This window comes from Oncorhynchus keta, chromosome 19, assembly GCF_023373465.1.
Source record: "Oncorhynchus keta strain PuntledgeMale-10-30-2019 chromosome 19, Oket_V2, whole genome shotgun sequence".
Classification (NCBI taxonomy): Eukaryota; Metazoa; Chordata; class Actinopteri; order Salmoniformes; family Salmonidae; genus Oncorhynchus; species Oncorhynchus keta.
In genome coordinates, this window is record NC_068439.1 from 57,700,074 (window position 1) to 57,821,969 (window position 121,896).

The 121,896-nt window shown below is 42.6% G+C and overlaps 1 protein-coding gene and 1 pseudogene across 4 annotated transcripts; one reads left to right on the top strand and one right to left on the bottom strand.

The window, feature by feature from the left end:
• Window positions 1-223: 223 nt before the first annotated feature.
• LOC118397861 (protein BTG3-like) lies at window positions 224-2,213 on the top strand (annotated as a pseudogene).
• Window positions 2,214-16,092: 13,879 nt separating this feature from the next.
• jag2b (jagged canonical Notch ligand 2b) lies at window positions 16,093-120,774 on the bottom strand. Of its 4 annotated transcripts, none has more exons than XM_035794003.2 (26): window positions 120,435-120,774; window positions 119,358-119,678; window positions 85,005-85,059; window positions 70,706-70,963; window positions 67,302-67,362; window positions 62,665-62,795; window positions 57,624-57,743; window positions 57,191-57,304; window positions 53,264-53,377; window positions 45,522-45,635; window positions 43,272-43,318; window positions 41,375-41,548; window positions 38,821-38,983; window positions 38,494-38,664; window positions 32,219-32,332; window positions 31,873-31,986; window positions 31,171-31,284; window positions 30,895-31,011; window positions 30,500-30,527; window positions 29,849-29,934; window positions 23,083-23,196; window positions 22,767-22,882; window positions 22,314-22,589; window positions 22,047-22,178; window positions 17,461-17,611; window positions 16,093-16,698 (listed from the first exon to the last, which is right to left on the bottom strand). In XM_035794003.2, exons 1-26 carry the CDS (start codon window positions 120,501-120,503, stop codon window positions 16,193-16,195), a joined length of 3,780 nt encoding a protein of 1,259 aa, XP_035649896.1. In that variant the 5' UTR covers window positions 120,504-120,774; the 3' UTR covers window positions 16,093-16,192. The 4 variants fall into 4 exon arrangements, with proteins under 4 accessions (XP_035649896.1, XP_035649895.2, XP_035649898.1 ...); XM_035794002.2 differs by lacking the exon at window positions 120,435-120,774 and adding an exon at window positions 120,019-120,174; XM_035794005.2 differs by lacking the exon at window positions 45,522-45,635 and having other exon boundaries at window positions 120,435-120,773.
• Window positions 120,775-121,896: the final 1,122 nt, after the last annotated feature.

Consider the following 121,896-nt stretch of genomic DNA (forward strand, 5'->3'; position numbering starts at 1 on the left):
GAGATTGAGCTGAGCTGAGCTGCGCTCCAGAACAAACAAATGATGGGGTTTTTAAACCATGGGGAAGGAACTGTGATAGGTCAGGAAATAGGAGGAGGTGTGTCTTCTGATTGATGATTGATTGGGGAGTGATGATTTTCACCTGTGAGGGGAGAAGGAGAGAAAAGAAACACACACACAGGATACACACAGACACAGGATAACTGTATCCGTAACAGCCCCATCAAGATTTTCATGCTAAAATCGGCAATGTCCATACTGTGAAATATTTTAAATAGGCTACCTACCGGTCTATTTACCTTCGATTATGCTTGGCTATTGAATGAGCGATGTTAGGCTAATATTTTTTGTGTAGCGGGAATGAACCAGTCATGTCAGAAAAGGAGAGACATATGATTACGTAGTAATTACGATTTCAACCTATATAATTAAAGTAAACTAAAATCTATTAGACTACATGTGACTATGAGATCTCCTTACCAACGTCAAATGCATCAGTTTTTTCATTAGGCCTACATTTTATTATTTTTATTAGCCCACCATTATTAGAATTCCTGTGCATCAAACACTTCCATCCCCCAAAATAACAATATTTGCTTGCAATAGAATTGATCAACCACTAGAAGTTGTGCCGTACGCATGGTCTGAGTTGTACGCCTAGATACGCACACTTTCCGTCAAGTTCAGAATTATAAATATCAATCATTGAGGAAGAACTGGAGCATGCAAGATTTAGAGCCTTTTTTGTGGGCACGCACGTTTCATATATGAGGCCCCTACATTTTGACGATTCCACGCCAGGACAGCCCAAAAATATTTAGGTTATCTCAGATTGTTCTGCCAATTCTCACATAGGAACTTAATTGGAAATAAGGATGTTTGACATGCTTTCTACATTTGTATCACTTTTTTATATTATCATGATGAAAGTTGCCATTTTAGGTCCTTTTTAGACCTATACATGCTTCCTGTAAAACACTATAATCCATGAACTGTACATGATACTCCTTGTGTAATCCAGTGTGTTCTGAAATATGGAGTATGATTGCAGCAGTGGTGTTTTTCCTGAAGAGACTGATAAAAAAGGTGAAAAAGTTGGAGACCCAGAAAGTAAACATGTTGGCCTCCCGGGTGGCACAGTGGTCTAAGGCATTGCATCACAGTGCTAGCTGTTCCACCAGAGACTCTGGGTTGGAGCCCAGGCTCTGTCGCAGCCGGCCGCGACCGGGAGGTCCATGGGGCGACGCACAATTGGCCTAGCGTCGTCCGGGTTAGGAAGGGTTTGGCCAGTAGGGATATCCTTGTGTCATCACGCACTAGCCACTCATTGGTGCGGCTGGCTTCCGGGTTGGATGCGCACTGTGTTAAGAAGCAGTGCGGCTTGGTTGGGTTGTGTTTCGGATGACGCATGGCTCTCGACCTTCGTCTCTCCCGAGCCCCTGTACGGGAGTTGTAGCAATGAGACAAGACAGTAACTACTAATAACTGGATACCACGAAATTGGGGAGAAAAAGGGGGTAAAATAAATAATAAAACAAAGAAAGTGGACATGTTTGTGGAGTGGTTGACTGTTGTGGAGAAGTTCAGGGGGCCTTGGTACCCTGACAACCCCAGCAAAGGACAGGAGGATCCAGAGCTGCTGCAGGCCTGTCAGGAGAGTGGGTTTCAGTACAAGGACCATGGCCTGCCCAGAAAACTCACTCTGTGGTTGGACCCAGGGGAGGTGTGCTGCCGGTATGGAGAGAAGAACCATGCTTTCACGGTAGCCAGTTTCTTTGGTGATGAGGATGTGACAAAGAAGGTGAACAGCGCAGTGGAGGGTGACTTCTCACTACCACTCTGGTTCAGGGAAACCTGTCCTCCCCGTACCTTCCCCCAAAATTACCACGCATACCAGGTGATCTACCCAGCTGCTCCTTTGTGGCGTCCTCCAGTGCCCAAGCGGCCCTCCACATCCTCCTCACTATGTCTTCAGACAACAAGGCAGACCCACCCAGCCCTTCAGACACAACGGCTGGGCTCTGCCTGGCCAGATAGGGGGCACAGATACGAGTGTGTTACTCCAGGCCTCCAGACCACTGTAGCAAGTGTTGACTTTATTAGAATTAGCATGTTCAAGGTGCCCAGGTTCCCTGAGCTGTTGAGGGTAGCCACTAGAGCAAAAAATAGTTCATGGGCGGCATGTAGCCTAGCGGTTAAGAGTGACATACTCCATATGTTAGAGCACAATATAAGGAGTAAAAAGCATGCCCCCCCCCCCCCAATTAAGTTTCTATGTGAGAATTGCCAGAACAATCTGAGGTACCAAAAATATTTTCAGGCTGTCATGGCATGGAATCGCCTATTTGTTGGTTGCTCTCAATAAAGTTTTTTTCTGATAACCATTCAAAAGAGCCTATTGGCATGGAGTTGGCGTCTTATTATAGATTTGGAGACAAGTTATCCATCCGTTGGATTTTTTCTTTGCTTCCCGAACCATCTTCCTCATTGTGCTTGGGAACAAGATACACTTGTGTCCAATACCAGAAAAGTTTACCACTGTTAAAATGCTTAATTGTTTCCCTAATGTCGAGGTTCCATCTACGATTTACCCCAATATTTTACCCAGAAGGCTCAGAATTTTCTGTTTCCATCTACACGAGCCAGCACCATGTCTCACTGGGACATGGTTCCGGCAGACATGCTCTGACTTGGGGCCAATTCCAGGCCACTGGTACTTTTCAGCTGGCATTTACATGACAAGGGCTAACTGTGAACTTTAATACCTCACAAAGCAACTGTTTTGATGATGCAGAGATTGTCAATTCTGATCCCCCAAATGGGGGGGGGGAATGTCTACAAAAAGTGCTGTAATTTCTAAACGGTTCAATGAAAATTATGAAAATACCCTCAAATTAAAGCTGACAGTCTGCACTTTAACCTCATAGGCATTGTATAATTTCAAATCCAAAGTGCTGGAGTAGAGAGGCAAAACCACTGTCCCAATAGTTTTGGAGCTCACTGTAGCTATCACACACAGAATTACCCACCCACGCAGACACACACTACCAAAAATGGGCAAAGAGGAACTTGCAGCAGAAAAACAACTGTGCAACACCTGGCCTGACATGTCCTCACAATCAAAGTGCCAGGAGTGGAGAACCTGCATGCCCAAACACACCCACACAGATTAATACTTTTGAATGCTTTGAATTTGTTTTTATCCAGAGTGAAGCATTACTATATGATTAGAAAGGAGCCAAAAATATTTCTGACGTCATGAAGATGCCTTGACTCGTGTGTCAAATAATTAGGCTATGGGGTGAAGTTTCCCCTATGCACAGACCTGGGCACACATCAAGTAAGTGCAGTCCAGTGGCAATAAGATGGAAAAATGTGCATTCTAGATCTGAAAAGTGATCATTCTCAAATCATTCAGGTGTGTCAACATGTCAACCTTGAAAGACTTACGGTCTCATGACTGGTGGAATTCAATCGAAGTACATCGCCAGTTAAAGCCTACTGCATTCTCATTGGCACATGTCCACACATTTACTTAATTTCATACCCAGGCATGACACAGCCACTGTCAGAATATTGCACAGAATTCCTTATGATAATGGATCGTTTGTGCCATAGCGTTCAACTGTGGTAAAAACAACAACAACATGGATTTAGAAGTGGAAATGTACTGAGACGTTTTGGCTTTGGATTCTGCCAGGAATGTGGGTATGTATGGTATGTAAGTTGATTTGACCTATGCTGCAGGTCCAAACTTCACCATAACCCAAGGTGGTGGTGGTGCTACTTGTTGCGGCATGTGCTCAACCCTCTTCGATTGTTCCACTCTTTTTGTTTTAAATCAAGCCTCAAGAGCTACAAATGAAACATAACGATGACTCATGTCCATCAATTTGAAAATAAATATTAACAGTGAGTTATTTTGGGTTATACCCTGCAGACAATTTGCAGTTGCTGGTAGACAACGGAGAGTAGTCTGTCTGTTTGATCAATTTTGAAACGTTTCAGTAATATTACAGCAACATATTCAGAACTTCAGCGGGACACTCTTTGAACAGATTATTAATATGATATTACAATGTCTTGATTAACATGATTTGATTGGTTGAGAGCATGTGAAATTCAGGCTTGTGTTGAGTTAGAGGGGGAGGATTTGTTCACTCTTGAGTTGATTCAAAATGTAACAAGATAGCAGGGCTCAATGAAATTGCACTCTTACAGATAAGAGAAAAGTTTGTAGATACACATGGTCTGGAGCTTGCTTATAGTGGTACGCATGTTTTCGAATTTCCAAGTTCCAGGTTGATGAATCACAAAGGTGGCCTGGAATCTTGATTGGATCATCATCTGGTCATCTGGAGTCAGCGGGATGAAAAGGGAATCCTCCAGAGATGCCTGTCCTCCATTGAGATTTTTTAATTTTTTAATTTGACCTTTATTTAACCAGGCAAGTCAGTTAAGAACAAATTCTTATTTTCAATGACGGCCTAGGAACAGTGGGTTAACTGCCTGTTCAGGGGCAGAACGACAGATTTGTACCTTGTCAGCTCGGGGGTTTTAACTCGCAAGCTTCAGGTTACTAGTCACACGCTCTAACCACTAGGCTACCCCACAGTGCTGCGAACCGGCCCTGCCAATAAGCAACATAATTGTCACTTAGGGCCCTGCGACCGCTAGGGGACCACTGACCAAGAGGGCCCCTGAAAGGTTAGGGCCGGCCCTGAAGACACTCCTCCTCCTCCAGTCCTGTGTCCCTCCTGAGCTGATCCACATATGTGATCTCTGGCCTGCCCCTTCTAGTGGTCACTAACAGGGGTGTACTTTTGCCAATACAAAATGGCTGACAAACTGCAGTTATAACTTTACATGCTGAAATTATGTTGGATACAGTATGTAAAGTTATTGGTGTTGACATGGTCATTGTACCTACAGTCGTGGCCAAAAGTTTTGAGAATGACACAAATATTAATTTCCACAAAGTTTGCTGCTTCAGTGTCTTTAGATATTTTTGTCAGATGTTACTATGGAGTATGTTACTATTAAGATGCTTGTAATTATACTACTAAGTATAATTACAAGCATTTCACGAGTGTCAAAGGCTTTTATTGACAATTACATGAAGTTGATGCAAAGAGTCAATATTTGCAGTGTTGACCCATCTTTTTCAACACCTTTGCAATCTGCCCTGGCATGCTGTCAATTAACTTCTGGGCCAAATCCTGACTGATGGCAGCCCCTTCTTGCATAATAAATGCTTGGACTTTGTCAGGATTTGTGGGTTATTGTTTGTCTACCCACCTCTTGAGGATGGACCACAAGTTCTCAATGGGATTAAGGTCTGGGGAGTTTCCTGACCATGGACCCAAAATATCAATGTTTTGTTCCCTGAGCCACTTAGTTATCATTGTTAGGCATTGTTCGTCACCAAACTGTTCCTGGATGGTTGCAAGAAGTTGCTCTCGGAGGATGTGTTGGTACCATTCTATATTCATGGCTGTGTTCTTAGGCAAAATTGTGAGTGAGCCCACTCCCTTGGCTGAGAAGCAACCCCATACATGAATGGTCTCAGGATGCTTTTCTGTTGGCATGACACAGGACTGATGGTAGCGCTCACCCTGTCTTCTCCGGACAAGCTTTTTTCCAGGTGCCCCAAACAATCGGAAAGGGGATTGATCAGAGAAAATGACTTTACCCCAGTCCTCAGCAGTCCAATCCCAGTACCTTTTGCAGAATATCAGTCTGTCCCTGATGTTTTTCCTCAAGAGAAGTGGCTTCTTTGCTGCCCTTCTTGACACTAGGCCATCCTCCAAAAGTCTTTGCCTCACTGTGCGTGCAGATGCACTCACACCTGCTTGCTGCCATTCCTGATCAAGCTCTGTAGTGTTGGTGCCCCGATCCCGCAGCTGAATCAACTTTAGAAGACGGTCCTGGAGCTTGCTGGACTTTCTTGGGTGCCCTGAAGTCTTCTTCACAACAGTTGAACCGCTTTCCTTGAATTTCTTGATAATCCGATGGTTGATTTAGGTGCAATCTGACTGGCAGCAATATCCTTGCCTGTGAAGCCCTTTTTGTGCAAAGCAATGATGACGGCACGTGTTTCCTTGCAGGTAACCATGGTTGACAGAGGAAGAACAATGATTCCAAGCACCACCCTCCTTTTGAAGATTCCAGTCTGTTATTCAAACTCCAGTACCTGAAATAAAAGATCCCAGACATTTTTCAAAAGCACAAAAAGTGTATTTCTCTAAAAGAAATTGCACACATTTGTTTACATCCCTGTTAGTGAGCATTTCTCCTTTGTCAAGACAATCCATCTACCTGACAGTTGTGGCACATGATCATTACACAGGTGCAGCTTGTGCTGGGGACAATAAAGGGCCACTAAAATGTGCAGTTTTGTAACACAACACAACTTCACAGATGTCTCATGTTTTGAGGGAGCGTGCAATGCTTATGCTGCCTGCACGGATGTCCACCAGAGTTGTTGCTAGAGAATTGAATGTTAATTTCTCTACCATAAGCTACCTCCAACATTGTTTTAGAGAATTTGGCAGTACGTCCAAACAGCCTCACAACCGCAGACCATGTGTAACCACACTAGGCCAGGCCCACCCATAGCTGCACCACTGCCCTAATGAATTTGTTTCAATTGACTGATTTCCTTATATGAACTGTAAAGCAGTTAAATCGTTGAAATTGTTGAATATTGCGTTTATATTTTTGTTCAGTATAATATTTTATATTATAAAAAAATCACAGATTTGTTTTCCCACCACACAAGCATGCATGCATGCACACCTGCACACACATAACCTTAAAATAATCAGTTTCCCCAAAAAATCAAACTGTTTCCATCTTTTTGTTGCGCCAGTGTTTACACTCCGTGCCATGTCGGTGCCTACCTCAGGCAGCAGAGTGTGGGGGACAGGCTATTCCGCAGTGCCTAGGGGAAGCTCCTGTACCGGCCAAGCCCCTCATCCAATTTAGCCAGCCAGCGCACGATGGCTGGGTGCCCTGCTTTGCTCCAGCCCGTGGTGCCAGCTGCAGCCTGCATGCCCAAGCGTGCCAGCTTATAGCCCAGTAAAGAGAGTTTATGTGTGTGGGTATGTGTTATGTTTGTATGTGTGTGTATGGAGAGGGGGAGGAAGGGGCAAGGGCTTAGCCCCACATCCTGCAACCCAGCTGCCACCACAGTCGGCTTGTCGAAAAGACAGACACACACAATCAGGGTATACATGTGTATAAAACAACAATCTATTCTAGGAGATTTTGTACCTTTCTATTTTGCATGAATTTCTTTCACAAGGTTAGGTATATGTATGACCTTGAAGTATAAACCACTCGTGTAGTGTGTCAAGCAACAGACATGCCCCGCCCACCTGAGGATCTGTCTTTTTCAGCCATTTATTTCCTGTGTTTGAGGGGTGCAAAATTACTCATGTGACTCTTTCATACTCTTGAATGTGCCTGTCGTTTTTTCCCATTAATGTTACAACTGCAGAAATGTTTGTAATGACCTGTCAAACACAAACCAGAAATGGGCTCAATGGAATACATTGTCTTTCATCTATAAGAACGCTAAAGCTTAGTCTGAGATTTATTGCATCATCTCGGCGGTTACGTCACAAAAAAGAGAGGAAATAAAACTTTATTTTGATGGGTGTTCATTTTTTGTGGACTTGAAAATAGTTATTAATTAATACAGTTGAAATGTTTACAAATGAGATCAACTTCCGATAATGAACACAAAGTGGAGTCGCAATTCAACGGCTACGTATGTGGCAGGGTCTAGAGACAGTCACTGACTACAAAAAATAAAAACTGCCACATCGCGGACACCAATGTCTTTCTGCCGGACAAGCTAAACACCTTCTTCACCCGCTTTGAGGATGACACAGTGCCAACGACGCAGCCCGCTACCCTCCTCCTCTGACGTGAGTAGAACATTTAAACGTGTTAACCCTCGCAAGGTTGCTGGCCCAGACGGCATCCCGAGCCGCGTCCTCAGAGCATGCGCAGACCAGCTTGCTGGAGTGTTTACGGACATATTCAATCTCTCCCTATGTCAGTCTGCTGTCCCCACATGCTTCAAGATGGCCACCATTGTTCCTGTACCCAAGAAAGCAAAGGTAACTGAACTAAACGACTATCGCCCCATAGCACTCACTTCTGTTATCATGAAGATCTTTGAGAGACTAGTCAAGGATCATATCACCTCCACCTTACTTGTCAACAAAAACCCACTTCAATTTGCAATAGCCATTGTACTGCACACTGCCCTGTCCCATCTGGACAAGAGGAATACCTATGTAAGAATGCTGTTCAGCATTCAACACCATAGTATAGCTCCATAGCTCAGCATTCAACACCATAGTACCCTCCAAGCTCATCATTAAGCTCTGGGTCTGAACCCCACACTGTGCAACTGGGTCAAGGACTTCCTGACAGGCCGCCCCAGGTGGTGAAGGTAGGAAACAACACCTCCCCTTCACTGATCCTCAACACTGGGGCCCCACAAGGGTGCGTGCTCAGCCCCCTCCTGTACTCCCTGTTCACCCATGCCTGTGTGGCCACGTGCGCCTTGAACTCAATCATGAAGTTTGCAGGCGACACAACAGTAGTAGGCTTGATTACCAACAATGACGAGACAGCTTACAAGGAGTGTCAACAAAACAAAGGAGCTGTTCGTGGACTTCCCAAAACAGCAGAGGGAGCACCCCCCACCCATCCACATTGACAGGACCACAGTGGAGAAGGTGGAAAGCTTCAAGTTCCTCGGCCAACACATCAATGAAAAACTGAAATGGTCCAACTACACAGACAGTGTGGTGAAGAAGGCGCAACAGTGCCTCTTCAACTTCAGCAGGCTGAATAAATTTGGCTTAGCACCTAAAACCCTCAAACTTTTAAAGAAGCACAATTGAGAGCATGCTGTCGGGCTGCATTACAGCCTGGTACGGCAACTGCAGCACCAGCAACCGCAAGGCTTTCCAGAGGGTGGTGCGGTTTGCCCGATGCATCACAGGGGGCAAACTACCTGCCCTCCAGGACATTTACAGCACCTGATGTCACAGGAAGACCAAAAAGATTATAAAGGACAACAACCACCCAGCCACTTCCGGTGTATGCCGCTATCACCCAGAAGGCGAGGTCAGTACAGGTGCATCAAAGCGGAGACCTAGAGACTGAAAATCAGCTTCTATCTCCATCAGACTGTTAAATAGCCATCACCAGCACAGAGGCTGCTGCCTACAGTATGTACCTAGACTTGAAATCACTGGCAACTTTAATAATGGAACACTAGTCACTTAAAATGTTTACATATTTTGCATATACACTGTATTCTATTCTACTGTGTTAATCTATGCCGCTCTGACATTGCTCATCCATATATTCTTGATTCCATTCCTTTACCTAGATTTGTGTGTATTGTTGTGAAATTGTTAGATTTTATTGTACTTTTGGAGCTAGCAACACAAGCATTTCACTACACTCGCAATAACATCTGCTAAACACGTGTATGTGACCAATAACATTTGATTTGATCAGTCATTGTAAGTGTTTGCACCAAGCACTGATCTGAGGACAGTGAAGAGAAGAAAGGAGTGGCTAGAGGGCCTAGGGTCTGAAACCATTGTCAGATCAGTTTGACTCATGTTAAATAATAGTTTGGGGTAGGCACCGATGATTTCAGATCTGTGGTTTGGGGAAACATTGTACCTGGTGTCTATGTCTGACTAAAGTGTGTGTGCCTGACGTTTTCAGTGTGGGACGGACCACTGTGTGTTCATAAACGCATGCTGCTCAGACACTCTTGACTGCAGGGAGCCACTCCTGGAAGGAATCCGGTGTCCGCTTTCAACTGCAGTCTGGGATATGGAGACAAGGAGCGCCAACGCATCACACATCTCATCCTGCATGTGGGTCAGGGATGTTCTAAGATTCCAATATTCTAAGATAGGGAATTCATTTACGACTAAGATGTTGCTTATAGCCGCAATCAGCATTAGGAATGTATAGCCACAATCAGCATTAGAAACAAAGGGTGCTTACTGTTTTGGTGAAAAGCTGAGGGATGGGGCTGGATACATTTTTAAAAGGAGTGCTCCTAATCTCAATTTGTTACCTGTATAAAAGACACCTTTCCACAGAAGCAATCAATCAGATTCCAAACTCTCCACCATGGCCAAGACCAAAGAGCTCTCCAAGGATGTCAGGGACAAGATTGTAGTCCCACACAAGGCTGGACTGGGCTACAAGACCATCGCCAAGCAGCTTGGTGAGAAGGTGACAACAGTTGGTGCGATTATTCACAAATGGAAGAAACACAAAAGAACTGTCAATCTCCCTCGGCCTGGGGCTCCATGCAAGATCTCACCTAGTGGAGTTGCAATGATCATGAGAACGGTGAGGAATCATCCCAGAACTACACGGGATGATCTTGTCAATGATCTCAAGGCAGCTGGGACCATAGTCACCAAGAAAACAATTGGTAACACACTACGTCATGAAGGACTGAAACCCTGCAGCGCCCGCGAGGTCCCCCTGCTCAAGAAAGCACATATACATGCCCGTCTGAAGTTTGCCAATGAACATCTGAATGATTCAGAGGACAACTGGGTGAAAGTATTGTGGTCAGATGAGACCAAAATGGAGCTCTTTGGCATCAACTCAACTCGCAGTGTTTGGAGGAGGAGGAATGCTGCCTATGACCCCAAGAACACCATCCCCACCGTCAAATATGGAGGTGGAAACATTATGCTTTGGGGGTGTTTTTCTGCTAAGGGGACAGGACAACTTCACAGCATCAAAGGGACGCTGGACGGGGCCATGTACCGTCAAATCTTGGGTGAGAACCTCCTTCCCTCAGCCAGGGCATTACATGGGTCGTGAATGGGTATTCCAGCATGACAATGACCCAAAACACACGACCAAGGCAACAAAGGAGTGGCTCAAGAAGAAACACATTAAGGTCCTGGAGTGGCCTAGCCAGTCTCCAGAACTTAATCCCATAGAAAATCTGTGGAGGGAGCTGAAGGATAGAGTTGCCAAACGTCAGCCTCGAAACCTCCGATACAATTATACGATACAAGGTGTTAAAATTGACCATCATTCATATACTGCTATTTTCACATACTGTACACAAGGAAATTGATTCATTTATTTGCAAAGAGGAGTGGGACAAAATCCCTCCTGAGATGTGTGCAAACCTGGTGGCCAACTACAAGAAACATCTGATCTCTGTGATTGCCAACAAGGGTTTTGCCACCAAGTACTAAGTCATGTTTTGCAGAGGGGTCAAATACTTATTTCCCTCATTAAAATGCAAATCAATTTATAACATTTTTGACATGCGCTTTTCTGGATTTTTTTGTTATTCTGTCTCTCATTGTTCAAATAAACCTACCATTAAAATGATAGACTGGTCATTTCTTTGTCAGTGGGCAAACGTACAAAATCAGCAGGGGATCAAATACTTTTTTCCCCTCACTGTATGGATGTAAGAACTTACCCTCCATGACATCAGCATAGTTTAAAACATGTTTTGGGGCTACAGTATAAGTGTGTTTACATTTACTTTGTTCACAAACATTGAAGTAAAACAATATTATATTTTGGATTCTGATGGGATACGACTGTTGAACTAACATGCTGACCAAACCGGCTCCACACATGCGTCTGCATGGTGATTTTGTCTATCCCCACCAGACATGTTCACAACACACAGTGGTCTAAGGCACTGCATCTCAGTGCTTGAGGTGTCACTACAGACACCCTGGTTCGAATCCAGGCTGTATTACAACTGGCAGTGACTGAGAGTCCCATAGGGCGGCGCACAATTGGCCCAGTGTCGTCCGGCTTTGGCCGGTCATTGTAAATAATAATTTGTTCTTAACTGACTTGCCTAGTTAAACAAAAAGTTAAATACAAAATAAATAATAATAATACCAAAACCAACTGTGAACCAATTATATTAATTTGGAGACAGGTTGAAACACACATGAAACATTCATTGACATTTAGCTAGCTTGCTGTTGCTAGATCATTTGTCCTGGGAGATAAACATTGCTAAATTATTTCAGGTAAAATAACAACCCAGACAGTTTTATGCAAAGTGGCTTAGAGATGGATATTGGTTAACACATATATTCAGTATTCTGTAATGTTACTATAGATGACTATCCAAATAAACACTATCAACTAACTACCAACTGCAACTATTTTAATATGCAACCGTTTGCTAGGGGTTAGGTTTAGAGTAAGGGTTAAGTTTAGTAGATGGATGGATAGCTGAAATGTAGACAGGCAGGTGAACATCACTGAACCATCACTGTGGAACCAGCCAAATAAAGTGAGAGGGAGTTTGCAACACTACACCCTCTCAAATAAGACAAGTGATGTGCATGACCGGGAAATTGGTTTCAAAGCACATTTGACTGGAAATCATAATGACCAAACTGACTGGAGATCAGATGTAACCGAGCATTACTCAACATAGTAAGTTAACCCATGTAAAGATCTACAAAATCGTCATATTGACAGATACACAGCATTAACATTGATTGAAACTTGAGATGTTTTAAAAGGTAGACTCAGCGATGCACAAAGTAAACCGCAATATCGGGCCGACTTCCGCAACAACTAAGAGCTTGATTCAATCTCTAGCGCTGAAGATCAATTGGAAATTACCTTCACATTTTGATTGCGCATTAACACTGAACTTTGGCAATACGAATTTAATCCAGCCCTAAGAGCGCTGAAGCGAGGCTAAACTTCTCTGCCGTTTTGGTCCCGTAGTTACTGACAGTTGTAGGAGCATGAAGCGCACCGGTGCACATGCACTTAGAACATGCATTGGCACTCATCTCTATGGCCATGTTCGAGAACATGAAAACATGACGTAACATGGGCAAATTGTGACTGATTAATCTACAAATAACATTGAATAGTTATTTATAATACAAGGTGTCTAGTATGTTGAACGTGCCATCGCCAAAAGGCTGAGTTTACCTTTAATGGCAATATGGCCCTTACACCTGTGTAACAATTCTATTGCTCATCATCACTTACGATCATAACTGTCATCCTTCATTTTACTATTGTTTATCCTTACCACCCCTTTCTTCATCAATCCCATTATCACCATCGTTAGAACCCAAAATCATTTTACCAGTCATCATACTCATCTATGGTTCAAGAACCCTATCATCAACATCACTCAATTATATTTTAACTACCGTCATCATCATCACCATTACCAGGAATACTCATTCATCTTTTATTTTTTTTTACAACATTCATTGTCTTTAGCAACATCAACGTTGGCCCTTCTCCATCGTTCATCTGTTGCTGGCCGGAAAAGCCTCCTGCGGTTGGGGCTCGGGCACTTCCTTCCTGGGGTGTAAGCCGATCCAGACTTCCCTCCACAAGAGCGAGGGATGGTCCCATTAACCTCGGGCAGACAGGGCACCCATGGGAGATGGGAATAGCACTGCCCCCCACTCACAGCCCATGAACGATGGGATGGAAACGCCAGCCTCCCATTGGTGGAGCCTCGATCGGCTGAGAACTGGAGACCACGCGCCATTGGAGTGTAGGAGGCAGGGTGGCGTGATCGAGTGGGGCAGTATTGTATCGATCTAGAGTCATCCTCAGCCCTTGGCTGAAGCAAGGGCAAACATTACTCCATTTCTTACCTTTGTCATTGATATATTTGCCCAGTTAGGCCCTCAAATGAGACGGTTTGACTTATGTAGGTATTGGAATGGTATAGAGCTAGTGAATTCCAGTTGTCCAATTATGGAGCTAATGGGGAACTGAAATCACTTAATGTTGATCCTCATATTTATTAACAAAAGACAGAATTTGATTAACATTCAGCTGTGGAAGACATACTTCGGTGAATGCCATGTCAGCGCTGGTCAGAAAAACTGATTCATTGTCCCCTCTTGCATACCAGTAGTGTATAAAATGCTTTAAACCAATGAGTACCACCACAATGCTGGCACAATTTTGCCTTTTTAAAAAATTGTGTTTGTACTACAGACTTCTGGGTAAAACCTCTTTCTGAGGCTAAATATAAGGGCTGGACATGCAGAAAAATGAAAGTCAGATAAATGAAAAGACGATTTTTGCTGGGGTCTCGGGACTGAGAAAAGAAATCCAAATGATTTATTAACCAATAATTTAACAAATGACAAAATTATCCAAATTACTTTTCCAAGAGCAACCCTTTTTTTCTTTTGTACAAAAAAAAAAAGAAGTCAAACCTGCCCTCCCCCCTTCCATTTGCCACAATCCTCGTCATTATTAAGCATACCCAACATTCACTTTACCAGGTAGGAGTTTTAAATTCTTTATTTTGCTGTGTGCCATGAGGAAACATGGCTGTTTGAGACGTTAACATGAATTTGAAGGGCAAAAGAGAACAGAAAAACAAAAGAAAATATCTGTAATTTGCCAACTTCTGAGGTAAATCCTTTTGGATTGAGTTGGTACCTCAAAACACAACTGCATTATAAAAGCAAAATGTGTTCCCTTCATTGAAGCCTTGAACCAGAGCAGGCTAAAAGCAGGTGCGAACAATACAGTATTTTTCACATGGTTTGACAAACTAGTCTTGCCACAGGTTAGGAACGTCCATCACTATTTTCCCAGAAAACTCCTTTGACAGCAAAGTGAAACAGGGAAGAGAGAGCTTTACTGAGGCGAACAAAACACGCCACGATACACCACACAATTTTTAAGAGATACTTTCCTTAATAAACAAACCAACAAAAAGATGACCCTTGATTAGATAAATATAACTTTACATTAAGGAACCCTCTATAAAGGCTTTACAACTTGGGGAGTTTTTACACTAGTATACAAACGGGCAGTATTGAATACCAAAATATCGTTCATAAATCATTGTGGTAGTGCTCGCCAAATAGAAGGCTGTTATCAATCCTTCACACAGACCCTGGTTCACATCAGATATTATCTAGAACCCTGGTCATCAGTTACATTTCCCCGGATGATTTGGTGGCACCCGTAATAATCAGGAGCAGATCTGGGTATATTATGATTTCACCCATTTGCTCACTATCCGGCAAGAACTAAAACAACAGTCACCATTCAATACATTACAACCACTACCCTGTAAATGTGGATTGAGGATGTATAACATATGTTTGAAAGGAAATAACAAGAGTTAATTAACTACTTGAAACCCGCCATAAGTCCTTTATAAGGGGCACCTTAATGCAAATGCTCTTGACTGTGGGACGCTGTATATTCTCCTTTGAACTGGCATAAATAAAAGGAATGGCATTGTAAAAAAAATAAAAAATAAAATAAAAAAAAGTGAATAGTCTTTAAGTTACTAAATTCAAATATACACAGCGACTCCTTTATTATATACACCTATGTACAGATTTCTAGTTTTTTTAATCGAATACCTTTGAAATGGTGTTGCTATGAGGGCGCACTCTCTGGATACACACCTATCCCTTTGAGTGGTAATCATTGGGGTCAAACTGGGCAGCGAGACTCGGGAACCTCGGCTGTAGTATGGAGTATTACAGAGCTCATAGAAAGGCACTTGCTACCAACTCAAATACTGCAATGCTTTAAACAGAGCTTTCAGCCTAGAAAACCAAGAGATGTGAAAACCGAAAAAATGTGAAGGCCACATAGTAGGCACAGGGGTTTCTTTCCCCCGAGGCTGTGCTCTTGGTAAGGCTGGCGCGGGACGGCTGCAGACGGGCACGCCGGGCAAAGAAAGAGATGGGTGGGTTGCCGCAGTAACCTCTGTTGCAGTGGTCAACCGAGTCCCCCGAAAATCCCCCCCAGTCTCTGTCACAACCAAAAGGGCCCACTCACAATTAAACAAAATCACAATCAACAAACAAAAAAGGTCTTTATACAGGTTATTCCCCCCCTCCATTTTGGACTTTATCTTCGCTCATTTTAACAGTACAATTCAAACAAAGGCGAGGCCTCACTTTTCCTCGTTCAAAAGTAATACAATTATGCTTCATCTGTACATAAAAAGAAATGCCCCCTCGCGTTATCACCCCCCAAAACAAATCATTACAGACGACAGCAAAATAACTGAAAAGCCGCTCTTTTAATAGTACAATATATAGGATCCTCCCCATCTTTCCTCGGTCGGGGCTGTGGAGTGAGTCCGTTTCAGAGTCCTGTTTGTTCATACAAAATGGTCTTTGACGTCTTGGCCAGCCAGGGAGGCGTTGACATTTTTCCAGAGGTTGTCTTTGGTGGTGGTCCGGATGGGTGTTTTTAAGGGCAAACTCCGCAAAGTGCAGATCACATCCCCTTTGGACTGCACTCCGGTTTTAGAGTACTTACAGACGGGCCCCTTGCCTGCTTCCGCTTCTACGTCCTCCTCCTCGAACTCCATCTCTCCCTCTGTCTCCTCCTCCTCCTCTTCCTCCCCTCCATCACGCATCCTGGAGGGGGAGCCCATGAGCTTTTTGCGCTCCTGTTGGGCCTCATTGTTGTCTTTGAGCTGCGGTTGTTGACGTCCTCCAACGGGCCGCAGGGGCTCCCACTGGTTGTTGACGCTCTCGTCGATGGGGCCGCGCACCCTCCTCTCGCGCTCTTTTCTCCGCTTGCGTGTCCACCACACGCACACAATGATGCAGAAGAGCCAGAGTACACAGAAGACCACACACAGAATGGGCACAAGGTAGTCTACGCCACCAAGAGAAAGAGGGAAATACAGAAAGAGAGAAAAGAAACTGGGTTCAAATGGATTGCTCAACATAAAACACAGCAAAATTATAAAGCTGCAATATGTAACGTTTTGGGCAACTCGACCAAATTCATATAGAAATGTTAGTTATAGATCTGTCATTCTCATTAAAGGAAGTCTATGAATTGGTAGACCTGATCTATTTATATGCTTCCCGTGCTCAAGTTTTGTTTTTGCGTCTTTCACTTTCAGTTCGAACAGCTGCAAATACAATATTTTTGCAGTGGTTTAGATGGTACAATGATGTTTAACCAATACTTGCTTGTTTTGTTACGTCAACTGAAATTAAGCAAATTATTCAAATTTTAGCAAACAGAAAATAGCAGAGCGATTTCTGAATACATCTTTAAGTAGAGCTGAGGCAGCCAAGTTAGAATGCAAGGATGAAATACCATTCTCCCTACGTGCAGTTGGTCATCTTAAGGACTCATGACATTTAATAGTGTACATGGATGCACTACATGTTGAAGTGTGCAGACTGAGGTTGTTAGTGAGTCACCCCATTAAGGTAACATGCAGGGGTTTTTAAGCCCTGTTTTTGAGACGTGGAGTGACGGCCACTGACACGGTTTATGACCGCGGCTATAAAATCAATTGGCTTCAGCAGGTAAACTTAGTGCCTTTAGGAAGACAGCGCCTCAAATGAGGAATTGAAGGACTATAACACAGCCCTGGGGGTCAACCTCAGGCATTTTACTTACCCACTGTGGGGGGCATGACCTGCGTTTCCACTTTGACCTCAATGACAGCCAGCATGACTGTGCTGTTGTGACGCTTAGACAGTGTGCCCACAATGGTGCTGGCCGCCTCTTGGATCAGACTGTGGTCAGGCTGCTCATCCGGCTGGAACGACTGGAAAACAGTAAAGAAAGGGGGAAGGGGTGAGAAAAGGAAAGAGGGAGTGTTGTGTGGCATTTTATTTACAGGATTAAACTCCTTGAGTGGCATCATCCTGTATCTGTGCGTGTGTCATTAAGTCTACGAAGCTGTGTGTGTGCACATGTGTAATGGGGAGTGAAACTAATCATTTAATGCAAGGCACATTAAAATCACCCCAAAACAGTAACGTGGTTAATGATCATAAGAACCTCTTACACAAACCACCAAAACACATGCCCCCAATTTCATTAATAATAAACCCCTCACCTTAACAGTAACCCCACCAACACACATTTCCATGCATACAGCTCCAGGCAGCACAGTTGTTACCAGACAATGCCCACTCTTTATCCCAATACAATCAGAGAATTGTTCCATGGCCTTTAAGCTCAAATTAAATACAATAGACAACCATCAGAATCAGTTACAACAACCCCAGACCCAAGTCATTGGAATACCCCCAACCCAACTAGCAATTCAGACCAGTTCGAATGGTGGCGCCAACGATGCGGGAAAAAGGGGGCCGGGGGGTGACAGGACTCTTAATATTAGGATGGTATTTTTGAATGGGCGCATCTCTCTGCCTGTCCTGTGCGTTCAGAGCAACAATGTATTGATTGATTCATCACCAGCCACTGAACACACCATCACACTGGGCCGATGTGGGTGGGCATCTATTTTAATAAATCCTCTGACTATACACCAAAGAAAAGCCTTTTTTACTTCATTTTAGGCAGGTTCTAAGAAACATTTTAAAGAATAGAATATTGAGTTCAGTTATGTTACTGGTCTATGCCTATAGGCTACATGGCTGCGCAATGCAAATGAAATCAGAAGTTTAAGTGATATTTTTAAAACAGAGCCCATGCAACAAAAAAGTGATTCTCAAACAGAGCCCAAGCCCTTTCCTTTTTGAGAGCTTTTTGAGCCTTCCCCACAAAAAGGGGATCTATTTGCATATATTATGGTGTTGTGATGCCTGGCTGAATTCTGGCAAAGACTATGTTCTTTTATCTCAGCATGTCTACAGATTGTCCCGGTTTTTGTATGCTTGGAAATGTTGATACTGGAGACTTATCAGAAGAAACTAACCTAGCATTCATAGCGGCTAAGAAATGCTTTGCCATTAAGTGTAAGGTTGGTTATCCTCCCACAATGTATAGCAGAAATGTCAAGTTATTTATCACTAGATTTGATTGATTACAAGATTAAGTGTATACTGTGCAACTTTCATAAGGTCTGATGCTTTATATGCAATACTGTACAACAAAAGGAGTCTGTATTGAAAACATGCCAATGTCAGGGAAGGCAGCTATTTAGTCAATCCCTAGCTTCTGTGCTGCTCAGTCCTGGCTCTGGGGATCTGCTGTACTGATGGTAGTCACTCTGGCCTTGGCCTAACACAGCTGAAACCAATAATTCATGTTTCCCTAATACCCTAGAGCGAAATGGGGTTGGGATGCTGCAGGGCCGTGGACCCCTAGGGGCAGGACGGGGTGACCCAGCTATAGTGTGTGCAATTAAAAAGAGCTTTACAGTATTATTAAGGTCTATGATATGAATTATATGGAGGATATACTGTTTGTGTTAATGTGTGTTTTTATTAAACTTATGATTTCCAAACCCTTCCCTTGATACAGCCCCAAAAAAGACTAAGGAAGTTGTTGGGGAGAAAGTCGAGTTATTGACTAGACTGGTGAGGATCGGTGTGCACGCGGCTCGGGTTGGCTGAAATTTGATAGAGGATGTCATAAAGACAAACAAAAGTTAGGTCTTCATACTTTATTTGTAAGAACTGTTCACTTGTGATGCAATTGGTTAAAGGAGCAACACAAAACTGATTGTTGAATTATCATTGATCTAGTTCAGTTTAATTACTTAAAATATATTTTTTTATGTTTTTAGTTCATCTTTAACCAGGTAAGCTAGCAAGTTCTCATTTACAACTGCATCTGTGGCCAAGATAAAGCAAAGCAGTGTGACAGAAACAATAGAGTTACAAATGGAATAAACAAGCTTACAGTCAATAACACAATAGATAAAAAGAGTCTGTATACAGTATGTGCAAACGGCATGAGGTGTTACGGCAATAAATAGGCCATCGTAGCGAAGGAATTACAATTTAGCAGATTAACACTGGAGTGATAGATGAGCAGATGGTGTGTAAGTAGTGATACTGGTGTGCAAAAGAGCAGCAAAGTAAATAAAAACAATATGGGGGATGAGGTAGGTAGATTGGGTGGGCTATTTACAGATGGACTACGTACAGCGATCGGTTAGCTGATGTTTAAAGTTAGTGAGGGAAAGTCTCCAGCTTCAGAGATTCTTGCAATTCGTTCCAGTCACTGGCAGCAGAGAACTGGAAGGTGGCCAAAGTAGGTGTTGGCTTTAGGGATGACCAGTGAGAAAAACCTGCTGGAGCGCGTGCTACAGGTGGGTGTTGTTACCGTGATCAGTGAGCTGAGAAGGCAGAGCTTTACCTAGCATAGACTTATAGATGACCTGGAGCCAGTGGGTCTGGCGACGAATATGTAGCGAGGGCCAACCGACTAGAGCATACAGGTGGGTAGTATAAGGAGCTTTGGTACAGATGGCATTGTGATAGACCACATCCAATTTGATTTTACTAGCGTTTAAGAGCAGTTGGAGGCCACGGAAGGAGTGTTGTATGGTATTGAAGCTCGTTTGGGAGGTTAGTTAAGTGTCCAAAGGGCCAGACGAAAACAGAATGGTGTCGTCTGCACGGAGGTGGATCAGGGAATCCACCGCAGCAAGAGTGACATTGTTGATATACACAGAGAAAAGAGTCGGCCTAAGAATTTAACCCTGTGGTATCCCCATAGTGACTGCCAGAGGTCCGGACAACAGGCCCTCCGATTTGACACACTGAACTCTATCAGAGAAGTAGTTGGTAAACCAGGCGAGGCAGTCATTTGAGAAACCAAGGCTATTGAGTCTGCCGATAAGAATACGGTGATTGACAGAGTCGAAAGCCTTGGCCAGGTCGATGAAGACGGCTGAACAGACTGGTAAATAGGGGTTGCAACAATAGCGGCGGATCATTTTAAAAAGAGAGGGTCCAGATTGTCTAGCCCAGCTGATTTGTACGGGTCCAGGTTTCGCAGCTCTTTCAGAACATCTATCTGAATTTTGAGTGACGGAGAAGCTGGGGAAGTAGCTGCTGGGGATGCGGAGCTGTTGGCCGGGGTTGGGGTAGCAAGGAGGAAAGCATGGCCAGCCGTAGAGGAATGCTTATTGAAATTTTCGATCAACATGGATTTATCAGTGGTAACTGTGTTACCTAGCCTCAGTGCAGTGGGCAGCTGGGGGGAGGTGCTCGTGATCTCTATGGACTTTACGGTGTCCAAAAACATTTTGGAGTTAGAGCTACAGGAAGCAAATTTCTGTTTGGAAAAGCTAGCCTTGGATTTCCTGACTGACTGTGTGTATTCCTGACTTCCCTGAACAGTTGCATATCGGGGGGACTATTCGATGTTATTGGGGTCCGCCACAGGATGTTTTAAATAACTTTTAAAAAGCGACCAGGCATCCTCAACTGACGGGATGAGGTCAATTAGAAAGGCCTGCTCGCAGAAGTGTTTTAGGGAGCATTTGACAGTGATGAGGGGTGGTCATTTGACCGCAGACTCATAGTGGATGCAGGCAATGAGGCAGTGATCACTGAGATCCTGATTGAAAACAGCAGAGATATATTTGGAGGGCAAGTTGGTCAGGATAATATCTATGAGAGTGCCCATGTTTACAGATTTAGGGTTGTACCTGGTAGGTTCCTTCATAATTGATTTGAGATTGAGGGCATCTTGCTTGGGGTGTTAAGCATATCCCTGTTTAGGTCACCTAACAGAACAAACTCTGAAGATAAATGAGGGCAATCAATTCACATATGGTGTCCAGGGCACAGTTGGGAGCTGAGGGGGGTCTATAACAGGCAGCAACAGTGAGACATTTCTGGAGAGATTCATTGTTAAAATTAGAAGCTCGAACCGTTTGGACAGACATGGAAAGTATAACAGCACTTTGGAAGCGCTCTCTGCTCTCTCTCATATTTAATAATAGTCTCTCATCAAGCTTAATGACTGTGGCATTTCTGCATTTTTGTTCTAAATAGAGATGGCTAGAAGGGCCATGCATCATAATAGATCGCATAGAAATTCAGGAAATGAGCAGTAGATGCCCCAAAAACTGGGAGGACCATCAGACCAAGCCAAGTTGTCCCCCTCACTTCAAAAACCAAAGTTGAGCGCCCGGCATGAATCTTCTATTGACATTAATGCATGATTTACCAGAATGTCGGAAAAGAACAACAACCTGCAGTCAGTTGTCCCTAATGGCGGAAGTCCGAGATGAGGAATTGATTTCGATTGGCTAGCCAGAGGAGCGGACTTACTATGGCAACTTCTACAGCATCCTGATTGGTGTAGGAGAGGTCACAGAGCACAAGGAGGGCGTGGTCTTTGGCCAGGGATCGGGTGGCAGGCAGGTATCTCAGCTCTGAACAGATGTTCTCCACCGTCGTGCCCTGGAGATTACACATAGATACAGTTTGTGAATGTAGGAGGAAAGCAACTTGCACCACAGTGCTTCCTGTAAAGCTGGTACTTCCATTCTATGTGATAACATCAACCATCGGTGTGTACAAAGATAAGACACTCACCACTGGCACTTTGGCCCGGTTGAAGATGAGCGTGATGCGGGCACAGCTGTTGTCCAGGTGCCCACTGTTGGGCTGGCACTTGGTGTGGTCGTGGGGTGCGGGCTCACCACTGCCGGAGGAGGATGAGCACACCCCCCAACGATGGCAGGGGGGCGAGAAGCAGGCGAGGTAGCTGTGCTCCTGGCACTCACGCCCAACTGGGCCCGCCTGGGCACATTCCTCACCCGTTGACTTTGATGACCCTGGGAGAAGGCACAGCCGCTGTCCGCAGATGACCTGTGGGGGTAAAAGGTCAGAGGGGTCAACCACAAGCCTCTGGACCAATAAGAGGCCCCGTTTCAGTGTTGTACGCTCCAGGTATTGAAGTCCCAATTAGTTTAATTTATTAGTGAGTGTGTGGTGTGTGCACGAGCGATGTGCATGTGTGAATTCGGTGCGAGAGTGTACACTCACCTTGGTACACTCCACTTTGCCATCGACACAGTGGCAGTTGTTGCACTCCTCTTCCCATCGACTGCCATGAAGGAATTGCAGGCCGGCATAGTGGCAGCTCTTCCCGATACCGATAACTACAAACGCGCACAGACACACACACAGTAACATACTGCTGTCAATCAACTGAAACCTCAGAGGCTAAGGTCAATTGTGTCTAGGCAGACAGTAAGAGCATGTTGCCATAACAAGACATGAAGGTCTTGATTCTCCAATGAAGTGACACTCATCCTCGTGCGTGCATGTGTGTGCATCACGAGGGGGGAGTGAGACTCACACTCTTGGCACTGTGGGCCCGTTCGCCCCAGTGGGCAGACGCAGCGGAAGCCGTTGATCTCATCCACGCAGGTGGCACCGTACGCGCAGGGAGACGACTGGCACTCATCTATATCTGAACGAGAAGAGAGAAGATGAGAGGAAGGGAGATTATAATAATAATAATAATAATAATAATAGAAGTAATTATTTGGGGGATTTTCCCCCCCTTTTTGTTGATATGCAATTGTGATCCAATTATGATCTTGCGTATCTCTGCTGCAACTCCCCAACGGGCTCGGGAGAGGCGAAGCGCGAGTCATTTGTCCTCCAAAACATGACCAGCGAAACGGGGCTTTTTAACACTCGCCCACTAAACCCGGAAGCCAGCTGCACCAATGTGTCGGAGGAAACAACGTTCTACTGCTGACCGAAATCAGCCTGCAGGCGCCCGGACTGCCACAAGGAGTCACTAGAGCACGATGAGCCAAGTAAAGCCTCCCCAGCCAAACCCTCCACTAACCCGGACGAAGCTTTGCCAATTGTGCGCAACCCTATGTGTCCAGGTTACGGCCGGGTGTGACACAGCCTGGGATCGAACCCGGGTCTATAGTGACACCTCAAGCACTGCCTCAGACCACTGTGCCACTAGGGAGGCTTTACATAAGTGTTTTTATGCTTACTTAGACAGGCATGAAACAGATGGGATGAGGAAGGATGGAGAACGATTGAACCATGGTATCCGGTAGGGAGGCATGTACAGTGGGGCAAAAAAGTATTTAGTCAGCCACCAATTGTGAAAGTTCTCCCACTTAAAAAGATGAGGCCTGTAATTTTCATAGGTACACTTCAACTATGACGGACAAAATGAGGGGAGAAAAAAAAACCCAGAAAATCATATTGTAGGATTTATGAATTTATTTGCAAATCATGGTGGAAAATAAGTATTGCTCCTAGCTAGCAGAACACATTCTTATTTTCAATGACTGCCTAGGAACGGTGGGTTTAACTGCCTTGTTCAGGGGCAGAATGACAGAATTACCTTTTACCTTGTCAGCTCAGGGATTCAGTCTTTCAACCTTGTGGTTAACAAGTCCAACGCTCTAACCACCTGCCTCACGAGGAGCATGCTTGTTACGGTAAGAATTCAAGTTGCTAGCTAGCATTAAACATATCTTATAAAAACAATCAACCATAATCACTAGTTAACTACACATGGTTGATGATATTACTAGTTTATCTAGCGTGTCCTGCGTTGCATATAATCGGTGCGCATTCGCGAAAAAGGACTGTCGTTGCTCCAACGTGTATCTAACCATAGACATCAATGCCTTTCTTAGAAGTATATATTTTTAAACCTGCATATTTAGCTAAAAGAAATTAGCAGGCAATATTAACTGTTTATGACTTCAAGCCTATCAACTCCCGAGATAACGCTGGTGTTAGAGTGTGCGCTCATGTTCTGAGCAAGGAACTTAAACGTTAGCTTTCTTACATGGCACATATTGTATTTTTACTTTCTACTCCAACACTTTGTTTTTCCATTATTTAAACCAAATTGAACGAGTTTCATTATTTGAGGCTAAATTGATTTTATTGATGTACAAGTGAGGGGAAAAAGTATCTGATCCCCTGCTGATTTTGTACATTTGCCCACTGACAAAGAAATGATCCGTCTATAATTTTAATGGTAGGTTTATTTGAACAGTGAGACACAGAATAACACAAAAATCCAGAAAAATGCATGTCAAAAATGTTAAATGAATTTGCATTTCAATGAGGGAAATAAGTATTTGACTCCCTCTCAAATCAGAAAGATTTCTGGCTCCCAGGTGTTACCTGTATAAAAGACACCTTTCCACAGAAGCAATCAGATTCCAAACTCTCCACCATGGCCAAGACCAAAGAGCTCTCCAAGGATATCAGGGACAAGATTGTAGACCTACACAAGGCTTGAATGGGCTACAAGACCATCGCCAAGCAGCTTGGTGAGAAGGTGACAGTTGGTGCGATTATTCGCAAATGGAATAAATACAAAATAACTTTCAATCTACCTTGGCCTGGGGCTCCATGCAAGATTTCACCTAATGGAGTTGCAATGATCATGAGAACGGTGAGGAATCAGCCCAGAACTACACGGGATGATCTTGTCAATGATCAAGGCGGCTGGGACCATAGTCACCAAGAAAACAATTGGTAAGACACTATGCCGCGAAGGACTGAAATCCTGCAGCGCACGCGAGGTCCCCCTGCTCAAGAAAGCACATATACAGGCCCGTCTGAAGTTTGCCAATGAACATCTGAATGATTCAGAGGACAACTGGGTGAAAGTATTGTGGTCAGATGAGACCAAAATGGAGCTCTTTGGCATCAACTCAACACAGTGTTTGGAGGAGAAATGCTGCCTATGACCCAAGAACACCATCCCCACATAGAATGTATGCACACATGACTGAAGTCGCTTTGGTCAAACATGGAGGTGGAAACATTATGCATATATTATTATATATTATAAACATGGAGGGGGTGTTTTTCTGCTAAGGGGACAGGACAACTTCACAGCATCAAAGGGACGCTGGACGGGGCCATGTACCGTCAAATCTTGGGTGAGAACCTCCTTCCCTCAGCCAGGGCATTACATGGGTCGTGAATGGGTATTCCAGCATGACAATGACCCAAAACACACGACCAAGGCAACAAAGGAGTGGCTCAAGAAGAAACACATTAAGGTCCTGGAGTGGCCTAGCCAGTCTCCAGACCTTAATCCCATAGAAAATCTGTGGAGGGAGCTGAAGGATTGAGTTGCCAAACGTCAGCCTCGAAACCTTAATGACTTGGAGAAGATCTGCAAAGAGGAGTGGGGCAAAATCCCCCCTGAGATGTGTGCAAACCTGGTGGCCAACTACAAGAAACATCTGACCTCTGATTGCCAACAAGGGTTTTGCCACCAAGTACTAAGTCATGTTTTGCAGAGGGGTCAAATACTTATTTCCCCCATTAAAATGCAAATCAACTTAACATTTTTGACATGCGTTTTTCTGGATTTTTTTGTTGTTATTCTGTCTTTCACTATTCAAATAAGCCTACCATTAAAATTATAGACTGATAATTTCTTTGTCAGTGGGCAAACATACAAAATCAGCAGGGATTCAAATACTTTCCCCCCTCACTATTATAGTAAGTTAAAATAAGTTAATTCAGTATTGTTGTAATTGTCATTATAACAAAAAAAAGGACACTGGCCGATTAATCGGTATTGGCTTTTTGGGTCCTCTAATAATCGGTATTGGTATCGGCGTTAAAATCATAAATCGGTCGACCTCTAGTATCTGGGGTGGCCACCAGCTGCATTAAGTACTGCAGTGCAGCTCCTCCTCATGGACTGCATCAGATATGACAGTTCTTGCGGTGAGATGTTACCCTTCTCTACCACCAAGGCACCTGCAAGTTCCTGGACATTTCTGGGGGGGAATGGCCCTAGCCCTCAATCTCCGATCCAACAGGTCCCAGACGTGATCAATGGGATTGAGATCAAGGCACATCGCTGGCCATGGAAGAACACTGACATTCCTGTCTTGCATGAAATCACGCACAGAACGAGCAGTATGGCTGGTGGCATTGTCATGCTGGAGGGTCATGTCAGGATGAGCCTGCAGGAAGGGTACCACATGAGGGAGGAGGATGTCTTGCCTGTAACGCACAGCATTGCGATTGCCTGCAATGACAACAAGCTCAGTCCGATGATGCTGTGACACCGCCCCAGACCATGACGGACCCTCCACCTCCAAAATCGATCCCACTGCAGAGTACAGGACTCTGTGTAATGCTCATTCCTTCAATGATAAACGTGAATCCGACCCTCACCCCTGGTGAGACAAAACTGCGACTCGTCAGTGAAGGGCACTTTTTGCCAGTCCTGTCTGGTCCAGTGACAGTGGGTTTGTGCCCATAGGCGACGTTGTTGCCGCAGATGTCTGGTGAGGCCTTACAACAGGCCTACTAGCCAATGAAGATATGAAGTTATGGATTTTTATGATTTACCTTGAAAGACTGTCAAGCTTCTCTCAATTGCCTCTAAGCCCATTACGGACAGTTTGAGAACTGATGGAGGGAAAACTCATTTTTCAACATAGGTCTCTCCACAAATTTCTTGTTAACAACCTATAGAAATAAATCAAATAATTTTTTTGGCAAGTTGGTCCGAGTCATTAAACTCATTTTTCAATACTTGTTTTGGGCATGACAAGTAATTTTTCCAACAAACTGTATCACAATTCCAGTGGGTCAGAAGTTTACATACACTAAATTGACTGCCTTTAAACAGCTTGGAAAATCCCAGAAAATTATGTCATGGCTTTAGAAGCTTCTGATAGGCTAATTGACATAATTTGAGTCAATTGGAGGTGTACCTGTGGATGTATTTCAAGGCCTACCTTTCAAACTCAGTGCCTCTGTTTGACATCATGGGAAAATCAAAAGAAATCAGCCAAGACCTCCAAAATTGTAGACCTCCACAAGTCTGGTTCATCCTTGGGAGCAATTTTCAAACACCTGAAGGTACCACATTCATCTGTACAACCAATAGTATGCAAGTATAAACATCATGGGACCACGTAGCCATACTGAAAAGGAAGGAGACACGTTGTCTCCTAGAGATGAACGTACTTGTGTGAAAAGTGCAAATCAATCCCAGAACAGCAGCAAAGGACCTTGTGAAAATGCTGGAGGAAACAGGTACAAAAGTATCTATATCCACAGTAAAACAAGTTCAATATCGACATAATCTGAAAGACCGCTCAGCAAGGAAGAAGCCACTGCTTCAAAACCGGCATAAAAAATCCAGACTACAGTTTGCAACTGCACATGGGGACAAAGATCGTACTTTTTGGAGAAATGTTCTCTGGTCTGATTAAACAAAAATAGAACTGTTTGGCCATCACGACCATCGTTATGTTTGGAGGAAAAAGGGGGAGGCTTGCAAGCCGAAGAGAACCATCCCAACCAGGAAGCACGGGGGTGGCAGCATCATGTTGTGGGGTGCTTTGCTACAGGAGGGACTGGTGCTCTTCACAAAATAGATGGCATCATGGGAGGTAAATTATGTGGATATATTGAAGCAAAATCTCAAGACATCAGACAGGAAGTTAAAGCTTGGTTGCAAATGGGTCTTCCAAATGGACAAATACCCCTAGCATACTTCAAAAGTTGTGGCAAAATGGCTTAAGGGCAACAAAGTCAAGGTATTGGGAGTGGCCATCACAAAGCCCTGACCTCAATCCTATAGAAAATGTGTGTGCAGAACTGAAAAAGCATGTGCTTTTAAAACAGGGAATTTTAACTTGGATTAAATGTCAGGAATTGGGAAAAACTGAGTTTAAATGTAAACTTCCAACTGTACATGTGTTTAGCAGATGTTATTGCGAGTGTAGCGAAATGCTTGTCTTTCTAGCTCCAACAGTGCAGTAATACCTAACAATTTCACAACAATACACACATCTAAAGTAAAGGAATTAAGAATATATAAATATTTGGGCGGGCAATGAGTCATTTTTCTGGCTTGGTCATTAAGAAATTCAAAGGCCATGACTGAAGCCAAGTTGTGTTGGGGGGATTTTAACGTGGGGATCTCTTGTGTGTTTGTTCGGATGTGGCATGCGTTTGTACATTCCCTCTGCAAAAACAGTACCCAGTCATTCACCATTCTAGATAACTTGACAGTTTAACCAAGTCTTGAGGCTTAAAGTCGCATTGGCTAGCTAGTGCTAGCCAACTTCTTTTGCCAATTATCTTCAGCTGGTTGCAGTTCAACCATGGCAAAATTGGTTTGATATTGGAAAGCCCATCTGAGGCTAGTTAGGGAGAGTCAATAAATTACACAATGTAAACTAAACAATATTAACATGTTGGCCATATTTAAGTTGTCTCATTAAATGCTTAGGTCATTGAAATTTGGAGCTATTGACTTTAAAATATTGTCGCATGTACGTGGGGTAATTGACTGATTGACATTCGATATCCCTATGGGGCTGGTTGGGGACAAACAAAATTAACCATGGGCATTACTATTAGATTGAATTGATGATCATTGGGGACCTATCATCTGTGGGCAGGATTAAAATAAACCCAACCAAAGGAAAAATGTTAGTGCCCTCCCTTCATTCCATGATATACAATGTTTTCCTATCATCTCATAAATCTGACTTTATGACCAAAATGCTCCTATTTACACTTTGTAGTCCATTTTGACACAATAATAAATGTTTGACTCATTTATGCCACGCTCTTTAACGCTGACTAAATTCTAACAGTTTCTTGGTTATTTGGATGTCTAATATGCCACAATGTTAGAAGAGCATCTGATCTTTCGCCTAGCCTAGCCAGTGTGAGAAAAACTGTGTAAAAGTCTGAATGAAAGACAACCACTAGTCATCTGACAAAGGCGAGAGAGGAGATAGAAATTTCAGGGTCATTGAATAATTCATCTACTCAGTTTATGTGCGTGCGTGTGCCTGAAAGACAGAAAGATAATTTGCGTGTGTGAGAGTATGTACGTGTGCGCTGAGGGAGGAAAAGAGGAAGGATGACCTCTACTCCCCAATAGGTCAAAGGGACGTGTCGCCCCCCTGTTCTTTCTGTCATTGTCATGGTTACGTTTGTGGTGTCCGACAGCTCGGGTAGTTGATGCATTGGTGTGTGTGAGAGTCAAAGGCCTGCTACACTGGACATTTCAATGAGCATAAGCAGCGTGTTTGCTCCAAGATGACTTGGATAACCGTATTGTGACTTACTGATACGACAGTCCGGTCCGGCGAACCCGGGGGCACACTCGCATCGAAACCAGTTGACACCATCCACACAGATACCACCGTTGTAGCTGTAAAGATCGAGGGACGGAAAAAAGAAAGAGGGAAGAGAAAGTATGAGAACAGTGAGCATGAGGTTAGATAGGCCAAAACAGAGCGTACCCGTCTTGACTCATCTCACACATAACAGCATAGAGGGGAGAGAGTGCAAGTGTGTGTGTTGGGATCCAAGTCACAAAGGCTAAATTCTGCTCATCAATACACACCTTTCAAATGCTAATATCTACCCCCCACTCCTCAATCCAACCCCTTCCAGCCTCCTTCCCCTCCTTGTGCTCCCTAGGTCAGCAGTGAAGAATGGAGGGCAGGAGAAGGGGAGGTGGAGTAGAGGTTGCTCCCCCGTTGTTCCTATATGGGGGAGGTGGGGGGACTCATTTAAGGCCCCCAGAGCCTCCATTGTCCCCTCCCGTTCATTTAAAACCAAAACTGGGTTTCGGATTAAGGAACATCTTTCCTGTATTTTACGAGTTGGGGGTGGCGTTGAGACAATTCATGGTGGTTGATGTACAGCAAAAGGGAGGTTCGAAACAGAGAAAAGGCATGACAAAGGGGGAGGAGAGGAGGAAATGCACGTACCAGGGGTGAGGGTTACAGTCGTTGGTGTCTGGAGAAAAATACAAGATAAAGTCATAAGAAAGTGAAGACCATGCTTTAAAAATATATATATATGAATCTAAAATGGCAAAATCTTTAAGTTGCATAAGTGCATTCGAGTCAGGACGAGGCCCTTGAAATAGACATATCTACATGGACATGTGCAGGAGTAAGATTGAGGCGCTGAGAAAAACTCTGGGTTTTGTTTATCTTGAAGTGTACACTCGTTCACTACTTCAAACAAATCTAAAAGCATTGGATTGGTGGTGTGGCCTTGGGGGGAGTTTCCACCATACCAGTCATTTCCTTTCAAATAAGTGAAGACGTAGCCTTTGTGCGACACTGGTAGCAGCGGTGGGATCTAAGCCACGACTTACTTTGGGAGCAGGTGGGGCCCTCCCAGCCCTCTTTGCAGATGCAGGTGAAGGAGTCGCCGCCTCCCACACAGGTGCCTCCGTTGGAGCAGGGGCTGGACACACACATGCTGTTCTTGGCTGGAGTGGAAGGGACGGCGACAAAAATAATAATAATAATAAAGTGGTGAGACACGATATGATACAGACTGAATACATTGAATCGATAGAGACGAGACAGACGGGGATACAAACAGAGAGATATTCAAATAATGCATAAAAGCACCACCCCCCCCTCACCTGTGTTACAGGTACTGCCGCCCCTCCCAGGGGGGCAGGCACAGCGGAAAGCGTCCCCGTGGTCATAGCAGGTGCCCCCGTTACTGCAGGTGTTGGCGTCACACTGACTCTCACCTGTGTGCGCACACATTTTACATGTCATACCAAAGCTGCTTAGACCCAATAGACCTCGGTCTGTCCAATTTAAATTATGCAATTAATTTCATTCAACACATCTGATTAGCGCACACGCAGACACTGCAGGGCTTGACATTACCTTTTTTTTTTAGCCACTTGTCCTTCAGACAAGTAGGACAGATTTACTTGTCAGAAAGCTCAAGTTATTTACACCCCCCAAAAAAAAAGGTTTAACACCATGGGCCAAAAGGATGATTGAGAATTGTATTGTGTGACTAGGGTAGCAAAATTAGATTAATTTGAGCATAATTCCAAATGTCCTACTTATTCTCTCCTGAATCTAACTGGGAATTCTTGATTTTGGAAAGATTACCAGAATTGTGCAACCCTATGAATGATGCTAGGAACAGCTTCATAAAATAATACCTGGATGACATTCTGAGTAGCCTATTTGTTTGATACATAGAATTTTTTTCTTCTTGTCCATTCATACAACATAAATCTATAATCTGCTTGCCTGAAAGTTTATTTTCTTCTTTTTAACTTCCCCTAGGAAAGCGTTAATGTCGAGCCCTACACACTTACGGGAGTGGCAGGTCTTGCCCTTCCAGTTGTTGGTACACTCGCAGTAGAAGTCGTTGACCAGATCCACACAGAAGCCACCATTCTTACACGGGTTATGGTTGCACTCGTTCACATCTGAGGAGGAAGGAAGGAAAGGAAAATAAAATGTCAATGGCTGTGTTATAAGGAGGTGGTGAATGGGAGGGAAAGGAAGATGGAGAAAGGGGAGGAAGAGTAGTATGGTGAAGAGGAGAAAGACGAGAAGATAGGAGTAGGAGAAGAACGACAGGGGGAAAGGGTAGGAAGAAAAAATTATTGGAGCAGGAGGATACAAAAAGTAGGAGGAGAAAAAGGAGAGCTAACTTACTAAGGTCACAGAGCCGGCCCTCCCACCCATCAGGACAGAAGCACTGGAAGGAGTCGACCCCATCGATGCAGGTGCCTCCGTTCCGACACGGGCTACTCACACAGTCATTCACGTCTAAAATAGAAAAATAAGCTTTCTATTTTTTTGCCTTTATTTATCCAGGAAGTCCCATTGAGGTCAGAACAGGGGTTTTCAAACTATTTGGGACTGGGACCCCTTTTGTTATAGCAAATTCATCAGGGACCTCCGAGCATGGTGAGAATTTAGCAGTTTTAAAGCTAAAATTGCAGTGCATTTACGCTGAAAATAACATTTTTAGGGCATACAAGAAGTATAGAGTTGAAAACTGGATCAATGATGAGAGTACTGTGGATCCCTGTGAGCCTCCCAGTCCCTGTTGTGCATCTAAGGGTAGCATATATTGTAGATTATCTACATTACATTGCAAAGTTTTCACCCTCAATTTATTTCACAAAACACTTGGCCAAATCTGTTTAAATCTGTAGTTCCCAGCAATATTTATTTAAACAAAATAATTACATGTAAAAAATAATAATTCTGGCAGCAGACCCCTTGCAGTACCGCCACAAATGCCGGTTTGGGAACAACTTGGTCAGCAGACCTCTTTTACAAGGGAGACATGTCCCAATAACAATAACATCTGCTTTGTCCTGAAGTGTGCACTCATTCACTACTTCCCACAAATCTAAAAGCATTGGATTAGTGGATGCACGGGCTAGTGGGAGTTTCCGCCACATTTATTATACTAGTCTACACTAGTTCTCCTGCAAATCAGTGAAGGGAATTGAACAAAAACACTTTGGTAAGAAGGAAAAATAATTAGGACATAGCCCTAGACTAGAGTGGTTGCCACACCCACTGAATGAGATCCTCAGGAAGCGATGTTTAAATCGGAGAACTTTTACCCAGACTGAGGTACCCAGTTAGGCGGGCTGTCAGACAGGCAGAGAGACAGTGTCCAGCTGGAAAACTGGTTGCATTATTATAAGACATTGTAATCTTCTGCCATCATGGTCAGGTTGTATACCGGATTTATAAAGGACATTAACAGCTTTTTAGCGACCAGAAGAATTACTGTAATTTTTCAAATTTGTGGTTAGATATACATTTTTTAACCTTTATTTAACCAGGAAGGCTAGTTGAGAACAATTTCTCATTTACAACTGCGACCTGGCCAAGATAAAGCAAAGCAGTGCAACAGTTTCCCATGGAACAAACATACAGTCAATAATACAGTAGAAAAAGTCTATATAGAGTGTGGGCAAATGAGGTAGGATAATGGAGCTAAGGCAATAAATAGGCCATAGTGGCGAAATAATTACAATATAGCAACTGGAGTGATAGATGTGTGCAAGTAGAAATACTGGGGTGCAAAGGAGCAAAAATAAATACATAGATAACAGTATGGAGTTGAGGTAGTTGGATGGGCTATTTACATATGAGCTATGTACAGGTGCAGTGATCTGCTCTGACAGCTGGTGCTTAAAGCTAGTGAGGGAGTAAGTCTCCAGCTTCAGTGATTTTTGCAGTTCGTTCCAGTCATAGACAGTAGAGAACTGGAAGGAAAGGGGGCAGAAGGACGAATTGGCTTTGGGGGTGACCAGTGAAATATACCTGCTGGAGAGCATGTTACAGGTGGGTGCTGCTATGCTACCGGGGCAGGGGTAGCCACATGGAAAGCATGGCCAGCCATAGAAAAATGATTATTGAAATTCTCAATTATTGCAGATTTATGGGTGTTGACAGTGTTTCCAAGCCTAAGTGCAGTGGGCAGCTAGGAGGTGCTCTTATTCTCCATGGACGTTACAGTGTCCCAGAACGTTTTGGAGTTTGTGCTACAGGATGCAAATTTCTGTTTGAAAAGCTAGATATAGTGTAGTCAACCCAGAAAACATCATTTTCAGGCTGTCACCTGGTTAAGACTTCATGTCTCAAATGTATATACTCTTGGCAGTAGGTGCCACTGAAAATTAGAATTGAAGAAAACCATGCTTGGAATGGAATTAAAATCATATTTAGAAAAAAAAAATTAATCAAAAACTTGATTATAAATTTTGAAATTGCAGTTAAAAAATAATGTTATATAATATAATAATAATAAAATATATCAATGTTTTTATGAATATCGCTAGCAACAGAATACACATTTTGAATTACATACAGTGCTGTCAGAAAGTACACACCCCTTGACTTTTTGCACATTGTGTTACAAAGTGCTATTAAAAACGGATTTAATTGTTGTTTTTTTGTGAACGATATATACAAAACTGTCATTGTTGAATAAAATCTTGTAAACAAAAATAAAAAATTAAACCAATACATCTTATTAGATACATATTCAACCCCGAGTCAATACATGTTAGATTCACCTTTGGCAGCGATTACAGCTGTGAGTCTTTCTGGGTAAGTCTCTAAGAGCTTTCCACACCAGGATTGTGCAACATTTGTCCATTATTCTATTAAAAACATCAAGCTCTGTCACATTGGTTGTTGATTATTGCTGGACAACCATTCAGGTCTTGCCATAGATTTTCAAGCCGATTTAAGTCAAAACTGTAATTAATTCACCGTCTTCCTGGTAAGCCACTCCAGGGTAGATTTGGCCTTGTGTTTTTAGGTTATTGTCCTGCTGTAAGGTAAAGTCATCTCCCATTGTCTGGGGGAAACAAACAACCAGGTTTTCCTCTAGGACTTTGCCTGTGCTTAGCTCCAGTCCTTAACGATTATAAGCATACACATAACATAATGTAGCCACCACTATGCTTGCAAATATGGAGTGGTATGCAGTAACACTTTGTATTCAGGATCAAAAGTGAATTATTTTGCCACATTTTTTTGCCGCATTACTTTAGTGTCTTGTTGCAAACAGCATGCACGTTTTGGGATATTTTTATTCTGTACAAGCTCCCTTATATTCAGTCAATTATGTTAGTATTGTGGAGTAACTACAATGTTAATCCATCCTCAGTTTCTCCTATCACAACCATTAAATTCTGCAACTGTTTTAAAGTCACCATTGGCCTCGTGGTGAAATCCCTGACCGGTTTCCTTCCTCTCCAGCAACTGAGTTAGGAAGGACACCTGTATCTTTGTAGTGACTGGGTGCATTGATACACCACCCAAAGTGTAATTAATAACTTCACCATGCTTAAAGGGATAATCATTGTCTGCTTAAAAAATAATAATCTGTGCCCTTCTTTGCGAGGCATTGGAAAACCACCCTGGTCTTTGTTGTTTAATCAGTGTTTGAAATGGATTGTTTGACCAAGGGACCTTACAGATAAGTGTGTGTATGGGGCACAGAGATTGAGGCAGTAATCTCAAAAAATCATGTTAAACACTTATAGCACACAGAGTGAGTCAATGCAACTTACGTGACTTGTTACATTTTACTCATGAACGTATTTAGGCTTGCCACAATACCAGGGTTGAATACTTATGGACTATTTGTAAACATAATTTAAAAAATGAAAAAACAATTCCAGTTTGACATTATGGTGTGTAGGACAGTGACTAAAACTAATTAGACTAATTACATTTAATACATTTTGCATTCTGGTTATAAAATGTTGAAAAAAATCAAGTGGTATTAATACTTTGAAGGAACTGTACCTAGTCGTAAATGAGATCCTAATTGAGCAAATTACACTCACTGAAGTATCTGACATAGCGAATAGGCTACCAGTGCAGCAAGTGCTGCTGGCTAGCTACAGATTGAGAGAAGACTTGAAATACACAAGATGGTGGCGGTCACACATTGTTGGGACTACTTCATGGAGCAAAAAAACTATTCATTTTAATAACAGACCACTTCTCTGAATTCATAACAGACCCCCCTGCAACTGGACAATGACAGAGACTCCTGTTTCCACGAATCGAGGACAAAGACCGTACCGCCAAGTTAAGGTAGGTCAAAAAATCTCCATGCTACACCAAACAATACCTAACCTGTAACTCCCAGTATAATGGATCAGAATTTTTGGGGGGGAGGGGGGTTAAATCACATTATCTGATGTTACAATCTATTGCTAGTTGCTTGTAACTTTCTTGACTTGAAAACTAAATGGTTGCCAACACATGGCTAACATTTGTTTAACCAGCTAAACAGCTGCTCTAAGCGAAAGTGTTCGGAGTTACCTTTCTAGCTAATAGGCTGTGTTAAAAGTTTACACACTTCCTCTTCCAATTATGTGGAGAGGTCAAAATAATAAAAACAATCTACCAAATCAATTAATTTTAAAGTGTTGATTACTTCTCCTTTCCATTATCATTCACCTGATAAGTAAAACATGTTTTATTAAGTATGTTGGGGTCCCTGGGTTACCGGTTTGCCTGGGAGGGGGTACCTTGGAAAAAACAAGTTGAAGACCACTGCCTTAATACAACGCAGGCTTGCATAAAACATTGTGCTAGTTTACGGAGATCAGTTTAATTCCAATTGGAATCCAATCAGAGAGAATATCTAAGAATTGGGAAAGTACACCATTCACCTCATGTGGAAGGTATGGAAAATTAAAAATCAGTACAACCATTTCAATAACGGATGCAATAGGGATGTGCACGGTTATTTGAATTATTCAAATACTAATACTATACAATTTATAATTATAAGCCTCTTATCACTGAAATATTTTTTAAATAAAATATCCATATAACATTACATTTCAAATGATTAATTTAATAAAACAAACCTTCAAAATGTAGTTTAGGATGTGCACCCCATAAGACAGGTAGATAACCGGTAGCTTTCAGGTGTGTAGCTTGTTGTTTATGTTGGCCAATCAAAATCGGCAAAGACGCTCAACGTGTAGCAAGTGGAGTGAGTTCACTAAAACAATGCAAGACAGAGTACAATTACAGAATTAAAAAGTTTGAGAAATGAGGAGTAGGCTACAAGCAAACCGGTAGGTTTTTAATTGGAATGGGGTTGGGGGGGGCGCAAAATGTAGCCTCAATTGGCCTAGCAAGCTATAGCTGGCTTAGCTAGCTTCCCTAGGCTACCCCATGCACTGTTATATGGGGTAATAAATAACATTGTGGCTGCTTCAAGTTGGCTAGTCTTGGCTGTAGCAGAGTTTCCTTGGCGTTCTCTCCCCCTCAGTCTGCTCGCTCCCATCTCACACACATGCACACAACGCCCCCTCCGCAGCTCCATGTGTGAAGTTACTGTCTTGTTGATTTATGTATACCCTGTATTAAGATTTACACAGACTAAACGTAAATTCCACAAATGTTTAGTGACCAATGTCTGTTAATACTTTCATTTAAAAAAAAATACAAATAATAACAATAGAGTAGAATTCCACTCTATCGTTCGTATTTTTGCTTAATTTAGATAAACAGATTGGGTGAGAATAAAGAGGGAGTCATTGAATGAAAGGTACAGACAGGAATTGAAACCTGGTCTCCAGTGGGGAAGTATTTTGCATTTACAGCATTATCCCATGCTGTTCAAATTAAAACAGCTTTTACTTGGTCAAGAGATAAAAAATGGACATCTTTATTCAGCTTTCCCATAGGATGGTTTAATATTGATAATGTTTTACAGCTTTATGATTATGTTTTAATACGAAAAACATTGTATTATTTTATATATTTTAGGTTTATACAAACTTAAACTTCCTGAAAAGTGTAAGTCAGGGTGCATTTAAGGTTTCCAGGAATATTACCCCAAAATGTGTAAATCTAATTGGAATTTAATTTGTGGAATTGACCCCAACCCTGGCCACTGAAGCCCAGGTCACATGAACAGACATACAGACAAAGACAGGAGACAGACAGACATACTCTTGTGGCAGTAAATGCGACTGAAGCCCTGGTCTAAGTTTGGGTGGCATCTTGATTTTCAGACAGTCATACTGTATCTGTACCATACGGTATTACCGGAAGTGCACACAAGGGGATAAATTCTTTATTTTTGACACACGAAACAATTTAGCCAATAGGGATCTTGATACAGGGAGGGGATTGAAGGTCTCATATGCTCACACTTTATATAGACTTTCTTTTTCCACCCTATTGTGTTGTTTATTCCATGTGTAACTGTTGTTTATTCCATGTGTAACTGTTGTTTGTGTCGCACTGCTTTGCTTTACCTTGGCCAGGTCGCAGTTGTAAATGAGAAATTGTTCTCAACTAGCCTACCTGGTTAAATCAAGGTGAAATAAACATTTAAAAATTGCCCAAGTCTACTGGTCACAAGGACAGATGGCAGCCATGCGGACCGACAGAGAAAGACACACAGTGGTACGTACTTTCGTGGCAATAGGTGCCGCTGAAGCCGGAGTCACAGAAGCAGGTGAAGTTGCCGCGGGGCTGGCTGATACAGCGTCCCCGGGGGCCACACACGTTGGACGAGATGTGACGAAAGCCACCCTCGCCCGCGGAGTCATTGGTCGCCACGACAATGGTGCAGCTGTCAATTACTGAGAGAAAAAAAAAACAGGAGGGATGAATGAGGTGTCTGCCAGTGATCCAGTGTCTAGTTCCCCTAGGTACAGATCTAATTTAAAAAAATAATAATTATGTATAGGGAACAAAACAAAAACCGGTCCAGAATCAGTCACGGTGTGTGGCTCTACCTTGGCAGGGGGTGGTCCTGCAGTGGTCCCTGAGGTGGGCACAGGTCTTGCCCTCGTAGCCATCGGGACAGGCGCAGTAAAAGTCACCCGTTAGGGCGTGGCACGGTGCCTCGTTCTCACAGGGGGTTGGCTCACACGGGTCTGAAGGAGACCAACCTGGGACCTGTGGGGGAGGGAAGGAGAACGTTCACACATGCAAGCATGTACACAAGCACGAATGCACAAACAAGTACTACACAGCCACATGTACACATTCACATGTACAAACAAGTTTTACATTTGTACTTAGTTTCATTTATTTTATCCACTTTATGCAAGTACTTCAGATAATGAATCCTTGCCACCCAGTATTGACAGAAATGGTGAGTGTGAGTGCGGGAGAGAAAGAAAGTTTGTGAGAGGCCTTGCAACACTTCACACAAGTTGTTCTTTAAGTATATAGATAAACACAAAGGGCTAAGCTGTGGAAGACTGGTATAAGCTCAGAGGTACCTGAAGATCAAAAACACATCTGTGTGTGGAGGTAGTTTGTGTGTGTGTGCGTGGTTTAAATTAATTTCATTCAACCAGATAGTCCTCGGTGACATGGCAGCGGCTCCAGTTTCTACATTTTCTCTGTTCTCAGGGCATCAAGTAGGGAAATTCACAACAAAAAACGCAGTGTAAACCATGGGGTACAACTCGCTGCCATTTAAGGCACTGAGTCGGTCAGTAGTGTGGTGCAACGGGGTGGGCTGATCTACTTGGGTTATGGTGCTCTCCTGGTCATGGTGCTCTCACACAGATTAATACACACGCAGACACAAACTCAGCCTGCGCAGACACACACACACGACAGATACATGCACCCAACTTGCTCATTTGACTTTCTGATGGGGCAGAGACGTATTTATTCTATTCTGTTCTGTTTAAAGGCTTCTGAGTGCTGTGGCCATGAAAAGTATGTGTGGGATGTAAACTGAGGGGTCTGAGGGCTAAAGGCTGGGACAAGTCCCATAAATCTAAGCCCCTCCACAGAAGAGGAAGAACACTTAAACACCCTGTCTTTCAAACAGCCCACCCAAAACCACCTGTAATGCACGTCTCAAACGCCCAATCCCAAATCAACTCAGTCAAATTGGTGTGCAGAAGGACATAGGGGTGTTAAAAGGGTGGGATAGGTGTGCTAAGAGATTGTGTGCCAGGCATGCCAATTGCATAGATGTGTCATAGCAGTGCCTCGGCATGCCATACGAGTGTAGTAGGAAGGCAGGGGAGAAAGTAAGCCGGTATGTCGTCCTGGCAAAATGAATAGTGGGGGTACGCAGTACCGGTATAACATGAGCCTATCACAATAATTAAAACAAAATGTCAAGAAAACTGTAGGCCATTACTTAACATTACCACGTCAGCCACATGAAATCTGAGCGAATTGTCTTGAAACCGGGTTGTATATGCTCAAAATTGCGTTGTAGTTCGATAAAAACTAGTACATCTGGCCAAGGCGGAAATGAGTTGCCGATACAGAGACGTACGGACAGCAGTGGATGCATGAAGTATAGGCCTAATGACAATCGCAAAACGTCATTACAATACACGTTGGTGTTTTGTAACAGAGGTCTCTTTCCATTCATCAAATTGTGAGTGCACAATGCACTGTTTGGATGTTGTAATCATTTTGTGAGTGCACAATGCACTGTTTGGATGTTGTAATCATTTTGTGAGTGCACAATGCACTGTTTGGATGTTGTAATCATTTTGTGAGTGGACAAAAGTGCACAGGTAGCCTACAGGAGGGCATTTTTTGAAAACATTGAATGGTTGTATTTATGTCACATTAAAATATAATGTTAAGTTATAATATGCCCATAGGACATAAGGATTCTAGGCCTATGTAATTCTATGATTAGCTAGGCTAACAACAACAAAAAGTGCGCAAGCACTTGCACACATAGGGATTCCCGTACCTGTAAGAAACTAAATAGGAATGTCACATGTACAATATGTTGAACATGTGCAGGAGTTTATAGTGTCATCATGTATGCGGTCTGAGTTTAGCAGGAGTGCATAGGGAAGTCATACGCATGTTGCATTAGAGTAGCAGGAGTGCATTTGTGGCATATCAATGCAATACAAGTGTAGTAAGTATCATACGCATGTCACACGATGGTAACAGGAGTGTAAGAATAGAGCCACAATTCCACGACAGGCATAAACTTAGCTTCTCAATGCCCTGGAGTGACTGAGTGGGCACAGGGCCATAGTCGAGTTGCCTCATTCAAGAGGGTTCGTATTTATAGCCTGTTACGCCAAGTACAGGACTGGGCTCACAACCAGTACCGTCTGCCTTTCAGTCAAAGCAAAACAGTACAGCGCTGTCTGTGTGTGTGTGTAGTTCTAGGAGTGTGTGCGTGTCAATTCTCTTATACGGGAGTTTTGCTTTGACTGAATTCAGGACATACCGTTGTAATCTCACCGTAAACAGACTGTGCGCACGCATATATACCAAAAGGACCAACACTTGAAAGCAGCGCAAACTGGTCCCGAGACTTCGGCCTTTGAACTAATGGCTCACCTCACACAGTTCCCCGGAGAACTTGGTCGGGCACTCGCACACAAAGCCGTCCAAAACGCTGTGGCAGCGCCCACCGTTCTGGCAGGGCCCACTGGCACACCTGTTCCGCTGGATCTCGCAGTGCGTGCCCACAAAGCCTGACGGGCACTGACAGAGGTACCCCCTGGGCCCTTCCTGAAGGGAGATGGTGGGAAAATAGATATATCTGACATAGATCTAACACATGAGAATCCTATAGGACAAGGTATGACCTGCTAACATGTAAAGGACAAGTAGAATGCAAGAAAGGACTTGACAGTACATGATATGGATCCATGGTTAACAGGATATCTAGGTGAGCATGTCCTCTAGGGTTCAGTCTGAGAGCCTTCTTAACCTCCATTTACATACTACCTCTTGGTCATAGAGTACCAGTCAAAAGTTTGGACACGCCTACTCATTCAAGGGTTTTTATTTTTTTTAACCATTTTCTACATTGTAGAATAGGGAAGACACCAAAACTATGAAACATATGGAATCATGTAGTAACCAAAAAAAGTGTTAATTAAACAAATCCAAATAATTTTATATTTGAGATTCTCCAAAGTAGCCACCCTTTCTCTCAAACAGCTTCATGTGGAATGCATTTCAATGAACAGGTGTGCCTTGTTAAAAGTTAATTTGTGGAATTTCTTTCCTTCTTAATGCGTTTGAGCCAATCAATTGTGTTGTGACAAGGTAGGGGTGGTATACAGAAGATGGTCTTTTATCAAATATGGCTAAGTCCATATTATGGCAAGAACAGCTCAAATAAGCTAAGAGAAACAGTCCATCTTTAATTCATGAAATGAAGGTCAGTCAATCCGGAACAGTTCAAGAACTTCTAAAGTTTCTTGAAGTGCAGTCGCAGAAACTAAGCATTATGATGAAACTGAGGACCGCCACAGGAAAAGAAGACCCAGAGTTACCTCTGCTGCAGAGGATAAGTTCATTAGGGTTACCAGCCTCAGAAATGTAAGCATTTATTTGGGCTGCAGAGTTCAAGTAATAGATACATCAATTGTTCAGAGGAGACTGAGTGAATCAGGCCTTCATAGCCAAATTGCTGCAAAGAAACCACTACTAAAGGACACCAATAATAAGATCACTTGCTTGGGCCAAGAAAGATGAGCAATGGATATTAGACCTGTGAAAATATGTCCTTTGGTCTGATGAGTCCAAATTTGCGATTTCTGCTTCCTACCGCCATGTCTATGTGAGACGCTGTTAGTGATTTCTTTAGAATTCAAGGAACACTTAACCAGCATGGCTACCAAAGCATTCTGCAGCAATTCACCATCCCATCTGGTCTGAACTTAGTGGGACTATCATTTGTTTTTCAACAGGACAATGACCCAACACACCTCCACAGAGTGATTGAGTTCCGCATCAGATGACCTGGCCTCCACAACCCAATTGAGATGGTTTGGGACGAGTTGGACAGCAAAGTGAAGGACAAGCAATAAACAAGTACTCAGCACATGTGGGAACTCCTTCAAGACTGCTGGAAAAGCATTCCAGGTGAAGCTGGTTGAAAGAATGCCAAGAGTGTGCAAAGCTGTCATCAAGGCAAAGGGTGGCTACTTTGAAGAATCTAAAATACATGCTGATTTGTTTAACACTTTTTGGTTAGTACATGTTCCATATGTGTTATTTCATAGTTTTGATGTCTTCACTTATTCTACAATTTAGAACATAGAAACCATTAAGAAAAGCCCTTGAATGAGCAGCTGTGTGCAAACCTTTGACTGTATATAGTTCAGAGTTGAACGTTTTACATGAAATAATTCAAGAAATGGTTGAGCAGATTTTTTTTTTTACATTATTCATTTATTGTCTGTGTGGCATCGAGTCACAAGGTCCAGAGAAGGGCGCATACCTTACACGTCGCTCCATTCTGACATTGGCCGTGGCAGCCCTTGACATCTGAGATAGGTGAGAGAAAGATGGTTACACACAGAAGGGTTTTTAATAACTATTGCAAAACAGACCCACCATTTTAATGTGCAATCAAGGCAGGTAATGTAGGCGTTTTGTTAATGAATTGAAGACGGAAAGTTAGTCGTCTTTATGAACAAAGCAAACAGTGCCTTTAGAAAGTATTCACACCCCTTCACATTTTTTCCACATTTTGTTAACGCCAATTTGAATTTTTTTTGTGGCCTACAGACACGCGCCTCATAATGTAATTAAGGTTTTTAATTTTGCTCTATTAAGTCATAGGAAACCTATAGTTCACAAGTAAACATTTAAAACAAGTCACATAAGATGCATGGAGTCACTGAAATGCTATTTAACATATTTGAATGACTCCCTCATCTCCATACCCCACACACAATTATCTGTAAGGTCCCTCCAACAGCGAATTTCAAAACAGATTCAACCAAAGACCAGGGAGGTTTTCGAATGCCTCAAAAAGGTACCTATTGATAGATGGGTAAAAAAGAAAAAAAAGAAACTGACATTGAATATCCCTTTGAGCATGGTGAAGATATTAATTACACTTTGGATGGTGTATCAATGCACCCAGTCTCACTACAAAGAAACAGGTGTCTTTTTAACTCAGTTGCTGGAGAGGAAGGAAACCACTCAGTGATTTCACCATGAGGCCAATGGTGACTTTAAAACAGTTGCAGAGTTTAACAGCTGTGATAGGAGAAAACGGAGGATGGATCAACAACATTGTAGTTACTCCACAATAACCTAATTGACAGTGAGAATAAAGCCTGTACAGAATAAAAATATTCCAAAACATGCATCCCGTTTGCAATAAGGCACTAAAGTAATACTGCAAAAAATGTGGCAAAGCAATACACTTTTTGTTATGAATACAAAGCGTTGTTTGGGGCACATCAATTACAAAACATTACGGAGTACCACTCATATTTTCAAGCATAGTGTAATGGATATGTTTGTAATCGTTAAGGACTGCCGAGTTTTTCATGATAAAAAAAGAAACTGAACGTAGCTAAGCACAAGCAAAAATCCTAGAGGAAAACCTGGTTCAGTTGGATTTCGACCAGACACCAAGAGATCAATTCACTTTTCAGCAGGAAAATAACCTAAAACACGAGGCCAAATCTACACGAGCTGCTTACCAATTAGACAATTTTGACTTAATCTACTTGAAAATCTATGGCAAGACCTGAAAATGTTGCACAATCCCGGTGTGCCAAACTCTTAAAGCCAATTTATGCGCCATCCGAAAATGTGTTGGAGGCACTATTTTGTAATTTTTAATTTTTTTTTAACCTTTATTTAACCAGGCAAGTCAGTTAAGAACATATTCTTATTTTCAATGACGGCCTGGGAACAGTGGGTTAACTGCCTGTTATATGGATGGACGGTTGGTGCGATGCAATTACAGAGCATCCGGAGGCACGCAGAGGCCAAATGGAACTCTGTACCGCATTGGCATGCGCCGGCCCAAAAAATTAACGATGCGGAGGGCTCCTTAAAGCTCAGCATTGACATGATTGCGTATATACTGGCACTCCCGCGCAAACTCACTTCCTTGACAACTTCCTTCACAACAACTCGGCAACGCGCAAGTATAAATGCCCTGACTTCTGCACAGGCCGTATCGCATAAATGCTGTACGTCCACTGCAGACATCAGATTAACCAATCAGCGCCTTTTAGAGACTTACCCAGAAAGACTCACAGCTTTAAATCGCTGCCAAAGGTGCTTCTACAAAGTATTGACTCAGGGGTGTGAATACTTAAGTAAAGTTAGATATTTATGCATGTTCATTTTCAATACATTTATGTTTGCAAATTGTCATTGTGAGGCTAGAGTATAGATGGGTATTTTTATATATATTTGATGCATTTTGGCTGTAACAAAATGTGGAGTAAGTCAAGGTTATGAATACTTTCTGAAACCACTGTATGCAGTTGACAAGAAGCTATACCCATCATGCAATAAAAACCAGAGGCAAAGTTGGTGAGTTTTACAGAGACAGCTACGGAGATGGTGGCAATGCTAGAACGTGCCAATGTGACGTCGCCCAAAGCCTAGAGAGACCGAGAGGAGTGGTAGAAAAACACGGATCAGTAGCAAGAGTGAAAATAACGAGAGAGAGAGCGAGAGAGACGGTGACGACAATAAAGGGGAAAGGAATACTGACTGATGTCACAGTTTTGTCCAGACCATCCTTGAAAGCAGTCGCAGTGATATCCGCCAATTAAGTTTTTGCAAGAGTAAGCGTTTACACACGGTTTCCCCACACACTCATTCGCATCTGTGGAGGCAGGACATGGGAGTCAGAGTCAACGGGTAAAGGGAGGAAAGAAGGAAAGTGAGGTAAGAGGGATAGAGAGTAGAGGTCGACCGATTAAATCGGAATGGCCGATTAATTAGGGACGATTTCAACTTTTCATAATCGGACATCGGTATTTTTGGGCGCCGATTTTGCCGATTAAATTATTACTATTTTAAAAACCTATATTTAACTAGGCAAGTCAGTCAAGACATTCTCATTTTCAATGACAGCGTTCATTGCACGCAGAGTCAGGGTATATGCAACAGTTTGGGCCGCCTGGCTCTTTGCGAACTAATTTGCCAGAATTTAACGTAATTATGACATAACATTGAAGGTTGTGCAATGTAACAGGAATATTTAGACTCATGGATGCCACCCGTTAGATAAAATACGGAACGAAAGTTTTGTTTTCAAGGTGATGTTTCCAGATTTGACCTAAGGCTCGTGTTTCTGTGTGTATAGATAAGTCTATGATATGATAGAGCAGTATGACTGAGGGGTGGAAGGCAGCAGCAGGCTCGTAATAGTCAAAGGTATATGGTTTAGAGAGAAATAGTCGACGCGTTATAATTCCTGTAATAACCTGCGGCTGAACTTGAAAGGGGTTCCTTCGTTATTTTACCGTTCATGTCTTCCATAGATAATGTCTTTACTTCAAATAAGGTCCGTTTCGTGCAGGCTTAAACCGCCTCGGCGTTTTGGTACCCGTGTAAATCTCACTAGAATAAGGTAACGTTTGTCAACATATTTTCATAAATACACTCTACAAAAAAAACATTGCTTATATTTAGCCAATATTGATCAGTCACCTTGTCCTATGGATATCTACACAGTTATACGAAACAGACCTTATTTTAAGTGAATCTAAAAATATAATATGGAATAAATGAATGAAGGAACTGCTTTTCAGATTTTGCTAGGTGTCATGGGAATTATGACTCGAACTTTGGTAGTAAATTCTTACCATGCCCATTATTAAAATAGGATTTCCTGCATATAGAAATGAGTTTGTTTTCAACATTCATGTTATTTGAGACTAAATTGATTTTATTTATGTATTATATTAAGTTTTATTTTAGGCGTTCATTCAGTATTGTAGCAATTGTCATTATTACAAAAATGTGTATATACAGTGGGGCTAAAAAGTATTTAGTCAGCCACCAATTGTGCAAGTTCTTCCACTTAACTTCTTCCACTTCAACTATGACAGACAAAATGAGATTTTTTTTTCCAGAAAATCATATTGAAGGGTTTTTAATTAATTTATTTGCAAATTATGGTGGAAAATAAGTATTTGGTCAATAAAAGTTTCTCAATACTCTGTCATTGCCAACAAAGGTTATATAACAGAGGTCTTCACAAGTCTTTCACACACACGGTTGTTGGTGTTTTGGCCCATTCCTCCATGCAGATCTCCTCTAGAGCAGTGATGTTTTGGGGCTGTTGCTGGGCAACACGGACTTTCAACTCCCTCTAAAGATTTTCTATGGGGTTGAGATCTGGAGACTGGCTAGGCCAATCCAGGACCTTGAAATGCTTCTTACGAAGCCACTCCTCCGTTGCCCGGGTGGTGTGTTTGGGATCATTGTCATGCTGAAAGACCCAGCCACGTTTCATCTTCAATGCCCTTGCTGATGGAAGGAGGTTTTCACTCAAAATCTCACGATACATGGCCCCATTCATTCTTTCCTTTACACAGATCAGTCGTCCTGGTCCCTTTGCAGAAAAACAGCCCCAAAGCATGATGTTTTCACCCCCATGTTTCACAGTAGGTATGGTGTTCTTTGGATGCAACTCAGCATTCTTTGTCCTCCAAACAAAACGAGATGAGTTTTTACCAAAAAGTGATATTTTGCTTTCATCTGACCATATGACATTCTCCCAATCTTCTTCTGGATCATCCAAATGCTCTCAAGCAAACTTCAGACGGGCCTGGACATGTACTGGCTTAACCTGTTAGTCCTATAGGGGCAGTATTTCATTTTTGGATAAAAAGACGTGCCCGTTTTAAGCGCAATATTTTGTCACGAAAAGATGCTCGACTATGCTTGGAATTGATAGTTTTGGAAAGAAGACACTCTTACGTTTCCAGAACTGCAAAGATTCACTGTGAGTGCCCTAGAGCAAATGCTTCAGGCAAAACCAAGATGTTTGACCGACCAGGAAATGAACAGGATTTCTGAGGCTACGTTTTCCATGATCGCCTTATATGGCTGTGAATGACAGGAATGACGGACACTTTTCTCTTGTTTCCCAAAAAGCATTGTGACATTTGTAGGCATATCATTGGAAGATTGACCATCCCAATTGCCAAGTGTCCCGCACAGTGTCTCTGAGAAGTTATTTTCCATGATCAGAGAAGAATGCAGGCTTCCAGGCATTTCAATGAAAGAGATATATGACAAAAATTGATTCAAACAACGTTTTCCATGTTTCAGAGATTCGGAAAAAATTGCCACGTGATGTCTCAGAGAAGAATGCGGTTCCAGGGAGTGAAGAGATATATGACAAAACACCTTGAGGATTGATTCAAACAAATCAGCAAGTTTCGGTACAAATGCATAGTAACAAACGGAACGTTGTGTCCTACACAAGAATCTTTCAGGAAAAACTGGACATCTGCTATGTAACTGAGAGTCTCCTCATTGACATTCAAAGGTAAATTATTTTATTTGATCCCTTTGCTGGTTTTGTGAATATGTTGAGTGCTGCTAACGCTAAATGGCTAGCTATCACCACTCTTACAAATTATTGATTTTCTCTGGTTCTAAAGCATATTTTGAAAATCTGAGACGACAGGATTGTTAAGAAAAGGATAAGCAGCAGGCATATTTATTTCATTTCATTTGATTTTTAGAAATGCTCTGAGCTTGAGGCTGTTAACGACCGCATGCGGGATGGGGCGGACTATGAGGTTAAGCAGGGGGACATGTCTGGCACTGCAGGATTTGAGTCTCTGGCGGCGTAGTGTGTTACTGATGGTAGGCTTTGTTACTTTGGTCCCAGCTCTCTGCAGGTCATTCACTAGGTCCCCCCGTGTTGTTCTGGGATTTTTGCTCTCTGTTCTTGTGATCATTTTGACCCCACATGGTGAGATCTTGCGTGGAGCCCAAGCTTGAGGGAGATTATCAGTGGTCTTGTATGTCTTCCATTTCCTAATAATTGCTCCCACAGTTGATTTCTTCAAACCAAGCTGCTTACCTATTGCAGATTCAGTCTTCCCAGCCTGGTGCAGGTCTACAAAACAATTTCTGGTGTCCTTTGACAGCTCTTTGGTCTTGGCCATAGTGGAGTTTGGAGTGTGACTGAGGTTGTGGACAGGTGTGTCTCATACTGATAACAATTTCAAACAGGTGCCATTAATACAGGTAACGAGGAGCCTCTTAAAGAAGAAGTCACAGGTCTGTGAGAGCCAGAAATCTTGCTTGTTTGTAGACCAAATACTTATTTTCCACCATAATTTGCAAATCAATTCATTAAAAATACTACAATGTCATTTTCTGGATTTTTCCCCCCTCATTTTGTCTGCCATAGTTGAAGTGTACCTATGATGAAAATTATAGGCCTCATCTTTTTAAGTGGGAGAACTTGCACAATTGGTGGCTGACTAAATACTCCCCCCCACTGTGTGTGATATATATATATATATACACACACACATACATTACACATACACATATACATACATACATACATATATAATTAAAATAAACATGTTTTTTTAAATATTTAAAATCGTCCGATTAATCGGTATCGGCTATTTTGTCCTCAAATAATCGGTATCGGCGTTGAAAAATCATAATCTGTCGACCTCTAATAGAGGGGTGAGAGAAAGATGAGTGAGAGGGGGAAGAAAGAGGTGAAAAGGCACATTGAAGACCCACCACCAACACATCAGCACAAAAGGAGTCCACGAATGGGTCTCCTCGTCAGTCTCTCTCACTTATAACAAACTACAGTAAAGAACTGTACAAAATCCCTTTAACATACAAAGGTTTGGGTAAAGCTCCCCTTCATTTCTGGCAAGTGGGGGGAAATGTATAAGCCTATACTACAGGTGGGAGCATTACATGAGTGACAAAGAGTTGAAAAGGAGGTTGTGGACTGCATCTCCTCCACCTGTCCTCTCAACTCCCTCAATCCAGCTACCCAGATAACTTGTTTGAGCCTATCCCGTCAAAAAAAGCAGATAACACCTGAGACGCTAATCTTTTTAAACCACCTCCTCAAAAAAAAGAAAGCCCTGCTGCTTATTAGTACATTAAATATTCAGGAGGGGGGCTGTGCCTGGGAGCATGGCTAGTCCACTCGCACACCTGTACTCCTCGAAACCCAAACATCCAACACTCAGGTAGTAAGGGGAGACCAGGTTACGGTTCCAGCTTTGTAAGGGGAGACCAGGTCCCACCCCGGAACTTGTTTCCAGGTCATAATCCTCTTTCTGGCACACCACGCTTCCTCTCAACAGGTACGAGTGGATAAATAAACAAAGATAAAAGAAGAATGTGACACGGGACTCTGGTCATAGACAATAGCACTCATGACTTGTGGTCATTGAGGTTCGAGTGTAGCGGTTGCCAAGCAGTTTCCGGTGTACATCGCTGTGCTCTGAAGGCACCCGCATCGTGTTGCGGACAGTAGCCATCTTAATTTGAGCGGCCCAGTGTAATGACCACAGGATTAATGTAGACTCAATGGGGTGGAAGGAAGTACACACACAAAAACACATGTACAAACCAATCATACAGGATTGTACGGCTAGCGATAGCATTGCACATTGTAATGTGATTGGATGTACACATTTTTATTCCTGCAATGTCAATGGTTGCAATCTGAATGGACATGGCATTACTTCCTGTAGTTTGAGTGGAAGGGAGGGAGAGGGGGGGCTGAGAATCAGCAAAGGACAGTGCACTACTTTTGAGAAAAAAAATATAGCAGTCTGTAGCGCAGGTACATCGGTCCATTAATACATTACTTGCCCAGTACACTACATCAGTGAAGGAAAAAAAGGGTGTGCAGCAGCACCCTCCTTCCTGGGATTATGGAAGAAACTATTGGTAATTGTCATGCGAGTGGACTCTCCACTGATCAATGGTGTACTTAAAAGGATAGTTCACCAAAAAGCTAATATTAGCGGAAGTAGCTAGATTCACAAATCCAAAGAATGGATTGCAGTCTCTCGCGGTCGATAGACTTCCGTCATGGCAAGTAAGCAAATATGTATGTACATTTGTAATTTGGATGAACTATCCCTTTAACGTCAGAAAAAAAAAACATTTGACCGAGTGTAACGTTTTTTGACCAATCGATTCTTTATATAAATATATATATATTAGAGTTGTATTTACCCCCTTTTTCATTGCTGCTCAGCAGTCCCCTGAAACATGACCCACCAAACTGAGCTTCGTAACTCGGAAGCCAGGCGCACCAGTGTGTCGGAGGAAACACTGTTCACCTGACAAGCAGTCAACCTGCAGGTGCCCGGCCGACCACAAGGAGTCATTAAAGCGTGATGAGCCAAGTAAACCCTCCCTTAAGCCAGACAAATTCCACACCACCCTAAGGGACTCCCGATCATGGCCAGTTGTGATACAGGCTGGGATCGAACCTGGATCTGTAGTGACACCTCTAGCACTGTGATGCAGTGTCTTAGACCCCTGTGCCAATCGGGAGGCCCAGGGTCAACATTTTTTACAATGTATTTTCCCCTATATATAGACATGCCCTATGTGTTTTTTTTTTTTGGGGGGGATTTTTCCCCCTTTCTCGCCCCACTTTCGTAGTAACCAAATATTAGTAGTTACTAACTTGTCTCATCGCTACAACTCCCGTACGGCTCGGGAGAGACAAAGGTCGAAAGTTATGCGTCCTCCGAAACACAACCCAACCAAGCCGCAATGCTTCTTAACACAGCGCGCATCCAACCCGGAAGCCAGCCGCACCAATGTGTCGGAGGAAACACTGTGCACCTGGTGACCTTGGTTAGCGTGCACCGTGCCAGGCCCGTCATAGGAGTTGATGGTGCGCGATGAGACAAAGATGTCCCTACCGGCCAAACCCTCCCTATCCTGGACGACGCTAGGCCAATTGTGCGTCGCCCCACGGACCTCCCAGTCGCGGCCGGCTGCAACAGAGCCTGGGCGATACACTACGTGCTTTTAATAAAATCAACTATATGCCTGATGTTTTAGGCACACTGTGATTAAATAATTAGAACACACAAGTGACTGAAGAGGGAGCCAAAGATCAAGATCCCCAAAACAGGAAAAAAAAAAAAAAAAAAAAGTGTTCCGGACACGCCAACTGCTGCTGGCCTTTGCAGATTAGGCCATTAAGCTCCTAAAGTAGCCGGTAGGTAATAGGCTACAACTGGGGTGGTCAAACTTTTCCATTTGGAGTGCCAGTTTATGATTTTCATTTCCTCATTCAGGGAACAGTTTCATTTAATTTATAATAAAATCTTTGTATCGCAATCATTATGGGGTAAATCAAAATTCTAAATGTCACTTTATTGTTAACTATGTAAAAATTGCCTACATAAAGCCAATAAATAAAAACATTGCAGCCTGAAGGTATAAAATACCCTGATAAAATATCCTATAAATAACATTGTTTATGCACAGCCTGTCTGCAAGGAACTTTAAACATTGTATCAACTAACTTGGGTCTGGCCTGAAGCGTGCACTAGCAAACTTGCAACATTGTATAAAATATTGTGGCCCCTCAGAGTTTCCCGTGCCACTGAGCTCTGAACAGAGACCGCTGTAGGCTATTTGCACAAGAACTATATCAGGTAGCCCTATTTTATGTTTCCACCGGATTAGAGGATAATTTTTCCCCCCCCTTTTCACACTAGGAGCTTGAAAGATTTTACAAGTAGGCTACGTTGAAGAACTATTGTCATTGTCAATGGACATAAAGACAGATTTAGTTTACTTGCTGTTTGAGGTGAAGAAAACATCTTTGAAAAGCTTCAGTGGTGGTAAGCTAAGACGAGTCAGAAATACTCAATCAGACCCACAAATGGGCACATTTATAGACCTACATTTGCACACAGGCCAGGTAGCCTAGGCCTACTTCTATGCATAATCAGGTGTGTGTCCTTACTCAACTTTGTCTTTCGTCTGTAGAGCTCCTGTCAATCAATAAATTGACAACTTGTAAATGGAAAGAAAAAAACTAAAACTTTTATTCACAAGTGTAGCCTATGTTGTGTGGGTGACAAACAACGTGTCCACTGACAATTATAATAATAAATGAATGCATTAACAAATTATCGTAACCAAATAAACATTGTGCATTAGATATTATGGGAATTCACAGTAAATGTACTACTGGTGAGCCATCCCCGTAGCCTCCGCCATGGATTAGTCCACTGAGACACGTCTGAATCAAGAAAGGTGTCTCGTCTGCCATACATATATTTTTTAAATGAAAAAAATAATAATAATGCTATATGACACTGCTTGATAATTTAAAATGTATTAGTCGACTAAATGGGGTCAGCCCTACTTTAATGGATTGTTGTAAAATCATGTCTGGATGCACCACTGAGACACTCATGCAGTCTGATTTGGGTGGGGTGTGTGATTAGGGGGTCTTACCGATCTGGCAGGTCTTCCCACCCCACTGTGGGAGGCACACACACTCAAAGCCGTTCTCCAGATCGATGCATGTCCCGCCCTGGGCACAAGGACTGGACGCACATTCGTCCAAGTCTGAGTAAAACCAAAAACACAAAATTAAATAAACAGCACAAACACATTGCCACACATTTGGCATACTATACTAAGTCAGCGTTCAACATTTAACAATACATCACGTTTAATATGAAATAATGTGGTGACCGATTTCGATTGAATACAACCTCTACTTTGTTATCCAGTAACAATTTCTATAAACACAATGGCCCGGTGTGGCTGAGATGGTTGAATTGAATGCATCTTTATTGATTTGCCAAAGGCATTTGACACCGTGGACCATGCTTTGTTGGTGCAAAGATTAATGTTGTGGAATTACTGGTCATGCTCTAAATAGGTCATTTATAAACCAATCAAATTGTACACAATGTGTAATGGCGGATGGTTGTAAATCATAAAGTTAAAGTTGTGCTCAGGTGTTCCGCAAGGTTCTATTTTGGGCCCACTGTTGATCATTTTGTATAACATTGGGGATCATATTGAAACAGTGGATGTTTGTTTTTATGCAGATGACACTGTTCTTTATTCAAGTGGTAGTAGTTTATCTTAAGCATTTGAAAATGCCCAACAAGCATTTAACACCATATAACAGAATCTGTATGATTTGAAGCTGGTCTTGAATTCAGGTAAAACAAAATGCATGCTATGTTCTAATGCCAGGCATGTTACTAATCATGTCATTGCTGCTCTTCCTCCCGGGGAAGGACTGCCCGTTCCATGATCTCGCCATCACGGTTGACAACTCCATTGTGTCCTCCTCCCAGAGCGCTAAGAACCTTGGCGTGATCCTGGACAACACCCTGTCGTTCTCAACTAACATCAAGGCGGTGGCCCGTTCCTGTAGGTTCATGCTCTACAACATCCGCAGAGTACGACCCTGCCTCACACAGGAAGCGGCGCAGGTCCTAATCCAGGCACTTGTCATCTCCCGTCTGGATTACTGCAACTCGCTGTTGGCTGGGCTCCCTGCCTGTGCCATTAAACCCCTACAACTCATCCAGAACGCCGCAGCCCGTCTGGTGTTCAACCTTCCCAAGTTCTCTCACGTCACCCTTCCCAAGTTCTCTCACTCACCCCGCTCCTCTGCTCTCCACTGGCTTCCAGTTGAAGCTCGCATCCGCTACAAGACCATGGTGCTTGCCTACGGAGCTGTGAGGGGAACGGCACCTCAGTACCTCCAGGCTCTGATCAGGCCCTACACCCAAACAAGGGCACTGCGTTCATCCACCTCTGGCCTGCTCGCCTCCCTACCAATGAGGAAGTACAGTTCCCGCTCAGCCCAGTCAAAACTGTTCGCTGCTCTGGCTCCCCAATGGTGGAACACACTTCCTCACGACGCCAGGACAGCGGAGTCAATCACCACCTTCCGGAGACACCTGAAACCCCACCTCTTTAAGGAATACCTAGGATAGGATAAAGTAATCCTTCTCACCCCCCTTAAAAGATTTAGATGCACTATTGTAAAGTGACTGTTCCACTGGATGTCATAAGGTGAATGCACCAATTTGTAAGTCGCTCTGGATAAGAGCGTCTGCTAAATGACTTAAATGTAAATGTAATTGCTACATTGGATGGACATACTATAGAGCAAGTCAAAGGGTACAAATATTTGGGTGTGGGGGTTGGTGACAAGCTGAGCTTCACTGTTCATGTGGAGAACTTGATAAGGAAGCTCAAGATAGGTTTTAAATACTGGCATAAGGCTTGTTTTTCTCTGAAGGCCAGGAAGGCGCTGGTACGATAAACATTACCGGCAGTCTTTAGTGATATATATATATGGGATAGAAATCACAAGGATGTGTTAGACATTTTTGACTGATAATGAACCTGAGGGCCACATGATATACTGAATCAAGTGTGCTCAGGGTAGTTAGTGGTTGAGATATATATATACATATATGCCTCAACCACTAACTACCCTGAGCACACTTGATTCAGTATATGCGGCCCTCAGGTTCATTATCAGTCAAAAACATCTAACAGATCCTTGTGATTTCTACAGCGCCGTCGGCTGGTCGTCATTGACCTTGCAGTCTTAAACACTGGTATATACACTGAGTTATAAGGCCATATTGGGTAAAATGCCACTGTTATTCTTTAATCAGTTCAGTGAATAATTATTAAAATTACAGTCCCATTTGCTTTTAAGAGCAGCAAGAATTAGAACAGGTCATGGTAGAAATAGCTTTAGTTACTCAATTCCATGGTCCTGGAATTCTCACATGTACATTTTAAAAAGTCACATTGGTGGAGTTAAAACACCTGGTCAATATAAATATCATAGAAGAGTAACTGTCTTTAGGTCAGTTGTTTTTTAGTTATGACATGTAACTGTATGTGTCTATAGTTTTATTCAATTTGTTAGTGCATGCAAGTTATTGTCTGAAACTTTGTTCCCCCTGCTGCTGTTGGACCAGGTTTCTTGAAAAATAGATTTAATCTCAATGAATAAAACATGTAGGCCAAGGTTGTGGGTTCAATTCCTGCAGCGATCACATAAAAAAACAGGCACTCAATGTACTGTTAGTCACTTTGGATGAGATTGTCCGCTAAGAGGCATGTATGACTTTAGATAATCACCTCCCCTATAAAACAAAGGTCGCAAAATTCCAGTTCTCAAAATATCCAGGTTTAGAGGATTACTGAGTGTCCTGCTAATTCCGTCCTGATTCCAGTAAACGTCTAAAGATTGATAGTATATCATAACGCTACCCGTCGCTACAATTCACCTCCGGCATCTTGTTAAAGCGTACCTGAGCTCACTAGTGCAGATGTGTTGGCTAACTGAATTTCATTATTTCAAAAGTGACCACAAAGCCTATTTTCAGGAGCTTGTTGCCAGAACGCATCAATAACCTATAGCAGCACCACATGCTAAGAGTCTTACGCTGTCACTGAGAAAGAGGAAGGGAGTGAGAGAGCAATAAGATAGTTAAAGGGGGAGTCCAAGAGATGCAGTTGAAAGAGAAAGAGCACAAGAAACATGAGATGTTAGAGGTAGAGTCAGAGATGCAAGAAAGAGAAAAAAGACAAATAAAGCAAGAGCAACAGAGAAAGCAAAAGAGCAGAGAGAGAAAGCAAAAGAGAGCGAGAGGGAAGACTGTAATGGTAGCATAACACGATTAGCATAATCCAGGCCCCAGCAGATTAGCTGCTATTAAAGCCCTCTCCTTGCACTTCTGATACAGGCATGGAGAAACAAACACAGGACTTCTGCAATCATACAGTCACTCTTCATTACCAGTGCAATACTTTAGGCCAGATAGCTACACACCTTGGGGGACTAGGGAAAGCACCTTGATGGGACAGGTAGGGGTGGGGGGGGGGCACACATTGTGTGTATGTGTGGAAGGTGCAGCGTATTCTCCACACCATGCCACCAATGCGGCCTGGTTCAAAGAGAGGGCAGGTTATGCAAATCATCCTTCCGGTTGAGTCTTCTGCCCGAAGGGTGTCTAATCCTAGCCCCTATGAAGCCGGGGGCCCCCACAGGAGCACACACACACTCTACTGCAGGGATGGCCACCAAGGAGAGGGAAGGGGTTAAAGGAAGAAGAGTGGGATGGGCTAGCTAGATGGAGAGAAAACAAGTCACAGGCCCTATTCTAATACTTTCAAAATGCACGATAAGAGTAGGATAAGATTGGCGCTACAAAATATGATCCTAGATCTGTGGTTTAGGGGCAACTTTCACAGGAGCTGTTGGAACGAGGCCAAGGTTCACTGTTTGTATCAAGCTCGGAGGGAAGCGCAAGCGTCACAAAGGAAAGAGTCGGAGACGGTACAGATATGGAGGGAGATGTTTAAGACAAAAAGGGGTGGTGTTCTCACCGTTGGCGCAGGTGGGCCCCTCCCACCCCGGAGGGCAGTGGCACTCGAAACCAGAAGGGACCTCGTGGCACGTGCCGCTGTTGGCACACGGGTCGGACACACAGGCGTGCTCAGCTGTAGAACACACACACACACACACACACACACACACACACACACACAAGTGCAGATACACAAACACATCACTATACAAACGAGCAGGTCAAAATCTGGGAAAAGTTCTGAAGGGGTCAAAATGCAACAGGACCTTTAAGCCCACCTGGAGTGATAACTAGGGTAAGAGGGCAGAGGTCAAATGGGAACAGGCCTTTAAGCCCTTCCAAAGTATTTGTGAAAAACATGGAAGTGGCCAGCGCAGAGCTAGGATCTAGGGGAAGAAATAGAGCTGGACCTTTAAGCCTTTTTGAGTGGTAGCTTGTATTCTGTGTCTCACCTATCTCGCAGGTCTTGCCAGAGTAGCCGTCGGGACAGGCACAACGATACTCATCCGGCTCCGTGTTCATGCAGGTGCCGCCGTTCACGCATGGCTGGTGTCTGCCACAGTAATTCAGATCTGGGCATAATTACACAAACAGATTAGGAACACTAAATCAAGCCCCCAAGTGGAGCGATTAACACAAATGTACAATTACTACTATGTGTTAGGTGTTTATGCTAACAGCTAGAGGGATTTCCTCTGCTGTAACCATCAGTATCAACTCAAATAAACACCCTGTTAGCAGTAACGCTAACAAAAAAGTAGCATTACTACTATCACTATGTACTAGCCGTGTTGTGTGTTTATATAACTATGCCAACAGCTAGAAGGACATCCCTTTGCAGTAGCCACAAGTTTACATCTCCACCAGTCATTAGCGGGGCCCGATTGTCATCTCTGGTTAGAGGTTTCCTCTCGGATCAGTTTTCCCTTGCAAACTCCAAAGCTTAAGTATTACAAAGAGTGAAGAGACCAAATTGATCTTAGATTGATTATCTGAGGCAACTAAAAAAAAAAACAGTCAGGCTTTGGGCCCGGTGTCCCGATAGCGATGCAACTTAGGGTTACTAATTGTTAAAACAATGCATTTTTCCCACAACGGCCAAAGATGTAACATGCAGTGTCGATACTGATAGGATCGGAAGAAGGGCAACGCGGCACTCAGATGAGCTTTCAACATTGAATTCTTACCTTAACATAATTATTCCATAATACTGATGGATCAGCTCCTAGAGAGATATTAGCTATGGCTGCAAATATTGAGGTGGCTTATCCTAATGCTTAACCTATAATAACACATTAACTCAAGATTTGGCACATTGCGCACGTGGTTACATATGAAATACATTGAGGTAGAAATAAGATAGCCGACAATTAGCAAAATACATTTCAATTGAATGAACAACCTATGTAGCCTATACATCTGTTAATTCAATCTCTGTTTTCATTTGATGCATCTTTTTATGCTTTGATTGTAACAATTGCAATGACATCAGCAACTTCGTATTTGTAGTCAGCTTCATTGTGAAGTTATCAGTGGTCACAGAAAGACATCTCGATTCTGTGTTTAGTAGAGATTTTTGGTGTATAAAATGAAGCGGTAGGGGGAAAACGCATCTAGCGACAGACTTAGCCGTTCTACGAGTAGTCTGAGACAGTCTAAATAACAAGCTATTTCAACTGCAACTTCAGTAAATGGTTTTGGGAAACACTGCTCCTACGAAAGTCCTCACAATGAACTTAGCCTTAAGATGCATTTGGGAAATCAGGCCATTTTCTACTTTAATTTGTGCATTATGAATAGGGAACAAAGAAACAAAAACAGGATCAGTTACTAAGGGGATTGGTTTGTCTCCACAGCAACCAGCAATGCTGACGCCGCAACAAACAGCAAATCTGCTTGTTTTAAGAGGCAGTAATGCTATTTGTTACAGTGCAATGGTTTTGAGTCTCTGGAACTAGTGGGCATGCTCTGGTCACGGCAGCAATGTTCCAACATCTAGTAGAAAGCCTTCCCAGAAGAACGGAGGCTGTTATAGCAGCAGAGGGGGACCAACTCAATATTAACATCCATGATTTTGGAATGAGATATTCAACGAGCAGGTGGCCAAATACATACTTTTGGTAATGTACTGCAATGCTTGCATGTACAGTTGAAGTCGGAAGTTTACATACACCGTAGCCAAATACATTTAAACTCAGTTTTTCACAATTCCAGACATTTAATCCTCGTAAAAGGATCATCACTTTATTTTAAGAATGTGAAATGTTAGAATAATAGAGAATGATTCATTTCAACTCTTATTTCTTTCACCACATTCTCAGTGGGTCAGAAGTTTACATGGGTCAAAATTCTCAGGTAGCCTTCCACAAGCTTCCCACAATAAGTTGGGTGAATTTTGGCCCATTCCTCCTCACAGAGCTGGTGTAACTGAGTCAGGTTTATAGGCCTCCTTGCACACATGCTTTTTCAGTTCTGCCCACAGATTTTTCTATAGGATTGAGGTCAAGGATTTGTGATGGCCACTCCAATACCTTGACTTTGTTGTCCTTAAGCCATTTTGACACAACTGTGGAAGTATGCTTGGGGTCATTGTCCATTTGGAAGACCCATTTGCTCCCACGCTTTAACTTCCTGATTGATGTCTTGAGACGTTGCTTCAATATATATTTTCCTACCTCATCATGTCATCTATTTTGTGAAGTGCACCAGTCCCTCCTGCAGCAAAGCAACCACACAACATGATGCCGTCACCCTCATGCTTCACGGTTGGGATGGTGTTCTTCGGCTTGCAAGCCTCCCCATTTTTCCTCCAAACATAACGATGGTCATAACAGCCAAACAGTTATATTTTTGTTTCATCAGACCAGAATACATTTCTCCAAAAAGTACAATCTTTATCCCCATGTGCAGTTGCAAACCGTTGTGGGTTTTTTATGGCAGTTTTGGAGCAGTAGCTTCTTCCTTGCCGAGCAGCCTTTCAGGTTATGTCGATATAGGACTCATTTTACTGTGGCTATAGATACTTTTGTACCCGTTTCCTCCAGCATCTTCACAAGGTCCTTCGCTGCTGTTGTGGGATTGATTTGCACTTTTCGCACCGAAGTACGTTCATTTGGAGGAGACAGAATTCGTCCCCTTCCTGAGCGGTATCATGGCTGCGTGGTCCCATGGTGTTCATGCTTGCGTACTATTGTTTGTACAGATGAATGTGGTACCTTCAGGCATTTGGAAATTGCTCCCAATGATGAGCCAGACTTGGACGTCTACAATTATTTTTCTGAAGTCTTGGCTGATTTCTTTTGATTTTCCCATGATGTCAAGCAAAGAGGCACAGAGTTTGAAGGAAGGCCTTGAAATACATTCACAGGTACACCTCCAATAGACTCAAATTATGTCAAATGGAGGTGTACCTGCGAAATAATCTGTCTGTAAATAATTGTTGGAAAAAGGACTTCTGCACAAAGTAGATGTCCTAACCGACTTCCCAAACTACAGTTTGTTAACAAGAAATGTGTGGAGTGGTAAAAAACAAGTTAATGACTCCAACCTAAGTGTATGTAAACTTCTGACTTCAACTGTGTGTGTGTGGTTCGCTTTACATACACACACGTTCAAAAGTTAGGGGTCACTTAGAACTGTCCCCAAAAAATGTCCATTAAAATAACATCAAATTGATCAGAAATAAAGTGTAGACATTGTTAATTTTGTAATAGACTATTGAGTTGGAAACGGCAGATTTTTTATGTAATATCTACATAGGCGTACAGTGGCCCATTATCAGCAACCATCACTCCTCTGTTCCAATGACACATTGTGTTAGTGTTGTAACTTTAATGTGTTAGATTTAATGTTTAAGTTAATTCATTGAGCTGTATCTAAAGACATTTCTTTACAGTTATTTACATATGTAATTGTATTGGTTAGTATTGAATTACGCTTTTGACTGCAAGTTCCAGAATGCCTTGCACCAGGAATGAGAGAACACGCCAGTTATGTGCAGGTGCAAGGTGATTAAGGTGATTTTCTGCTAGCATCTTACCTGCATTGCTCTGTAGAATCTAAAGTTGTTAAATGTAACGTGAACAAGTATTATTCCTAAAAGAAGCTTTCATATCAAACCCGACGTCCGAGTCATTACTTTGAAGACAGTTAATCTAAAAGTTAGCTAATCCAAGATTATTTTAGAAGGCAAATTGATCATTAGAAAAGCCTTTTGCAATTATGTTCGCACAACAGAAAACTGTTGTTCTGATTAATGAAGCAATACAACTGGCCTTTGGACTAGTTGAGTATCTGGAGCATCAGCATGTGTGGGTTCGATTACAGGCTCAAAATGGCCAGAAACAAAGACCTTTCTTCTAAAACTCGTCATTCTATGCTTGTTTGCAAAAATGAAGGCTATTCCATGCGAGAAATTACTAAGATAAACACCAGTCTCAACGTCAACAGCGACTCCGGGATGCTGGCCTTCTAGGCAAAGTTCTTCTGTCCAGTGTCTGTTCTTTTGCCCATCTTAATCCCTCTCTTTTATTGGCCAGTCAGATATGTATTTTTCTTTGCAACTCTGCCTAGAAGGCCAGCATCCTGGAGTTGCCTCTTCACTGCTGACAAGACTGGTGTTTTGCAGGTACCATTTAATGAAGCTGCTAGTTGAGGACTTGAGGCATCGGTTTCTCAAATTAGACACTAATGTACTTGTCCTCTTGCTCAGTTGTGCACCAGGGCCTCCCACTCTTTCTATTCAGGTTAGAGACAGTTTGCACTATTCTGTGAAGGCAGCAGTACAGAGTTGTACAAGATCTTCAGTTTCTTGGTAATTTCTCTCATGGAATAGCCTGACGAGATTCAGAAGGTCATATCCGGCCATTTTGAGCCTGTAATCGTACCCACAAATGCTGATGCTTAGATACTCAACTAGTCTAAAGAAGGTCAGTTTTATTGCTTCTTTAATCAGCAAAACAGTTTTCAGCTGTGCTAACATAATTGCAAAGTGTTTCCTAATGATCAATTTGCCTTTTAAAATTATAAACTTGGATTAGCTAACAACATGCTATTGGAACACAAGAGTGATGGTTGCTCATAATGGGCCTCTGTACCCCTACGTCGATATTCCATTTAAAACCAAATCTGCCGTTTCCAGCTATATTAGTAATTTACAACATTAACAATGTCTATACTGTATTTCTTATCAATTTGATGTTATTTTAATTGTTTTGCTTTTCTTTCAAAAAATGGACATTTCTAAGTGACCCCAAATTTTTGAACAGTAGTGTATACACGCACAGTATAATATGCGCATGCATCCAAACTGGTCATGGTCAGTCCGTATTCCACGCCACCTTTGTTACATGCACAAGGTATTGTCGTCAGACCTCAATCCCAAATGACTGGGAAAGACTGGCATCTACCTTGGTGGAAACGTCCCTTTTAAAAATGTACAGTATTTGACTTGATTTCACTTCAAATGCAAGCCATGGTGTGCCTCTGCCTTACCTTTGTCACACAGCAGGCCTCCCCAATTGCGCTCACAGCTACATTGCCAGGGTATGACACAGGTCCCGTGAACACAGCCTGGGTAGGGGACACACTCGTCACAGAACTGGCCCTGCCAGCCATAGTTGCACCTATGGACATCAAGGGCAAGCGTCATCAACACACACATGGTCATTAGGGCACGCAATGGAAAATGGTTGTCACAGAATGAGCATGTCTCAAGAGACAAGTCCAGGTAGACAATGTTTCAGTAAGTTTTCCGCTGAAAAAGTCAGGCTATTGTCAATCGCAAACCAATCCATGAACCCTTTGGCTGCACTTGTGTGGATCTGAGAGGATTGAATAAGTGTAAAGCATTGTATGAATAAGCTCACCTTTTCCTTGTAATAGGCGAGGTGGAATTGTAGACATAATGCTTAGAGCTATACAACCCTTTCAAATCGTGCATAGGGGGTAGGAGCTTAGTTGGGATTGGGCAAAAGAGCAAGTAATTCTAAATGAATCCAACCTCTTTTCACCCATCCCTCCATCCATCCATCAAGGCCTTATGCCAACTAATCTTAGCAGAACATTCCAGGGCACTAGAGGTTAAGAATACTTCCATAGTTCCATAGGGGCCAATACCGTTGGGGGGAGGTTCCTAGGCTGTTGTGGCGGTACGCAGTGTGTGTGGTGAGTCAAAGCATCAGTGCGTGTGTGTGCACCAATCATTTCACACAGCAGCACCCTGCTATTCCAAGGCCAGCGGTTTTCCGATACGGAGCAGTCAGTCAGCCCAGCTGTCATGTCAGTTTTGGAGCGGCTGGGGGTATTTTGAGCCTTGCTCTCCTGCAGCACCGGCACGTCCAGCTGCTGCTCCTCTCACAGGCAAGGTCTCCATAACTCTGCTAGCCGCATACCTAGCATGCTGCTCCTCCACTGTATAGAAGGCTTGAGAAGTGTCCTATTAGCAGTAGCTCAAACACAAGTACAACATGACCAATTGCAGCTGTGCGAATATTTATGCTAACAGCTAGAGCAGAGTTGCCAAACTAATTTTGCCACGCGGGCCGCATGGCACCAATGTCTGGAGGGCTGCACTTAAAATGTATTATATTTCCTCAGTGTCAAAATTTGCCTAAAATTGTCTTTTGCTTTCATTTTGATAACTGTTAGCAAGCTAAACAGAGTGAAAAGACTAACTATCCTTTCTATACAGTTTCAATTTGTTAATTTCAATGTGGGACGGATTGAATGGGCTTGCATGTTTGACACCCCCGCCAAGGATGTGCCCTTGCTGTAAGACTAATGCTACGCTAACAGGGGTAAAATTCCTCAGGCTAACAGTTCGTTAGATCTTTTGCACGGTTGAAGTCAGTTAATTTGCATCGGAGGCCAGTAAACGGTTTCCATTCTTCCATTGTTGTCATGGTAAGAGCATAAATAACTTCAATCTTACTCTGTATTTCAAAGGTTTTAGACACTTAGGCCCATTCTCCATTTATACTCAAACTAAAAAGACATTTCTGCATAAAGTATAGCCATTTTAAAAAAAAATCCATAATCAAATTCAAATGTATTTCCACGCTCATAAATGTGCTTTACAGTAGTAGACCCTAAAGAGCAAGAAACAAACTATGCTTAGCTTCACTATAGCTGTGAATGTCTCCAGCCTACACATCAAATATGGCTCCAGTCCAAATCCACCTCTAATGACTCCTTTGAGGTATCCAAAATAGCCCCTGCCCCCCCTTCTCCCACTGGAGATCTTTCCAAACTCTGTGCCTACGAGGCTGCCCAAGGGCGATTGCGTGTATATTTAAACTTAAGTGTACACTCGGCTCATGGGGTTGCCAGGTTACGCGTTTACTAGTAATATCACATAGTATATTTCCAGAACCCTATAGACCAATTTTTCACATTTGTTATTTTTTCCCCCAGAAATGAATGCTTATGGGTACCTTTGTGTCTGTAAAAGGACTATTATTAGATTAAAATGGGTTGTCAAAACATATATACTTATCCATTGTGAAAATTACATTCCAGCTAAACGTGTATTGAACATACAGATCTTATATTACTGTGTGTGAGATATACATCTCTCCCCGCAAAAAAAAAGAAATGTCCTCACTGCATTTATTTTCAGCAAACTTAACATGTAAATATTTTTGTGAACATTCGATTCAACAGACAAACTGAAGAGTTCCACAGACATGTGACTAAGAGAAATGGAATAATGTGTCCCTGAACAAAAGGCAGAGGGGGGGGATCAAAACCAGAAGTCAGTCAGTCTCATTAGGTACTGCAGTGCATCTCCTCATGGACTGCACCAGATTTGCCAGTTCTTGTGGTGAGATGTTGCCCCACTCTTCCACCAAGGCACCTGCAAGTTCCCAGACATTTATGGGGGAATGGCCCTAGCCCTCACCCTCCGATCCAACAGGTCCCAGACGTGCTCAATGGGATTGAGATGCGGGCTCTTCGCTGGCCATGGCAGAACACTGACATTCCTGTCTAGCAGGAAATCATACACAGAACGAGCAGTATGGCATTGTCATGCTGGAGGGTCATGTCAGGATGAGCCCATAGGAGAGAGGATGTCATCCCTGTAACGCACAGCGTTGAGCTTGTCTGCAATGACAACAAGCTCAGTCCGATGATGCTGTGACACCACCCCAGCCCATGACAGACCCTCCAAAGTAAAGGCCTCGGTGTAATGCTCATTCCAGCGACAATAAATGCAAATCTGACCAACCCTGGATGAGACAAAACCACGACTCATCAATGAAGAGCACTTTTTGCCAGTCCTGTATGGCGACGGTAGGTTTGTGTCCATACGCGACGTTGTTGCCTGGTGAGGACCTTCCTTTACAGGCCTAAGGCACGTTCATGCAGAGGAGCCGGGACACGGGTAATCTTTCTTGGTGTTTTTCAGAGTCAGTACAAAAGCCTCTTTAGTGTCTTAAGTTTTTATAACTGTGACCTTAATTGCCTACCGTCTGTAAGAGGTTAGTGTCTTGACGACCATTTCACAGGTGCATGTTCATTAATTGTTTATGGTTCATTGAAGTATGGGAAACAGTGTTTAAACCCTTTACAATGAAGATCTGTGAAGTTATTTGGATTTTTACGAATTCTCTTTGAAAGACAGGGTCCTGAAAAAGGGATGTTTCTTTTTTCACTGATATACACGCATACTTTTAAATAATAAAAAAAAAAAAAATCAAAAATAAATATATGCAAATGCATAACTTTAAAGTAATTTGTGACATTTGAATGTGTAAAACATTGCAGTGCAACTTTTTTCTCTGCAAGTGAGGAAGATATAGCATTTTCAAAAGAGACTATGATTGTCGCTCTGAAATGAAACTTGTCTGTCACTGAACAATCCCCATGCCATGATTGGATATATAGGGTTTTGGAATTAAAATTCACAGGTAGGCGCATATGCTCAGGGTGGCACGTTGGGTCCAATTTGAGCCTCTGTTACACTTTGACTAATGCTAGAGTCCATTTAAGAACAGAGGTTGCAAAATACCATGAGTAGTCGAGGAGCATTGTAAGGGCTCAACAATGTGTCAGGAAAAGTCTATTTCTTCGACCAATGTGTATCCACCAACACAGTAAACCGCTGAAGCTCAAGACCTCGTCTTGAGGTCTTATTTTTTTTATATCTGTACTGTCGGAGCCCGCTGAGAGGTGCCTCAAATTTTTTACTTTGGATCGAGTACAATGAGGCCTTTCAATTGGATTCATTACAGAGCGAGGAAATGAGGTTTCCGCTCACTCAACCCCGGCACATTCTGAGTGGCCTGTTAGCAATAATGTGGCTCGTACCAGCGCTCCCTTCCTGATGACGGCAGGGAAGCCAGTCAGTCCATCCGGTAAGACGGGGGAGTTGGTTGGGGGAATGGGGGAAGTTTAGGTGATTGACAGGATATTGTGTAATATCCTCCCTTCACAGGGAAACAAATACATCAGGCTCTCCATTCCGTAGCCATTTACACACGTACCCTTATATGGATTGAAAATGGCAGATTCGGATACTGATAAGCGCCTAAATTGGAGCGCAGTGGCTGTACAGTAACATGCTATACATGACGTCAGAGCTCACGGTCTATGCATCACATCTCTGTGTGAGTCTTAACTGACAGTCATTCTGAAGAAGTTGCCCTGATCCCTACCGCTAATGGGAAACTTTTGCAAATTGTCAGATTGAGGGAAAAGCTGTAAATTATCAGGGCTCCATCTATTTTGAAAGATGAGACTGAGGATTAAAATAAATACCACTTTGATGTCATGCAAGCAAGCCAAACACCCACGAGTCCAAATGTGCACTTCACATTTCCATATCATAAAACTCAGTGTCAACGTTTATGATCACTATGTTTGATGTACAGTTACAAAGTTGCATGGCGTTATACCCTGAGTTGCCCTGAACAGAATGAGTCAGTTGTACGTGAACACAAAATGCCACAGGCTATATCTCAATGCACTCATGACTCCATTCTAATGTTCAGCTCAACCACAAATATTGATATCATATTTCTAAGTTACATCGTAGGCAGAAAACCTTGGTCATAAAACAATATGACGTTGTATCGCTTAGCTCAGTGCAAATGATTTGTGATAGGGAGATAGATGTTAAAGGAGCTTACTTGCATTCCCCCGGGACTGAGCAGTCTCCATGTAACAGGTTGCAGCCTTGCTTGCAGATCGCTGTGAGAGAGAAAGAGAGGGAGTAGAGAGGGTGAACGAGAACAGAGTATTAACCTCTTGAACCTCTGGGGGCAGTATTTCATTTTTGGATGAAAAGCGTTCCCGTTTTAAACAAGATATTTTGTCGCGAAAAGATGCGACGATGCATATAATTGACAGCTTTGGAAAGAAAACACCGACGTTTCCAAAACTGCAAAGATATTGTCTGTGAGTGCCACAGAACTAATGCTACAGGCGAAACCAAGATGAAATTTCATACAGGAAGTGAGCCAGATTTGAGGCGCTGTGTTCCAATGTCTCCTTATATGGCTGTGAATGCGCAAGGAGAGAGCCTACACTTTGTCGTTTCCCCAAGGTGTTTGCAGCATTGACGTATTTGTAGGCATATCATTGTAAAATTGACCATAAGAGACTACATTACCAGGTGTCCACTCGGTGTCCTCCGTCGAAACTATTGCGTAATCTCCAGGTGCGTGCATGTTTCCATTTTGAACAGAGGAGAAAGTTAACGTTGCGTTATGGTAATGAGCTAAAGGCTATAATTACGCTTCCGGATACGGGATTGCTCGTCGCAACAGGTTAAGAGAGAGCAAGAAAGAGTAAGCGAAGGGGGGGGGGGCAGATGGAGAAGGGCTCGTTTATTTGCTTTCACTCAAAGTGCAAAACATGGACCCCCAAAGAAAACTTCTCCACCCTTCTCTAACCCCTTGACTACTAAGGTCAAATGGGGTGATTTAGTGAGCCCCGCCATCTCCTCCAAACTACCACCAACACCCCGCTACCTCTTTTACACTGCAGCTAGCCCATTCTAAAAAGGCCGTCCACACCAATTACGGTAACATTACATTTTTTATTAATTCTAATTCAAGTGAACAGGAGTGTTCACACTACAGTGATAATTACAGAAAGAGTGGAGAGCGATAACGAGAAGTATTGTTTGGATCCCTTTCAGAGCTATTTTTTTTATATAGGATGACTTCGGAGAATGATGATCCACGACAAACAGAGCATCAGGCCATATTTTGACAAAACCTACTGTCCTGCTGATGTGGCTTTCTGGACATTGCAGACTGTCGAGAAGAGACCATTACTGCTCCAAATGGTAGCCCAAATCAGGCCTAGGACAGATTATTTTGCAATGGGGCTTTAAACAGTTATTGAAATGGCATATCCACTGCAGTTTACAGTCTAGAATTCTTTACTCAAATGTTTTAAATAAAAAAAATCTATAAATAAAATGCATTATTGCACTGTGGTGTTATAGCCTGGGTATGATCAAAAACCTTAATTTGGGGAGATTTGCGCTGCGTGCCGGCGGGGACTGGAGCGAAGTAAACTATCTATCGTAGGTTGTAATTTCATAATCTTATTAAAATATATACTTCACTGTAAATTCATTAGGTATTCACTCTACTGTTAGGGCTAATATTTAGCTAATGCATGATGGGTTTCATACACTTTAACCTGGGCGACACTGTCATCACGGTTCACTCTGCGCATCTATGCACCTGGCCTCTCAGCTACTTGGAATCCTTGGAAAAACTAGACTACAATCGCTTATTGTAAACTTAATTCATAGCATTATAATTACTACTACTCTATCGAGGAGAGATTCCAGCTTGCTGAATGTAAAATAGAAGTGTTTGAAAGGAGAGAGAGAGAGAGCGCACGTGATGGTGTGATCACGTTTGCCAGTGACAACATTGTTGCACTGATGCATTGCAAAATGGTTGCACAGGACAGAGGAGCACAGTGAAAAAAAGAACCCCCAAAAAATACTACCATTAGAAAAATGTAAAATCCCTAGCAAACCACTTGAGCTACGAGGAAAGCAATGGCTTGATGTAAAAGACACGCAGGCTAAACGGCGTTTGTTGTTGAATTGCTACATTTAAATATGAGTTTCAATATGTTTTCATTAGATGTACATTCAATTATTAATTGCAGTGTCACTATGACAATGAACACACCCTGAAGCACTGAATGGTCGGTTATCACCTTATTGATAGGTCTACAGCATGGAGTAGGATGCGTCCACCAGCTGACTGACAGGTGTAGCCTACTACAGAATGATAAACACCCAGTCCTGAGACAGCCTCTGTGCCAGTGTGTGTGCATGCTATTTTCACATGACAGCTGCAGCACGAGAGGGAATAGACAGGGGTGGCTAGTCTAACAAGCTTTAAAAAGGTGATCTCAGTAATATCTCTTCTCCACATAATGTCTATGATAAAGTAGTAAGTAGTAAGGGAATTTCAATCTTTGAGGTGAAATTAAAATGGACAACATGCTTTAGAGACCATTCAACTAGCTGCCAAGCATCTGCCCTTTTGCCCTACTACAAAAAATGTGCCTTCGCAGATTAAATTGATTTTTGGAATTTTCTGAAATACTTTATTTTATGAATTGCACATTAAAATGCCAATTTCTTGAATCTCAGAAAAGACCACCTCCCAAGAGCGCACTCGTCAGACTTCATGTAGTGGCCACTGGGACACTTGAATACTGGTAGGAAGCTACTTTGAGTTGAATGTGTCACACTGTTAGGGACAAAGTACAGCTCAATTTGACTGCTTGCCAGTAAGAGATATCAGCAGCAGAGCAAATTCAAATCAAGTAAAAACACGTTTGTTTCAAAAGCATAGCTAAATGGCATATCTACATCATTCACTCGGAGTCACTTGCACTAGCTTGCGGTCTCTGTTGTAGAAAATAAAATAGGTTTATATAAATGTTGACATTTTGGCTGCAGAGGCTGTTGGTATGTTATGAATTTTGAGTTGTGAATAACAGTCAGGGCACCTGCCTCCCTTTAGGTCCCTGATGGACATTATTTATGGTCAGAGTGGCCTAGCCGGCCATCTTCTGTATACAAAAAAAAATGTAAAAGAAATAGGTCCTCTGAGGTCGAAAATAATAACAGTAGTTTAAGCATCTGAAATGACCTCTTTCAAGAGCATGATCAGAAAAGAAACTAATGCAGTCATACACTAAAACAATTGGAATTGAATGTAAAAAATAAATAAATAAAATCGCTGAAATGTTACAATATAGCGGCTTTAAACTGACTACATTATATCAGAAGCATGTACTCCGCAGATCAAGGAGGATTACCAATGGACTATAAAAATCAGGGGAGCTGGCCATTTACATTTATCAAGCAGCGGAGGCCATAGACCGGCTTTTAATAAAAAGGCCACTGTTTATACCTATAGCACTTGGACTAAAGAGCTCAGAGCATGCTAGCATGCGCAGTACCCATATACCATTGCCACCTGATGAATTTGTCCCCTCCCCCGCTGAATTGGGATCATATGCTAAAGTGCCAAGATCGCCAACTCACCCGTCTGGCAGTCTTCGCCCATCCAGCCCTCCAGGCACACGCGGTTGCCGGACTGCTCGCAGCGGTAGTGGCCGAAGTAGTCGTCACGTGGCCGGCACTGCTTGTTGCACTTGCTGCCGTAGTAGTTCTCGTCACACTTGAGACGGATGCGGTACTCGAGGCGCGCCACGGGCCCATCGTGCTGGATGGTCTGCCACTGGTCGCCAGGGTTGATCATGCCTGTGTGGATGCTCCGCTCAATCAGCAGCTCCTCGTCATCTGCCAAAAAAGGAAGATTAAAACGAAAGTTTCAGGTTATGAAGAAAAACATTTTAAAATGGTCCTGACGGTCAATGGAATTGTCAACAGAGAATGGCATTTGCACGGGTGTACGTGTAATCAAGGTATAACATGTTAGTATTCATTCAAATTAAAGTTTGTTACATCAGGTTAAATTGTCAATTTGCAGTCTGATTTACTTTATTATAGTCATAAAATCAGAGGCATCTGAGAAGATGGGCAAGCCAGCGGTGGCAAACTAGCCCAGCAGGCAGAATCTGAGCCCAGTTAATCACGCCCGTGAGGGGTTAAAGTAAAGAAGAAAAACAAAACAAGGAAACTCAACATTAAAACTAGACAGAAAGTACATAGAATGTCTTATGGACCTATACATTTTCAAATAACTACTATTTTTCTAACCTGCAAATTTATTTTGACAAACAAAGTTGGTCCGCCAAAAAATCTGTGCAGCCCTCCATTGAATTTCAAAACCCCAATATGGCCCTCGAACCAAAAGGTTAGCCCACCCCTGGCCTAAAGCTTAATATAGTTGGTGACCCTTGACCTAGTGCATTGTCATTGATGGTTGCAAGAATACACCAGGACTGCGCATCAAAATTGATTCCTTGTCACCGTTGGTAAATAGGATTCTACTTTATTGCTTCCAACAATTCGATCAGTGATAATGAGGAGACTGAAAGGAAGCCAACTTTCACAAGAGACAACTTGCCCCGATTAACCTGGGAAGACCTGCCACATCCAATTCAGCAGTGTCCAAATTATTATCGCACTAGCTCATACAGAAACAACCAACAAAGAGTAGATTAAAATCTGTGGTGTGAGGGAGATGCTCACATGGTGGTCCAGTCAGCAAATGACCACCTGAATTTGAAGTACCCAACTCAATCTATAGCAAAACAACCATTTTGCTATCCTCAGTGGTGTATGCTAATACCACTATACTCTTTGCATCCAAACAGGCATTGCTGTTTATGGGGGGGTGGGGTGGAAAGGTGCTAGCCCGCAGCATGCTACGCTCACAATTACTATTCAATCTCTCTGCTCGGCCAACTCCGACAATGAAGGCACTCTATCACAGTGGGATTAGAGACGACAAACAGACGCTGTGGAAATAGGGGGCCTGCGATTTCCTCTGCCCCAATGCTCCGGGATGCCCCGCCTCCCTTGCGTTCCTTTACAACACATATCCCAATTGCATGAGCGCGCGCACACACACACACACACCTTCCTCTGACAACATCGGACAAATTAAGCAACAATAACAGAAATAACCCCCAGTGCTTCCAGACAGAGAACAATGGCCCCCGGGCAGCGCTGTTCAGTGTCTAAACACTGAGCCGTCCACAGCACATCCTGCTTGATAAACAACGCAAACAGCCTTTCAGGCGCTTTCCTGAGGTCCCCGGGGGCCCTATTGGATGACATAATGTTGGTGAGTCAACACACACGCTAAATCTTATTGTGCCTCTGGTCATCACATGCATATATACATACCCTTTGAAAGTCAAGACATGGCAATAGGTGACATGTCTGGTGAGTATGAAAGAAGACATTTTCAGCTTCCAGAAATTGTGTACAGATCCTTGCGACATGGGGCCGTGCATTATGCTGAAACATGAGGTGATGGCACAACAATGGCCCTCAAGAGCTCGTCACCATCTCGGTGCATTCAAATTACCATTGATAAAATGCAATTGTGTTCGTTGTCCATATTGCCAAATTACATCGAGGCGGCTTTTGGTAGAGAAATTAACATTAAATTATCTGGCAACAGCTTTGGTGGACATTCCTCCAGTCTGCATGCCAATTGCACTCCCTCAACTTGAGACATCTGTGGCATTGTGTCGAGTGACAAAACTGCACATTTAATTGGCCTTTTATTGTCCCCCCTGTGTAATGATCATGCTGTTAAATCAGCTTCTTGATATGCCACACCTGTCAATAAACAAATTCACCCCACCACGTTCATAGAACGTCTCATTACAAAATGCCCAGTGCTGCTCTAACAGCCTCCACTCTTCTGGGAAGGCTTACCACTAGATGTTGGAACATTGCTGAGGGAATTGCTTCCATTCAGCCTCAAGAGCATTAGTGAGGTCAGGCAATGTTGGGCTATTAAGCCTGACTCGAAGTCGGCGGTCCAATTTATCGCAAAGGTGTTCGATGAGGTTGAGGTCAGGGCTCTGTGCAGGCCAGTCAAGTCCTTCCACACCAATCTTGACTAACCATTTTTTTTAATGGATCTCGCCATGTGCACAGCGGCATTGTCATACTGAAAATAGGAAAGGCCCTTCCACAAACTTGGAAGCACAGAATCATCTGGAATGTCATTGTATGCTGTAGTGGTACAATTTCCCTTCACTGGAACTAAGGGGCCTAGCCCAAACCATTAAAAACCACCCCAGACCATTACTACTCCAAACTTTAGTTGGCACTATGCATTGGGGCAGGTTGCGATCTCCTGGCATCCGTCAAACACGGATTTGTCCGTCAGACTGCCAGATGGCGAAGCGTGATTCTTCACTCCAGAGAACGCGTTTACACTGCTCCAGAGTCCAATGGCGGCGAGCTTTATGCCACTCCAGCCGACGCTTGGCATTGCGATCTTAGGCTTGTGTGCAGCTGCTCGGTCTTGGAAAGAATTTCACGAAAGCTCCTGACGAACAGTTATTGTATGGACGTTACTTCCAGAGGCAGTTTGGAACTCAGTAGTGAGTGTTGCAACTGAGGACTGACGATTTCTACATGCACTCAGCGGTCCCGTTCTGTGAGCTTGTGTCGCCTACCACGTTGCGGCTGAGCCGTTATTGCTCCTACACGTTTCCACTTCACAATAATAGCACTTACTGTTGACCGGGGCAGCTCTAGCAGGGCAGAAATTTGACAAACTGACTTGCTGGAAAGGTGGCATCTTATGTAAGGGAATACCCCCCTGTATTGGACAAAAATGAATGGCATGTCATTGGCATCGGACAAACCATATACACATTGGCCAATACCACCCAATTCGGCGTTGATTCATCCAAAGTGTATTGCAAATGCCATATGGTAATTGCCAGTTGTAACACTTTAAAAATTCAACAGGGGGCAAATGCGCTCCACCGGGGTTTTTCATATTGGATATGTAACCCAAATTAATGTCCAAAAGTAAAATTTTGAAAAAATGAACTTTTTTCAAAAACTTATCACCCCTTAAAAAGTGCTTTCTGGACCGTTTTTCGAAATTCTTTCGATTTTTTTGTCAATTACACATGTGTAAGAACTGTATGAATATACTTTTGTCCAATTTTATTATCATAATTTTTTTAATTTTTTTTTTTATATGCGCATAAGGAATATGTTTTGTCCAATTCCAATATGATTTCATAGGAAGTCAAAAGTCAAGTCAAAAATGTCAAAATTTTGTAAAAACTTCACACACCCATAAAAAAGTGCTTTCTGGACCGTTTTTCGAAATTCTTTCGATTTTTGTCAATTACACATGTGTAAGAACTGTATGAATATACTTTTGTCCAATTTTATTATCATAATTTTTTATTTTTTTTACATGCGCATAAGGAATATGTTTTGTCCAATTCCAATATGATTTCATAGGAAGTCAAAAGTCAAAAGTCAAAAATGTCAAAATTTTGTAAAAAACTTCACACACCCTTAAAAAGTGCTTTCTGGACCGTTTTTGAAATTCTTTCATTTTTTTGTCAATTACACATGTGTAAGAACTGTATGAATATACTTTTGTCCAATTTTATTATCATATTTTTTTATATATTTTTTTAAATTGTGCATAAGGATTTTTTTGTGGGCCAAATGACGTAAGAAATTTGACATGCTCAAAAATCCTGCAGAAATGCAAAATTGACTGGCCTGATGAACTCGGGATGGCCGGGCAGTGATAGTTGTTCCTTTCCATCACTCGTTGTGTTGACTTCATCATGTCCATTTTGTGATGTTTTTTCACTATATAATCATATTGCAAGTGCACGTGCATTTGCAATATGTTTCAATGTGCATTTACCATATGAAATTTGACCTTGCTCAAAAATGCAAAATTGACTGGTCTGATGAACACAGGATGGCCGAGCAGTGATAGTTGTACATTTCCATCACTCGTTGTGTTGATTTCATCATCTCCGTTAGGTGATGTTTTTACACTATAGAATCATATTGCAAATGCACGTGCATTGTTGTGCAACTGGTAACCCAAAAATAAAAATATGGTTGTAAATGCATTTACCGGTCATTCTGATATTAATGCTCGCTATGGGAACACAGGATGGCCGGGCAGTGATAGTTGTACATTTCCATCACTCGTTGTGTTGATTTCATCATGTCCATTAGGTGATGTTTTTACACTATAGAATCATATTGCAAATGCACGTGCATTGTTGTGCAACTGGTAACCCAAAAATTAAAATATGGTTGTAAATGCATTTACCGGGACTCCTATTATCCATGCCCGCTATGGGAGTACCCTACTACGGCCCTCTATCTATGGGGGCAGTCCTGAGTGCTTTATGGACTGTTTAAAATATTCTGATGGATACGCATGTTGTGCAACTGGTGATTGAAAATAGGCACCTGGTAACCCAAAAATGAAAATATGGTTGTGAATGCATTTACCGGTCATTCTGATATTAATGCCCGCTATGGGAACACAGGATGGCCGAGCAGTGATAGTTGTACATTTCCATCACTCGTTGTGTTGATTTCATCATGTCCATTAGGTGATGTTTTTACACTATAGAATCATATTGCAAGTGCGCGCGCATTTGCAATATGTTTCAATGTGCATTTACCATATGAAATTTGAAATGCTCAAAAATGCAAAATTGACTGGTCTGATGGACACAGGATGGCCGAGCAGTGATAGTTGTACATTTCCATCACTCGTTGTGTTGATTTCATCATGTCCATTAGGTGATGTTTTTACACTATAGAATCATATTGCAAGTGCGCGCATTTGCAATATGTTTCAATGTGCATTTACCATATGAAATTTGAAATGCTCAAAAATGCTAAATTGACTGGTCTGATGGACACAGGATGGCCGAGCAGTGATAGTTGTACATTTCCATCACTCGTTGTGTTGATTTCATCATGTCCATTAGGTGATGTTTTTTCACTATAGAATCATATTGCAAATGCACGTGCATTGTTGTGCAACTGGTAACCCAAAAATAAAAATATGGTTGTAAATGCATTTACCGGTCATTCTGATATTAATGCTCGCTATGGGAACACAGGATGGCCGGGCAGTGATAGTTGTACATTTCCATCACTCGTTGTGTTGATTTCATCATGTCCATTAGGTGATGTTTTTACACTATAGAATCATATTGCAAGTGCGCGCATTTGCAATATGTTTCAATGTGCATTTACCATATGAAATTTGACATGCTCAAAAATGCAAAATTGACTGGTCTGATGGACACAGGATGGCCGAGCAGTGATAGTTGTACATTTCCATCACTCGTTGTGTTGATTTCATCATGTCCATTAGGTGATGTTTTTACACTATAGAATCATATTGCAAGTGCGCGCGCATTTGCAATATGTTTCAATGTGCATTTACCATATGAAATTTGACATGCTCAAAAATGCAAAATTGACTGGTCTGATGAACACAGGATGGCTGAGCAGTGATAGTTGTACATTTCCATCACTCGTTGTGTTGATTTCATCATGTCCATTTGTTTATGTTTTCTCACTTTTGCAAAGTCACTGTGCATTTGCAATATGGTTCAATGGGCAGGTACCATCACGAATTTGTCATGCTATAAAAATCCTGCAGGAATGTGAAATTGACTGGCCTGATGAACACAGGATGGCCTGGCAGTGATAGTTGTTCCTTTCCATCACTCGTTGTGTTGATTTCATCATGTCCATTAGGTGATGTTTTTCACTATAGAATCATATTGCAAATGCACGTGCATTGTTGTGCAACTGGTAACCCAAAAATAAAAATATGGTTGTAAATGCATTTACCGGTCATTCTGATATTAATGCTCGCTATGGGAACACAGGATGGCCGGGCAGTGATAGTTGTACATTTCCATCACTCGTTGTGTTGATTTCATCATGTCCATTAGGTGATGTTTTTACACTATAGAATCATATTGCAAGTGCGCGCGCATTTGCAATATGTTTCAATGTGCATTTACCATATGAAATTTGACATGCTCAAAAATGCAAAATTGACTGGTCTGATGGACACAGGATGGCCGAGCAGTGATAGTTGTACATTTCCATCACTCGTTGTGTTGATTTCATCATGTCCATTAGGTGATGTTTTTCACTATAGAATCATATTGCAAATGCACGTGCATTGTTGTGCAACTGGTAACCCAAAAATAAAAATATGGTTGTAAATGCATTTACCGGTCATTCTGATATTAATGCTCGCTATGGGAACACAGGATGGCCGGGCAGTGATAGTTGTACATTTCCATCACTCGTTGTGTTGATTTCATCATGTCCATTAGGTGATGTTTTTACACTATAGAATCATATTGCAAGTGCGCGCGCATTTGCAATATGTTTCAATGTGCATTTACCATATGAAATTTGACATGCTCAAAAATGCAAAATTGACTGGTCTGATGGACACAGGATGGCCGAGCAGTGATAGTTGTACATTTCCATCACTCGTTGTGTTGATTTCATCATGTCCATTAGGTGATGTTTTTACACTATAGAATCATATTGCAAGTGCGCGCGCATTTGCAATATGTTTCAATGTGCATTTACCATATGAAATTTGACATGCTCAAAAATGCAAAATTGACTGGTCTGATGGACACAGGATGGCCGAGCAGTGATAGTTGTACATTTCCATCACTCGTTGTGTTGATTTCATCATGTCCATTTGTTTATGTTTTCTCACTTTTGCAAAGTCACTGTGCATTTGCAATATGGTTCAATGGGCAGGTACCATCACGAATTTGTCATGCTATAAAAATCCTGCAGGAATGTGAAATTGACTGGCCCGATGAACTCGGCATGGCTGGGCAGTGATTCTGGTTCATCTCCATGGCTCGTTAGGGTTGATTTCAGAATGTCACTTTTGGTGATGGTCCCTCTCCGTTTAAACATATTGCTAATGTACAAAAAGTCAACTAGCAAGTCAGTGTCCATCAGTCAATTAGATGTCATTTTGACACCAAACTGATACCAATTGACACCAAACCCACTTTTTCCAACTCATTTAGAAGCCAACTATCATATATGTCAGAGCAGGCCCATAATTCACAGCGCCTTTAGTTTAAAACATAATAAAAACGTAAAACACATAGTTACGTTCTAGCTGCGGGTCCAGGTCAGACATTATGTGAAGGCCTATGTGAGGCGACCCCGAATCCCGAGTTTCGGCTCGATAGGTCCTTCGGTGCCCGAGTAAAACCCTAATTGGTGCTGAAAATCCACTTTTTCCATGCCTTGCTATGGGGTCCTTGAATGAGCTATCGGACCGAAACGTTGGGGTCCGTCTCTATGGGCCGAGCCGGTTCCAATGCACCTAGTCTTGTGTCTCTGAGACTTTTCTAAATGTCGCCATTTTCGTAATGGTCAAAATGAATTGAAATCATTGCAAATGTACGAGGCTATTTCTCGGTCTGAGAACCTTCTAGAGCCACCTAACTCACCACGCACTATCGACCCGAGGTCTAGAACAGGTTTCTAAAGTTTCGGAACTCTAGGTCTGACGGTTCTTTTTAGCTCGAACAAAGCTAACTATTGGAGGCACTGTCTGTCTCTACAACCCCCAATACGTCCCTCCTTCCAAGTTGTGTGTCTGTGTGATTTAGTTTTCCTTTGAAATTTTATGGGAAAAATGACTGATTTACAGTTCATGGGGGTTGCCTAATCACACATATGAAGTTTTGGACAGATCTGACTTTTTAACCCCTCGAAACAGCCCCTGAGACACCAATTAAGGCACTTCCGGTTGGCACAGGAAGCTATAAGTCAACACATATCCTCACTGGGCTATGCTTTTACAGAATCCTGTGTTTTAAGTCCTTACGTTAAGAATTGACTGATTTACACAGGGTTGAATGCACTATGTCTATCAAACTGCAGGCAGGTAATGGAAAAACACTTTTAGGGTGATTTTAACCACTTCCGGTTGGTCCAGGAAGCCTAGAATCAACACAGGTAGACCTCATACTGGCCTGATGGACTGTTATCAAAGACAGGTTCATACGGCATTCATAACCCATATAGACTTCAGGTTGAATTTAGGGGTGCAGGCAATGTATTCCTATGGGGAGAGAAGTCAATGCAAACTCTTTGAAGTAAACACCTTCTTTTAACTATTAAGGGTTAATGCCACACGGTCAAGGTTAGGCTTGCACGGATCGGAAGGACCTTAGGAACGTACCTGAGGTCGAATTGTGCTTCTCACCCTAACGGTTCTCTCACTGTCACCCAAAAGCAAATGACGTTGTGGGGCAGGCTTCATTTTGGGCCTACTTTTCTAATGGTCGCTGCGCTCAGACCGAGCGAGCTACGGTCAAGCGGGATATCTCGTTGAACTCGGCACGGCCTAGAGATTATGTTTATGCCATTGCCTGCTCTCTGTGTCTTTGAGAACCGCACTTTTCACTCCAGCCTTGCTGTGTGTGCGTGTGAGAGCTTTTCTTTGACATCTGTTGGGAGAAATGACTGATTTACAGTTCATGAGGGTTACCTAGTCACACATATGAAGTTTTGAAAAGATCTGACCTTTTTAACCCTTGGAAACTGCCACTGTGACATCATTAAAGGCACTTCCGGTTGGCACAGGAAGCTATAAGTAAACCCATGTCTTGATTGACATAGAAACTTACAGAATCCTGAGTTTTAAGTCCTTACGTTAAGAATTGACTGATTTACACAGGGTTGAATGCACTATGTCTATCAAACTGCAGGCAGGTAATGGAAAAACAATTTTAGGGTGATTTTAACCACTTCCGGTTGGTCCAGGAAGCCTAGAATCAACACAGGTAGACCTCATACTGGCCTGATGGACTGTTACCAAAGACAGGTTCATACGGCATTCATAACCCATATAGACTTCAGGTTGAATTTAGGGGTGCAGGCAATGTATTCCTATGGGGAGAGAAGTCAATGCAAACTATTTGAAGTAAACACCTTCTTTTAACTATTAAGGGTTAATGCCACACGGTCAAGGTTAGGCTTGCACGGATCGGAAGGACCTTAGGAACGTACCTGAGGTCGAATTGTGCTTCTCACCCTAACGGTTCTCTCACTGTCACCCAAAAGCAAATGACGTTGTGGGGCAGGCTTCATTTTGGGCCTACTTTTCTAATGGTCGCTGCGCTCAGACCGAGCGAGCTACGGTCAAGCGGGATATCTCGTTGAACTCGGCACGGCCTAGACATTATGTTTATGCCATTGCCTGCTCTCTGTGTCTTTGAGAACCACACTTTTTCACTCCATCCTTGCTGTGTGTGCGTGTGAGAGCTTTTCTTTGACATCTGCTGGGAGAAATGACTGATTTACAGTTCATGAGGGTTACCTAGTCACACATATGAAGTTTTGAAAAGATCTGACCTTTTTAACCCATGGAAACTGCCACTGTGACACCATTAAAGGCACTTCCGGTTGGCACAGGAAGCTATAAATAAACTCATATCATGATTGGGGTATGCCTTTACAGAATCCCGAGTTTTAAGTCTTTACGTTAAGAACTGAGTTATTTACGGAGGGTTTAGTGAGTGTGTGTTATTTCAGAAAATCATAGAAAATCACAGAAATCTCGCAGAGCTCCGCAGCACACTTTAAAAGATTCGTAAGAACAACCTGCAACTGGATCTGTAACCGTTGAAAAAAAAAACACCTATCCGTGAACATCACCAAGGTGTCGTTGTACGATTTCTCTTAAATGACGATAGATAAATGGCTGGTTCTTTTTTTTTATTGACACCGGAGGCTCCTTGACTTTGACGTGAAGTGGAAAAATAATTTCTCTATTTTCATTTTGGACCTTTAATCCCAGATAAATGGCCATAACTCAAAAACCGTTGAGGCCTAGACGCCATCTTGTTCGGGGCCAACTGCCCATTATGCCGCCCCTACGCTCACCGAGTTTCGGCTTCTAAATATTTTCAGTTTTCGAGATAAGGCCCCGTCGTGAATCGTGATGTTTTGTAGCAATAGCCATATGATTGCTTATGCCCTCTTGTGGGAATTTCCGGGACATGGGAAAAATGACATAAATCTTATTATTTTTGTAAAACGGAAACCGAATGTCCGACAACGTTCATTTGATGACTTCCTGGTAGGTCCGGCCCTGCCGCTCGGCCCGACGCCGTCCGCAAATTTTACAAACCATTTCGGACGTCTAGTAAGGGACCGTACATTTGCAATATGGACTTTCTCACTAACCATACAGGTACTGCCGAATTCTTCCCTTATGTATGTAGGTGCCACGTTGAAAGTCATTCTACTGTCAGTACAGGACATTCTACTGCCAATATTTGTCTATGGAGATTGCATGGCTGTGTACTCAATTTTATACACCGGTCAGCAACGGATGTGGCTGAAATAGCCGAATCCACTAATTTGAAGGGGTGTCCACAGATTTGGCCATGTGTACCTAGATATCTAGTGTATTCCAAAAGTTCAGACCACGTGACGTTACAGCTTTATTCTAAAATGAATTAAAAATAACGTATTTCCCTCACCAATCTACACACAACTCCACCATAATGACAAAGCAAAAACTGGTTTGTAGAAATTTTTGCACATTTAAAAAAAAAAAAAAAAACAGAAAACCTTATTTACATAAGAACTTTTGCTATTAAACTCGAAATTGAGATCATGTTTCCAGTGAACATCCTTGAGAGGTTTCTACAACTTGGAGTCCACCTGTGGTAAATTCAATTGATTGGACATGATTTGAAAAAGACACACCTGTCTATATAAAGGTGCCACAGTTGACAGTGCATGCATGTCAGAGCAAAAACCAAGCCATGAGGTCGAAGGAATTGTCCGTAGAGCTCCGAGACAGGATTGTGTCGAGGCACAGATCTGGGGAATGGGACCAAAAAATGTCTGCAGCATTCAAGGTCCCCAAGAACACAGTGGCCTCCATCATTCTTAAAACGGAAGACGTTTGGAACTACCAAGAGTCTACCTAGAGCTGGCTGCCTGGCCAAAATGTGTAATTGGGGGAGAAAGGTCTTGGTCAGGGAAGTGAGCAAGAACCCGTTAGTCACTCTGACAGAGCTTCAGAGTTCCTCTGTGGAGATGGGAGAACCTTCCAGAAGGACAGCAATCTCTGCAGCACTCCACCAATCATGGTCGAGTGGCCAGACGGAAGCCACTCCTTAGTAAAAAGACACGACAGCCCGCTTGGAGTTTACCAAAAGGCACCTAAAGAGTGTCAGACCATGAGAAACAAAATTCTCTGGTCTGATGAAACCAAGATTGAACTCTTTGCCCTGAATGCAAAGTGTCACATCTGGAAGAAACCTGGCACCATCCCTATGGGGAAGCATGGTGACAGCATCATGCTGTAGGGATGTTTTTCAGTGGCAGGATCGAGGTAGCGATGGAGTAAAGTACAGAGAGATCCTTGTTGAAAACCACTATTCAGACCATTTCATTGTGAATACATTTGCAAGAATTTCCCCCCCAAAATGTTTTTGCTTTGTCATTATGGGGTGTGTAGGCACGTGAAAAAAATCTAAATCAATTTTATTTGAGGCTGTAACAAAAATGTGGAACAAGTCAAGGGGTGTAAATACTTTGAAGGCACTGTACATACGATTATTACATTTTACTATATCAAAGTGTCTTATAAGATGCATGAAACTATAATAATAAAATAAATCAAATCATAGCAGCAGCTCTATCAGTGAGTTAATTAATGTGGATGCCACATACTTTGCAGTTTGGCAGCCATTAGAGCATGGTGACATCAGCATGGGGCTAAAGGGCTAGCGCCGCAGCGCTAATTAGCCAGTAGCTAGACAACCCAGTCAGCTTATATCTGCCTTAATGGCTTACAGCCACACTATTTTAATTTCAAGACAGGACCAATGCCCCGTTTGCATCGTGATGCATTTCATTATGCTGTATGTCAACATCATGCAATATCGTTGTTTCACAAAGCAAGACAAGCTGGAGGAGAGTCTGTCAGAAGTTTAATTTGGGAGAATGTTAAATAGGGCATTTTCATTTAAGACAGGAGAAACATATCGTTTCAGTTGATAAAATGTTTTGTTAAGTTACTTTTTCCTCAACTTGTTTCTAAAAGCTAGGCTTTACTGTAGCTAGCAACCTCCACCTAATAATCCTCAAACAAAAAACACCACTACCATCACAATAATCTAAATAAGGGGAGGCAACAGGAAATATAAATTGGCTTAAATGCCAATGTGTATTATTTTTTTAACAAAACAATATTCACTTACAGCAACAGGTAATTGTTTACAAGTTGCTAGCTATCCCGTAAACCCATCGTGGAAAACTACAAATGTTCTGTGGTTTGGTAACTTCCTGTTCTTCGATGGACTCTGGATGGACTGAAGACGCACAGTATACGTTTCGAAACTGAGCCTACAACTACAAGGGGGCATTGGAATTCCTCTCCCATTGAAATGATCCGGCGCAAAGTAATGGATTGCTTATGGTTAATGTGAATGACGCACCAGGCCGTGGCCAGACACTGATGAAAAACAGATGAAATTGACATTAGTTCATCAAAAGTAACAAGTTGCATAATAAAAACAAGTGTGGATGCTCTTCCGTACTCATCGTTGTCCGTCAACATATGAGCCACTGAAAAGCCATTGGATGATAGATTTATACAAGCTCTGTGGCCGCTGCCTAAACACAAAAAGTCAGTACCTGCAGCATTCACCAGGATACACAATCAGAATGCATTCAGTAGTCTGCAGTTAGTAGTACATTCAGGAGGACATCCGTGGGACCATGCACTCAGACACACACTAGCATCCATCACCTCTGCTCACAACCTATATTCCTCCATCAGTTCTGCCTCACAACATTTCCTCAAGCAGTAAAAAGGGGAGATGGGAGCACACCCAGAGGACGGCCCAGGGAGAAAACAGGATACAGCTGCCAAGTGGCAGACCCTCGGAGCTAAAACCCACACAAGTTTTTCTGAAGCCATTTCCACCAATAGGCCTATAGATTGTTATGCAGGGTAGGAGCAGACCAGTCTGTGTGAGGTGGTTGACAGAGTATCTGACAACAAAATGTTCTACAACCACTTGATTTGTGGTCGGGACTTGGAAGTAGTGCCGAGTGGTATATGACCCCAATCCTATCCAAAAAATAAAAAAGTTTGTGCCCATGTGGCAAAAAAGTGGGGCAAACACACACGTGTAGTTGCGCACACACACTCAGGATGAACGCTTTGTTCAATTATCATATATAAAAAAAAGTAAAACTGTAGGATTTATTACGCAAATAAAAAGTTCATCAATTTAGATTTTTTATTTTTTATTGTGGAGCCCATGGCACTCCATGTGTTTTCGTCGAGGCAAGCCAGGATATTTCCAGATATCTGAACCACCCATTGCAACACACCTAACCCTCTTATCGCCCTAGAGGAGTGGTATATTTAATCTCAAATTGCATCACTTCTATTAATCTAAACTCTGTGGGACTAAAACAATGGCCACCTAGCTACCCTCTGATGTTCCCTTTGATCAGGTAGGACTATTACGATTGGAAAGTGGAGACCTTACAAAATCGTGACAAACATCACTAGAGATACTTTGCTAGCATTAAACTCAGTCTCCAAAATGGCAGATAATTTGCAATGGCTAATGAACTGCTAATCAACAGTAAATAAGATAATTGTTTTACTTCCCACAGTTAGCCATGATGATTAACTAGCCAGCTAATACAGTTCACCGTTAGCAAATGCGCCAACTCTATTCCTCCAGTTACAGTAGCGCTACCGTGTTTATAAAGTGTCTCCAAAAATTGAACGGTAATGGCAAAGAAAGGAAGGGTGAGTGGCTGTATGCAATTCTGTACTCACTGTTGCGGGTGGAGTTGTCCCAGTCCCAGGCCTCCACGATGAGGGAGTACGCCCGCTAGAGAGAGAGAGAGAGAGGAGAGTCAGAACTCATGACCATCGGGGCTCTAACATATGTACGTTCTGCCATAGAGCATTATTCCTGAACTAGGAATGTGACACAGGAGCACCTTGCCTAGAAAAAAAATAGAGCCATGGGAGACACATGGCCTACGCACAATGTGTGTGTTGAAAAATAGGAGTGTCAAAAGATTAAATAAAATAGAGTTAGTTAACTACATAAAACCATGTGACGAAGAGTAAATCACATTTTTGAAATTGTTCAAAATTTTACCCTAATTATGTTTAAAGACTTAAAATATTGGGTTGTAGGTACAGTGGGGCAAAACATTATTTAATCATAGGTACTTCAACTATGACAGACAAAATGAGAGAAAAAACCAACATCAGGGGAAATTTCAGTGTGACAACTAAAAATACAACTTCAGTAACATTAAACATTCTTGAAATTGCAAGTGTCTTACACCCTTCAAAAGATTAGAATCTTGGTAATCACACTACGTTTTCCAAATTAAAATAGCTATTACAGAGAACAAACAAATCCCATGCTTTTTTTTTGAGAAGAGCAATCAAGAACAGAAACATTTTCCGCCATGACAGTTTACACATTCACATCTGTAGGCAAAATTATGACTTACATTCTGATATCTTGCTCTTATTTCTCTTCCCGAGTGTCCCATTGATCAAATGAAGTGCCGTTTTCTTTGATAAAATCCATTTTTATAGCCTAAATCGAAACATTTTGTAAATCGTTTGTGCCGTGAATTCCATCTTTCAATTTTTTTACGGACCATTCGGCGTGATTGCCCTCTGAAAACAATCGTTTATCTTTTCATGGTGGGTTTCAGTGCATTCCTCTGAATGTTTGCAACACAGCCAAAAGTCGTTTTTTTTGCAGGGAGTATTGACCGAAGTGAGCCAATTTGAAGACAACGATAAATGACTACCTTACGCACCAATAGTTTTAGCGAAGCTTCATTGATTGACTATATTTCTGCCCAATGACCACTGATCTTCTTAATCGAGCTGTGTAGATAGCCAATGAGCTGAGGTAAACGCCAGTATGTAATGGTTTGGGGTTGGACCACAATTCCTTGGTTGTAATCGCACGCGCAGGGTACTCCATTCTCGCCTTGACGATCAGAGGAGTTGCTGTAAGGCTTTTTACGTGCAGCTATAATTCGGAAAGTTGAAGTTTCAACGATTTCATTGAAGATATCATGGCAAATAAATCATGTAAAGCAAAGTCAAACAAGTGAAAAAGTGAAAGAGAGATTTTTTGTATGCAGAATCTTGGAGTGTTATGATTCAAACGAACTGAGGAGCTGTTTCTGCAAGGGCAGGACGTACTTCTGGGCGGGTGCTAATTCCGTTTTATGAAATATTATATATATTTAAAAAAAAATCTAAAATGTACATACATACATACATGGCCGGAGTTGAATGGAACACCTTAGTGACTGTTCCCTCTGCTCTATACAATACATATGTTTATTTTATGTGATGATAAAAAAATATTTGTATTTTATGAGCCTTTTATGTTTTCTTTCACAGTGATAGCGACTCCGACTGGGAGCGACTCCGACTGGGAGCCCCCGGTACCAAGGGGGCACTACCTGTGCCCCCAGTGGTGTTCATATGCCACAGTTCATTATTGCAGGCATGACTGTGCCTCAGGGCCAAAAGGGCACAGCATGGAGGCGTCATTGTGTTCTGTGTCGCATGAAGTGCACCACTTGTTCAGTTTGCCTCTGCTTTACATCAGAAAGAGACTGCTATGGGACATGGCACAGGCAACAAAATATTATAATGAGGACTTCCAAGGGGTGTAGTTTAAAAAAATAAAATACATTTTTTACATTTATTTTTGTGTGTGTTAGAATTGCTTTTTGATATGTTGTATATAGTTATTTGCACTGCTGTATATAGGTCATTTCATCAATTCAGCCACTTGGATACATTTAGGCAACTTGTGTGGGACACCTGGGTGACTTCATGCTAAATGTCATGTAGCTCACCCATTCCTGAAGTTATCAGTCTGAAACTTTGCACACCTACAGTTGCCCTCGTGTTATCCATCAAAATTATCTCCAGCATCCTATTCTAGTACATGTGAAAGATACTACAACAATAAAAACAGAACAATTATGCTTTCTTTTCTTCCACCAGATCTACTGTGTTATATTCTCCTACATTCAATTAACATTTCCACAAACTTCAGAATGTTTCCATTCAAATGATGCCAATAATATGCATATCCTTAGATATTAGATTATGGTATGTCTTCAGGCAGAATTTGAGAACAAAGGGATGAAGCCATAACAGGTTATTAACTGCAGGAGAGGAAGGAAACTGCTCAAGGATTTCACAATGAGGCCAATGGTGACTTTAAAAACAGTGAGTAAGGTTACACAATGTGATTACAGTCAATAGTCAGTCAGATTAATATAATAGTTTGATTAAAATGTTTGCATGCTTGGCAAGAAGGATCTCTAATAATCCTGTTTACATGGACACATCCGAAATCAGCCTACCTGATGGCACTCTGATAAATGCAGCAACGTTATTTTTGCTGAGCATATTTGAATGATTGTGGGGTTTTAAAAATCGGCCTATTCTTACTTCGATTTTGACCTTACCCATATGATAAGCAAAGTAAGGTGTTTGCATGACTATTGAATACTCTGCCTGCTGCCATAATCAGTTTAAATATTGAATTATTACTGTGCATATAAACACTCATTCAGTGTTTAACTTCTCTAGGGTAGGGGGCAGCAGTCGGAATTTTGGATGAAAAGCATGCCCAAATTAAAACGGCCTGCTACTCGGGCCCAGAAGATATGATATGCATATAACTGGTAGATTTGGATAGAAAACAGTAAAAGTTTCCAAAACTGTTAAAATAGTGTATGAGTATAACAGAACTGATTTGGCAGGCAAAAACCTGAGAAAAATCCATTCGGGAAGTTTTTTTTTTTTTTTTTTTTGGGGGGTTTGTAGTTTCTATTCAATGCCACTAACTTAGGACATTGACTTAGGATTCAATTTGCAGTTCATATGCCTTCCACTAGATATCCACAGTCTTTAGAAATTGTTTCAGGCTTGTATTCTTATAAATGAGGGAGAAAGACCAGTCTGAATGAGTGGACCGTGTCAGAGCTTTTCATGCGCACGACCGAGAGTGTGCATTTCTTGTTTACCTTTTATATTGACGACTTTATTGTCCGGTTGAAATATTAGATCAATTAGGCTAAAAACAACCTGAGGATTGAATATAAACATTGTTTGACATGTTCCTATGAACTTTACGGATACAATTTGGATTGTCTGCCTGTTTTGATTGTGTTTGAGTCTGTGGATTACTGAAGAAAACGCAAATAAAACTGAGGTTTTTGGATAAAAAGAGACTATCGAACAAAAGGAACATTTGAGTAAATTAATTTCTTCTGAGTGCCACCATATGAAGATCAAAGGTAAGGGATTAATCTTCTCTATTTCTGAGTTTTGTAAAGCTTCTGCTTGGCTGGTTACTGTTTGTAATAATTTGTCAACTGGGCTATGTTCTCAAATAATAGTAAGGTATGCTTTCGCCGTAAAGCATTTTTTAAATCTGACATAGTGGGTGGATTCACAAGTTAATATTCTTTAAAACTATGTAAAATATGTTTTGTTTTCTGAATTTTTATAATGAGTATTTCTGTATTTGAATTTGGCATCTGCAATCTCACTGGATGTTGGCCAGATGGGACGCTAGCATCCCACATACCCTAGAGAGGTTAATGGTTGTGATAGAAAACTGAGGATCAAAAATCAAAAATCAGATCAAAAACAGTTAATCCACAATACTAACCTCATTGACAGAGTGAAAAAACAGAAGTCTGTACAGAATAAAAGTATCCCAGAACATCTATGCTGTTTGCAACAAGACAATAAAGTAATATTGCAAAGAAATTTGGCAAAGTAATTCCCTTTTTGTCCCAAATACAAGGTATTGATCTGCCCCAAACATATTACCACTCCATATTTCAAGCATAGTGGTGGCTGCATCATGTTAAGGGTATGCTTGTAATCATTAAAGAGTGTGGAGTTTCTCAGGATAAAATAAAAAAAGGAATGGAGCTAATCACAGGCAAAATCCTAGAGGAAAACCTTGTTCAGTCTGCTTTCCACCATACACTAGGAGATCAATGCACCTTTCAGCAGGACAATAACCTAAAACAAGGCCAAATCTACACTGGAGTTGCTTACCAAGAAGACAGTGAATGTTCCTTAGTGACCGAACTACAGTTGACTTAGATCTACAAGACCTGAAAATGGTTGTTAAGCAATTATCAACCAATTTGACAGAGCTTGAAGAAATTTTTAAATCTTACAATCTAGTTCTGCAAAGCGCTTTGAGACATTCCCAGAAAGACTTACAAGCGTAATTGCTGCCAAAGTGATTCTATCATGTATTAACTCTGGGGGTTGAATACATACCTAATCAAGATGATATGGGATATGAACTTGCAACCTTTCGGTTACTAGTCCAACGCTCTAACCACTAGGCTACCCTGCCGCCCCAGTATACAGTTGACAATAAAATTAAAATAATAATTTCAAATTCTATTTGAATGAAAAGTCAAGGGGTGTGAATACTTCCTGGAGGCACTATTTTGATTACAGGGTAGGAAAAGTACAACATCTAAGTAAACACTTTTCTAAGTAATAATAACAGATACACCAAATCTGAGTTAATGTAAAATGTCATACAGCCATTAGATCTAGCCTAGGCTACTTCTTATCCACTAGTCACAATTTGATAGAACTAAAATTGGAGTCATTTGCTTAAAATCTTTTGACCTGAAAACTACAGAAAAAAAGTCTAAAAATTGAATGGATGTCATGTTCTGATTAAAATAAATGTGGGAAATTAAGACTTGAATCTAGAGGCATTCAGCCATTGCATTCTGAACATTCTCGTTTGGTTAACTAGCTAGCTACTTCTGAGCAAATGAAGTGTTTGCTGTTATCTAAAGAAAACACCAGGGGAATGGGGTTAATGGTTGAACGTTCTATAAACTGTTCCTTAAGTGTTACTCAAAGCTGTGCATAGTGACAGTCTTAGCACCGCAAGAGAGCTTGCTATACTGCTGCTGCCGCCCGAGAGCACAGTGCGCATTGTCTACCGAGCTTAAGGGTCCGTGCAGGAAAATATTTTTGGGGTGAAAAAAAAAAAGTGCGATTAAATGAGTAAAAAAAAAAAGTTAAATCCAAAAGTGAATTACAGTTAACGCGTTAAATTTGACAGCCCTGGCTGAAACGTGTCAGTTTCTACATCAGGGTTAGTCAAATCCAACACCTCAAGGTACACAGTCCTGCTGGTTTACTTTCCTCCCCGGTAGGTACATTTACTGACAGGCAGGGTTTCCCAAACTCAGTCCTGGGTCCCCCCCTTGGTGCATGTTTAGTTTTTGCCCCAGCACCACACAGCTTATTCAAATAACCAAATCATCATAAAGCTTTGATTATTTGAATAAGCTGGGTAGTGCTAAGGCAAAAACCAAAACATGCACCGGGGGACCTTAGGACAGAGTTTGGGAAACCCCGGATAAAGGACACTGATTGGAAGGAAGAATCAAGGTCGTGTTCATTGGGGGATACAACAGAGAGGGTTTCAAAAGTTTAAAACGTTTTGCAGGTCCAGGTAGTCCCCCGCCCTCCCCGTTTGTCAGTTGTACTGTAGCCTTTGAGATATCAAGAACTTGTCATTGTGAGTGGTCGCTGTATATTCCGGTGGTTCCGTCCATCTTTCCTTCAATTCTTTGGAAAGAAAAATAGTAATCCTATCATGATTCTGTTCCTCCTCCTGTGAGGCATAAGAGCCACTTGTCATGTTGATATTCACAGAAAGTACAAAACATTAGTAACCCCTTCCCAATATTGAGTTGCACCCCTTTTTGCCCTCAGAACAGCCTCAAATTGGGGCACGGACCAGAAAGCGTGCCACAGGAATGTTGGCCCATATTGACTCCAATGCTTCCCACAGTTGTGTCAAGTTGGCTGGATGTCCTTTGGGTGGTGGACCATTCTTCATACACACAGCAAACTATTGAGCGTGAAAATCCCAGCAGCGTTGCATTCTTGACAAACAGGTGCACCTGACACCTACTACAAACATCATTCAAAAGGCCTCTGAATGGCACACATACAATCCATGTCTCTATTGTCTCAAGACTTAATTCTTTAAACCGTCTCCTGCACTTCATCTACACGGATTGAAGTGGATTTAACAAGTAACATTCGCTTTCAACTGGATTCACCTGGTCAGTCTGTCGTGGAATGAGCAGGTTCTCCTAATGTTTTATACACTGAGTGTAGGATATACCATGACTGAGGATACTGTACTATCAAGTCAGGCGATGGGGAGCAGAAACGGAGTCAGACTCAAAGACCCATCCCTTCCCCCTGGGAATGAAATCATGACATAAACGGAGCAACTGATTCAGGCTACTTCCCCCTTTAGGCATTTAATAGAAAGATTGGTTGTTATCCAAAGTGGAGTTGTAACTCCACTTTGCCCGCTGGTAGGCAAATTGGACATTTTCATATTTCTTACACCTATGCAATGCTTTCAAATCGACACGTGCCTCTAGGGGCTGTCGCTGTCTAGACCGGACCAATAACACTGCCACCACTAGATGCAATCCTTGTCGTTAGTCCTCCTACCCTCCACCATTTCCAATGTGATGTAACACAACTTCACAAGCAGTCTCATTAGCTGACAGCACACACACGTCATAACATGACCACCGCTGGGGTAACAATCTAGCTGGCCAGCAGGTCACACTGCTAGGCAACCAGCTGACCTAAATAGCCACTTTGCAGGACTCACAATATCATGTCAGTCATCAAGGGCAGATCTCCACTATTTATGACTACCGCTGTGGCTATGCCACTGATATATGCACTATATGTTTAGTGAGGGAGATTGTAAAGTTCGTATGACGGGGAGAGGCACAGAAGGAGAGAACGGACTGTGGTGTGTGTGTGTTGATCTGATAGAGGGGATCCCACTGGCTGGCTGTGCACTGCTGTGGGATTAAAGTGGGTTGTCTGGGAGGGTGCGAGTGTGTAGAGAGACTGGGCAGAGGCTGGGGATGGGAACAAGGAGCTTGGCTAGGGCATGCCTAGGATGGCTGCCTGCCTGTCTGCCACCCTCCTGTCTGATGCAGACGCACAACAGATGCCTCTCCAAAGATGGATTATTTGACATGGATCATCCCATGACACGCAGTGCAGCTTCTGACCACCCCCCCCCATGGGTGGGCCGGCTGCCCCGTCTGTGTGTCCATGCCTCATATGAATGTGTGCATTTATGGGGGTCCTGAATGGTGATTGTCTGTTTAAGATGTGTGCATCCATGTGGGGGGGCTGCCCTGCAAGTGACCAACATCTGTCTGGGTGTGTGGAATCTGAGCATGTGTAACCTTTACATGTGACAAAATGCGCATGTCTACACATGCATTTGTGTGTGTGTGTGTGTGTGTGTGTGTGTGAGGCAGTCGTTAGCGCTAGAAAGGAGAGTATTTCTATTATGTTTGTGTGCATGAGAAAAACAGAGCGGTAGCACGAGAGGGTGTCTGTATTCTTGTGAGCACATGATAGAGTGATGTTAGCATCAGGAGAGAGAGCATCAGTAGCGCGCGAGAGAAGAGGGGGACAGTCAGTCTCATTTAACACACACCCTCTCCCTCAGTGATTAGGTGGATTAAATGACAGCTGCCGCAATGGATGCATTGGGGGGGTAAAGGAGGAGTGTGGGCAAGCGATGGAACAAAGACTCAGGTCCCCAACAGTGTCAACCCCCCTCCCCCCAAAGAGACACCGGTGCTCCACATTCCAGAAAAACACACACTGAGGTCTCAAAATACCTACAAACACCAATACCCCCACCCACATGCTTATGGGCACACATTTGATTTTTTTTTTTAAATAAAAAAACAAAACAAATGTCACACCAGATAGGTGCAATGAAATGTGTTGTTTTACAGGGTCAGCACTAGTAGTACGACGCCCCTGGATTACATTAGGGTTAAGTGCTTTGCAAGTGCATTACACACACGCCATTATAAGTGAGATGAACTTGATGTTCTCCCCATATTGTACACCCCAGGCAATAGGAGCCGCTTGCTGCTGATCATATGACGCCTAAACACGTCTAGAGACAAGTCTGGGAACCACAATACGAGACTGCTGTTCTAAAGTGTGTTGTAAGAAAATAGGTTCACACGCACAACAAAACCTTGGACCATAGTCCACATCCACAAGTGCCCTTGGATGCTCGACACCCACCCACCTAGACCCTTAGAGGATTACAGGATTTAAAACCGTATAGGGGGATATGGAGAACGAGACACGCCTTACACCCCTTGACCAATAAAGCATCAGGACTATGTTAACAAGGAAGTCCACCACTCAGACTTAGGCTAGGTCAGGCTGTCAATCGGGGGGGGCTGGTGGAGGCTGAGACAGCAGCATGGTGTGGGGGGCTGAGACTGCCACAGGATCCCACACCAGGGGATGAGGGGCAGAGTTGGCTGGTAGGAGAAGAGGATTGGAGGTTGTGGCCTTATATTATAGGGCTGGGGAGTTGAGAATGGTGGCAATTGAGTGGTGAGGTGGTGGTGGGGGGGGTAAGTTTCCCCTGGGTACAGATGTGGATCAACATTCACTCCCCAATCCTAGGGCTGTGACAAGACCAGTGTAGGAATATTTTTTTCTATGGCAAATATGAAAACACGAAGCAGATCTAACTTTGTCCTTTAAAAACCTGCTGAATGTACAACTGCGCGTGAGAAAGTTTGGAAAACAAATCAAATGTGACTCTAGATGATAACATGTTTTCAAAAAGAACTTAACATTTGCTTCTGGTATCATCCCTACTAAATCACTTTTTTTTATATTTATAACCATTAATGGGGAAGAGCATAACTGACCCAAGATCAGCATCTAGTGGCAGGGTTGAGGGAGCCTTATAATTATTTTAATAATAAATAAATTACAAAAACAGAAGAAAAATATAGAAATGCAACATGTAAAGTGTTGGTCCCATGTTTCATGAGCTGAAATAAAATATCAAAGAAATGTTCTATGCACACACTTATTTCTCTCAAATGTTGTGCACCAAGTTCTTAACGTCTGTTAGTGAGGAAAGCTCATTTGCCAAGATAATCCATCCACCTGACAGGTGTGACATATCAAGCAGCTGATTGAACAGCATGATCATTACACAGGTGCACATTGTGCTGGGGACAAAAGGCCACTTAAAATGTGCAGTTGTGTCACAACAATTCCACATTAGTCTCAAGTTGAGGGAGCGTGCAATTGGCACGCTGACTACAGGAATGTCTACCAGAGATGTTGGCAGAAAATGTAAACGTTAATTTCTCTACCAATGTCAGTTTAGAGAATTTAGCAGTACGTCCAACTGGCCTGACAACGTGTAACCACGCCAGCCCAGGCCCTCCACATCAGTCTTCACTTGCAGGATTGTCTGAGACCAGCTTCCCGGACAGCTGATGAAACAGAAGTATTTGTCTATAATAAAGCAATTGTGGTGAATAACTCATTCTGATTGGCTGGGCCTATGCCCTCCAAAGCTCACCCATGGCTGCTCCCCTGCACAGTCATGTGAATTCTGTAGATTAAAGGCATAATTAATTTATTTAAAATTGGCAGATTTTCTTATATGAACTGTAACTGAGTAAATAGTTGAAATTGTTACATTTATATTTTTGTACAGTAAAAACAAACAAAAAATGTATTTTTTTAAAAATTACAACAAAAAAGTGCACAGTAAATATAGATAGCGGACCAAGAGGTCCCATCAAGCCAGGTAGTTGAAACCCAGACACTGGGATTGGTTAGCGAGACACTGCAAGGCATTTTGGGAAAGGGAGTTCATGCATAAGTAAAAGAATATTGACATGCCACTTTTTATGATTTTGATATTTGCATTGGGTGGAACTAAGTTAATCATTCATTTTGATAGCTGAAAGTGTCCAGGCAACATCTCCCTTGAAATAAATTGCGTGGGTACTTATCCCGAGAAAATAAAGAATTTACTTATGTGAAATGCTTAACAAATAAACCCAATCAAAAAGTTGCGTAATCAAAGCCTCGAAAGTCAGCCATTAAAAAAAAATAAAAAAATATTAAAAAAAGTACCCCCTTTTGTGATTACAATCTTGTCTCAACGCTGCAATGCCCCAACAGGCTAGTGAAAGGCGAAGGTCAAAACATGACCCGCCAAACTGTGCTTTTATCACCCGCCCTCTTAACCCGGAAGCCAGCTGCACCAATGTGTTGGAGGAAACACTGTTCAACTGATGACAGGGTCAGCCTGCAGGCACCTCGCCCGCCACAAGGAGTCGCTAGAGCACAATGATCCAAGTAACGCCCCCCCCCCGGCCAAATCCTCCCCTAACCTGGACGACGCTGGGCCAATAGTGCACTTCCCTATGGGATAGAACCCCAGGCTGTAGTGACGCTGCATCACTGCAAAGCAGTGCCTTAGATCGCTGCGCCACTCAGAAGGCCAAATATATATTATTTACATTTCAAAATCAACCCCTCATCCCTATTAGGCACTTCATGTAGTGCCTTCATAAAGTATTTCAAACCAAGAATTTGACACATTTTATGTTACAACATGGAAATAAAATTGATTTAACTGCCTGTCCTTTGTCAATGACCCACACAATACACTATCAAAGTGGAAGAAAAATACATACATTTATGAAAAATAAAATATCTTGAAGTATTCAACCCCTAGTCAAGACATGTTAGAACAGCCTTTGGCAGCGATTACAGCTATGAGTGTTTTGGGGTAAGTGTAAGAGCTTTGCATAACTGGATTGTACAATATTTGTCCATTCTTAAAATTATACAAGCTCTGTCAAGTTGGTTGTTGATTATTGCTAGACAGCGATTTTCAACATGATTTAAGTCTAAACTAACTAGGCAACTCAGTAACATTCATGTCGTCTTGGTAAGCAACTCGTGTATATTTGGCCTTGTTTTAGGAAACGGTCTTGCTGAAAGGTAAATGTCTCCCAGTGTCTGTTGGAAAGCAGTCTGAACCAGGTTTTCGCCGTGCTTACTTCACTCCAGTTCCTTAGATCAAATATAACCTCATCCTTGCCGATAACAAGCACATGCATAACATGATGCAGCCACCACCAAGCTTGACAATATGCAAAGTGATATGCTGTGATGTTGGATTTGCCCTTAATCATAACGCTTTGTATTCAGGACAAAAAATATCATTAATTTGTCATTTTTGGGGGGAATATTTTTATTCTGTATAGGCTTCCTTTTCACTCTCATTTAGGTTAGTATTGTTGAGTTAGCCCATCAACGCCATTTGAAAATCCCCATTAGCCTCATGGTGAAATACCTAATAGTTTCCATACTCTGGGTGTACGAGTTAGGAAGGATATCTGTTCTCTGTAGTGACTGAGTGTACTGATACACAATCCAAAGCATAATTGATAATAGCTCTAAGCATGGTGAAGTGTCTGCTTTTTCTTTATTCACCCATCTACCAATAAGTGCGCTCCTTTGCGAAGCACTGGAAAGCCTCCCTGGTCTTTGTGGAAGAATCCGTGTTTGAAATTCACCTCTCAACTGAGGGGAACCTTAAATTGTATGGACCCCTTCATTTTAAGCACATTTTTACTCCTGTACTTATTTAGGCTTGATTAAAAAAAAAAGGGGTTGAATATTTGACAAAATTCAGGCTGTAACAAAAATGTGGAAAAAGTCAACCTTGGCTTCTGATATGCTAAACAGAACTTGCCCAATGCTTTCAGATCTGAAAAATGCCTAAGGTTTAAGCGGCCCCTAGCCTGTCCACCATTCGCAGGTACATCTGTAGAATTCAGACGATTGGATAGTTAAGAACGATGGTAATGTCGCCATCTTGCTTCCAACTATCCAGATTCTTTCAGGGGCCATATTCATAAAGCGTCTCAAGAGTTAGGAGTGCTGATCAAGAATAAATATCCCCCGTTAGGGCTGCACAATTAATCTAATTCACATCAAAATCACAGTATTGACATGTGCAATATCCATGTTGCAAGAAATCCATATTGAATGCAATACTTTGAACAGCCAAGTTACATCAGTTTTTATAATTTACTCCATTTGTCATCTCCCCCCTCTTGCAGCTGCTTCCCACACACCAAGCCCCACCTGTCACTCAAGCAGCGCAGTTCCTCCTCCTCGCTGTTACATTCACTAAGTCTGCATCCTGCTCTATTAGGTCAAATTCAGGTCTGTTCCAAACAAGAACGATGCAGTTTCCACTTTGCTTCTTAATATAGATAATTAATTTATGATTCCAAACAGTTCACCCAAGTGTTTTGATCTATCACAAGTCAAATCGCAATTGCAATATTTGTAAACATTTTTTAAATGGCCCATATCATGCAGCCCTACTGTCCATGTAGTACTATTCATTGTGATCTAAAAGGCAAATCTGACACTAAAATCTTCACTTCTACTCTGAGTAGCTTGATACATACAGACCAGATCTACAGGAGTGGCTAGGGGTTGATATGGAATTCAGCGTGCTCTACCCTGCTTTGTGATGCATCGATCACCTGATCTCAGGCTGATTTGGGACACCGCGAGGGAGGACAAGCTCCTTTCTGTGACCCACTGTCAGCTCAGGCTGACCTAAATCCCCTCGCCATGGCCACCCCTGAAAAGGTTGCCATGACCCTGTCAGTGCACGCCACTGCGCTCCGAGAGCTCTGTCACACCTCGTCTGCAGCCACAAAGTGGTGTGTGAAAGGGCAAGAGAGCTTGGATGGTTTCTTTAAAGTCTGTCAGCCACTGCCCTTACAGATGGAGGGAGACAGCGCCCACTTCCTGCTTTGTACTTTCCAAGAGAAACATCAGGAAAATATGCAGACTTACTTTGAGAGGCCCCCCTTCAGTAAAGCACAGAGTCACCAAAACAGCTGGGGGACATCCCTTAGTTCCCTGCTAAGCCCCAAGGTGAAGAGTTTTTCCAAGGGAATGAGGATTCTAGAATCAGCCACTCCCTCGAAGAATTAGAGTGACAGCCCCCTATGATGATTTATTGCCCTCCAGGGGACACAAAGTCATACATACAGCTGGTGGCCAATAATGGCTGTGCATGTAATCTTCATTAATCTGTGATATCCATCATCCTGGCTTTGGTTTTACCAGGGCTGAGTCTTTGGGATGGCCTATCGCTGCAGAAAGCTTTGGTTGCCATGCTGGTTAAGTGTACCTTGAATTCTAAATAAATCCCTGAGTGTCACCGGGCAAAGCACCCCATCACACTTCCTCCATGCTTCACAGTGGGAACCACACATGGAGAGATCATCCTTTCACCTACTCTGCATCTCACAAAGACACTGTGGTTGGAACCAAAAATCTCAAATTTGGACTCCGATCAAAAGGACAGATTTCCACCGGTCTAATGTCCATTTCTCATGTTTCTTGGCCCAAGCAAGTCTACTTATTGGTGTCCTTTAGTAGTTATTTCTTTCCATCAACTTGACCATGAAGGCCTGATTTCACGCAGTCTCCTCTGAACAGCTGATGTGTCTTACTTGAATTCTGAAGCATTTATTTGGGCTCCAATTTCTGATTCTGGTAACTCATGAACCGATCCACTGCAGGAGAGGTAACTCTGGGTCTTCCTTTCCTGTGGTGGTCCTCGTGAAAGCCAGTTTCATCATAGGGCTTGATGGTTTTTGCAACTGCACTTCAAGAAACATTTCAAAGTCCTTGAAATGTTCTTTGCTTATTTGAGTGGTTCTTGTCAAAATATGGACTTGGTCTTTTAACAAATAGGGCCATTTCTGTATACCTTGTCACAACTGATTGTCTCAAAACGCATTAAGGAAAGAAATTCCACAAATGAACTTAAAAGCACACCTGTTCATTGACATGCATTCCAGGTGACTACCTCATGAAGCTGGTTGAGAGAATACCAAGAGTGTTCAAAGCTGTCAAGGCAAAAGGGTGGCTACTTTGAAGAATCTGAAATAAAATAAAACTGTTGATTAAGCAATTGATCAGTGACAAGTGAGGAGCAGAAAGCCCCAAGGCACACTCCCTCATGGCCTATTTATGAGCCCTAATTTGTCCTCCCAAGGATAGAGGGAGTCTGGCCCACCATGTACTTCCATAGGCAGAATGCAACTTCATGGCCTGTATAGTACAAATGAGTGCTGTTTGTACTGAATGGTGCCCCTGTGCAAAGAGTTTAAGGAAGGAGCCACTACCAGCCACTGGGTCAAAAACATTAGCGATTGAAATCAACCACCATTGGAGTCTAGACTTTGTCCCAAACTGCCAACGAAAATCACGTTGGGGGGGGTGACATTATGTCTCTGACGGGTAGGAGAGAGAAAATAATGGTCTGCTGCCCAATCATCACCCACTCCCCAAGTGCTCTCCTCCCATGGGGGGAAAGAAAGAAAGAAAAAAAAAAATCACAAAGGTCCCTGCTGTGGGAGCAACCTGGTGGTGGACAGCTACGCCCAACATCCATCCTGGCAACATTGAAGTTTCCAAAACCCACCAGAGACCAAGGTGAACTCTGATATCTTCCCTTCACAACATCTCTGAACTTGGGTTACGGGACATCAAAACTCTTGCAAACATTCAGCTGTTAATACCGTCACAAGACAGACAGACATTAGGTCAACTACCAGGTCTCAGCAAAGAATGACAATGGTCAAAGCCCCCCTGTAGGAGAAGATTTTAAGCCAGAGTAATGACAGGGAGCAGGGCGGTGGTGAGAAGAGAGCGGGGGTGTCAAAAAAAATGCAGAGGCCTGTTCTCAGGCAAACAGGCAATGTCAGTGATATTTGCTCTCCTGCACCCCACCCCCAGTCTTCCCCATACTGATGCTGCAGAGGGTGCCTGTCAGGCTTCGTTAGCTCCCTTTCACAAGTCTTCAGAAAGTCCCCCCTCCAAAAGAAAAAAAAAAAGAATCAGACAGGATGACCCTAACCGCAACAGGAGCTTTTGTACCTCTGGGGTTCTTCCCAGGAACCCCCACCCCGAGCTCTGTTGTCCCTCTACCAATCTCCCCAGGGGGTAGGCTAACCCTCCCACCAAAATGGACAACACACTCCTTGCAACAAACCTGCGTGGACCATTTCAGAAGCAGACACTGCTTGTGTCGTCATTGTACAACCGAGACAGCACCCCACTTCTTACACAATACCAAAGACCCCTCTGTTAAGAAGTCGTCTTGATGCGGCTCGCATTTCCTCCACCACAATTGGCATTTCTTTCGCTAAGATTTTACTGCGACACAAAGCAAACAATGGCTTTGTGGTGGGGCATTGTGGACCTTGCAGGAACTGAGGTCCATAGAAGCTGACATGCACTTTACACCTCGCCTAGGAAAGGAATCCAGACATTAAAACCGAATTCAACAACTATTGAATTTATTAGAAAATGTATTCATTTGCATAAGTTAATCATAAGACATGAACAAAATGCATCAGTGATTTGTATTTTCCTGTACCTTTGAAGCGGCACAGGAATGCCCCTGCCTGCACGCACAGTCCCAGCCAAAAGTTGACACCTACTCATTCTACAATGTAGAATAGTTAAGACAAAAACTAAGAAATAACATATGGAATCATGTTAAATTAAAATATATACACTGCTCAAAAAAAGGGAACACTTAAACACAATGTAACTCCAAGTCAATCACACTTCTGTGAAATCAAACTGTCCACTTAGGAAGCAACAAATTTCACATGCTGTTGTGCAAATGGAATAGACAACAGCTGGAAATTATAGGCAATTAGCAAGACACCCTCAATAAAGGAGTGGTTCTGCAGGTGATAACCACAGACCACTTCTCAGTTCCTATGCTTCCTGGTTGATGTTTTGGTCACTTTTGAATGCTGGCGGTGCTTTCACTCTAGTGGTCGCATGAGACGGAGTCTACAACCCACACAAGTGGCTCAGGTACTGCAGCTCATCCAGGATGGAACATCAATGCAAGCTGTGGCAAGGTTTGCTGTGTCTGTCAGCGTAGTATCCAGAGCATGGAGGCGTTACCAGGAGACAGGCCAGTACATTAGGAGACGTGGAGGAGGCCAACAACCCAGCAGCAGGACTGCTACCTCCGCCTTTGTGCAAGGAGGAGCACTGCCAGAGCCCTACAAAATAACCTCCAGCAGGCCAGAAATGTGCATGTGTCTGCTCAAACGGTCAAAAACAGACTCCATGAGGGTGGTATGAGGGCCCGATGGCCACAGGTGGGGGTTGTGTTACAGCCCAACACCGTGCAGGACGTTTGGCATTTGCCAGAGAACACAAAGATTGGCAAATTCGCCACTGGTGCCCTGTGCTCTTCACAGATGAAAGCAGGTTCACACTGAGCACACGTGACAGACATGATAGTCTGGAGACGCCGTGGAGAACGTTCTGCTGCCTGCAACATCCTCCAGCATGACCGGTTTGGAGGTGGGTCAGTCATGGTGTGGGGTGGCTTTTCTTTGGGGGGGTAGCGCACAGCCCTCCATGTGCTCGCCAGAGGTAGCCTGACTGCCATTAGGTACCGAGATAAGATCCTCAGACCCCTTGTGAGACCATATGCTGGTGCGGTTGGCCCTGGGTTCCTCCTAATGCAAGACAATGGTAGACCTCATGTGGCTGGAGTGTGTCAGCAGTTCCTGCAAGAGGAAGGCATTGATGCTATGGACTGGCCCGCCCGTTCCCCACACCTGAATCCAATTGAGCACATCATGTCTCGCTCCATCCACCAACACCACGTTGCACCACAAGACTGTCCAGGAGTTGGCAGATACTTTAGTCCAGGTCTGGGAGGAGATCCCTCAGGAAACCATCCGCAACCTCATCACGAGCATGCGCCCAGGCGTTGTAGAGATGTCATACAGACACGTGGAGGCCACACACACTACTGAGCCTCATTTTGACTTGTTTTAAGGACATTACATCAAAGTTGGATCAGCCTGTAATGTAGTTTCACTTTAATTTTGAGTGGGACTCCAAATCCAGACCTCCATGGGTTGATACATTTGATTTCCATTGATCATGTGTGTGTTTGTTGTCAGCACATTCAACTATGTAAAGAAAATAATATTTCATTCATTCAGATCTAGGATGTGTTATTTTAGTGTTCCCTTTATTTTTCTGAGCAGTGTATATTTTGAGATTCTCCAAAGTACCTACCCTTTGCCTTGAAGACAGTTTTGCACATGCTTGACATTCAACCAGCTTCACCTGGAATGCTTTTCCAACAGTCTTGAAGGAGTTCCCACATATGCTGAGTACTTGTTGGCTGCTTTTCCTTCACGCCGCAGTTCAACTCATCCCAAATCACCTCAATTTGGTCAGGTGATTGTGGAGGTCAGGTCATCTGATGCAGCACCATTCATCACTCTCCTTCTTGATCAAATAGTCCTAACACAGACTGGAGATATGTTGGGTCATTGTCCTGTTGAAAAACAAATGAACCCAAACCAGATGTGATGGCGTATCGCTGCTTTGGTAGCCATGCTGGTTAAGTGTACCTTGAATTCTAAATAAATCAGTGACAGTGTCACCAGCAAACCACCATCACACTTCACGGAGGGAACCACACATGTAGAGATCATCCTTTCACCTACTCTGCATCACAAAGACAAAGCGGTTGCAACCAAATATCTCAAATTTGGATGTCCACCGGTCTAATGTCCATTGCTCGTGTTTCTTGGCCCAAGCAATTCTCTTGTTCATACATGTCCTTTATAAGTGGTTTCTTTGCAGCAATTCAACCACGAAGGCCTGATTCATGCAGCCTCCTCTGAACAGTTGATGTTGAGATGTGTCCGATACTTGAACTCTGAAGCATTTATTTGGGCTGCAATTTCTGAGGATGCTAATGAAGGGACTTATCCTCTGCAGCAGAGATAACTCTGGGTCTTTTCCTGTTGTGGTCCTCATGAGAGCCGGTTTCATCATAGCGCTTGAAAAGTTATTGAAATGTTCCAGCTTGACTGACCTTCATGTCTTGAATTAATGATGGACTGTAGTTTCTCTTTGACACAGTCTTTTACCAAATATCTTCTGTATACCACCCCTACCTTGTCACAAATTTATTGGCTGAAACACATGAAGGAAATTCCACAAATGAACTTGCATTCCAGGTGACCTCATGAAGCTGGTTGAGAGAATGCCAAGAGTGTGCAAAGCTGTCAAGGCAAAAGGGTGGCTACTTTGAAGAATCTAAAATATATTTTGATTGGGTTAACTTTGATTACTACATGATTCAATATGTTATTTCATAGTTGATGTCTTCACTATTATTCTACAATGTAGAAAATAGTACAAATAAAGAAACCCTTGAATGAATAGGTGTCCAAACTTAACTTGTACTGCATGTCTACACTTTGTGTAGCATTAGCAATTATGCTAACAATAACCATCCTCTGGTAGAGAGAAAGGCTTTCACAATTTTTACAAATTAAATGTAGCCTATGCCTACCTGGCAGGATGACTCACTGAACACGCTTTTTCTAAATTAAAAGATATCCATGTGACATTGTTACATACTGTACAACGATACACCATGACATTTCAAATTATTCATTTAATAGAACTTTAAATGTTGTTTATGATGTGCGCCCCATAAAAAGACCAGTAGCCTTCACATGTTGTTTGTTGTTCGTGTTGGCCAATCAAAGCATCTAAATGTGTAGAGTTCACGGAATTAAAAAAGTTAGAGAAATGAGTAGACTACAACGAGCAACCAACAGTTGTCTCAGGATGGTGAGTTGGTGGTTGAAGATATCCCTCTAGTGGTGTGGGGGGCTGTGCTTTGGCAAAGTGGGTGGGGTTATATCCTTCCTGTTTGGCCCTGTCCGGGGTGTCCTCGGATGGGGCCACAGTGTCTCCTGACCCCTCCTGTCTCAGCCTCCAGTATTTATGCTGCAGTAGTTTATGTGTCGGGGGCTAGGGTCAGTTTGTTATATCTGGAGTACTTCTCCTGTCCTATTCGGTGTCCTGTGTGAATCTAAGTGTGCGTTCTCTAATTCTCTCCTTCTCTCTTTCTTTTCTCTCTCTCGGAGGACCTGAGCCCTAGGACCATGCCCCAGGACTACCTGACATGATGACTCCTTGCTGTCCCCAGTCCACCTGGCCATGCTGCTGCTCCAGTTTCAACTGGCCTGGGCCCTAGGACCATGTCCCAGGACTACCTGACATGAGGACTCCTTGCTGTCCCCAGTCCACCTGGCCATGCTCCTGCTCCAGTTTCAACTGTTCTGCCTTACTATTATTCAACCATGCTGGGTCATTTATGAACATTTGAACATCTTGGCCACGTTCTGTTATAATCTCCACCCGGCACAGCCAAAAGAGGACTGGCCACCCCACATATGCTCTCTCTAATTCTCTCTTTCTTTCTCTCTCTCTCGGAGGACCTGAGCCCTAGGACAGTGCCCCAGGACTACCTGACATGATGGCTCCTTGCTGTCCCCATTCCACCTGACTGCTGCTGCTCCAGTTTCAACTGTTCTGCCTTATTATTATTCGACCATGCTGGTCATTTATGAACATTTGAACATCTTGGTCATGTTCTGTTATAATCTCTACCCGGCACAGCCAGAAGAGGACTGGCCACCCCACATAGCCCGGTTCCTCTCTAGGTTTCTTCCTAGGTTTTGGCCTTTCTAGGAGTTTTTCCTAGCCACCGTGTTTTTACACCTGCATTGTTTGCTGTTTGGGGTTTTAGGCTGGGTTTCTGTACAGCACTTTGAGATATCAGCTGATGTACGAAGGGCTATATAAATAAATGTGATTTGATTTGATTTGATTTGATTTGTTTTCTGAATGTTACATGACCAAAAGTATGTGGACAACTGCCTGTTGAACACCTCATTCCAAAATCATGGGCATTAATAGAGAGTTGGTCCCCCCCTTTGCTGCTATAATAGCCTACACCCTTTTGGGAAAGCTTTCCACTAGATGTTGGAACATTGCCGGGGCCTGCTTCCATTCAGCTATAAGGCCATTACTGAGGTCGGGCACTAATGTTGGGCGATTAGGACTGGCTCGAAGTCGCCGTTTTAATTCATCCAAAAGGTGTTCGATGGGGTTGAGGTCAGGGCTCTGTGCAGGCCAGTCAAGTTCTTCCACACAGATCAACAAACCTTTTCTGCATGGACCTCGATTTGTGCACAGGGGCATTGCATTGTTGAAAAAGTGAAAGGGCCTTCTCCAAACTGTTGCAACGAAGCACAAAATTGACTAGATTGTCATTGTTCACTGGAACTAAGGGGCCTAGGCCGAACCATGAAAAACAGCCCCAGACAATTATTCCATCAAACTTCAGTTGGCACTATGCAGTTGGGCAGGTAGTGTTCTCCTGCAATCCACCAAACCAAGAGTCGTCCATCGGACTGCCAGATAGTGAAGTGTGATTCATCACTCCAGATAGCTCCAGAGTCCAATGGCGGCGAGCCTTACACCACTTCAGCCGATGCTTGACATTGTGCAGGGTGATCTTAGGCTTGTGTGCGGCTGCTTGGCCATGGAAACCCATTTCATGAAGTTTGACAGTTGTGATAATGTTGCTTCCAGAAGCAGTTTGGAACTCTGTAGTGAGTGTTGCACCTGAGGATCAACGATTTCTACACACTACGCGCTTCAGCACTCAGCAGTCCCGTTCTATGAGGTTGTGTGGCCTACCACTTTACGGCTGAGCCATTGTTGCTCGTAGACATTTACACTTCATAGTAACAGCACTTTGTTGACCGGGGCAGCTCTAGCAGGGCAGAAATTTGACAAACTGACTTGTTGGAAAGGTGGCATCCTCTGACAGTGGCACATTTAAAGTCACTGAGCTCTTCAATAGGGTCAGTCAACTACAGGTGTTTGTTTATGGAGATTGCATGGCTGTGTGCTCTATATTATACACCAGTCAACAACGTGTGTGGCTGAAATAGCCAAATCCACAAATTTGAAGGAGTGTCAAAATACAATGCTGAAACTAGAACAGGGAGAGGCGCTGGCGTTGATTTGGTGCAGAAGTAAGCTGAAAGAGGGGAAGAGACACAGTAGCCGACTCAGCTACAGCCACGACTAGCTAACTTAGTAGCTGACTAGGCTACAGCCCCCCCGCCCCTCTTTCTGCTTGCTCCGGCACATGGCCCTTCGGTAGCTGCAGCAAACGAGCACCAGCCTCGCTCCCTGGTTGTAGTTTAAGCATTTAATGTTCTATTTCTAAAAACATTTTTAGATTGAGTGAATACCAAGGCAAAACTGAATCGGGCAAAAAAATACAACTGATTTTATAGGGCCCAAGACCTCCCAAACACACACACCAAAAGAGAAATTCCAACTGGTTTTCATTTCAGCCGCAGGACAAATGAAATGCTGGGTCATGTTCATTAGAGCACCTTGTAGCAAAACGCAACAGAACGAGCATGGACAAGTTCAGATAATAGCCTACCTTACTGTTTCACCCAGTTTCTGAGCTGTTTTGTTCATACTTAACATAACCCCGTTCTGGAACATTACAAAAAAAATAAAAAATACAGCCATCTGTAGTGTTCTACGACTCACGAGACAGAGGCTAAATGGCAGCCCTAGTGCCTGGCCATATATCCTTGTACAAGAAGAAAAAAAAGTAGACAAGGCCATTTACTGGAGCAGTGTGCCAAGAGATGTGGCGCTTAACGCTGAGAACTTGGCCAGCACGCACACACTCCGCTGTGTGTAAACACACGGCCCATTGAGCATGCCGCAACTATGCCAACAAAGTCATTAGCCATGCACCAACAATAAAACAAACACCTCCCCTCTGGGGTGCTAATAAACCAGTGTTGGGTTCAAGGGTAAGCACCTAAATGAAGGGGGGTGCACACAAATATACACTGACATGCGCCCACAGACACAATATTCATTATTTTATTTGCCCGAAAAACACTACAGAATCATAAACCAACACAGGGCTCTATGCTGACATTTTCTTTTTACAATTAGCATGTGTACCTCAGTTGGAAAACGTAGGCGTTTATTAAAGAGATTTAGGAGCACAATTAAAAATATCTGAGGTAATAAAGCTAGAATCCTTCAATTATCCTAAGCGCATTCCTAAAGAGAAAATTCCAGGTCGACAGAGTTAAATGGTAGCACTGTAAAGCACTGCAACAGTCAAATGCATGTCATTGGGAACTCCTAAGTTCCAGATCAATAAAAAGTATGAGCAAGGATTTACGTACATTTTAAATGATTTAATTCCAAAATGTAAAGATATTCATACAATTTAGGGCCTACCCATTTTAAGGAAACAAATAGAGGAATCCACTAGAGACTATTGATTAATCCCATGACAGACCAGAACGATGACATAGGCTAACACCAGTTTCAGACCGGGTGCATCTCAACAGCCTCGGGCCAAAGTGGCTTCCTCCACTCATTCCCTTCATCTGCACTGATCTGAGGAGACAGGTTAGGTGAGAGAGCAATGCGTCTGAATGACTGAATCCTAACTAGATGCTTTACCACCCTTCTAAATCATTTAGATTGCCGACAGTGGAGGAAAACGAGACAAGGAGAATGTCTGATTATGGAGTGCACTGGTTAGCCAAGGGTTGCGATGCAGCCCACCTTGGCCACCAATTCCCAACCAACTTACACTGAACAAAAATATCAAATGCAACAATTTCAAAGATTTGAGTTACAGTTCATATAAAGAACTAAGTAAATTGAAATCAAATTAGGCCCTAATCTATGAATTTCACATGACTGGGAATGAAAGACATGCTCCCGAGTGGCGCAGCGGTGTAAGGCACTGAATCTCAGTGCAAGAGGCGTCACTAGAGTCCCTGGTTCGAATCCAGGCTGTATCACATCCAGCCGTGATTGGGAGTCCCATAGGGCGGCGCACAATTGGCCCAGCGTCATTCAGGTTTGGCCGGGGTAGGCTGTCATTGTAAATAACAATGTTCTTGTGACCACCAAGGCAATAGTTAAATACAAATATGCATCTGGTGGTCACACACACACACACACACATATTTCCCTTTTTAAAGGGATGGGGCATGGATCAGAAAGCCAGTCAGTATCTGGTGGGACCACCATCTGCCTCATGCATCGCAACATCTTCGCATAGAGTTGATCAGGCTGTTGATTGTGGCCTGTGGAATGTTGTTCCACTCCTCTTCAATGGCTGTACGAAGTTGCTGGATATTGGCGGGAACACGCTGTCGTGCAGGTCAATCCAGAGCATCAATGGGTGACATATCTGGTGAGTACAGGCCATGAAGAACTGGAACATTTTCAGCTCCCAGGAATTGTGTTCAGATCCTTGCAACATGGAGCCGTACATTATCATGCCGAAACAGGAGGTAATGGGGGTGGATGAATGGCACGACAATGGGCGACAAGGTCCCGTCACAGTATCTGTCCATTAAAATTGCCATTGATAAAATGCCATCGTGTTCTTTGTCCATAGTTTATGCCTGCCAATACCATAACCTCACCATGGGGCAACTCTGTTCAATGTTGACATCAGCAAAATGCTCACCCACAAACGCCATGCATCTGCCCAGTACAGTTGAAAATCGGGATTCATCCATGAAGAGCCCATTTGTCCCGTGTGCCAGAGGCCATCGAAGGTCAGCATTTGCCCACTGAAGTCAGTTACGACGCCAAACTGCAGTCAGGTCAACACCCTGATGAGGACGATGTTGGAGGCAGCTTATGGAAGAGAAAGGAACATTCAAATCTCTGGCTACAGCTACACCTGTGTAATGTTCATGCGATTTAATAAGCCACACCTGTCGTGGGGATTATCTTGGCAAAGGTGAAATGCTCACCAACAGGGGTGTAAACCAATTTGTGCACAAACAGAAATTTGCTTTTTGTGCACATAGAAAATGGGATCTTTTATTTCAGCTCATGAAACATGGGACCAACACTACGTATTTATATTTTGTTTAGTATATAAGCCATTTAACAGACTTCTCCAAAGCGACAGTGCAAGCATACATTTCTCGTATGGGTGGGCACCAGTGGGAATCAAACCCACGATATTTGAGTTAAAACAGTACCACCCTTCATAGCCAGGTCAATAGCACATCTCGGCCTGCCTGTCGTCAGAGGAGCAGCCAAACTAGTCTACACCGGCCTAGGGCTACATCTACCATACTGCACCTGGGGCGCACCAGATAAAGCAGCCATCCCACAAGCCGGGGAGGAGGGGATAGAGAGAAAGTGCTTTGGAAATTATGATAGTCCCATTTTGTTGCGCTCCACCTTCTACACATACCCTATGGAGCCACTGATAAGTTTAGTTGTGGCCCCCACCCCCATCAAAGTTGCCCATCCCTGCTCTAAGCTGTAGCCGCTGTATTACAGACATGCACATTACGTATATTGTGGGATTCTGGCATTACAAGTTATTTTGTTTACATCTCTGCACAGCCACACATTCCCAGGTACTGCAGCAGCCCTACCTAGCTCACACTCAGAAAGCTCCAAATGTGCAAAATGTCAGGTGTGCACCAAAAACAGACCAATGGGAAGAAGCTCATCCATCCATTCACAACTTAATCTGCTCATTTGCACCATTTGAATAGTCTAGTGGACAGCTATGTAAACTTGTAGCAAGCATGGTCTAATTACACCCTCTACCTTAACAGCCTTGCAAAGCCTAAATCAGCAAGTTTAGCCACTAGTTCCTGATTGAGCCCCAGCAGAGTACGGTGAAATTGCCCCAGACGCTGATCTTGGGTCAGTTTAGCATTTTGCCCATTAATGGTAAAGGTTAGGATTGGTCCTAGATCTGTACATAGGGGAAACTTCACCCTGGAGCTAGTGCAAGAGGATGCATGTCTAGTGAGTGCTTATGCAGCAGCCAGGCCACCTCAAGCTGAGGCCCAATATTATTTCAAACATGTTCATGAGTCAAGTGAGAATTCAACTGGCCGTGTAAAAACACTAACTACATAGGTAAGGAGGACCGGTGCATCTGCATGCAACTAATTTACCAAGTTGCATCCCAAATAGCCACAGATTCCCTTAAGGGCTCTGGTCAAAAGTAGTGCACTAGAAAAAATAAAATAATAATAAGGTGCAATTTGGGATGCACTCCAAGAACGAGGAAGAAAAAGGCCACACGACTGGGTTTGAATAGAGAACCAAGTAGGCTACCTGCTACAATCAGACTAAACACCTACACATATGCACGAGAGACCCACACCATCTTGCCCGAAGGGAGTTTATGGAAAATCAGAGAGAGCAATCAAAGCTTTAGGTGTGTTTACCTAGCTACGGTCACCGTTTAGAATTTCTGAGCCGACTAGTTGAAAATACTGCCGACGTGCCCCTTGAGCAAGGCACTTAACCCTATTTGCTCCCGTAAGTCACTCTGGTTAAGAGCATCAGCTAAAATGTAATGTGCAATAACATTTTCTAACCAAAGATCAATTGAAGTCAATGTACCCCAAATTAGCATGCCCAAATAATCTCACTGATTTGTTTAATGAATTGTATATTGTGGGGTGGTTCACAAACTTTTTTTTTTTATTTAAACTGTTGAAACCAGTTTGGGAACCTCTGATATGGTGTAAAAAGCAGGGGGAAGCTTGGGAAGGGGTTTCATAGTTGTTCACCTTAGGAGCACTTGGCCTTGCTAATTGATTGTCTTCGGTTTAGGGCTGGGCGGTATACCGTATATTACGATATACCGTTATTGATGCACTGATCCGGTTTCAGTTTACTTTATCCTACATAACGGTCTTTGAATGTTTAGTTTCTTAAAATGTGATACGCTGTGTGTAATGTCCATTTTTAGTTTCCTTCATTCGTTGTTCCTCAAAAACACAAAACACTTGCGTTCCCTCAGTCAGGCAATGCAACAATGTTGATGACAACAATGCTGTTTTCACTTTGCTAAATCCAGTAGCATTCTATAATTACACTATTAGTTTGTGTTTCTTACATCTGCGAACAGCTAGTTTGTCTTTTCTTTGCAAGTGGGCCTAAACTTTGTTAGCCGCTAATGCTAATTAGCTGGCAAGCTAGCTAAGAAATGTACTGAGTCAGAGCAAACGTAATTAGCTATACAGCCTGATAATACCAGTGAAGGCATAGACCTACATCAGCATGTTTGTGCAATAGTATCTTCTAAATCAAGAGGAATATGCAAAGCATGAATGTTAGCTACATGAAGTAGCTAAGATAATACATTCTTTGTAGACAAAGATTCAAGTTCCCTAGGAAACAACACTGATTCCTACCCTGTCATTTTCACTTGTCGTCATGTCAAACACTATTTTTTAAAAAGCGCCCACTATTATAACTATCGAATTAGAATAATCAGTCTATTTCCATGATTCCAAAGTGTGGTTCAAAATCAGAAGTCAAATCGCAATTGCAACATTTGGTTAACAATAAGGCTTAGATTGTCTGCCCATAACATACAGCCCTACATGGCAGTGTGGAAATGCTCTCAAATGAGTACAGGAAATGCAGAAACTAATGAAAATGCTGAACAAAATGTTTTTGGTGTAAGTTGAACCGTCAAACAAAATCATAATGGAGAAAGCCATTGAAATCACTTAGGATGTATGTGTTGCCACCCTAGGGTCACGCATCACTCAAAGCAAAAAACATACAATAAATAGAATAGAAGTAAAACTGTCCATTTATGACAATTTTGGCCATATCACCCAGCCATACTTCTAAAAATACCTTCCTCCCATGACCGGTGGGTGTATTGATGGCTGGGGAGAGGAGAATGCAGCCTCTTAAGTGTGTCCATTCCATCCCCTTTCATGGGAAGATGTTGCAAAAAGCCCCACACAGCCTCAGGGTCAAAAGAGTGAAAATCTTTATTGTGCTGGCAGACAAAAAGCGATTTGTTTGTGTCAGAGGAAAGGGGGAAAAAAGGCCAGAGATAGATTCTCCGGGTCTTTGTCGACAAACTTCCTGGCAAACTCAACGACAGCTCTCTGCACAACGTCCCTGCAACGTCACAACAACACAACTGTAGCGATTGAGGACAACATGTCCCCGAGTCTGAACATCCACTGACATTACATCTGTGGACTGGCATAAGAATAAAGAAGAAAAACACAGTATACGCTTTATAAGGTTGAATTGGATTTGACCTTGTTGAGTTGTCACATGTGCTCTATTCTTAAAAATATCATTTATTTTATGGCACAATATTGCAAATGGATTGAGTCCCACTCCCCAAAGCTTATTAGTTATAAAAATCAGTATGAAAGGCATATTGTTAAACAAACACACTATACAGCTACAAATAGTGAGTGTAATTACAAATAGACTATACTAAACAAGTTAAACATCTTACCAGTGATGAAAGGTTTCCCCACACACACAGCCATGTCTAGCCTACTTGGAAATGTGGGGATCTGGTGTCCCCCACCGAATAGCCTGAAGCCACAGGGCTCTTCTCACAGGCTCCATTACCCTAAATCTGGAGCATTGCGAACAGTAGGGTGGGGATTTTTTAACCGGGTTACATGTACATTGACCAACACTAGGTCTATCCTCGACTAAGAAAACTCTTGGTCGACCAAACCGTCTGTTCTTTAGAAAAAAAATACAATTCCATGTGTAGACACGTGTTTTTATCAAATATATGCACGGAGCTTGTCTGATGCTTTAAGTGCACTGTTTGATTAAATAATTAAAGACACAAATGACTAGAGGAGTCCGACCGCAATTGATTTGATAGTGCCGGGCCAGGATCAGACTTGCTGGAAGCGAGTGACTAGCACCCATCTTCTCACTCTCCTCCCTACTGCAGAGACCACCACAAGAGTTGTCAGAGTTGCTGAAGCTGCAACGTAATTACAGCCATTTGTCTGATTAGTTCTGTTACCAAAATCACTCATTTGTTTCGGAAGACATTCCCTATTCTTTCAAACCTTGCACTTTCTGTGACATGTCACATGCATGCATGCGACCTATAGCATATCATAATAACAAATAAATTGGTAATAAACTCTGAACACAGTAACAGCACAAATGGATGCAGAGGACGTGATACACGAAATGGGGAATGTCTACCTGTTGCTCAGGAGGTAAAGGGGAAGTCAGATGTGTGGAATAAATTGATCTAGTTGTGGAAATTACTGGAGATATAGAAAAAGAAAAATGTAAGGAGAAAGGGCTGCATGCATATTACGTGTGCCAAACAAGTGCTGTTAGATTACAATATAATTCTGCCCGTTTGGAACAATGTAAACACTAAATATGCATACCAGAGTGTATGGTTTTTGTTAAGCAAAGGACTAAATCGCATTAATTTGTGAACACATTTTCCAAAATGGAACAGTTCATTTGTTTATGGTAATTATTCAAGGGTCACTTCATTTTTATTTAATCATTTAAAAACGCTTGATTGCATTTCAAATAATGAATGAATCGTATGCGGTGTGAAGACTAACGAATGATTGATACAGTAGCATATATAAAGTCATTTAAATAGGCCTAAGTAAGTTATGGTATTAAGACTAAACAGGATGTCCCCTTTGGCCTACAGCTCGATGTTGGTTATACAAGGCTGCTATAAGCCTATTAATGACAATGACATGAGTTATTATAATGATGATCATAAGAATAATGAGATCGAGGAAAAGGAGGGTTATTATTTGACAACTTGGAACAGTGTAAACATTAAAAATTATAAATACCAACGAGGCTGTTCTAATGAAAAAAAAGTGTAAAGCATTTAATACAGCATAGAAAAGATTAAAAACGGCCAAATTTGTGAATTTGTTTATCCAACGTGTTTGCTTGAGGCTTGGTGCTCAGGGAATCAGTTTTCCATTAAAAAAACATTAAACCCAGCAACATAAGCAGGATCTGTAGATATTCTGTATATGGATGATTTATGAAGCCAGGCACATTTAACAGTTTGGCTATTGATCATAGACCTAATTAAACTGGGGTTTACTCTCTCCTCACTTTCTTAGTTGTCTAAGGCAAGGGCTCTTTTCTCGTCTCCTCATTCTGTTGTTGCCTCTGCCGCATTGTTCTACAACAACATGCTGGTTAACTTTGCTATTATTGGGTCTGAAACTTTAAAACTGTATGAGCATATTAAACAATGTTTTTAGATTATATATATATATTAAAACTAGGGTTGCTAAGGGACGTAAACTTTCCGGGAAATTTCCAGAAACATTCCATGGGAAGTTAAGCCTGAGAATTTTGGGAATTTTGGGCTAAAGTTATAAGCTAACAGTGAACCTTTTCTGTGGGATACACAAAGCAATTGTAGGTCTTGCGGCATATTTTGTTTAAACGATACCCACATTTTATGTAATTGCAACCCTCTGCATGCACAGTGCATTCTTCAATCACATGTACAGCTGATCCTCAAGATCTTCCACACTAATGAGATGCTATTGAGCCCACACTACTACACTGTCTAAGTTAAGGACTAGATGCTTTCTGCTAAGTTTTGATTACAATACTGGGTGGGGTGAATATTTTATATGACATACATGATTTTGTTAACTAGTAAATAGTAGCCTACAGCAAAGTGTGTTGAAATCATTTCTAACTTGTTAACAATCTCTGCTAGTTAGTTTTTACTACCATGTGGGGTTTTAGCTTGCTTGAGCCTGCTAACGGAGGAGTGTTAAATTCACCCGTTTCCATAAGTTTCATTTTAAAACATTTCACAAAGGAGTTGTTTAATCTAACTGCTAAACTATTTATCTGTAATTGTATTGTATATATATTTTTACTAATCTTTACAGGAAAATGCCAGACACCATCTGATGTGTGGAGACATTTCACTGCAGCTAACATGGAAGGAAAAGCTGTATACATTTGCAAATACTGTGCCAAATCATATGTGAAGAATGCAACAAAGATGGAGAATCATCTGGCCAAGTGCATCAAGTTCCCTCAGTGCTACAGAAAGCGACCTCTGACAAAAACCCCTCTACTTCTATTTGTGGTGAAAATTATGAATGAGACACCTTATCGATAGCAACAGCTCATGGGCCTCTTGGAATTAGCTTTGTTATTCAATGGAGGAACGTAGTCAGAGAAATGAGGAATGTCTTGCTCGAGCTGTGTATGCCACTGGTTCACCTCTGATGCTCACAGGCATGGGAATTGGAAGAGATTTCTGAATGTTCTTCGCCCAACGTACACCCCTCCAAACAGACATGCTTTATCTACTAATTTGCTGGATGTAGAGTTCAACAGAACTCAAGTGAAGGTCAAGTAAATCATAGAGAAAGCAGACTATTGCAATCATCTCTGATGGGTGGTCGAATGTTTGTGAGCAAGGAATAATTAACTACATCATCTTCACCCTTCAACATGTATTCTACAAGAGCACAGACAAGAGACAGACACACTGGTATCTACATTGCAGATGAGCTGAAGGCAGTCATCAATAACCTTGGACCACAGAAGGTATTTGCACTGGTAACAAGGCTGCTTGGTCTAAAGTGGAGGAGTCCTACCCTCACATCACACCCATTTGCTGTGCTGCTCATGCATTGAATCTGCTCCTCAAGGACACAATGGCCCTGAAAACAATGGAAACATTCTACAAGAGAGCCAAGGAAATGTTTAGGTATGTGAAGGGCCATCAAGTTATATCAGCAATCTACCTCACCAAGTGAGAAGAATAAGAGCACCAGATTGAAGCTGCCCAGCAAAACCCGTTGGGGTGGTGTTGTCATGAATGACAGTCTCCTGGGAGGGGAAGGAGTCTCCAAGAAATGGCCATATCACAGTCTGCCGATATGGACAGCCCCATCAAGAGGATCCTCCTGGATGATGTATTTTGAGAGAGAGTGGTAAGCAGCCTGAAACCCATAGCAGTAACCATTGCACAGATTGAAGGAGACAATGCCAACCTGTCTGATGTTCAGAAGAGGAGAAATCTGAACTTCCCCATTGCTACAAGCAGAGGAAACTGCAGTTCTGAAATACATAGTAGTGTAGCAACATGGTCTTGGAAAAGTAATTTCAACAGGACAATGAGTTTCAGAACCGTGGACAGTGACCACTATCCAATGCAGGAGAAACTGCATAATATCATATTTATTACTGTTGCACCATTGTTCTTATGTAATAACCATATACAATTCAGGAGCAGGTCTTAAGAGTGATGACTGTCCCATCCCCACAGCCTTCACAATGGATTAGTCCACTCTGACATGCGTGAATCAGACGGGTGTATTTTTATTTTTTTTTCCCGCTACTGCTCGTCTAAACAAATGTCGGTCGACCAACAGACTATCAGCCCTAAACACAGCAGCTTTTTTGGCCTGTTTTGTCATTTCTGTATAACTAAAAATGTACTACGAAGTTGGCTCTTTTACAATAGGGATCAATGGGAAAGAATGTTTGTTGTCCCCAATTTGTGGGTGTGGTCGAGGGGAATTCTTTATTATGTGAATATCGACTCGTTGTATAGCATGAGCCATATCAGTTAATTAAAATGCCAACATTGTACATACCGTGGAAATTATGGCATCACAATAGCAAGCAGCCATTGCAAGTGTACCCATAAGTTTACCAGTCAAATTGCCAGGGTTAGAGGTTCCAAGCCGAGTGTATTCATTCTATTTCTGCGTGCTGCTGCATTGTGGAAGACTGATTTGCTACAACACCTTCCTTGTTTCAACAAGGTACAACGTTTTATGTGATGAAGAGTCCACGTCACGGCAGAAACGGACGCAACACGAACGCCGGCCGTCCTGTCTTCTGTCAGCTGTTCATTCCACACATTGTTTTCTTCATGATTGTGCCAGCCATATAAACCCTTGATCTTTTTCCTGGTTAAATAAGGCATTTTGGTTCAGGTGACTTGCATACATCGTACAGGTAAATCAGATCTTGTAGTCACATTTTCCAACACCTTCTGAAAATAACCATTATTACACCTCAACCTAATGTAAATTATGATTTTAGCACATTTGAACATGAGCTATACACTCCATCATTATTGTAGTCCAATAGATAGCCACCTGTTCTCTAAATTCACTAAATGCACAATCAGTAGTGTAATCAACATGGTGGCTGGGACCCTAGCTTCCCAGGTGAGCCTCATACGGGTGTCTCTGTTCGAAGGTAGTGCACTATATAGGGAATAGGGTGCCATTTGGGACATAGAACTCTGCTTCTCCACTGAAAGCACCATAGGGGGCAGGAGAGAGGGAGGGAGCCACATTATTGTTTACTAAAGGCCTATCTAACCGTTGCCTGGCGACGGCCCCGGCAAGCTCCCAATCAGGTGTGGCTGTGCTTGCTGGTTAGCCTTGGATCAACTGTTCCCCTGCCAGGCCCAGGGAAGTCTATCGACAAACGGAAGCCTTCCTCACAGTACAGATCAAGGGAAAGAATTTATTGAATAGGGCAGTTGATAAAGTAAAAAGGGAAGAGATTAAGAGAAGAAAAGAGAAAGGGGGTGATAGAACATTTATCAATTGATTAAGTGACAGAAGTTAGTTCTATTGTATCCCCATCTGATAGCACATGCAGTGCATCACCCTACAGTGAACCCCTCCCTCCAAGCTTACCTAAGATCTGTGAGTAAGGGCAACTTCATCAACTACTGCTGGTATGCCATATGGGCTACTAGAAACCAGGCATAGATCGTGTGCGCGTCAGCCCGCAACAAGGCTCCAACTGGACATCTGGCCACGGCTGACAGTCAATACTACACTATCTTTGTTGCTTCAGTGAGCAACCTGTAACACACAGCAGTGAGTAGACCAGCTAGCTGTGACATCAGCCACTGGAGTAGTAGGGCACTGTGCCCATTTCAATAGTGTAATGTGGCTTCCACACCACTGACAGTCCAAATCTATACTTGTGAGGGCAACTACCTAGGAGGCGTCCTCCGAGTGTTTCATTGAACCTAGCTTGTGTTTTAAGAGAGGGGAGGAGCGCTACTTGAGACTATTGAGATGCGTCTGCGGAAGCAGCTGCTGGGCACTTAAGGTAATGACAGGGGAGAAGGACAAGAACAGGTCTCTTTGCCTGTGTTGTAAAGCATACATGTTGCATAGGGACTTGAGACATATCCCTTTCAGCTCCCTCAGGATGATCAAGGGAACGAGGAAGTTAAGTTAGTGGATGAGAGAAAAAAAAACATTTCAGATCTGCCTGTGGTGGTGAGAGGGGAGGGAGGGAAATGGGTAGCATTAGCTAGCACTATTCAGTTGAATCTCTACAACAACAAAAAAAAGTATTTTTCAACCTATAGCTTGTTCTCCATCTTTTTAAATAGTGAAGCAACATGTTTCTCCACCCTTTAATTTCCATGACTGATAAATATGGAAATAAGTAAATGGAACCTGACTTTCTAATGGTGAGCGAGTGGCGTGCCTTTTCTTGTGCTCTTGTCTGCAGCAGACAGTGAGCAATACACATAGTAAGTATCCTGATAGGCTGGGGAATTTCCAGAGAGTTAATTGCCCTTTTTTTTAATAGATTAAGTTGTGTTTTGTAAGGGTTGCTAATCTTAACCTAATTTTCCAATTAATAAAATGTGCCGGGGGGCATTGGCCTACTGAAAACGCAGACAAACTCATTTGAGACGGCTATTCTCTATACACCTTCACATTCAAATACAACTGTTTTCTTATCATAGTGGTGAAAATAAGTATGCACTTGCCTAATCCGTATGCACACAGACAGACACACGGTGAGGCACACGCAATTGCCCCCAAGGTGCCACCTGCCACCCACTCAGACAGCAGGGGAAGCTGCGTGAGCTCTATGCAAAGAGAGCGGGATCAAGAACGTCACCTTATATGCACTGCCTCGCTTGCGTGTAGGCAGCTGTAATTTCGTTTTAATAAGAGCTCGCCACAAACTAGTGCACTCGGACGCTCCGAATAACGAACCCACATGATAATCGAAGGGGACACTAGCCTTGTGTAGTACCGTTGCAATTGAGGTTACTGCTGTGACGTGGACCCAAGGGGATTCGAGTCTAGAAAACCAACAGGGAGCTACAGCAGTCACCCCAAATCACACGAATGCATCATCATGACTCTAGAATAACAATCGTATAAATTCTAGTATTTCGGTGGCAAACGCTACCTTGGAAATTATGGAGCCCGTCGACACGAACCTTATCCAGTGCCTGATAGTGCCATATACTACTGTGTATAGCACTGACAAAGATAAAATAAAACATTGGATTATCCTCAAATACACTATGGTTTATTAAAACATTTAATGGTGGTGGATTGATTAGGAAAGATGTACACTTACCGGCCATGCGTACTGAAAAGAGATGAGAACCTTGCCAGCATCGTTGATTTTGTTTTGGTTATTCTTCGTATTCTTAAAAGAAAAAATATTTCCACCAAGAACGTGTGTAGATCCAACTCCGTAGGTGCAAGAGCCAGTGGTTGTGACCTCGGTTTGGTACTCCTTTAAGCAAATTTTTAAGTAAGTATCACACTCGTCCCGACTACAGCGCAGATCCTGTGAGTTCCTTGTACCGTCGCAGCATTCCCCGTCCGACAACTCACCGTTCACATTCTGAACGGTAATCAGTTGCAGCTCAAAATAGCCAGAGCACTTGGACACCTAAAAATATTGAAATAGAAAATAATTACTGAAAATTCTTTGTTTGGTCGGTTGACTATATGCGTGCGTAAACCGATAGTGGTGCACGCGACCACCGGGAATTTGATGGAAAGGCTACGAGGACACGCCTGACGCCCAAACCGATATTTAATTTCAGAATAGGTTAGAGTTAAGGTCAGGTTTAAAGTAAAGCTCCGTTTTGGCTAGTCGGTTTATGCGTCAGTTGTGTCCTTATAACGTTAGTATCCCCCGAGTTTGATAAGCTTCTTTACCAAGTAATTAATAGTTGGGGGATAATTGGGTCAATAATATTACAATGTTGTTTACTCATGTAGCCTACCTTTGGCACAACATGTTCTGTCATTAACCTACAAAAAAAAAAGGCCTTTCTTTCCAAGAAAATGTATTGGCTAGTAGTGCATCTGTGTTGTAGCCTATGCATGAGGATCCTTTGCCAATGTCGTTTGAAACAATTAACTGCAATGAAACTTAACATGTAACGTTAGGCTATTTAAAATATAGTCAAATGACAAGTGTATGACAGCAAAATGGAGTGTAACAATTCCTCACACTTCAACCTCGTCATGGTTACAATGCATGATCACATGATTCAATTGACGGCTGCGTAATTTAATTATCGATTAATATCTGAATACGAAATAGGTAAATAAATAGGCCCACGCCCACTAACTCTTGACAACGATTGTTTATAAATCAACATTTATTTGGCGTAATATTTGACAACAGCCCTCTTACCTCCGTCCATATCGTCAATAGGAGGCACAGTATTGAGAGGCAATTCGTAATCCTTGTACAATTCCACATGCCTGCGAATAATTAGTATGTCATAGGGAAAAAACGATCCAAAACGGAAAAGAGCCGTTGACCGGCGACACAGTTCTCCGCTCCTGACATGCAAAATTCACAGCGTGCTTTTTTTCCTCCGTATATTTCCAAAATTCACCGAAATATTAGCCTACATGCGTGTGTAGCAAGCAGCCGACGCAGCGTTGTGATGGTCCAGCCACAAGAACCTCCGTCAAATCACTCCACAGCAACTGATATGTTTCCCAGCTACAGCACGCCTGAGGATGTATTTTTGATTGGCAGTTCAACAAACCACTCACAAATCCGAATTCTTGCAATTGGCAAGAGCCGTCCCTGAGCCAACCAAAGGCACTGGGGGCGGAGTATTTCCAAAAACCTTGAATTACATGGCTTGGGTAAATGAGAACTGAGAAACCGCATAGACAGACCTATTGGACATTGTATTGTGTAATAGGCTATGTCTATCAGGTTACAGGTTATTTAAATACAACATTTGAGAAATATATCCAAATACAGGATAATATGCCCACCGTGGTTTTGGTTGTAGGTTTGGAATTGTATTATCAGGGTTGGCCTACGTCTTAATTCCGCCGCTCACAGCCAATTTACAGCGGGCAATATGCAATTTGTTTGCACTAGACTAATTGTTGTGAATCTATGTTCCCTTTTCAAATGTCGAATGAAAGTCTTGTGTGAATTAACATTTTCGGCAAATAGCCCACAACATTGATTTAACTTTACTCTAAGCATGGGCTCTACCTATTGTTTTTTAAAATAGCTTAAAATAACGAGGTTATCGATTTATCACAGCATAAATTGACCCACACAGACGGTGGGCTTTGCTTAATTAATGTAGTTGACAGCGCCCTCTTCCGTATATCGGCGCATTAGGCTACCAGTGTGGATAATGTGCTTCAATTTTTGCAGTATACTGTGTGTTACTTGTGACTTCGTGATATTGAGTTACTTAAGGAAAGCCTCTAATTTTTTGTCCTACAGGAAATAAGCAATAAAGGCCCTCCTTCAGCAAACGTCATTGACATCCATTGCTTGTTCTGGCACTTTGCCAAACAATCCACTCATAGCTTGAGAAATCCTGACATCCTTTTAGGTGACCACTTCCTACAGAGGAGTCATAGCACAAGTTTCTCAACACCCCACCATCAGTCTGCATTCAGTCACACAAGCATCTTATCGAGCACCTCAAAGGGAGCCTGGAGTGTGTGTGAGAGAGAGAGATAGTGTGTGTGTGTGTGTGTTTGCATGCACATGTGTGTATGAACGTGAAGACGATTGACAAAGGCTGTGTGTGTGCCAGACAAGGCTTCCCCCTCACCCGCCGGGCACGACCCTCTCCTTTCACCAGTCCAGCGGCATCATGTCATCAGAT

Excerpts from the sequence above, each read along its gene's own strand:
- jag2b (XM_035794002.2), bottom strand. The coding sequence starts at position 120,174 with ATGTTAAGTTTCATTGCAGTTAATTGTTTCAAACGACATTGGCAAAGG. Across the intron at positions 119,679-120,018 it reads CAGAACATGTTGTGCCAAAG|GTGTCCAAGTGCTCTGGCTA; the intron begins GTAGGCTACATG and ends CAATATTTTTAG. Across the intron at positions 22,590-22,766 it reads GCAAAGTGGAGTGTACCAAG|GTCATCTGCGGACAGCGGCT; the intron begins GTGAGTGTACAC and ends TTACCCCCACAG.